Source organism: Meles meles, chromosome 2 (assembly GCF_922984935.1).
Source record: "Meles meles chromosome 2, mMelMel3.1 paternal haplotype, whole genome shotgun sequence".
NCBI lineage: Eukaryota > Metazoa > Chordata > Mammalia > Carnivora > Mustelidae > Meles > Meles meles.
The window spans coordinates 38,811,812-38,937,843 of NC_060067.1; the positions used below are offsets into that span (position 1 = coordinate 38,811,812).

Below are 126,032 nucleotides of genomic sequence, written 5' to 3' on the forward strand. Positions count from 1 at the left end.
ACACTACCCATTCACTTATAAGTGTATCTTAATAGACTACAAAATGAAAGAGAATTTATGGAGTGTTTAGCTTACAGCATAAAGCGGCTGGAGTTGACAAGTTCATTTTTAATATTTGATTTGAAAATCTTGGGCACAGCAGTAGCAAGTTAAGATGCAAATTAAATTTTTCAGGAAACAGGAGAGATGCATGTCTTAATTGAATTTCCAATGAATAAAAGGTTATAAAGTCCCTACTGGAGGGAAAGCATCATTGTTTTACAGCCTGAATTTTATTTTGAATGGTTTGGGAGGAAATCTTAATGTTCCTCTCTTTTTTTCTTATTTTGTTCTCCAGTTTGCATTAAGAACCCCCCTACTGTCTCAGGGTATTTTCAGAAGGACCAGCAGGACATAAGTTTTACTTTAAAAGCAGTCAGTTGGTGACAAGGGAGACAAAGAAAATGAGTTCCCTGTGATAGGATCAGAAGGGAATGGCTCAGTAAAGGTTCTCCCAAGGATACCTGCCCAGGTAACATGGGCTTGGATTTGCAGGTAAAATGCAATCTCCAAGTGTTTTTTTCTGAGAGATCTCAGTGACCCTAAAATGAAATTTAAATCCCTTGTTTCTTGCTCAGCGAAGGGTAACTATCCTTTTCCCTAACATCTATGTGGCTCTCCATTACTTCATTTTCAACTCTTAAGACACATAAAAAAGGTAAAAAAAAAAAAAATGCTGTTACCAGCTGTATTAATGTTGTAATGAATTACCATATTCTCTCCATGAGAGTCTTAGAGGCTCACGAGTGATAGGCTCTCTCCTTTGATTTCTGATGCTGTATCCATAACACAGTAAACACACAGATGTATAAGCTCGCTAAGAAAAAGAGCAGTAGAAGGAAAAAGTGGCAGCAGGGATTAAATTTTGAAAGGGAACAGATTGCCATGCTTCTTTATTGAGGACAGTGATGAGATTTCAGAGTTAATGTCCCAAAGCAATGTCAACAGAGAATCCCACAGGATGGGAGGTGAGAGTGTGTGGCTTCGGTCCAGGGCCAGTCATGTTGCATCTGTGTGCAGTCAGTCCAGGTCTATGCAGAGCTGGTCACTACAGTGGCAACTGGAACAAGGAACAAGTGAGGTTGAGAGACTCTGAAACAGTGCAAAAAGAGACGTCTGATACATAGTGACTGGTGGAAAATTTAGGTCCAAATCTATAGACAACTAGTGCATTTTGTATATTAACTGTACTTGGGTTTTTTTCCCTATTTTTTGTTTGTTTGCTTGTTTTGAGAGAGAGAGAGAGAGAGAGAGGTGGGAGAAGGGCAGAAGAAGGAGGAGACTCAAGCCGACTCCCCACCCAGCATGCAGGGCTGTGTCCCAACTCTGAGATGATGACCTGAGCTGAAATCAAAAGTGGCATGCTTAACTGACTCAGTCACCCAGGAACCCCAACTCCATTTGTTTTTAATTTACTTTTTTGTACCTTCCCACAAACTTCGATTTTTTGTTTGTCCTTGAAGCAAGCAGACATCGACATTTAAAACAAGGTTTATGGGTGCCTGGGTGGTTCAGTCAGTTAAGTGTCTGCCTTCAGCTCAGCTCATGATCCTGGGGTCTTGGAATCAAGTCCTGCATCGGGCTCCTTGCTCAGCCAGGAGTCTGCTTCTCCTTCTCCTTCTGCCCCTTCCTCCCCCTCATGCTCTCTCTCTCTCAAATAAATTTTTTTTTAAATCCTTAAAAAAACAAACTAGATTTATAACACAGAAAAGGAAAGGAAAGAAACACATGATTGATAAATACTATGTTACATACTGTATATAAAGGGCAGGAAAAATTCAGTGTTGTATGTGATGAACAAAGAAAAAATATTACATTCTAATATATTTGAGATATTTGGAATTTTCCTAGTACAAACCTCTGGCATCAGGAGCTTTCTTCCCCTCTTATAATCAAAGACATTTAATATACAGAAACTACCTTTCAGCTTTTACTTTTGTATCTCTATTTTAGAAACTCAATAATCATTCAACTACTAGTGAAGTATTTATTGAAATTTTATTACATGTATGTAAGGGTATGTAGAGTATGTGTACACATGCATATGTAACTTATGAATACAAATAACACATATACAGGGAAAGAGATTATGTATACAAACTTTATCATTTACTACTCTGATGAAAACATGAAGTTGATGTTTATATCATTTATTCTAATTGGTCTGGTGCATATCTTAACATATTACATTAAACAGAAAGCCAGTTGCACTTCAATAATGGAACTGTCCTCGTTAACAATGATCCAGAGAAGAAATTACATTTCATCAATTAGTTCTGCAGCTCTTCCTAGGAAATGTAAGCTATGACTGTGTGGGATTTTTTGCATATTTAAATATTTATGATCGGTTTATAAATATTTATACAGCAATAATTCTGTGGATTAAAAGTAAATGAAAGCCTGCTATAAATTTATACTAAGATTGGACAATTAAGTGAATGGATGGTGGTTGGTAGGTGCCAAGTTTCTCACTGTTTTAGTAAGAGATTACAGATAAGCAAGGGGAAGGGGCAAAGATGATCCATGTAGAAACGGAGACATTAGAAGGAACTCATTTAGCTGAATATAGATTCAAATGGTTACATAATGGAACTATGTATAGATGTGTGTGTGTGTATGTGTGTGTGCATATAGGAGAGTATATACACATGCAGCTCTGTTCTTCCTCAGCTGAAAGGACCTAGAAGCAACTCACTAGCAAGGGCACAACTAGGCCCTATCTCAGTTGCTAAAAGCATTCACAATGAAAGGATCCAGGGCTCCTGGAGTTCCTGGAGAATGGTTGATAATAACTCTGGGGCAGGAAATATACAAAGTGAGTCTGGGGCACTTTGTGGTGTCAGAAAGTAAGGAAATGCTAATTATTCTTAAATAAAAATAAAAAACCCCTGAAAGAAGTATATTAAAGGGACATAGGAGCCAAACAAATGGGATCCAAATGGCCAAACTGTGCAACAAAACATAGTAATATTAAATTATAACCATAAGCACAAAGTAGTTACCAACGAATCCATATTATATAAATAAATAAGATGATAATTCTGCACCCTTAAGTGTGTATTGCACATAACAACTGTTGTGGATTGAATTGTGTCCCCCAAAACTCCGTATGGTAAAGTCCAAGCTCTCAGGACCTTAGAATTTGACTTTGGGAGTAGGGTCTTTGAAGATGTAATTAAGATGAAGCCCTAGTGGAGTAGCATGAGCTTCTAATCCACTGTGAACATGGTGACTAGTGTTCTTAAAAAATTGGGAAATTTGGACACAGATAACAAGCACAGTGAGAACGCCAAGTGACTATGAAGGCAGAGATCTGGGCAATATGTGTACAAGGAACTCCAAAGATGCCAGCAAACCACCGGCGGCTAGGGAAAAGGCATGGAACAAATTCTCCCTCATCATCCTCAAAGAGATCCTCCTGCCGACACCCTAGCTCTTGGACTTTCTTACCTCCAGAACATTGGGACAATAAATTCTGATGTTTACATCAACCAGCTAGTGTCACGTGGTTATAGCAGTCCTAGCAAACAAATAGTGATTCCGTTTGAAAGAGTAGGTATATGAAAAGAGAAAAAAAAAGAGTAAAGTTACAGTGGAGAAATCTGACAAACACCGTCTCAGCCAGGTGAACAGGATTAGTATCAGCAGTGATGAGTCACACTGGTAATATTTATCCTCAATATGACATGATGAAGAGGACACTTAACCTCTGTAGTCTTCCTCACAAAAACCTATCTAGTTCATTTGAGTCCTAGGAAAAATACCAGAAAGGGACACCTGGGTGGCCCAGTCAGGTAATCGCCTGCTTTCAGCTCAGCTCATGATCCCAGCATCCTGGGACTGAGTCCCACATTGGGCTCCTTGCTCAGAAGGAAGCTAGCTTCTCCCTCTGCCTGCTGCTCCCCCTACTTGTGCTCTCTCTCTCTCTCTTTCTGTGACAAATAAATAAAAAAAATCTTAAAAAAAAAAAAAAAGAAGAAAAGAAAAGAAAAATACCAGACCACTCCCAGTCAAGGGACAGTTTATAAAATACCTAGCCAATATTTTCCCAAGTTGTCAAGGTCATCAAAATTAGGGATCGTCTGAGGGATTGCCAAAGCCAAGAGGAGCCCTTATAAGGAGACATCATGACTAAACGTAATGTGGTAATCTGGATGGGAACCAAAAACAGAAAAAGAACATCAAGTTAAAAGGAAGTGTGAATAACTTTTATACTTCAGTTAATAATATGCTAATACTTATTAATTGTAGCAAGTGTATCATATAAGTTGTTAATAATAGCAAAAAACTGGGCCTGGGTTACATAGGAAATTTCTGTAATCTCAACTTTTATGTGAATCCAAAACTGTTCAAAAATGAAAACTGTATTTAAAAAATAAATGAAAAAAAATGGAACAGCTATACTTTATTATTTAAAGTGCATAAAGCAAAATACTGTGAAATACAGGTATATTTTACATGAAATTTAGTTTTCAATAATTCCCAACATGCTCATAAAAGCTAATAGGAGTATTAAATGAAAAATAGTATGATCATAAATTATTGATATAAATTATTCAGTTCAGTGAAGCAGAATGTGCATTTCAAACACAGCCTCCAAGAGTTTTTTAATCTTTTCAAAACTATAACTAATAAATTGTTTTTCCCTATCAATTTACTAGGAATCATAAAATTCTTTGACATATTATTCTCAGACAGTCACATAAACAATTTGAGGTTCATTTAATTTCAGTTGAGCAGTTTTTTTTTTAATGTTTTGTAGTAATGACTTAAAATAAAGGAGCAGAGTCAAAGATTTATCAATAAGCTTTATCTTTTGTATTATATATAAAATCAAACCTGTCAGGGATCCTGTCATTCCTTGTCTTGTCAATTACAGGTGATTGCTTCCTAAAATGAACAGAAGTCAAGGAAACGATTTAGAAAAACATCTGGGGCACTGAAGTACTAAGTCGTGTGTGGCATATTAATTTTCCCAATAGAACAACATTTTGTCATAGTTTTTCTCTTTGTGTGTGGTGACAATATTTAAGATCTCTCTTGGCAACTTTCAAGCATATAATTCAGTCACTAGGCTGTATATTAGATCCCCAAAATGTAAGCATCTTATAAGTGAAAGTTCACATCCTTTGAACCATATCTCTCTATTTACCTCAGCCCCCAGTCCCTGGCAATTACTCTGGATGAGTTCAGCTTTTTTTAGATTCTAAATACAAGCACCCCCTGCTTTCTAAAAATTCATGTTATGTCACTTCACTTTTATGAAAGACCTACATTAATACCCATTTTTGCTAACCGGGAGACATCTGAAGACAATTTTTGCTTTTACCAAAAAAAGAAAAAGAAAGAAAGAAAGAAAAGCAAAAATCAGGTTCAGGGTTTTTATTTGCAGGAGGCCCAATGAGAGGCAAGTGCCTGGCTGAGCAGCAAGAGGGGTCCCTCCAGGCTCCTGTCTGGCAACCACACTCAGCCTTTCAGCCTCAAGCCACTGTAGCTTTGAACTATGTCTGTGAGTGTCTGTGCTATATCTTAGTTTACTTTGTGCATCTGTTTGTAGGACTTGTCCTAAGGTATCAGGAAACCTTAAGAGATGTAATTTTTTGGGTCTGAGAACACTCAAAAATTATTTCATATGAATTAATGATAATCACTTCTTCACCTTATGCTGTTTCATCTTAAGAATGTTTCCATAAGGCTGGGAAAACCTATATAAGTGAGATCATATAATATGTATCTTTCCCTTTGACTAACATAATGTCCTCAAGGTCCATCCTTGTTGTCACAAATAGCAGGATTTCCTTCTTTTTTAGTGCTGAATAATATTCCATTGTACACATACAAATACATACATACAAACATATCCATACGTACTCTATCTTCTTTATTCATTCATCCATTGATAGGCATGGGTTTTTCTCTTGTCTTGGATATTGGGAACAAAGCTGCAGTGAACATGGGGGGGTACAGGTATCTCTTCAACATAGGGACAACACTTCTTAAAAAGCAATTATAAATATTTTTGATGAGAATTCTATATCTGGGAATAAATCATTGACATATTGCTTCCTGTTTTAATCATCATTCAATAGAGAAGTGTCTGTTTGAATGTTTTGGAATAAGAGAGTGATTACAGGAAGTAGACCTTAGACAATCATTGGAAAATACAGGTCCAGAAGAGGGGTTGGATCAGAGATTGACTCACCAACCAGTCTATTAGAGAAACCAAGTACTACCAGCTATAGACTAGAACCATGAAAGGGGGGCTTGTGGAGAAGCCTATGAAAAGCCATTGCTTCTAAGTACCTATTAAATCAATGAGTCCACAGCAAAGTGTGGGGAGAGTCTGAGGTCACTCTTGGTCTTGGCCAGGAGTCTGGAGGCCTAACTGGATAAAGAGCAAGCCCCTAGGTGAATGTCTGTCACCATATATGATTGGGAAAAGGCCTTCAAAGATTAATGGATGCAGCCCTATTTCTGGATTTCAAGTACACACAAGTCCTTTTGACCATGTTAATTGGGAAGAATACAGGGAAATGAAACTCCTAGCCTAATCCAAGTGACCATAGTAAATGTCATATGTATACTCATCCTTGTAAAAATCAGATAAAGCTATTAAGTGTGTCTCTGCTTGAAATATTTATTTATGTGCAGGATAGTATAACACATCTTTGGTCTTTTTAAGTTGAGGGAAACTGGAAGGGGAGATGAACCATGAGAGACTATGGACTCTGAAAAACAACCAGAGGGTTTTGAAGGGGCAGGGGGTGGGAGGTTGAGGAACCAGGTGTTGGGTAATAGGGAGGGCACGTACTGCATGGAGCACTGGGTGTGGTGCAAAAACAATGAACACTGTTACGCTGAAAATAAACAAACAAAAAAAAAAGCTTTTATTTTAATTCCTGTTAGTTAACACACAGTGTTGTATTAGTTTCAGGTGTACAAATAGTAATTCAACAATTCCATATATTGTCCTGTGCTCATCAGGACAAGTGCACTCCTTAATCCCCATCACCTCCTAACCCATCCCCCTACCCCCTTCCATCTGGTAACCATTAGTTTGTTCTCTATAATTAAGAGTTCTTTCTTGATTTTTCTTTCTCTTTCTTATTTTTTCCCTTTACTTGTTTGTTTTGTTTCTGAAATTATAGGTATGAGTGGAATCATATGGTATTTGTCTTTCTCTGATGGAGTTATTTCATTTAGTATTATACTCTCTAGCTCCATTCATATCATTACAAATGGCAAGATTTCATTCTTCTTTATGGCTGAGTAATATTCCACAGTATGTATATATACCACATCTCCTTTATCCATTTTTCTATGGATGGACACTTGGGATATTTCCATATCTTGACTATTATAAATAACGCTGCTATAAAGGGTGCATTTATCCCTTTGAATTAATGTTTTTGTTTTCTTTAGGTAAGTGCCCAGTATTGTGATTTCTGGATCATAAGGTAGCTCTATTTTTAATGTTTCGAGGAACCTCCATATTGTTTCTCAGAGCCACTGCACTAGTTTGCATTCCCACCAACAGAACAAGAGGGTTCCCCTTTCTCCACATCCTCATCAATGTCTCTTTTCTCTGTGTTGTTGATTTTGCCCATTCTGAAAGGTGTGAGGTAATATTTCATTGCAGTTTTGACTTGCATTTCCCTGATTATAAGTGATAATGAGCATCTTTTCATGTGTCTTTTGGCTATCTGGATCTCTTCTTTGGAGAAAAATGACACAAAGAAATGGAAAGACATTTCATGGTCATAAATCAGAAGAACAAATATTGTTAAAATGTCTGTACTCCCCAAAGCAATCAACACATTCAGGGCAATTCCTATCAAAATACCAACAGCATTTTTCACAGAACAAGAACGAACAATCCTGAAATTTGTATGGAACCAAAAAGACTCCAAACATCCAAAGCAATCTTGAAAAAGAGAAGCAAAGCTGGAGGCATCACATTTTAGACTTCAAGTTTTATTATAAAGCTGTGATGATCAAAACAGTATGGGACTGGAACAAAAGTAGACACATAAGTCAATCAATAGAACAGAAAATGAAGAAATAAACCCATAATTTTATGTCGATTTTTACTAATGCTGTAAAGAATACACAAGGGCTATGGACATTGGGGAGGGGAGGCGAACCATAAGAGACTATGGACTCTGAAAAACAACCTGAGGGTTTTGAAGGGTCAGGGGTGGGAGGTTGGGGGAACAGGTGGTGGGTGATGGGGAGGGCACGTTTTGCATGGAGCACTGGGTGTTGTGCAAAAAGAATGAATACTGTTACGCTGAAAAAATTAATAAAAGGGGGGAAAAAAAAAAAATAGAGGGAGGAGGACAGATCAACGCTGCCAGAGCCTGCGATCAGGAGAGATATGGGCTACAACCCAGGGGCAGCACAGAGAAAAAAAAAAAAAAAAAAAAAAAAAAAGAATACACAAGGGCAAAAAGATAGTCTCTTCAACAAAGGGTTTGAAAAACTGTACAGCAGCCTGCAAAAGAATAAAACTGACCACTTTCTTATACCATACACAAAAATAAATTTAAAATTAATAAAAGACCTAAATGTGAGACCAGCATAAAAATATACTGGAAGGGAACTCAGATAGTAACTTCCTTGACATTGGCCATAGCAACTTCTTTCTAGATATGTCTCCTGAGGCGAGGGAAACAAACAAAAATAAACTATTAATAAACTATTAAGCATAAACTCTTAATAGTTTTCTGCACAGTGAAGGAAAAAGTCAACAAAACTAAAAGGCAACCTATGGAATGGGAAAATATATTTGAAAATGACATGTCTAATAAAGGGTTAGTCTTCAAAGTATATATAGAATTTCTAAAACTCAACACGCAAAAAACAATCCAATTTAAAAATGAACAGAAGACATGAACAGGCATCTTCGGCCTTGTAAGTTATCAGAATACATCCTTTATTAGACAACTGAATAGACCTAGATAATGTTATGTTTAGTGAGGCTCCTACAAATTGATATCTCACAATAATGCTGCTTCATGAATTCCCCCATCAGAAAGTTAAGAAAGAAAATAAGAAATACCAGCAGTCCTGTTATGATTATGTGTAACTCAAAGTGAAATTAGTAAATATATTCTACTTGTAGACAAAAATCTATTATGTAGTCGAAATATCAAAGGCTAGAGCTGAGGAACAAAGGCAAATCAGCAGCCTGGAGTTAACAGTAGAGAGCCAAGGAATCCACAGAACACAAATGGGCATGCACTTAAGTGTATAAAAGCATCAGGCCCCTAGACTTCAGGTAAGCTGGCTACCGCAGGTTAGCTTCCTTGCTTCCTGGTTAGTGGACCCTGACAAGTCCTGCTAACCCTCACTTTTTTTATTCTAGAACTGTAAAATACTTGCCAAAAAAGAAACCATCTCAAAAAACTATTCTGTTATGAAGAATAATCATATGTGTTTATAAAAACTCAGCCACAATGTCTAGCACACAGTAAGTACTCTATAAACATAAGCTGCATGCAGGCAGGAATTTTTATCTGCTTTGTTCATTACCAAAGCCTCAGCTCCTGGTACTTAGTAAACTTTTATATAATTAAATAATTAATGGCAATGGCTTGTATTACTATTTCTGTAGTTGTTAATGTAAATTCATGAGGTGTACAGTATTCATAAGGAGAGAAAGCACATTTTTTTTTAATCTTCGACCCATATAGGTGTGTACTGTCCTCAGAATGCTTAGGGGAAATAGATTTACTGTTAAGTTTCCAACATAATAGAGTCTCTACTTTCTGTGTGCAGGCATGAGAGTCAGCCTTTTTTAACATCCTTATTGCTCAAAAGCATCCTCCCCCCCCCCCCCACAAAAAAAAGAACAACACTTCAAATGAATGCTCTTTTAAAGACTTATGATGGTTACTTTAGATTTTTGCTTCTGGCCTCCGGTCCTGTAGCATCTCTTTGCTGAACAAAATGCTGTTACTTCCCAGCTCTCAGAAGCTATTTCGTAACACTTGAAATCATGTGTCATGCTGTCTTCTTTTTTTTCCCTGTTAGCTGCTAGGAGTAGCAAATGCCATCGTTGTTTCTTGTTATCCTTGCAGTGTCTTGCATATAAAGTGGGGACAAAGTGTGCCATTTTAAAGGCCACAGCCATTTCTGAAGTCTGGGGTGAATGTCAACATCCTCCCTTTGCTCTTATAGGGAGTGGAGAACTGAAAGTGCACATATTTCAGATCAAGCTGTTGTTATATATTTAATCATGGAAAAGGCTCTGCTTATTTTGAGTTGAGTTAGTCTTTGCAGAGATTATTCTGTTTTTAAGGTATATTGATTTTCTCTTGCTACAGGCAGGTAGAGGGTGAATAAAGAGCTGAGAAAAAGTGAATTCATCCCAAAGAAAGTCAAGGGTCAAGTTATTCCAAGTACTATGAAAATAAGCCAGCAGCTGAGAAAGATGCGTCTAGTAGAAGAACTTGAATCAAAGAAAACAGCCAGTATATTAGCAGGAAAACATGATCAGATAGTCAGTTTTTAACCTTTCCTTTCCTACATGACGATTTCCTTCTGTTTAAGATAACGGACTCCATGGTCAAACTGCCTGAGACTGAAGCCTGAGTAAATCACGATTAGTTACGTATTTGGGGGATATTCATATACCCTCTCAGGGGTTCAGTGTTTTATCTTGAAAATAGGGACAATAACAGCTATAATATAGGATCAGTGGGATAATTAAGTGACTATACACATGCACTCATATGTACACACGTGCACACACACATACACGTGTCAAGTCTCAGCAAGTGTTGAATATGAGATTGTTATTATTACCAGTATTGTGATTATCCCCAAGAATCAATAAAAAGTTTAACACGAGCATTGCTCTAACTATGTTTAGGCACCTTTGTCCGTCTTTTGGGATGTGGTATGCTAGGAAATGAGAAAGTAGTGAAAGACAGTTGGAGGTAACCTGCAAGGAAGAAAAATAAGTGAGAAGCAAGAAAGGGTGAATATCTAGGACACGTAAGGAGTGAGCTCAAGAGTACTTGGGAAGAGAATTAGACTTCCTGCAATTATCCAATATGGGAGTTCACATTATTGTTGGACATATATTAAAAGTAATAAGCACCCTAGAGGTCTAAAGAACTTTGAGACACTGAGGTTTTAATTATTATTTTAAATAAAGGCTTATTTATGTCACAAACATAATTTATGGATCATCTGTGTGAGCCTGACACTTTACAAGTTGTTGGAAATATAGCTAGAACGTACCGTTTCAATTAGGAGAAAGATAATGATACAAAGATAATTAAGATAATTAGAAATCATGGTAAGGTCAAGAAAACAAGGCATAATGATAGAGAGTAATTTCTGAGCATATATTAACAAGGTTATCAGGAAAGGATTTTCTGAAAAAAAGAAGTGTTTAGCTGAAATCTAAAATATGTGAAAGAGGAAGTCAACAAAAAGCCAAGAAAATAGTTTACCAGGCAGAAGTAATAGCAGGTGCAAAGTTCCTGAAGCACAACATTTCTGAAGTTCAAAAAAGCTTGACATGTGCAGGGTATGGAAAGGAAACCGGTCTGGTTGGAGTTTAGTGTGGCAGGAAGAATGGCAGGAGATGATGCAGCCAAGGAAGGCAGAAACCAACCTTAAATGTAAGGGTAAGGATTGTGGATTATGTTCACAAACGAAGAGAAATCATTGATAAGTTTTCGGCGGGGGAATGAAATAATAGGTTTTGTGACTTAAAAATACTGTAGATGAATTTCCCATATTTCTAAAGCATATCTCTCCCTTTGCCCTAGATCAAGGACATCTGGTTGTCCTCTCTAGTGAATTTTCCCCAACAACACACAAATATGCTGTTTTTTTTTCCTACCACCTTAAACAACAACAACAACAAAAAAAAAATCTCTCAATCCCTCTTCCCACCTTACCATCTTATTTCCCTCATTAGTTTATAGTATAGGGAAGGGAATGACTGAATGCAAGAACATATTTGCAAATAACATATCCAATAAAGTGTTAGTATCTAAAATATATTAAAAACTTAGATAACACAACAGCAACAAAAACAAATAATCCCATTAAAATATGGGCAGAAAACATGAACAGATATTTCTCTAACCAAGATGTAGAGATGGCCAACAGACACGTGAAAAGATACTTAACATCACTCATCAGAAGGGAAATGCAAATCAAAATCACCTCACACCTGTCAGAATGGCTAAAATCAAAAACACAAGAAACAAGTGTTGGTGGGGACATGGAGAAAAAGGAATCCTTGTGAACTGTTGGTGGGAATGCAAACTGGTATAGCCACTCTGGAAAAAGGTGGGGAGGTTCCTCATAACGTTGAAAATATAAATACTATATGATCCAATAAATCCACTATTAGGTATTTACTAAAAGAATATGAAAACAGGGGCGCCTGGGTGGCTCAGTGGGTTAAGCCTCTGCCTCCAGCTCAGGTCATGATCCCAGGATCCTGGGATCGAGCCCTGCATTAGGATGTCTGCTCAGGGGGGAGCCTGCTTCCCCCTCTCTCTCTGCCTGCCTCTCTGCCTACTTGTGATCTCTGTATGTCAAATAAAAAATAAGTAAAATCTTAAAAAAAAGAATATGAAAACACTAATTTAAGAAGATACATGAACCTCTATTTTATAACAGCATTATTTATAATAGCTAAATTACGGATGGCACCCAAGTATCCATCAATAGATGAAAAATAAAAAGGTGTTATATATACGATGGAATATTACTCAGCCATAATAAAGAATGAAATCTTGCCATTTGCAACATCATGAATGGATCTAGAGGATATAATCATAAGTGAAATAAGTCAGACAGAAAAAGACAAATACCATATGATTCCATTCCTATGTGGAATTTAAGAAACAAAACAAATAGGGGCACCTGGGTGGCTCAGTGGGTTAAAGCCTCTGCCTTCAGCTCAGGTCATGATCCCAGGGTCCTGGGATCGAGCCCCGAATCGGGCTCTCTGCTCTGCCGGGAGCCTGCTTCCTCCTCTCTCTCTTTCTGCCTGTCAAATAAATAAATAAAATCTTTTTTTTTTTTTTAACTTTTTTTTTTTTTTTTAAGATTCCATTTATTCATTTGACACAGAGAGATCACAAGTAGGCAGAGAGGCAGGCAGAGAGAGAGAGGAGGAAGCAGGGTTCCCGCGGAGCAGAGAGCCCGATGCGGGGCTCGATCCCAGGACCCTGAGATCATGACCTGAGCCGAAGGCAGCGGCCCAATCCACTGAGCCACCCAGGCGCCCCAACAAAACAAATAAACAAAGAAGAAGCAAACAAAAAACAGACTCTTACCTATAGAAAATAAACATGGTTACCACAGGGAGGGTGGGTGGGAGCGAAAGGGATGATGGGGATTAAGAGTGCCATTATTATGCTGAGCCTGAGTAATGAATAGAATTGTTGAATCACTATATTGCACACCTGAAACTAATATAACACTGCATATTAACTATACTGGAATTAAAATTAGAAAAGAAAGAAAATTACTTGAAAAAATTGTGTTTAGTCTCTGATTGCAGTTTATCTACTTCCATAGTATCTCTTTCTCTTTTTAATTGAATTGAATCCTAGTTCACAGACAATATTATATTAGTTTCAGGTGCACAACACCGTGATCCAACAATCCTCTACATTACTCAGTGCTCGCCATGCTAAGTATAGTCGCCATACAACTTTATTACAATATTATTGACTGTATCCTTTATGCTGTAATGTTCATCCCTGTGATTTATTCATTTTATAACTGGAAATTTATACCTCTTAATCCCCTTCCCTCATTCTCTCTTAATCTAACTCTGAATAGACTTTTAACGGCACCATTCTACAGAAATTGCTCTTTACTGTGGTCATCAATGACATCACCGAAATTTCTTTGTCTGTTCTCAATCTTCATCTCAGTCTACCTACAGGCGCCCTTTGCCACAGTTTATGCCATCTCCTTCAGGAAACATCTTTATTATTGCCTACCAGGATACCACATTCTCCTGGTATCCCTACTACTTTTCAGGATCTTCAGTCATTTTTGATAGTTGCTTTTCATTCTCTAAATGTTAGAATCTCCTGCACCTCTTCTCTGTGCTATCTGTAGCCCTCGATTATTTGATCCATTCTCATGGCTTTTAAATATCATCTATAGGGGCACCTGGGTGGTTCAGTGGGTTAAGGCCTCTGCCTTCAGCTTGGGTCATGATTCCAGGGTCCTGGGATCGAGCCCCACATCAGGCTCTCTGCTCAGCAGGGAGCCTGCTTCCTTCTCTCTCTCTGCCTGCCTCTCTGCCTACTTGTGATCTCTGTCTGTCACATAAATAAATAAAATCTTAAAAAGAAATATGTTGAATATTATCTATATTCTGAGGTCTCTCACATTTATATCTCCATCTTGGAACTCTAACCCTGAACCTCAGACCCAGAGATACAACTGTCTACTTCACACCTCTAATGTCTAATAGACATCTTAAACCTAACCTATTAGAAACATAACTCCCGCTGTTCATCCCACCCCCAAAACACACACCACACACACACACCAAAAAGCAGCAGTTTCATTTCTATCAGTGGTAGCTTAATTAGTTCAGTTGGATGGGCCAAAAATTTGAGGTCATCTTTGATGCTTTTTTTTCTTCATCCAATTTTTTTTTTTTTTTAAGAACAAGTATATGTGCTAGACAGGGGCAATAGGCAGAGGGGGAAAGAGAGAGTGACAGAGAGAGAGAATGAGAGAGGGAGAGATTGGGAAGGTGGGGAAGGGGCAGAGGGAGAAATAGAATCTCAAGCAGCCTCTACATCCAGTATGGAGCCTGTCACAGAATTCGAACTCACAACCCTGAGATCATCTCCTGAGCCAAAATCAAGAATCAGAGGCTTAACTGACAGAGCCACCCAGGTATCCCTCTTCATCTCATTTATTGGCAAATGCACTCACAATCTCATTCGTTATTTTCCCTCCACTACTACTACCCTAAAAATAATGACTATTCTTTCTTGCTTGCATGCTTGTAATTGGCTCCTAGTGGATATATCTGGTTTTGTGTCATCCTGAATGTATTCCAAATACAGCAGTCACCGTGGTACTTCTCATACAAGATTTTATTATATCAGTCCTCTCCTTGGAGAAGAGTAGCTTTAGTGGTTTCTGTGGCTTCCCTCAGCACTCAAAAGCCAAAGTTTTTTGCTTCTTGCTTTTCTATAATTAGAATGCCTTGCATGATCTATCCTTTTTTGAAATCTATAAATGCTTGTTTCTCGTTCACTTTTATCCAACCAAAATGGGTTCCTTGCTATTTTTTTAAATAATTCTAGTCATATTTCTGCCTTGAGGAATTTGTACCTGCTCTTTGCACTGACTGAACAGTTATCCACATAGACATTCATATGGATATTTCACTAATTTACTGCAGATAGTTATGAGTCAGGAAACATTAAGAATGTTAAATTAAATGTCTTGATGAAAGACGTTAAGTCTTTCCACAGAGAAGATGTGACATGGAATTGGTGAAGCAGGTGTTGAAGGATAGGAACAGTCAAAGGCAACAAACAGCTTAACACTAGATATAAAGGCAAGAGATGTCTAATATCCCTACAGCCAGGAAAAACAAATGGAAGAGTTCAGAGTTATCAGGCTAATAACTCAGGGCAGTTGCCACGAAGTCGAGGCTCATACATTTGAAGACGGTACACGGATCATCTGGTTTGGGGACCTTAGGAGCTCAGAAGAGGATTTCTGCAAGATTTGGTCTCCTAGTTCAAAGGAAGGACCATTGCCCATCTGCACTGATGCCATAGAGGTTCTATCCAATGAGGTGCCTGGAGAACTGGGACCTGGATTACTGAGATGGAGGTTCTCAGGGGTCAGAATGAGATTGATTCTGGAAGTGCCAATAAAAAAGGAAGACTGGAATCAACTTTTTCTTTCGGGGTGAAAGGGTCATTTCTAGAGTGATGCCAACAAGAACAGAAAGCAAATAGAATAAAAAGAAATTCCTCCTTTCCTCCTGCCACATTTTGGTCTCCTTCTAGTGAACTCTCTTGGAAGAAGGCAGCTGACAATGGAGAAATATCGTTTGCAAAGTCACAAACATCAATATGCAGAATATAGAATCAGAATCACTTCATTTCTGGATTCAATTTACAGAACGTCTGATTCAGTGGATCACAAGTAAGCACTAAAAATCTGTATTTCTAAGGTATCCGGTTGATTCTGAAGTTCAGCTAGATTTGGAAACCGCTGATGGAGAGCAAACTTTTCATTTTGTAATGAGGAAACTGAGCAAGAGAACTGAAAGTTCTTATGGTTTGTGATGGTTCATTTTATGTGTCAACCTGACGGGGCGGTTGGGTTCCCAGTTATTTCTAGGTGTTTCTGTGGGGATTGTTTGGGATGAGTTTAATATTGAAATTGGTAGACCGAGTACAGCAGATTGTCCTCAATGATATGGATGTGCCACTAAACCAGTTGCTCTGTACAGGTCCAAATATAATACAAAGGCCGAGCTCTCCTCAAAAAAAAAAAAAAAAAGGAAACTCCTCTTCCATGTCTTTGAACTGGGACATTGGCTTTTTCCTACCTTTAAGCTGGAACTGAAACATCAGCTCTTCCTGAGTCTTGAGCCTGAAGGGTTTGGGACTTCAACGACACCATTGGCTCCCCAAGTTGTCAGTTCTCTGTACTTGGACTGGAGCTATACCATCAGTTCTCCTGCATCTCCAGCCTGCCAAATGCCAGTATTGGGACATATAGGCTCCATGAATGTGAATTTCTAATTCTTATAGTGAATCTCTGTATATGCAAACTATTAGTTCTGTTTCTCTGGAGAATTCTAACTAATAAATGGTCTGTAACTCTGAAGTTCTGGCTAGATGTAAGAAAAAAAAACAAAAAATAAGACTTAATAAGGATGATATCCTAAAAATTTGCCATCAACAATCACTGCCTTCTTAGCATAGAGCATTTGTTCTTCCATAATTGGTTTATCCACCCACTGGGTATAAACTCTGTGCTTCACATTAGCTTGAATGAAGACATAATCATGTATATTAGATTATAGTGATGCATCGTAGTTTTTTCCAAATAATTAGGAGATAGCCAATAAGGTAATACAAAACCTAGTACTTAACCCAGTGATGTCTTTCGAGTTACTAATGTTCTGAAGGAGAAAGATAATAGTTTGATAAACTAAAGGAAAGATATAAAGCTTACAAGTGATGCAGCTGATAGCAAAGGGAATAATGGGTTAAATACACCTGCAGGGGTGTTTATTTGTTCAGAATGAACAAAGTAGGATTCACTATGAAAAAGTCCCCATATCAATGTAGTATGAAATGAAAAAAAAAAATTCCCGTAAATACAAGCAGCCTTATACCAGGATGTGACTGTCCTTTTCTATGTGACTGTGGGAAAGCTACTCTTCCTGTGTTTAATAAGCAGATTTGGTGGGGATTAATAGCATTTCTTCAATATAAAGCACTGTGCTAAATCTATAGGATTTAGTTTTTCTTAAAATGCTCCAGGCCATTGAACAAAGGAACAAAATCCACGCCAATGAAAGCACTCTGAATTTGCCCTCTCCGTCATACATTGCACCGTTACTAAACTGCGAGGGCTAGAATACCAATGGAGAATATTTAGAATAGTTGTGTTTTAAGATTAAGATACAAATCTGGGGATATCTGATCACTTCCCTTCCTGATTGCTTCTTTTCTCCCAAATGCACTAAATATCTAGTTCTTTTTCTTTCCCTCAAATATATTAAAATATAAACAATTTTTATTAAACTTGCTTATTCTTCTCAAAGAAAAAAGAGATAGTTTTGGAGTTATAAGCCTTTGAAAATTTTTCCTTGAATTTCATACACTATTGTTATTCTACTGACAACAGTAAGCAGAAAAACACATGCTCAAGACTTTGCATGACATCTGCTGGTTAAAGGTGTACATGATGCAAAAGCTCATTTTTCTTTTTTCCAAATAGATCACTGGATAACTTCCCCAAGGTTACCAATGTAAGGACAATGCCCACAGGACTACGAGGCTCCCTTTCACCCAAACGGTCCCACAGATCCATTCTTTAAACCCTAAGATTTCGTTTTACACAAACATTAATAAACAGAAGAGAAAACACATTCTGATTGGAACATCCTAATCTCACTTCTTATTATCTCGTTATTTTTTTTTTTTTTTGAGTAACACAGGATGTCTGCAATAAGTTTGACAACTCCTTAGAGATCAATAGTGATCTGAGGGTTAAAAGATAGCCTTTATTAACCCAAAGTATTTAACATTACTTTAAATTTTACTGTTAGAAGATCATATCTTCCTTCTATTAGTATTGAAATAATTTATACATATGCAACATTTGCAACATAATTTGAATTATTTCTGTGCTGATAACTCTGCCTCAGATCCAGTCTCTGAACTCTGCAACCCCAGGACTGACCACAGCAGGCTCACTCAGTTTCCCTTGCTGGCTGGCTTCTTAAGGTCTGGCCAGTGGGAGGCACCAGCATGAGAACAGGTGTCAGGAGGAGGTAGATAGCCATGGTATTTTTCCTTACTGCCTCCCTGCTTGGGTGCTGTGCCTCTGGCAGGAGCCATGTCTCTCCATGAGCATAGCTCCTATCCAAAACCAATTCCTTCAGGGTTTAGGAACGTGTCATTGTTAGTTCTGGTTTCCCCACCATCCTTTGGTATTTCATAGCTTTAATCATGCCTTTTTAAATAATGGCTTTAATAAAGGCTCTTTATTTACTCTATCTTTATTTGCCTGGACCTTTAAAGATCTCTTTCTTTTTTTTCTTTTTAAAGATTTTATTTATTTGAGAGAGAGAGCATGAGCATGAGGGGAGAGGGAAAGGGAGAAGCAAGCTCCCTGCTCAGTCTCAGGACGCCGAGATCACAACTTGAGCAAAAGGCAGATGCTTAACCAACTTAGCCACCCAGGCGCCCCTAATGATCTCTTTCTAAAGGATACCCACTTTATATTAAGGGGAAGAAGCAAAAGGAAGGGAGGAGGAGCATAAGAAGGAGGAAGGGCTATAAAGGATTAAGAGTCTACAAGGGTGAACACCATTCTGATTTATTTGGGCCCGGGATTTCCCAAAATGACAACATCTGGTTATGTGAAAAAGTCCCTACCCTTCAAATCAATATTTTGTGCCTGGGGTAATTTTTGTGTATTTCTTCCTTAGAACTTAAGCTGTCTGAGATGGTGGTAGTTTGGGAGTTTTTTGTCGTTGTTGCTTTTTGACTGTTTTGTCCACTAACAACCAAATATCTAGAGCTGAGCATATAGTAACTGGGTTATTGTTTGAATGCAAAGTTTAGTAGATGGATGCATGGATGGATGGATGAGTAATCATTGACTGATTCTCTATTTTCTTTAAATGGCTTACATATCTTTGGATACCATCCTATTTCTTGACCACAGAGCAGTATTCCCTAAAGTTGTATTTAAGAAAAATAGGGACTCTGAAGAAATGTGCTGTAGTAAGGAATGGTTCTACTTAAATACATTTAACCTAAATACATTGTACAGCAATAAATAAATGAATTAAGCTTCCTGGTTTTGCAAAGATTAAAACCATGCTTATGTTTTCATGACAACAAACATTTTTATGAAGACAATTGAATCTCTATTCTGTCTTTTGAATGAGTTGCTTCTCCATGTTTCTTATTCATGTATTTAATAGGATACAGCAGAATATAATGGTTACAAGCAGTGATGTGCTAGTAAGTGTTTAAAACTTTCCCTTCAGAAACAAAACATAAAAGCCAATTCATATCATTTGCTGACTTCTATAGTGTAAATACTCCCACTGAACCCATAGTTTTCTATTGCCTGCCCTAGCGATTTCCTTCCCACACTGCATCCCATTGGCCCTGCTTTTGTTTTTACTTCCCTTTCTCGGACTACAGGTAGGAAAGATTCTTTACTTTTAAGGATTCCTGTGAGTAGCCTGACCCACCTGGATAAACTAGGATAATCTCCCCCAGCATCCTTAACTTTAATGACATTTACAAATTCCTTTTTCCCATGTAATATATTTACAATTTTCAGGAATTAGGATATGAACAACTTCGGGAGACCATTATTCTGTCTACAACACCCACTACATAGCCAATTTCAAGCCATAATATCACATCATTTGGCACACAAAATTCCTGAATATTTAACAATCAGCTTATGAGCCAGGAGAAATTAGGTTTTGCTATCAGAGTGTGAGTTCCAGATGCTTGGATTTGAATCTGCAGTTACCAACTATCTAACTGAGTAAGTTACTTTTACTATTTCAACACTTATCTGTATAATCTGTATAATGACCATGAAAAAAGTATTATTTCACTATTTGTAAGAATTTACAGCAACGGAGATAATACATGTAGTTAGAAAATGGAAGTACTTGTTATATGTTAACTATTATTTCTATATTTGTATCATTTATTCATGTCATCATTGAGATTAGGGCAATAAATATTCCTTATCACCATAAACTACAATATTAAAGCCCCATGTATATAGTGATCAAGGCTCCAAGCACTTGTTTTTTTCCCAAGCCACATGTAATTTATGTTCATAATAATTATTCTAAAATGTATCAAGAGGCTCATGGGCCATCTGAATGTTTAAAGAAAGATGCAATCAACTTAGCAATGTTGAGTTACTCCTATTTTGGACTAGCCAAGTTCTTGGATAGATTGTTATTAGAATTTTCTAGGAACTACAATATCAAGATTTAAGAAGAACAAAGGACCCTAAGGTAGACAGTAAATCTGGAATAAAATGGAGTATAACCTTGGAAGAGAGAGCAAACTAGCTCATCTGGAGTCTACTCCTCTCAGTTTAGACATGGCGAAACAGCAGGGAGGGTCTGAAGGAGCAGGAAAGCAATCTCTTCTAGGTTCTACAAAATTCTGACAAAACATTATCCTGATCAAAGGCTAAGTTGCATTTTGCATATTTGACAAGAGGTCAGGAAAATCACCCTAAGTTTTTCTCAACCCTTCTGACCAAATAAAATTTCCTTAAGGGTTTTTCTCAAATATCTCGAATATTCCCTATCTTTGGAGTCATCACAAGACTGCCAGATGGGACAAAATTCACTCATTCATTTATTTAATTGTTCAACAAATATTTATTATGAAGATGCAGAAATTATTCATCAAAGAAGCCAGAATAGGACAAAGCATATATCAGGCCCAGATGGGATATGCAAGTTTGCGTGCTCCTCCAGCTGATTTCTAAGTCCATTTGACCCAAATGTAGAAAGTGGTATCTGGGTTACCTAAGGTCATGGCATGCTTCAGTCATTGATTCTCTGCTTATTCCATGTGATGGAGATAGAAATATGTGCAAGAGGCATCCCTGATCCCTAAAATGTATGACTGAGGTGGGAAAAATATGAGAAATGTCCTCCTGGAAGATCTAAGTCATGTTAAAGGGAAGTCCAGTTATCATAAAATTTGAAAAGATCTGGTAAGCTTCATCAATGATTCATGAATTGAGAAGCATCTAGTCTAAAAAATTTTAAAAAGCTTCAAAGAATGGTACAAGATGAGAGAATGTTATAGACCAACATGAGCAGGAACCAGGAAGCCATCCTGGGCATTTGCTGATTGGTTAAAGCAAGGTTACTTCCCTCATATGATGCAGAGGGAAGTCGGGTGGGCGGGTGCGGGCGTGGCAGTCAGGTAACTTGTGCTGAGCAGTCAAGCCTGATTGGTTGATGTAGGCCTTCCTTTTTTGGAAGAACAGAACATAGAAACTTAATTAAGTTCTTCTGGTCTGTGTTGGGGCTTAACATAAGTGAGTCTACCTTGGGTCCAGTCTGGACACTTCAATAATAACAAATAAGTGATCTAAAAAAAAAAAAAAAAATCACAAGGAAGCATGTGGTTAAACAGAGAAACTAGTGATAGAGATAAGTATAATGAGTTCAAAGGACACAACTGTGGTTGGAAAAGCCATACAAGAGAGAAGATTTGGGGTATATTTCATTTGGCTGGAAGTCAGAAGGGAAGAGAGTTTATTGCAAGTGGAGATGATTACCATGTCCAACAGGCCAATGCTGTACGTGACATGTTTGTGGAGCAATTGGATGACATCTTTCATTAAGAATTTCCCACTTCTAACCTAGGATAATAGATTTTCCTTTCCATTGTCTCAACCGTACTTTCCAGCTTTTCTTATGAAAAATTCAGAAATAAAAAGAAAAATCAGAAATAGTCATAAAAACCAGCCATAGTTTTTATTTTTCTCGTGTGTGGGCTTTCTTGGTGTGGCCTCTACTTAAAATCTATTATTATTATTATTATTATTACTATTATTATAGATTTCTATCCTCTATTAACAGCATAAGATAAATGAATCCTAAATTCTGACTTCTTGCCCAGGATTTTAGGAACGCCAGATGTCAGAGAACAAGAAAGTCTGCTGATGGGAGGTTTCCACATCAAAAAACCTAGCTGTGTCATTATTATATTTCCTTTTGGGCGCTTTGTACTGTTTCATGTCATTTCAGTGTGAAAAACAAAGTGCCTTAACAATAATATACAGATAAAGGGAATTTAAAATATTTTTATGGTTTTTCTGAGTTTTTTCATCAGTTTTATATCATATTTATACTTCCCAGAATTCATTCTGCATTGAACCTAACATATGTTTCAGCATAACATAGTGGTATGGTAAACATTTATCAGATTAATCAGTTTACCCAACAACATTCATTTCCAAGGCAAGGATTAACTGTGATTCCTCTCCCATGTAGAAAAGAGGCTTCTTCCTTCTCTCCCTGATTCTTTGTTGTTGTTGTTATCATTTGAGTACAGTTGATACACAATGTTACATTAGTTTCAAGTGTACAATATGGTGATTAGACAAGTTTCTACATTGTGCTCTGCTCCCCACAAGTGTAGCTACCATCTGTCACCATACTATCCTATTACAATACCATTGACTCTATTCCTTATACTGTACCTTTTATTCTTATGACATGCATTCCATAACTGGAAGCCTGTGCCTCCCACTCCCTTTCACCCATTTTTTCCATCCTCTCACTCCCTTCTGGCAATGATCAGTTTGTTCTGTGTATTTATGGGTCTGATTCTGCATGTTATTTGTTTGTTTATTTATTTGTGGGTTGTTTTTTTAAGATTTCACATATTAGTGAAATCATATGGTATTTGTCTTTCTCAGTCTAATTTAGTTCACTTAGCATAATACCCCTTAGGTCTATCCATGTTGTTGCAAATGTCAAGATCTCATCCTTTTTTATGGCCACACAATATTCTTCTGTGTGTGTGTGTGCGTGTGTGTGTGTGTGTGCAAAAGAGATAGAGGGTATATAGCATCTTCCTTTTCTGTTTGTCCATCAGGAGACACTTGGGTTGCTTCCATATATCAGCTATTGTAGATAATGCTATAATAAACATAGAGATGTATATATCTTTTCAAATTAGTATTTTTTTTATTTGGGCAAATACCAAAATTAGTGAAATAACTAGATGCATGGCATATATATTGTTAATTTTTTGAGGAAACACTATATTCTTCTATACTGGCTTTACCAATTTACTTTCTAACAGTATATGAGGGTTTCTTTTTTCTCCACATTCTTGCTAACACTTGTTATTTCTTGTCTTTTTTATTTCAGCCATCTGACAGGTGTGAAGTGGTATCTCATTGTGGTTTTGATTTGCATTTCCCCATTGATGAGTGATACAGAGGAACGTCTTTTCATGCATCTGTTGGCCATCTGTATATCTTCTTTGGAGAAATGTCTTTTCAGATTCTCTGCACATTTTTTAATCAGATTGTTTGGTGGTTTTTAGGTGTTGAGTTGCATAAGTTCTTAATTTTTTTTTAATATTGACTCCCATCAGATATAGAATTTGCAAATACCTTCTACCATTCAGTCAGTTGCCTTTTTTTCCTGTTGTTGATGGTTTTCTTTGCTATGCAAAAACTTTTTATTTTGATGTAGTCCCAGTAGTTTATTTCTACTTTTGTTTCCGTTGCCTTAGGAGACACATCTAGCAAAATGTTGCTACAGCCAATAATCAGAGAAATTACTGCCTGTTCTATCTTCTGGGATTTTTTATGGTTTCAGGTCTCACATTTAGGTCCTTAATTCATTTTCAATTTAATTTTTGTGTGCAGTGTAAGAAAGAGGTCCAGTTTCATTCTTTTGCATGTAGCTGTGCAGTTTTCCCAACATTTACTGAAGAGACTGTCTTTCTCTCCCTGATTCTTTAGTTCTAAAAGAGTAAGTTACCTTGCTGGGAGCAACTAGCCTGTTCCCATACCCAGAAGCCACAGGCGGAGAACCTGATAGATTTTATTGGTATTCTCAGTAAAGTATTAAAAGAAAACTCCAAAATAATGAGGCCAGAGGTCTGGTCATATCTGGTTTTGTTTACTGTTCTATCCCTAGGACCTAGCATAGCATATGCCTTAGAGTAGACATTCAAATAATACATGTTGAATGAAAGAATTAATGAATGAAAGCTTCTTGAGAAAAGAACCTTTTTTTTTTTTTAATTGTTGAAGTCACAGCATCTAGGACTATATCTCAATCTGTGTTGCTGGTTTTCAATGATTAATAAAAAATATCATGAATGACTGAATGAATGAATAAAATGGTCTCCATTGAAAAAAATGCAAAGCTGTTCAAAAGGCATGGCTATTACTTCTATTTTCTTCTGATATTTTTGTCTAAGAAAAATGATACCCCAAAATTTTAATAAATCTGTGGACTCTGTCATCCATATATACACACACACACACACACACACACACACACACACACACGCACACACATACATGAATACATTCTCATTTGGCCTGGTGATCAGAGCACTATGGAAGTCCCAGGCTGCAAACTGATGAATGGGGAAGTATTGCCCATTGACACTTGCCACCTGTGTAGGACCAGATTTGCTCTGCCTCCGTCACTGTTGCTCATGATGCCAATGTCATCTTGGCACTTACAGGGGCACTTACTGACTTTTCAACTGCCAAGGAAAGTATGTTGGCAGATTCCAGGGAGAGATGGTTGTGTTTTCAAGCATGTCTCTGGTGTTCAATTGTCAGATTAATGAAAGGAAGAGATATGTCTTCTAAGAAAGAAAAAAAAATGGTAGAGTAGAATATCTTTCTCCAAGCAAGGACCACATCCATCAGTCTCATGCTTCTGCCAGAGCTCAGGGCAAGGCACACTCCTGTTCCCACCTACTTGGCTTCAGTGTTGATCCAGGTGCTTCCTATGGGCTAGAAATCATAATTCAATTGTAGGGTCCTTCGTAGTTAGTCATAAGTTTTCTGTACTTTGACTCCCAATTTTCTAGGAAGATCCTGTCCAGAAATGATGTCTCTTTTAAAATCATTGACATTTAGATTTTATACTACTCAAGTATTTAGATTTTATACTACTCAAGTATTTTTCCCCAATCCCTGGGCAGATACTAATTGCATTCCTTCTCTATCTGAAGAAAACTAAAGTAGAGATATTTTAATTCTCCCACACTAGAATATGATCTTCTTAGAACAAAAACTGATGTATTCATCTCTTTGTGCCTGAAAATAGTAAATTCTTAATAAATGTTTGTTGATCGGTTTGATGGACGGACGGCTGGAAAGAGTGAGATGGACAGCTGAGAGGGACCTGCAAATACCAGAGCCAACTAAACTCCATATGGGGAGTGTAAGGATAAATTTCATTTATTTGCAGTAGGTCTTAGAGAAGTAGAGATAAACAAAACATCTCTCCAATTCTCCAAGAGCTTACAATTTAGCTGATAACATGGAGATTTTGCTCACTCATTAGTCTTCCACAAATACTTCCTATAAATGGAAATTCTAAAAATATTTTGGAGAAGTTGTACCTGGCTGGTGATTACAGCAACATCTTTGTAGCCAAGAATAAGCAGGGTGGCAGGTGAGGTGAGATGGGGGGTAATTGACTGCCTTTGGTCTCAGTTAGGATGAACCATACTTAAATTGGCATATATGGTAAGTCAGAGGTGACTCAGAGCTTTCCCAGAGATTAGGCCTGGGATCATTGCCAAGCTAACCAGAAAATGTTTTTTAAATTTGAAAGATTGACATTTTGTCTCTCTTTTCCAATAAAAAGTATCCTATGGATACTTACGGAAATTTTTACCCTCTATGTTTATTTTTTTTCCATCAGCCATGATAATAATGATAATATGTATTTACTCACAATTTTTTAATCTAGAAATTGAGTTTTTTGTGTGCTTCATAAAAGATTTTGATGACTGTTTCCTTTGCTGTGCAAAAGCTTTTGATCTTGATGAAGTCCCAGTAGTTCATTTTTGCCCTTGCTTCCCTTGCCTTTGGTGATGTCTAGGAAGAGTTGCTGAAGCCGAGGTCAAAGAGGTTGCTGCCTGTGTTCTCCTCAAGGATTTTGATGGATTCCTTTCTCACATTGAGGTCCTTCATCCATTTGGAGTCTATTTTTGTGTGTGGTATAAGGAAATAGTCCAATTTCATTTTTCTGCATGTGGCTGTCCAATTTTCCCAACACCATTTGTTGAGGAGACTGTCTTTTTTGCATTGGACATTCTTTCCTGCTTTGTCAAAGATTAGTTGACCATAGAGTTGAGGGTCTATTTCTGGACTTTCTATTGGGAGAAGATATTTGCAAACAACATATCAGATAAAGGACTTGTGTCCAAAATCTATAAAGAACTTATCAAACTCAACACCCAAAGAACAAATAATCCAATCAAGAAATAGGCAGAGGACATGAACAGACATTCCTGCAAAGACATCCAGACAGCTAACAGACACATAAAAAAGTGCTCCATATCACTTGGCATCAGGGAAATACAAATCAAAACCATAATGAGATACCACCTCACACCAGTCAGAATGGCTAAAATTAACAAGTCAGGAAATGACAGATGCTGGCAAGGATGCAGAGAAAGGGGAATCCTCCTACATTCCCACGTTGGTGGGAATGCAAACTGGTGCAACCACTCTGGAAAACAGCATGGATGTTTCTCAAAAAGTTGAAAATAGAGCTACCCTACGACCCAACAATTGCATTACTGGGTCTTTACCCTAAAGATACAAACGTAGTGATCCAAAGGGGCACGTGCACCCAAATGTTTATAACAGCAATGTCCACAATAGCCAAACTATAGAAAGAACCTAGATGTCCATCAACAAAGGAATGGATAGTGGTGTGTATATATATATATATATATATATATATATATATATATATACACACACACACGCACACACACATACATATATATGTGATGGAATACTATGCAGCCATCAAAAGAAATGAAGTTTTGACTTTTGCAATGATGTAGATGGAACTAGAGGGTATTATGCTTAGTGAAATAAGTCAATCTGAGAAAGACAATTATCATATGATCTCCCTGATATGAGGAATTTGAGAGGCAACATGGGGGTTTGGGGGGGTGGGAAAGGAAAAAATGAAACAAGATGGAATCAGGAGGGAGACAAACCATAAGAGACTCTTAATCTCACAAAACAAACTGAGGGTTGCTGGGGGGAGGGTGTGTGTGAAGAGGGTGGTTGGGTTATGGACATTGGGGAGGGTATGTGCTATGGTGAGTGCTGTGAAGTGTGTAAACCTGGTGATTCACAGACCTATACCCCTGGGGCTAATAATACATTATATGTTAATAAAAATTAAAAAAAAAGATTTTGGTGAACTGTGGTCAAACAATCTTCAAAAAAGCAGGAAAGAATATCTAGTGGAGAAAAAGTCTCTTCAATAAATGATGTTGGGACAAATGGAGAACCACATGTAGAAGAATGAAACTGGACCACTTTCTTATACCATACACAAAAATAAACTCAAATTAGATGAAAGTTCTAAATTACGAGACAGGAATCCATCAAAATCCTAGAGGAGAAAACAGGCAGCAACTACTTTGACCGCAGTCACAACAACATCTTGCTAGACATGTCTCCAAAGGCAAGGGAAATAAAAGCAAAAATGAACTAATGAGACTTCACAGGATTAAAAGCTTTTCACAGCAAAGAAAAAAAAATCAACAAAACTAAAAGTCAACCTATGGAATGGGAAAAGATATTCATAAATTATATATCAGATAATGGGCTAGTATCCAAAATCTATAAAGAAGCTATCAAACTCAAAACCTGCAAAACCAAAAAATCCAGTTAAGAAATGGGAAGACATGAATAAACATTTCTCCAAAGAAGCCACACAAATGGCTAACAGACACATGAAAAGATGCTCAACATCACTCATCATCAGGGAAATACAAGTCAAAACCACAATGAGATACCACTCTTGTCAGAATGGGTAAACTTAAGAACTCAAGAAACAATAGATGTTTGCAAAGATGTGGAGAGAGGGGAACCTTCTTACACTATTGGTGGGAATGTAAACTGTGCAGCCACTCTGGAAAACAGTATGGAGTTTCCTCAAAAAGTTAAAAATAGACCAGCAATTGCACTACTAGATATTTATCAATGGATGCAAAAATAGTGATTCAAAGGGGCACATACACCACAATGTTTATAGCAGCAATGGCCACAATAGCCAAAATATGAAGAGAGCCCAGATATCCATTGACAGATGAATGGATAAAGAAGACGTGGTATATATGTGCAAAGGAATATTACTCAACCATCAGAAAAAAAAAAAAATCTTGCCATTTCCAAGATGGAACTTGATGGAACTAGAGAGTATTATGCTAAATGAAATAATTCAGTCAAAGAAAGACAAATGTCGTATGACTTCACTCATTTATAGAATTTAAGAAACAAAACCAATGAACATAGAGGAAGGGAAGGAAACATAAAATAAGATTAAAAACACACAGAGAGGCAAACCATAAGAGAATTAACCCTAGGAAACAAACTGAGGGTTAATTGAAGGAGATATGGGTGGGGAGCAGGGGTAATAGGGTGCTGGGCATTAAGGAGGACACTTAATATAATGGGCACTGGGTGTTACATGCAATGATGAATTCATCATAAATGATGAATTACATGCAAATTCTACCTCTGAAAGTAGTAATATACTATATGTTAACTAAATTGAATTTAAATAATTTTTTATAAATTGTGATGAAAACCACCAAAAAGAGGGGTGCCTGGATAGCTCAGTTGGTTAAGCGTCTGCCTTCAGCTCAGGTCATGATCCCTGGGTGCTGATATCCAGTCCACATGGGGCTCCCTGTTCAGTGGGAAGCCTGCTTCTCCCTCTTCCTCTGCAGCTACCCCTGTTTGTGCTCTCTCACACTCTCTCTCTCAAATAAAGAATAAATAGAATCTTAAAAAAAAAAGAAAAGAAAAGAAAACCACCAAAAAGGGCAGCCCTACCATCTGCCACCTGCCAAAATGTCTGAATTTGCCCATTGAAATCTACATATTTTAATATTTAAGTTCTTCAGGCTTTCAGAGCCCTCTTGTGAGAATGATAACATTTGTTAGTGTCAAATAGTCTTAAAATTGGGTTTTCCAGGCATATGACACATGAGACATCATGGCATTATCATTCTTTGTCCTTCACCCTTAAGCAGCTGATATGGCCTCAGAATCCTCAGGACAGATTCCTGGATAGCCATCACAATGGGATTGGAATTGGCTTACAAAATGATACTTATTTGCTCTCCCAGCTCTAAGGAGATTTAGTAAGAGCTGGCACAGATCATGATATTCATCTGTTTGATCTCAACATAAAATAATGCAACTAATCACAGAAAAAAAATCCCTATGACGGTTTTGGTATTATTAATGATCCAAATCTTAAAGTCACTCTAAAGAAAAATATAGGTGTAATATGGGCTTCTTAACTCTTGAGAGAAATTAGTAGTATAAAATTAAGGAAAAACACAAATAAGTACTCATCTTCATAGGAATTGATTTTGTGAATAAATGTTTCATATCCATTTTGAACATTGTCATACAAAATCCCAAGGGAATTGAAGAAAGACATATGCTCTGTCCTAATTGAAACTTCCAATCATAGAGAAAGTTCTGCTGTTGAGTTATGGCACACAAAGCACCATTAAGAAACTCCATAAAAATATAGACCCAGGACGGAGAAATTAAGAATTTTTTCTCAAGTAAATTGGCAAATAGCATGGCATAATATAGACACTTAACTGTCTTAATGAAGTGTTTCCCAAACCTCATTTATTCCCATACTGCCTTCATGTTTTTATCATTTATGCATACTACCTACATAATTATGAGGTTTAAAATGATTAAAGTACTTTTTATTTGAATAGTTTAGTTTTATAAGAAAATTGTGAAGATGTACAGTTCCCATATACCTCAAACCCAATGTCCCCTATCACTGACACTTTTTATTAGTATGTAACTGTACCTGTATATATACACATACATATGTATATGTATATAGTATGAAACTATATTACTCATGTATTACTATTAACTGAAGGCTTTAGTTTATTTGCAAATAGTTTTTACTTAATATTCTTCTTATGTTACAGTATCCCATCCATAATGCCACAGTATGTTTAGTTATCATATCCCCCTAGGCTGCTCCTTTTGGCTACTGTAGTTTCTCAGACTTTCTTTGTTCTTGAGAACATTGACATTTGGGGAAGGTCTGAATCAGGCATTTGGTATAGTGTCTCTCAATTGGAATTCATCTGATGTTTTTCTCATGATTAGACTGGGGTTATAGGTTTTTGTGAGGAAAACCACAGAGGTAACTTGTCCATTCTTGTCACATTATATTATCATATATATCGATATGACATCTCTGTTGATATTAACATTTATTTTTCTCTGCAACCTTATCTAACTAGTAGAATTTGGATCACACATTTGGTTGGCTGTTTATGTTTTTCTAATTCATTTTTAACTCTATTTTGTTGTTTCAATTTGGGAAATTTCTGTTGACCTATTTTCAGGTTCACTGATTTTTTTCCCTCATCGGTGTCAGGTCTACTGATGAGCCCTTGGAAGACATTCTTGCCCTACTACTGTAATTTTACTTCTAGCATTGCCATTTGACTTTTCCCTTTACTTTGCATCTCTCTGCTGAAATTGTCCATTCATTCATCCTTATTGACTGACCTCTCCTCTAGACCCTTTAATATATTAATCATGATAATTTAAAATTGCTATTTGATAGGGGATTCCTGGGTTGCTCAGTTAGTTAAGCATCTACTCTTTTTTTTTTTTTTTAAGATTTTATTTACTTATTTGACAGACAGAGATCACAAGTAGGCAGAGAGGCAGGCAGAGAGACACGGGGAAGCAGGCTCCCTACTGAGCAGAGAGCCCGATGTGGGGCTTAATCCCAGGACCCTGGGATCATGACCTGAGCCAAAGGCAGATGCTTAACCCACTGAGCCACTCAGGCACCCCAAGCATCTGACTCTTGACATCAGTCAGGGCATGATCTCAGGGTCTTGAGATCAACCCCCATGCAGGGCATGGAGCCTGTTTAAGATTCTTTCTCTCTCTATATATATAGCTTCCCACCCCCCCCCCCCAAAAAAGGGAAAAAAAAGGAAAAATTGCTGTCTGATAGTTCCAATATCTAGTTTATATATAAATCTGATTTTATTGATTGCTTTGTCAATTAAAACTACATTGCTTGTTGCTTAGATTTTTGTGTGTATTGTAATTTTTGTTGAAAATTTGTCATTGTTAGAGGACAGTAGAGACTGAAGTAAATAGAATTTAATTTTGAAGTGGGCATTCCTGTTCTTCTGTTAGTCTTTTAGTGATTAGAGGCAGGGAAAGGATTTTATTATTGTAGTGGTGCACTTTTAGGACATTGCTGACTTCAGTTTCCTCTCGTGCCACTGCTTATGGTGTGGGCTGGCTTGCTAGAGGGATTTTCACAATGTTCCTCTTCTATCTACAGCTGTAGGCCTTCCCTGTAACTACATTTCAGAGGCTCTCTCTCCATGCTTTTGTCCCTTCCCCAGCAGAAGATCGCTAGTGCTTGTTATTAAGTGCTTGCTAGTCTGATGGGTGAGGGGAGCTGAGTCCGCTCTTCACTTGATTCAGCTTCAGTCTTAGGCAGACTATGTATCACTGCATCTCACTATCACTTCCCTCCCTCACAGGGAAGAGATTTCTTATGATCTAGGCCTAGGAGATTTTCTGCCCCTGCGAAGATGTAGAGTGTTTTTCTTTTCTGTTTTCTAAGCCATGAAGAATCTTGGCCCATGTGATGGGATTTACCACCCTTCCCTCAATAACATAGGGATTTTTTTTTCCCACAGAGGGTAGCATCTAGGTGGGCTCTCTACCTTTCCTGTAATAGTGACTCCTCCCCTTATCCAGAACTAGACCATGAGGAAAGCTTGCTTTCTTTTTGCTTTGCTTTCTCACTTGCCTCTAATCTTCTAACCTTTCTTGTGAGCACCCAATGGAGAGCTATGAAGAAGAAACTCTGAGTGGGTGCAAATTCCCCTTGTATCTTTAGTTTCTAGGGGTGCTATACTCTCACACTTGTCTACAGTCCATCTTTAGCAACTTTTAATGGAAACTTATTTTATTTACAGCTGAATTCTTCCTGCCAACTTGCATGGAAGCCCCATCTTCCACCCATGATATTTTACTTAGGGTCAGGGCTATGGCCTCTACTATGTGAAAGTACCAGTTTTTCCTTTAACTTCAGGTTAGTTGATTGACTTGCAACATCATCTCTCTGAAGGATTCAAGAAAATTTATGATTTTGTAGATTACTATGCTTCTTTTGATTGTTGGGTTATAAGCAATGCCTTTCCCAGATTTTTATATCCCAAGCAGAAATCACAAGTCCCCAATATGTTTGAAAGTGAATGCATAATAATTTTTTAATTTTCATCCATATCCACCTGGGCTCATCTACTTTGCCACCAGCATTATAAGAATAAGACTTTGTGGGGCACCTGGGTGGCTCAGCCAATTAAGAATCTGCCCTTGGCTCTGATCATTATCCCAGGGCCTTGGAATTGAGCTTTGCTTTGGGCTCCCTGCTCAGTGGGTAGTCTGCTTCTCTCTCTCCCTCTGCCACTCCCCTCATTCAGGCTTTCTCTCTCTCTTTCCCTCTTGCTTGCCCTCTCTCCCTCTCTCAAGTAAATAAATAAAATATTTTTTAAAAAAGAATCAGATTGTGAGAGGTGCGTGGGTGGCTCAGTGTGTTAAGCCTCTGCCTTTGGCTCAGGTTATGGTCTCAGGGTCCTGGGATTGAGCCCCACATCTGGCTCTCTGTTCGGTGGGGAGCCTGCTTCATCCTCATTCTCTGCCTACCTCTCTGCCTACTTGTGATCTATCTCTCTCTGTCAAATAAATAAATAAAATATTTTTTAAAAAAAGGAGTCAGACTTTGAAAAATGCTGATATACTGGACAAATGAACTGAATATCAAGAAACCTGTATTCTACCCATCCTTTTTCAATAATTAGGTACACAGGTTATGGAAAGTTATCTAAATACTTTGAACTATGATCTTCTCATATGCAAAATAAAAGTATCATATCAGATTGATCTCTAAGATTCTTCCCAGTTCCAACTTCTGTTATATTTCATATTTTTGGTATGGAAACATATTTCTACTGGCTTATGATTGCATATGTGTTGTTTATTAAATAGGGTTGAGGTCAGAACTCAGAAAGACAAATTTTCCCTATAAGCAATCTCCTGGAAGCAAGTTAGATACTTGATAAATTGCACTGAATGCTAAGTGTTACTTTAGGAAGTGAAGGTATTAAGCAGACCATGAAGGTGCCTGTGCTTTACTGGCTGAGGAGTCCATTAATTTCAACAATTGATTAGATTACTGGCAAAATGTAGACAATAGTAACTCCACATATTGAAAAACTATTAGAAATTCAGTTTTCAGTGAGTATTATCCATAGATTGTACCTCAGATTTATAAGAAGAAGATGAGTTTATAATTCACATGAAATATCAAATTATCCAGAATATTTTAATAAAATATAGGTATTTATGTGTTCTTTTTATTATTTATTTTTTAAACTAAAGGCAATATCCAAATAAATACTGCACTAATTTAAGTGTTAATATTAATCTTCAAGATTTCTATTTGTCTTGATTTAAAGCATAAATAAAAATTACTTGTTGAAGTTTTACTAAAATAGGAAAACAAAAGAATTAATATAGTTTATCATAGCAGAAAATATTTGCTAGCATATTTATTTTTTGGCTTGCCATCTCACTGGTTCTCTCCAGAAGCAATATCTAATTTTAAATCTCATAGACTCTCTTCTTCTTCTCCGACTTTGCCTAATAAATGTTGACATAGAATTTATGTGTGTCAAATATTATATATTAGAAATATTTTCATTTATCCAAATAAAATGAAGGTTTTTATCTGACCATACCGCTTGCCTGTCATCCTAAACATTCCTTAATTATTTGGAGGAGTACTGCTCCTGATTGATCTATTGGTGGTTTCTAGGTGAAATGCGAGACTGGGTCCCTCAGTTTCCCAAAGCCACACTTGAGCCTTCCAGATGTGCTGTGTCTTAAACCCCTACCCTCTCCTTTGCGGTTTTGTGTCAAACGCAGTTAAATTTGTCCGGTGCACACTATTCACAAAATATCAAGTATGTGGATACAGTGAGGCATATACAAATATATGAAACAGTTTTTGCTTTTAATGCGCTAGCCATGTCAGGGAAAGCAGAGATAGACAGGTACCTAGTATTATAAGGATGACTGCCAAACACAATACAAATAAGTTCTGTAGTTTCACATATTTTGCCATACCTTTTTGCAGTGCTTTTTAGCACTGATTCTGAAACCTGATTATCAGAATTACCTGAGGAACCAACTAAATCATAATCACCAGCTTTGGGCTTAGGAAACTGAATTTTTAGAAAACTGAACAATGATTCTGATGATCGGCTGAGTTTCACAGCCAACATTTAACAAAGTGGAAAACACATTGTTTAACCTATTCCTTTATTCTGGTAAGATAACATAACAGCGTGGAGGGAAATTACTTTATTAATGCTAACATATAGAAGAAAGGTGAATCTCACAGCCAAGGCTGGGGCTTGATTACTCTAAAGAAAAAGAAATGATGCTTAACATTAGTATTAGCATGGATGGATATGTTGATTGCTTTGTTCCTTATTTCATGAGTGTCCAGCACTTGGCATCTCGTAGTCATGAGAATATGACCAGGGTTGGGGCACCTGGGTGGCTCAGTGGGTTAAGCCTCTGCCTTCGGCTCAGGTCATGATCCCGGGGTCCTGGGATCGAGCCCCGCATCGGGCTCTCTGCTCCGCAGGGAGCCTGCTTCCTTTTCTCTCTCTGCCTGCCTCTCTACCTAGTTGTGATTTCTCTCTGTCAAATAAATAAAAAATAAAAAATAATAAAAAAAAAGAATATGACCAGGGTGGTCCAAGTTCTATGAGGTGAAGGCTCTTGATCATTGCTTTTGAGTGAGAGTCCTTCCCTTCAGATACCTGTAGAAGAAGCCAGTATGCTACAATCATGGGTAAAGACAGCCTGTGGAAAAGACAACTCATTAATAAAAGTAGGTTTGAGAGAATCACTGAGAATTAGTATAAGAATTCTAAGACCCCTTTTTATAGGAGAGGATGGTCTAAATCTCTCCAGTGTGAGAACTAATCATGTGAGAAGTAATAGGTTCACTCTATTACCTAATCTAGTTTGAATTAAATTTTGTCTTACTTGCAATCTAAACTGACTTAATTGATTTATTCATTAAATACTCATTGAGCACCAATTAGCAATCATGTACTGCTTTTAGCACTTGGGAAATATAAATGAACAAAAGAGAGAATCTCCAGGTGTTCTGGTAACCAACTGCCCACAGCTGAACCACAAGTTACTAACAACCGGAAATAATTATCAAGTTGCTTCTTGAGGCTGGGGTTGCTATAGTGTTCACACATGGCCAGTAAGTCTAGTCATTGGATTAATGTGATCCTCCATTCAATAATGATTTATGGGAGCCTAATGAACCAATCATATTAATTAATCCATATTAATGTACTTTTTAAGTACTGTGCTCCTTTTCCCAGGTACTAGATTATTGTCACACAGTTCAAATACCTCTGCTTCCAGGAGGAACTTCGAATGAGGATAAAGAGAATGAGAATAAAAAGTATTTCAACTCCCTAGAGAAGATGTCCGGTTATATGTAGAGAAGGACAGACATTATTTTCACTCTTGGTCATGATTTTATTTATTTTTTTTTAATATTTTATTTATTTATTTGACAGAGAGAGAAGTCACAAGTAGGCAGAGAGGCAGGCAGAGAGAGAGGGAGAAACAGGCTCCCCACTGAGCAGAGAGCCCCATGCGGGGCTCAATCCCGGGACCCTGAGATCATGACCTGAGCCGTAGGCAGAGGCTTAAACCACTGAGCCACCCAGGCGCCCCTTGGTCATGATTTTAGATTTGTCAGTAGTTACAGAAAACATTATTTTGAAGTAGATGTTCTTTCCCATTGGCTGGCACGTACTTCAGTCTCCCATTTAGGTCACTTTCCACTCAATTCTGTCAAAACTTCCTCTCAGGTAAGGATTGTGAAGACACGTGGGAAGACTGTATCTCCTGTGGGAAGACTGTATCCCTGGTACTTTTGGCTTGAACCTCATTTGAATAAAATCCAATCTATCTCAAACTCCTGTATCACCTAACACCATGGGGGTTTGCATTTCTGTACTTACTCCCTGCCTGGCCCCACCGGTGCATGGCTTTCCGTTGGCAATGATTCATATGTTAGTGAGAATTTTGTCCCATGTATTACCCATCTGGAATATTGGTATTTTGTCTTATTTCATCTCACAGTAATAACAGCAAGCAGGTAAAGAGACTCGCAGGACAGGAAAGCAAGACCCTGCCAGGCTGGCACTTGCCACAGGTGTGGTCACCAGCTCAACCCAAATGTTCCACCCCACTTGCATGGAACTTTGTTATCCACCAAAGATACCGAACCTTTTTTAGGACTTTAAATCATTCATGTTCACTGTTTGATATTTTTTCTTTGTTCTTCATAATAGTTCCTGTCAATGGAGATATTCTTAGGAAATTGCAAAGGCACAGACACCATAGTCACTAATAGGCTTTTTGGTATATTCATAATCATATTTTTTTTAAGTATTTTTTTGAAGATTTTATTTATTTATTTGAGTGAGTGAGTGCTCACACAAGCAGGGGCAGCAACACAGGGAGAGGGAGAAGCAGGCTTCCTGCTGAGCAGAGAGGCCTACTCAGGGCTCAATCAACCCCAGGACCCTGGGATCATGAGCTGAGCCAAAGGCAGATGCTTCACCAACTGAGCCACCTAGGTGCCCCATAATTATACTCTTTGAGCTATAAATTCCCTAAGGAAAAATGTTTTGGTTCAACACCCTTTTTCACTCTTAAAAATGAAAGATTTCAAAGTGCTTCTTTCAATGTTGGTTTTAGCTGGCTATATTTATCATATTCTAAATAAAAACAAAATTTTGATGTGTGTATTGACTAATTCACTTAAAAGAGCAATTATAAATCCATTGTATGTTAACCTAAACAACATTTTCATTAAAAATAACTCCATTTTCCCAACAAAACAGAGAACTTTGGCATTGTTTAAATTATAACAAATCTTTTTAATATTGGGTTTGATTTTAAAAAATACAGCTGGACTCTCATATCTGCCTTTATATTCAATCATCACACATCACGTACCCTCTGGAAGATTCCACTGCATACTAATAAGAGAAAGAGAATGAAAAAAGAAAACAAAATATTAGTTACATTACAGTGAGTGTGTACTTCATCTTCTCAGATCCCCTGGGAGAGTTTCAGGGATCCCACAAACACTACCCATTTTGAGACCATTGCTCTCAGTGATAGTGAAACAAAAAGAAGTATCAATGGCATTTCACTGTACAGCCATCTATAATAGAAAAATGGTATAGGAAAGGTAAAATTTAATGCATAGTGTCATTTGTCCAGTGATGTAGCTTAATATTTTCCTACTCAAGGGCAAAGATGTTTAGAGATAGACTTCCCCCAGCACCTCCAGTCCTATTGCTACCAAATTCTTAGATTATGCTTATATAACCAGAATGGTTCTGATGGGTGGAACATGAGTTGATCTTCTTAAAGTCTTTATTATTCCATCCTTTAGGAAGGGAGTTCATGTCTCCTGCCAAGAACCCTTCAGGCAGGTAGAGGAAGTCTATAAATTCCATTCAAAGTGAAGTTTTCTGTGTTTAAAATAAAATACATAAAATTACAAAGGAGAAAGTATAATCAAATACAGGCATCAATATATTTTATATTGAAATATAATAATCTTTTAATAAGTCAACAGTGAATGAATTTCAAAGCCTGAAGGAGGAACTCAGGATATCTTACCCATTGTCTGATGCTGATGTTCTGATATAGATTATGGCAGTAGCTTCATAGTCTGTACTATGCCATTTTTATATACTCTAATCCAGGCTCTTCTCCAAAGGACAAAATTGTGACTCAGCAAATGTTAGTTTGCAATCTCTGGAGCTTCCCAAGGGAAATCTGAATCCTCCTCCACAGAGAGGGCAGGGAGAGACAGAAAGAGGCGGCCACACCAGAGTGGTAGGTGGCAGGTTGAAAAAGCAAGTGAACTTAATGACACTGGTCTTGGGTGGTGCAGGTGAGTAGATCTCTGCATGTGCCCAATAATTCGGGAAAGTTTTCATAGAGCCCTTAATTGGGCTCAGCCATGTAAACCATCCAGAGGGTCTCAACCACCTATTTCCATATCGCGTGTCCTAGAGCAGCTTCTAATGCAGGGAAGGTAAGCAGAACATAAGTTCTTGAAACAGGGGGAAGGGTGAGGAACTTCCAGTTGTTGGGTCCAGATCACAGGTCTATTGGTGGTCACATCCACTCAAGGACCTCCTCCAGCAGCAAGATTTTATCAAGAACTCTAAAAGGTAAACAACTTCTTTAGAGCTGATTGCAGTATTCTATCCACTAATTGAGGACTGGCAATTTAAATTCTTTATATGCTAGTCTAAAGAGTACAAACCCCAGACAAGACATGAGCAATTCTCTTCTAGAAAGACAACTTGAGACATTGAATTGAAACAATGTTACTGAATCCAAAGATAATTACATTCCCAAATATATAAGAACAAGAAAGAAGGAGATTGTTTTCCTGAACAGAGACATATAATTCAATGGGACAAGTTACAAAGAAAGTGAGCCTGGGTGGAAGGCAGCCTAGCAGTGAATACTAATGAATAATAGGGAGCTGTCTTCAGGGAAGACAGTGGAAGATCCATTACTTAGGAAGCTTAGAATAATTTCTCATGGCAACATTTCATTTCACAAAGCTTCAGGTTGGATGACCTATTTATAGCTTTTGTTCCTTATGAACTTAGTAAACTTTTAAGATCGTATCATTTAAGCCTTTTTGTATGGCATATTGTTCACACCCTTCTAATAATACCAAGTAACATTTAACATAGATCTTGAAATAGGGAAAGAATCCTCTTAAAGGTCATTTATTTTCCATGTATTTTATTTAAATGATATTTTCTTATGGATACATATTATGAATAGGGGAAATTAAAATTATTCATGAAGCTTTTGCTACAGAAGAATACTAAGATTAAATTAAAAAAAGATCTTGGACAAAAATTATGGGGACTTTTCAAAAATATCTCAATGGTCAAAGAATATTTAGCCTACGCTACATAAATAAGAACAGAGGGAAATCATAGTGAGGAGAGGTCAAGGTTAGTATAGGAAATACGTGCTTTGAAATAAAAGACTATAACAGTGAAAGTGCCCTTATATTTGTTCTTATTATTCTCATGAGAAAAGCTTTTGAACAGACTTTTGAGTCTTACATAGAAAAAATGGAGAGGTCTCATCCAACCTCTGGTCTCATACAGTCACTGTTACGACTTAGGCGATAATAACAAATTTTTTAAAAATGGAGAAATCTAAATTAAATGACTCATAACCCTGAAAAATATCTTATTTTCAAAGTCATTATATTTTGGGTGGGCCACCACTGCCACAAACATTCACCTAGAGTCAACAAATAACTCAATTAGCGTATCTGGCAAAGTTAATAAAAACCCATAAAATAACTTCGAAAAGAAAGGTCATGAAATCACAGAAATATAATCATAAGTTATGGATTTGGAAGCGAGTTTAGTAATCCTGTATTTTTTTAAAAAGATTTTATTTATTTATTTGACAGACAGAGATCCCACATAGGCAGAGAGAGAGGAGGAAGCAGGCTCCCCACTGAGCAGAGAGCCCTATGCGGGGCTCGATCCCAGGACCCTGGGACCATGACCTGAACCAAATGCAGAGGCTTTAACCCACTGAGCAACACAAGCATGCCTAGTAATCTTGTATTATAACTATTTCTTATCATTTTCCCATTTCGTCTTTTTTTTCTCTTTTGACCTTACTCTTTAATGACTGAGCGTATTTCTAAACTCTATGATCACACATGCCTACCTTCTCAAGCAGGAATTCTGAACATAAAGTTAAGTTTTAAGGGCACCTGGGTGCTCATCTGCCTTTGGTTCTGGTCATGATCCCAGAACCCTGATCTTGACCGCATGCATCAGGCTCCCTGTTCAGTGGGGAGTCTGTTTCTCCCTCTCCCTCCACCCCTCTCCCTGCCACCCCACTCAAGCGCTGTCTCTGTCTCTCTTTGTCAAATAAAAAAATAAATAAAATCTTTTTTAAAAATCTGCTTTTATTAATGGCTCAAAGTTATCAACCTAAAGAAGAGTGTACTGATTTTCTATTGCTGTGTATCAAATTATCACAAACTTAGCGACTTGAAAAATACTGATTTATATTCTCACAGTTTCCATGGGTCAGCTGTCTGTCACATTGTAGCTAGTCTTTTGCGCGACCTTGGTTTCAGAAGGCTGAATTCAAGGTGTTGGCTGGCTGTATTCTCATCTGAAAGTTCATTAGGGATATTCTTCCAAACTCCAACAGGCTGTTGGCAGAATTCACTTCCTTGTGGTTATAGGACTAATGTCCCTAATGTCTTTCTGGCTGTCATCACAGGCTTCTTTCTTCTCTAGAGAGAACACTTAGATCCTTGCCCCTCTATTTCTGGGATTAAGAAGCTTTGTCATCTCAAATTTCTCTCATGCTTCAGTTCTTTCTAACTTCTCCCTCTAAGAGCAGCTCATGAGATTAGGTCAGGCCCACTTGAATAATCTTATTTTAAAGTCAACTATGTCATGTAGCATAGCCTCTTCCTGGGAGTTAAATCTATCAGATTCATTATGTTCATAGTCAGAGTGTTTATGACAGGAGAGTGGGAAATCTTGGGGGTCATCTTAGAATTTTGCCTATCACAGTTTTATGAAATGGTGAAAACAGAGACTTTGAAGTCAGATTGGAAGGGGTTTAAAAACCTAACTTCATGAACTCTTACAGAATAGGTGCTTAATAAATACTTGTTGATTGAATTATGATTGAGTGAAAAAAATGAACAAATTAACAAGGAAATTTATAAATAAATACCTAACCTTCAAAACCTATTTCATCATCTGGGAAAGAAAAATAATGGCATTTGATTGAAGAATACTTATAAAAATGAAAGGAAATTATACATGAAAAGTTCTTTGTGGGTGCCTGAATGGCTCAGTCACTCAAGCATCTGACACTTGATTTTGGCTCAGGTCATGATCAGACTCCACACTCAGTGGGGAGTCTGCTTGGGGTTCTCTCTCTCTCTTGCTCTCTCGCTCTCTCTCCATCTCCCTCTGCTCCTACTGCTTACATATTTTCTCTCTTTCTCCCTCATAAATAAATAAAATATTAAAAAAAAATTGGGGGCACCTAATTGGCACTCAGTAAATCAGTATCTATTATTAATCTTTCTACAATGGCATAATATCTGGGCTTGTCATTTCTGTAATGACTTCTAATTTCCCCATTTGCTGTGGCCGTCTGCTGTTAATACCACACTTTGAAGTTTTGCTGACCTTCTCATCCCTTTTTCTTCTTTTTGCTTTGTTTATAGAACTTATGGCTCAACTCCTTTTCTTAGTCTCATAGAACTGATAGCGAATCATACTGTTTTTTCCTTATGTTTGGTAAATTAATTAGATAATAGGGAGCCATACCAACAAAAATATATTTTCTATATCTTTTACATGCTATGTGTCGCAAGTAGGCTCTGGATCTCTTTCATATATCAGGATCCAGGCTGATGGAAAAGCTTTCACTAGAACACTGCTGATCTCAAGGCAGAGAGAGAGAAGACACATGATGGAACCATTCAATGACTTCTAATGCATCTGCTCAAACATGGCACTCTTTTCCTTGGGCACTCTAAAACATATCATCAAGGGTTACGTCAATGGGATGGGAATGTAGCATTCTCCCACAAAAAGGAGCAGCAAAAATTTTAGTGTACTCAATCACTTTTCAGTGCTCATTTTTGTATATTTGACTATTTCCAGTTGTGCTGCTCATTTTTGCTTCATATTCAGGGGTTCTGCTGCTTGCTGTCACAACACTGTGGATTTGCACGTTTGTGATGTTTTGTGGAAGAAGGAATATTCAGTTTATTTTAGAATTTATCTCAGGAGATATATTATTTTAATAAAATCATAACTAAAGCTAATATTCTGAAAACTATCACCTGATTATTTTTTATTTTTTTCACCTGATTCTTTTTAAATACAAATCTTAATTTAGAGATTTATTTTTAGTGTATGTTAGCCACTTTTATTTACTGACAAACCATAGGAACACGATAGCATTTATCAGAAAGTTAAGTGAATCAAAAGTACATTTACTCCATGATACTATCAATCATTTATACTTTCAATTTCTATTTTCAGATAATTTCAGCAAAATTACACACATCAGTTCCAATGACCCATTGTTATTGTTATTTCTATTGAATTGTTATTTCTATTGCATTAGCTGAAGAAACAGAAGGTACAATATAACATAAAGACTTGGATAAATACAGAAATTTCTATGTACTTCATTTTTTCATATCAAAAGAGAATTGGGTACTTCTGACTATTAGACCAAAAGTTAGCCCCCAAATTATGTACTATTAACTAAAGATATATTGACCATAGATCAAATTATGCCCTTGAACCTAAGACAACTTTATTTTTTAAAACCATGGAAAACACTTCTTTGACAACATGAAGGGAATTTCTCTGTAGTCTTAAATGAGTCCTTAATTTTATCTGAGACACAGAGGCCCTCTAGTGGCAGGTTCTAGGCATTTGCACTGACTATTTCTAAAGACCGGTTTCAACTTGCAAGACACAGACAGAACCATTCAGGTGGACCAAGCCTTGGGCCTCTTTGAAATTTTGAGGCCCTCAGTGTCTGTAAAAATGACCAAAAACAAGTCTAAAAAAAATGTAATCTAATGCAGTGCCTTTTAAGTTCTTTAGCACACACAAAAAATACAATAGAACAGAGTTTTGCTCTTTAAAATGAGAGAAGAGATTAAAAAATATTAATTCACTGTAAGCTTAGTATGCAGTCTCTTAATGGGACCAGATTTAAAGGGATACAAGAATCCACTTCCAGGAAAGTCTGTCCATCTTTGTGATTGTGGCACAGCTTTTTTCATTAAGAAAGACTTTTTTAAAACTGTATTTCATGTTCCTCTGTTACTATGAGGCCTGGGTCAAGGGCTCCTCCTTCGCAACAATCCCAATTCCCTGTCTCAGCTCCCGACTCCACCCTGCTTCTTGTGAAGAGATAAATTGTCTTAAAATACGCCCATAAACTGAAAGAAAAAGTCTTGTATATTCAGCACAGAACAGAGCCTTCCCTGTTCCCTTCTCTTTCCCTCCTATGCTACTCTATGTTCTGCGCTGACCCTGAAAAATAAAAATAAAACTGACAGTGCTTAAGACAGGAAGTAAATCACCGGCAATGTTCTCACACTTCCATGTGCATAAACAACCTTGAGGGATTCACTCAGAGTACAGATTCCTCAGTTCTGTAACCAGTGGCTGGGATTTAGGGGGCTGACCCGTGGTTCTGTGAAACCGGGTATTAACACCCCTTTGGGGTTTTCCTGAGGCCATTTGGCTAGAAAAATGTTTCTTAGCTCTGGCTGCAGAATCAACTGGACAGCTTTGAAATTCTGATTCCCGGGACCCACCCCAGACTACTTAATCAGAATTTTTCAGGATGGGGCCAGAGATCCCCTACTGATTCTAATGGGCAGCCTCTCTGAAAACTACTGGGCCAGTGCACGGAAGCATTGATGTCAGAGCCTGATCCACCAAAGACTACCAGAGACTCAACTAAAGTTCCACAAAGTCAGGGTTAACTGACTCATTGCAGTGCGGGAGATTGCTTGCCAAAGGAACAGTGGTGTGTCAGTAAACAAAGGCAAAGATAGAGTTATTTTTAAGACATAGACATAGGGCGGAGTTGAGTATTTGCATGGGCTCACAGCAAAGCAGAGTTTGTGTAAAGGGACTAACACTGGGTCCACACTGCAAACAGACCCAGGGTCCTGGTCCCTTGAAAACAGTAACATTGAGATCGACGTGTAATGTCGTATCCAGAAACCCTCTCTCTGAAACTCTGCACCTGGATCGTCAGTGAAGACTGTGATTCTGTGTCTAAGGGCCTTAGGAGCCTCCAGGCAAGAGAGGAATTATTTCTTTCTTACTGATGTGATTTCAGAAGCAAAGTTTGTAACAGACTGTGATTTGGAAAAACCATGTTTTTCAGTGAATAAAAAAGCAACAGTTACTCAAAGAAAGGGACACGTTACAGCTACAGTATGTTCTTGGGAGAAATATTGAATCCTGTTAATTTTGGAGCAGGCTTCATCTCTGTCTGCTAGCCTAGACTGATAAATGGCAGGGCAGATGTTCACAGTCCAAGCTCACTTTTATCTTTTTAGCCATGACATCTGCCCCACAGGGTTGCTTTCAGAAGGAAAACCGAAGAGGGTAGGAGGGTCATAGCCCGTCAGCACATAAATTCACTCATGTATTAATTCAACAAGACTTAATGAGTGCCTACTACGTGCTGGGACCCCAGCAGGGTATGAGAAATTCAACCATAAACAAAACTCAGTCCCTGCCCTCCAGATACTTGCAAACTGTCTGGAGAAAAGCACAGGTAAATAGGCAATTACAACAGAGTATAGAAGAGCTGTAACCAGACTTCGGAATAGCCATGAGCACTGAACCCAGTCTTGGGTTATTTAGGGAACTGGAAAAATGTTACCCGAGGTTATGGAACACAGAGGACTATGGTGGTGGAGTCGGGGGTGGAACCAGGGGCAGAAAGTGATAGTAGAGGAAAAAAGACTTTGAAAACAGATTTATTCGGCCTCTAATCCAGGCTCTACCACTTACTGGGTATCACTGTAACTCTAAGTTGCAGGTTGTCATCTGGAAAGTAAGGATAACAAAACAGAGAAACATGCATGGAGTGCCAGACAGAGTTCAAAGTAATAGGATTACATCAACGAACAACGGACAAGCTCTCTGACCCTTGGAGAGGGTGCACAAAGACGGGAGTTTACCAAAAGTAAATAGTAACCGTAATTGACATGTAAATTATTTAGCATGGTGGGTCATAAATGCGGAGTGAAGGAAATTGGTTACATCAGCAGTGAAGGCCTGGGACAAGGGACAAGTTGAGAATGTCAAAATGTCTGTCAAAATGTCTAGATGTCTCACAGAGGCATTCTCATGACATTGAGTCCCAGAAGCCATGCTTGCTCAGCTAAAGGGGAAACGCACGCCTGCATGTCAACCACGACTTTGAGCTCACTCAGTATTTCCCTTTTCTTCCGAACTATCACTGTTCTGCCTTTCAGGGGCCTGAATTTGAACCTTTGACAAACTTCTCATTCTATAGCACAACTCTGGATTATAACTCAGAGGAAATTTCTCACTGAGAATATTTCTGGGCAAGTCATCAGATAGCCGTTGACCTTTCTCATAAGCACTGATACCAGTTGGGGAATCTGAAGTTGGGTCCTCTTTTGCCTAGAATGTTCTAAATTTCCTTGGGCTTATTCTGCCCCCCTTTCTTTTATGCCCTGCTCCAAGCCAAAAGTGGATTTACAAATATAGTATGTATTTGATTAAGATAACTATGGTTTAACACCCTAAGTTTTGGTAATTAGAATAATAAATGTTAGAAGCTTTTATTTGGAATATTTAGTGCTTAATCATTAGTAAAATGATGGTTATAATGGGTTTTCATTAGTGAAATTGATGTTATTCAGATCTGTAGATTGGTCTGAATGGTAGAAACATTCATACCCCTCTGTGGTATAAAATTATTTTTATTTTAAATTATGATTAATTGCTAAATAATTAGCAGTCACTACTTTGAAGGGTTGTTGATGTGCCTGATTAACCAAATTGTGGCAAAGTAGCTCTAATCATTGGTGACTACTCCTGGCTGCCACAAATAACCCAATATTTATGCATCACCAGTTTTGTGTTTGGTAACTTTGCAATATTTTTCTAAGCTGTCAGTTTCTTAAATAAGTCGAAGAGAACATTTAACTAACTGAATTGGGACAAATATCGATGATATCAACATCACACTTTCCTCTCACCTCCTGCTCTTTTCCCCATTCCTATCCTTAAAATTCAAGACTATTTGTATCACTGATGTGAATTAGAAATGTTGTTTGGCAAAATATGAAGTAGGATTGTGGAGAAACAGATATGCCCATTCCCTTTCTTTCTTCCCCTTAGCGTGGTATCATGCTATGTTGGGAGCCAGGCCAACAGCTGACATTTGAATCCTGGCTCTGTCACTCACTTATGACCTCAGGCAAGGCATTCAATCTAGAAGCTCCAGTTTCCTCTCATAAACTGGGGGCTATGTGCCTACCTCACAGAGTAGTGGGAGTATTAAATAAGTCAGTGCTTGTAAAGGGCTAAGCATGAGGAGTCTGGTTCATTACAGCAGATAAATTAGGTGTTGATCTCATTCGCTGACTCTTTCTTTACACAGAAAACATATCCCCAGGGAACTGTCTCTTACTCATTTCTGTGCTTATAGTGTTGAACAGATTGCTAGAGCCGGAGTTTGTGTTCAATATATATCTATTGAATAAGTGAATTTAGCAATTCTTGCACTGGGATTTGGCTTTATTTTGACACTGTAAGCTCTCTGACAAGCTAGAATCTGTCCACATGTCTGATGTATTATTTCTCCTTCTGATCCTTTTAAAAATGGCAATGCCAATGGAATATATCCTATTGATTAGTAGAGAAATAACTTAAAAAAAATTAAGCCAGGGGCACCTGGGTGGCTCAGTGGGTTAGAGCCTCTGCCTTCGGCTCAGGTCAAGATCTCAGGGTCCTGGGATCGAGCCCCACATAGGGCTCTATGCTCAGCAGGGAGCCTGCTTCCTCCTCTCTCTCTGCCTGCCTCTCTGCCTACTTGTGATCTCTGTCTGTCAAATAAATAAATAAAAATCTTTAAAATAAATAAATAAATAAATAAATAAAGCCATATACATATATATTTTTTCTCAATAGAGCAACTGAAGACAATCCAAGTTTATCTTGCATGTAGAATTTCATGTTATGTGCCTCAAGTTAATTCCTTTTTGTGAATTCTTAAAAATCCTGTTTTCCTAAGAATCTTCATAACCTGATGATTTGAATATAAGATGGCAATTGGCATTGTAGATCAAGAGCCTTTAAAATGCTTTCAGCAAGTAATTCCGTTCGAAAAATGTATCCTGATGAAATAACAATGCACATACTTTTGTAGAAAAATGGCCACTGCAGTATTATTTGTATGAAAAGAAAGAAGTCACCTGAGTCGCCACAAAAGGAGAACATTTAAATTAATTATGGTAAACAATCATTGAACTCTTGGGTTTATACCTGGAAGAAATAAATATGTATGTTCACTAAAAGCCATGCACAGAATGTTTGCAAAATGCTGTTCATGATAGCTCAAAATTGGAATCTACTAAAATGTTCATCTGTTAAATGGAACAGATATGCAGTATAATTCATATAATGGACTAGTGTGCATTAAGGAACTATTAAGGAGAAGGAACAAAGTATTGCCACATGAACAACATGGATGGATTTTAACAGCATAAAACTGAATATAAGAAAACCAGACATAAAAGAATATATACTGCATCATTCTATGTTTTTTAATTTTCAAAAATCGCTAATACTAAAATGGCATGACTATGGAATAGGATATTCAGCAGCTATTAAAACATTTAAATAGATTAGAAAATGTTCATAATTTAATGGACAATAGTATTAAAGCTGTATGCATAATATATAACCTCCATTCTGAAAAAAGTCACACACACACACACATATATATATATGGCTATGAGAAGTATCAAAATCTTAATACAAAACATATGATAAAACTTGGAAAAATTAAAGGAGGCTTTATCTTAAAGGATGGGCGGGGGTGGAGGAGCCACAAGGGATAGGGCAGCAATAAATCTGTTGCTTCCCCTAGTCCTGAAGAGACAAGAGGAGGAGCAGATCCCAAAATCCAGGAGATAGTTGCCCAGAGAGGAGAGGTGGCCTTTGGGTGAAGGATCCAGCCTGGTCCCAGTGAATTTGAAAGGAGCAAGGTGGGAATAATCTAACTCACTCTCCTCTCTTCACCCAACTTCCTGCCAGGGCTTCCATTATCCAAATCTAACAAGAAGCCAGAGGAACCGCTGATGTGGTCCTTACAGGTCAGCTAACAGAAAGCAGGGGTGGGTATGGCCGGCTCACTGACCCCATGAGGTACAGGATCCCTGTCAGACCAATTCCTTTGATAACCTGGGTGAGTCAGTGCCCAAGAGATACCCCATTTTTTTGGTCTATATACCCTTATATTATTTTACTGTTGCAGTAATATATGCCTGTTTTTTAAATTCTGGAAAGATGTGTCAGAGTGTGTGTGTGTGTGTGTGTGTGTGTGTGTGTGTGTGAGAGAGAGAGAGAGAGAGAAGGGCTGAGTGCCTGTGAGGGTATATATGTGATGTATGTGAGTGGATTCATGTGTGAGAAGAATGGGTATTTGCGAAAGTGTACAGATAATATGTGTATTTTATTTATGTGCGTGCATGTCTGTGGAGTATGTATGTGAGTGAGCATATATGGAGGGGTGATTGTAAGCATGTGTGAGAGGTAAGAGTGGGCTGTGTGCTAAGATGTGTGTTTGTGATAATGTACGCATGCACGTGAGGATATACAGATGGACATAAGACTGTGTATGTGTAAGGGATAGTTAGATGTGTTCAGGGGCATTTGTGAGAGGTGTGTGGGAGGGTACGTGTACATATGAGTGGTAGCGCTTGGGTGTGGGGGAGACGAAGACATGGACGGTGTGAGCAGACGTGCTTGAGCAAGGAGGTGCATGAATGTGGCGGTATGTGTAATGTGATTTATAGATAGTATGTTTGTGTGTATGAGCACATAGGTGAGTGTATATTTATACATCTACACACATAGCAATAGAAATACTTCCTTCCAGGAAAAAAAAAAAAACTGGAAGAAAATACTCCAAAATGTTCATAATAGTAATCTTGAGTGTTGGAACAAGGATCCTGGTTACGTCACTCACTTATGACCCTATGCAAGGCAATCTTTGGAATCTCCTTTCCTCTAATGTAATTTGGAACAATGTACTACCTCCCAGAGCAGTCGGGAGGATTCCATCAGTTCATCCTTGTAAAGGGCTAAAAGTAAAGTGTCTGGCTTATTCCAGGCGATAAACAACTCTACTTCTCTGCTACTTTGTATTCAGAAAAACAATGAACATTTCAGTCTGTTTTCTTCATTCCAAGAGCACATGAAAAATATTGTACCTTTCTAGAAACATTTAAAAGTAATACATACATATCTTGATGACAAAATGTGTCTTAATAGGAATATATTTGAAAATTGGAATCCTCTTTTTTCAATATGTAGCCAAATAGATATCTAAACCCTTGGTTAATTTGTAGAAGGAAATCTTGTCTTTGAAATTCAGAGCCACATGAGTGTTTAATTTTTCATGTGATTTCGTTAATTTTCTGGTATTCAGTAATCAAAATTATACCATTGATGCTGACAAGCCAAGACCATGATGGTCTCACCTTAGTGAAATGGTAATATGAATATAATAACCCATTTACATCACATTGTTTTAGCTAAAGCTGAAGTCTCAAAGCTTACGCAGTAGAAGTTAAGAGGGATCATCAATGATGGAGGGGCTTTAGGTAATTATCATTTTTTTCTTTCAGTTTTGTGTTTTTTATAGTATTTTTTAACGATGAACATATAGGGCTTATATAATAAGGTTTCTATGAAAACTGATTTAAGAGTAAGTTGTTTTCCTACATTAAAATGCCCTAAATCCCTTCACTGGTACTTCACGTTCTCTGCACTGCCTCATTTCACTAATAATAAAATATGAGATTTTTTCCCTACCCCAAGATCCTTTTTTTTTTAATAAAGGAAAATGTTGTGGCAGCAAATGGCCAATGTTACTCTATTTTTAATTTATTTCAAGCTTATTTGTTTCCTTCCTGATTTACTATCATCAGCATCAGGTCTCTGCAACTCAATTTATTTTGTATTGTTAACTGCGGGTTCCACAGTATACGCATAACGTGAATTACTTGCTTGGAGTCCTGCATAACTGGTTTGCTTTTATGTAGATAACAATAAAAAAAGGGATTTTGTATATCATCTCTTTCCTTCCCACTTACAAAACAACCTCTGCACTAAAATGGAAACACAGCAACCTCTATTACAAATGCTATTAAACTGGGCTGAAGTCTTGCAGAAGGTACATCTCTGAGTCACGAAGGAGCCCTCAAACCCGAGAATGCTTTTTATGATCTGATTAGTGCTTTTCCACTGTCTCAAATAGCAATCCATCATAGACTCAGTTCAAGCAACTTGACTTGGAAACTCGATAGTAAGATGTTGACAGAAACCTCCTTCAAACCAGCTATGGCCCTTCTCTAGGGCAAAAGAAAGAATGAGCTGGCGTCACTCGGCCGCATCAAACCACTGCTGGGGCTCCGTGAACACCTTCTGTTCCCACTTGAATTTGAGCTCTTCGGCGAGATCCCTTCTGCCGATCTGGCGGAGGTGACGAGTCAGAAGGCGAACTTTATCGGTGGATTTGGGGAGTGACTTTTTCCAGAAGCAGAGAAGCTCGTGGATCTGTCCTGTGAGATCACCAGGGCTCTTGAGTCTGATGAGCTCAACGGTGCTGCGGCGAACGGGGAGCGACGAGGAGAGACGCGTGGCGTTTTCTTCCGAGAGCTCCTCGGCCAGCCAGTGCAGCAGGTTATCCCACAGGGCACCTGCCGGCACACGCAGAACACGCGGCATCAGGACTCTTTCCCGGGGGGCAGTGCTGATCTCACCCTCCACACCTGCTCCCGGGAAATCTGAGGCCTCTCTGCTTTGGCCTCTGAACAGTGGAAAGATCTGAAACCACCTCCGTGGACAAGTGAAAAACTTTGGATCCCTGGCATTTCTGGGGTCTTTGCCCTGAGGGAACGACTGATTAACAAGGACTAGAAATGCTTCTCAGATTTTTTAACTCCCCTGAGATCCAGGAGGGTTCGTGAAAATGAATTTTACACTCCGCCCCAGATAGTCCAATTAAGTAAAACTAGGGTGGGGGTAAAATTGGGCATTTTAAACAAACTGAGATGATGCTAACACTGGGGTCCCCAACCATACTTTGAGTAGCACTATGTTAAAGGAGGCTACTGGGTTCAAAAATTTTTTTTTCTTAATTAGTACTAATCTGGTGCATAAATTGTACCAGCAACTATATAATCCTCTTACCACCAGCCCCAAATATACGCACACACAAACTCACCAAGATTCAACCCAAAGAGCAGTTCTGTGGAAAGTCCATTTCGAACATTTCCCCTGGCCTCTGGACCATTTACAGCCACAAACATCTCCTTTGACTACATCCTGTATTTCAGCATACCTCTTCCCTTATCCTATGACTCATGTCTACCCATCCCTCTGCCTCTGTGCCCCAGTCTGCACCACTCTCCAGCTAACTCTTGCCTAGTCTGATGTGGGGCAAGAATTCTGCCTCTGCCATCTTTGATTCCACGATTCCTTCTACCTACCCACTCACAGAAATTGCACATACATTTGTGAATCGTACCACTTTTCTAGGAATACTACTCAGGAAATAGAGTCCACACATCCTCTCTCTTCATTCTTCAAATCAGCATTCTGCTTCCATTGTGCACTCTAGGCTCATGCTGTATGAGCAGGCCTTCCTCTCCCCATCCACATCATCTATCTCCTGCCATTGGCTGACGGCAGCATCAGTAACCCTGTTGATACCCAGTCTCACATCTGACCACATGGTTCCTTAATCTTGTCGACCTCAGTGACCTGTGCCGTGATTCCACATAAGAAACCGACCTTCATGCCCAATACTCATGTTTCATCTCCCTCCATGGGATCAGTTTCTCAATATTACTGCTGACCACTACTTCCTTAATGTCCACAGCTCCGCCCCTCTCATTTAATACGCTTCTTGCCCCTGTCACTGACACAGCGAGTCCTTGGATGCCCATCGCTCATGTCTACTGAGTCTTTCACACCTCTAACTATCAGAAGCTCATGCTGTTCCCCATGATCAGCTATGTACATCAACGACCGCCGTGCAACCATCTTGGACTCTGTTGTCCATTTTAGTTTTCATTGTTACTAATTTATCAATTGCCAATCCTGCTTTACTCACCCTGCATTCAACTACTGAGATTTCCAGGGTTATGAAACTATGCCAAATGTCATCAACTAACCCTGTGTTCTGTAGACCAGTCAAGCTTATATAGCAGTGTACACACCCATTAAAAATTTTATTTTTCCTAAATGCAATTTAAAATTTTCCCAGCAATGACCAAAAACTTTTCCAGCATCCTTAAGCCCAAATCCCACTCACCTTCTGTTTCACTCAGCCAATGTCTGTTTCTCCTCATTCACCGAAAGTCATCTGACCTGAGTTCTCTTAAAGCTCATTTTCATTTAGAAATCACTGTCTTATAAAATCTCACTCCTCCATGGTTGCCAGATTCCATCCCCTGCAGTGTTCTTCACCAAGTAATTTCCCTTCACACCTGTTCCTTCAGTCTCCTCCTTACCACACAGTTAGTCCCATGCTTCAAGCCTCCCCTTTCCTTGCTTCTGCTATTTCAAGCTACCAGGCTTTCTCCATCTTCCCTTTAACCATAAAATATTTTTATGCCTAATGTAAACTCAGTGACACAAGTTCATCATTTCAGCTCACTCCTCAAGCCCTTGCTTTACGGGTTATATGTTGTCTGTTATAACTCTGTGGAATCCTCTTTCTGATCTTCCTAGTACCCTCCTAATTATGACTCAGAGCTAACGACTCTCAGTCTGTAGCTTCTCTGATTTCCAGAAAGCATTTCACTCCTTCCCCTGGGTTCTACGGCCTGTCCTGGTTCTCCTCCTCCCTCTCTTTCCCCTTTGTTGACGTTCTTCCTCCTGATTCTGATAATTACTACTTCCTCTCTCAGATCTCTTTCTGATCTGTCCTCTCCCCTCAATGGATTTGTTCAGGTCATGATCTCGGGGTCCTGGGATCAAGTCCTGTGTTGGACTCCCTGCTCAGTGGGGACTGGGCTTCTCCCTTTCCTTCTACCCTTCCCCCCAACCCCACTTGTGCTCACCCTCTCTCACATAAATAAAATCTTAAAAAAAAAAAAAAAAGAAAGAAAGAAAAGAAAAGAAATATCCCAGCTCGGCTATACTTTTATCTTTGGCTTTGTCTCCCTAAGTCTTGGAGGTCATTTGCAATATTCATCTCCTAATTTTCTGTACCAGTATATATCACAGCCAATCCAAGCTACAGGTTTCTAAAGTCACAATCAACTTTGCCCTTTTTCTTTTTTTTTCCATTTTATTTATTTTTTTCAGTGTAACAGTATTCATTGTTTTTGCACAACACCCAGTGCTCCATGCAAAACGTGCCCTCCCTATTACCCACCACCTGTTCCCCCAACCTCCCACCCCTGACCCTTCAAAACCCTCAGGTTGTTTTTCAGAGTCCATAGTCTCTTATGGTTCGCCTCCCCTCCCCAATGTCCATAGCCCCCTCCCCCTCTCCCAATCCCACCTCCCCCAGCAACCCCCAGTTTGTTTTGTGAGATTAAGAGTCATTTATGGTTTGTCTCCCTCCCAATCCCATCTTGTTTCATTTATTCTTCTCCTATCCCCCTAACCCCCCATGTTGCTTCTCCATGTCCTTATATCAGGGAGATCATATGATAGTTGTCTTTCTCTGATTGACTTCAACTTTGCCCTTTTTCTAACTAGATACTTCCTTCACCCCGTGCACTTCTTAGTGAATGTGACGACTCTGCTGAGTAAGCTGAAACACGTTACATTATTCAAATTTCTCAATGCTTAATTCTTATCCCCCACACCCATGTCCTGACTCTAAACCTACCTCAGATACTTCCCCTCCTTGCCAGCGTTACTGACAATCTCGGTCATGCCCTGCCTCTCTTTTCTGGAGTATCGCGAACCAGGACTTTAACTCCTATCCCTGCTACCAGTTGTGACCACTTCAGTCCTCCATACAATTAATGGTTTTCAAAGTCTCATCTGATTGTACCCATTCCTTGTTAGTCAGTTTCATAGCGGCTCCTCCTACTGTCTGAATGTCCTCACTTGGCATTTAAAACTTCTCACAGTTTTGTCTTGCTCTGACCTCGCCTACCACCATTCTTCCTGCAGCAGCTTGGTTGTGAGGCACCCCACACTGTCACAACCTAGGACTTCCTCTACACACAGGAAAGATCACTGCACTCTTGCACTCTCCGCTGGTTGTTGGAAAGGGCAAAGAGAGTGCTTTTCTTTAGACATCAAATTCTTCAAGAGGTGAGAATCCTACAAAACTTCCCAGGTTTTCATATACTACTGCTGGGTTTTGTTTTCCTTTTTGGGTTTTGTTGTTGTTGCTGCTGCTGCTCAAGATTTTATTTGTTTATTTGAGAGAAAAACAGAGTGAGCAGAAACAAGGGGAGGGGCGAAGGGAGAGTGAGAAGCAGACGCACACACACACACATCCACGTTCCTGCCCTGCCCCCCTGCACCAAGAAGGGAGCTGATGCCGGCTCCATTCCAGGACCCCGACATCATGACCTGAGCTGAAGTCAAACACTGAATCAACTGAGCCACCCAGGTGTCCCACTACTGCTGTTTTGTTGTTGTTGTTGTTGTCAGATTTGCTTTGCTAGGTTTTCTCGGTTTGGGCTTTGGCAGGTTTAATTTAGTTTTTCTACATCACCTGCTCTTTGTTTGAAAATGGTTTTTATTGTCTCTGAGATGGTATATAACAGTAAGGTTTACGCCCATCCTCGCATTTAATGTAATTGGGTAAAGCCTGCACATACAATCCATACAGGTAACCCCTGAATGAAACGCTATGTCGTCAGTGGTGGCCCAACACTGTAGTCAAAGCAGACTCACTGGTATCTTTTGAAGACCAAGATCAAATAATAAATTATTTGAAGACCAATAAATTATTTAGTGACCATTAACATTATGAAATGATTGTTTCAAAGGCTGAAATAGAATAAAAATGTCAAATTCTGGGGCACCTGGGTGGCTCAGTGGGTTAAAGCCTCTGCCTTTGGCTCATGTCATGATCCCAGGGTCCTGGAATCAAGCCCTGCATCGGGCTCTCTGCTCGACAGGGAGCCTGCTTCCTCCCTCTCTCTCTACCTGCCTCTCTGCCTACTTGTGATCTCTCTCTGTCAAATAAATAAATAAAATCGTTAAAAAAATGTCAAATTCTACCTTGAAGTCCACATCATTGTTATATAATTGAATTATGTATACCCACAATCAACTATTAAACATTTCCTTTTTTGTGATTTCATACCAACATACCTCTATTTAAAATCTATTACCCTCGATTATAGAGTTGAAGTGACCACACTTTGATCCATGAACTAATTGTCAACATTTCAGAACAAACTGTAGTTGTTTATTTACCAAACCAAGCAATTACTGTTATCTTAGCAGGGTTCATATTTTGAGATTTAACAATTTTAATTACACCCATATTTGAGAATGTTTGGTTTATATGTATATGATTTCCAAAGGAAAACTCATTTATTAGGCTGATGAATGTAATTATTTGTTAATTGCAAAGTCACTTTCTCCACACAGTTCACATAGTATAAAATATAAGAGGAAAAATAGTGCCCCTGTAAGGATGACCGAGCAAATATTTCTTACCTACAGGATCAGTAGAAATTGTTTTGGTACTCTGTGGACGGTTGATCAATTTTTTATGCTATGGGAGAAAAAGAAAAAGAAGAAGCAGAAGAATTCATTAATTTGTGAACAAGCTACAAGTAAAAATCCATCTGAACCTCACCCTTATTTGAAAGAAGTACTGAATTGCACACCTTGCAAAAGTAGAGTGTATATTTGTGCATGCATGCTTGGCAATTGCTTTCCTAAGATAAGGCAAAATATATTAACCCAAATCTTCCAGTGAATTTAAATTTAAGACTACACCTTTAAATATTAGCATAGCAGTCACGTTAACTCAGAATAAATATTTATTCCGAGCTAAAATTTGAAACTGTGAAAACCAATGAACATAGAGCAAGCTACCTGTATGCGGCAAAGGCATTATTATGTAAAAGCCCTGGTGGGGAAGGCAACTTGCCCCAGTGCTCAGCACAAGTCCGGAGTTCTCGAACAATAATTTTCAAGAATGAATGAGTGAGTCAATGTGTATACATCATGCCAAAAACAATCATGTTTTTGTGCAGATATTATTTTAAAACCAATACTTTGTCAAGAGTATTCAAATATATAATCATTACTTTATTTATTACAATTTATTTATCTCTGTGGTCTCAGCTCTGAAATGTGATTTATTGAAAGAAAAAAATCTCAAAAACCTGTATACAAATGTTCATAACAGCTTTGTTTGTAACAGCCCCAAACTGGAAACAATTCAAAATTCCTGCACTAGTGAATGGTTAAACAAACTGTGGGACATCCACACTATGGGGTGCTCTTCGGTAATAAAAGGGATGGATCACTGATACAAGCAACAATTTGCATGGGCCTCTCCCCAATGGTTGAGTGAAAAACTCCAGTCTTAAAAGGTCACATATTCTATGATTCCATCTATTATCACATTCTTGGAATTACAGAATTATAGAGATGGAGAATAGATTAGAAATTGCCAGGAGTTATGGATGCTGGGAGATGACCATAAAGGATCACGTAAATAAATCAGTATAAAATGATAAAAATGATAAAATGATAAAAAATCAACTATGTGCTTAAACCTCGCAAAAAGAGAGAGAGAGCAATTTAAGCAAGTAGCATGAGGAAGATCTTTGTGGTGATAAAAGAGTTCTCTATCTTGAATGCAAGGGTTACACAATCTACACATATGATAAAATGGCCTAGAACTATATACACACATTGTATTCATGTCAGCTTTTTGGTTTTGATGTTGTGGTGTAGTCATGTAAAATGTAACCACTAAGGAGAATGTGGTAAAGGGTACCTCAGACCTCTCTGTAGTCTATTTTCCAACTTCCTAGGAATCCGTAATTATTTCAATAAAAACCTTTTTTTTTTTCCATAGAGTAAGTTTAAATGCCTTTTAATTTTTGGAAATTTTTGGAAAATACAGATAATCCTGAAGGAAAAAATACCTTCTACAGATAATTTTCCAAATTTCAGGTAGGTTGTTAAAAGGTTGCCTATGAAACCTGACAGAGATTTACACATATGCAAATGCACTTGTGACAGAAAATGCTACCGTAGTAATTTACAGTGGAAACAACTTTGCATGCATGCACTGTAAAGAATATTTCAGTGACCCTACTTAAGGTACTGGTATGAACAATAAAGTTGTTGAGGAGCTAGTATTTCTCATGAATATTGTCTAGATGGTCAAAATAATACACACATAAAAGCATATGAACTAATATATTAGGATCCATATAGGATTTCAGAAAATGAAGACTGGTAATCAAAGTTAATTTTTTAAAACATTTTATTTATCTATTTGAGAAGAGAGAGAGAGATAAAGCACACCACCAGGAGGCAGGGGGAGAGGGAGAGGGAGACTCTCCACTGAGCAGGGAGCCTGACATGGAACTCAATCCAGAACCCCAAGATCATGACCTGAGCAGAAGGCAGACACTTAACCCATTGAGACACCCTGGTGCTCCTCAAAGTTAATTTTTCTTTTAAGATTTTATTTATTTATTTGACAGAGAGAGAGACAGTGAGAGAGGGAACACAAGCAGGGGGAGAGGCAGGCAGAGGGAGAAGCAGGGAACCGATGTAGGACTCGATACCAGGACCTAGGGATCATGACCTGAGCTAAAGATAGATGCTTAAGGACTGAGCCACCCAGGCGTCCTTCAAAGTTGATTTTTAATGACAATGTATTCATACAATATTTAATGACACCAATTTTTATTGTGAAAAAGTCATTAGTTATAAATGCCTCACTCCTATAAGAATTTCTCAAGGGCAAATGCCTCTACCATTTAAGATAAGAGGTGACATTTTCCTTACATTTGAATATTTTCCTCTCTAAACTATCGAATTGCCAAGTGCCTGATCAAAGGCAGTCCTCACATAAGCTTCAATACTTTTTTTTTTTAAGCTTCAATACTTTTGAAAATAAAAGCTCTTTTTAAAATGCTTGCTTCACTACAATGATACAAGGATAATCTGAGTGTGTTATCCTAACACGTAGCACACTGGTGGTTCATAGAGAGATTTCAGTGTAAGTGGCTAAATCTGAATGTCGTACTCTGTAGGTATTCTGTAGACATGTAGACATCACATCACATAAACATGTTTACAAAATTTCCATTAAGAGGTTTTAGTGAGGGGAAACTAGGAAATAAAATAACAACAAAAGTTCAAGTATATTAATATTGTGAAGTTGCAAAGTAAGTACACATAATTTTTGAAACATCAACTATGTGCTTAAACCTCAAAAAAAAAGAGAGAGAGAGAGAGAGAAATAGCAATTTAAGCAAGTGAAGGCGAGTCCGTCTTTCCCATCAAAGGGCACATGGCCTGGATTGAGCCTGAGACAAAAGACACTGTGTTTTTTTTTTGTATAAGTAATTTCCCCCCTTAGTCCTTCTTTTTTCAGAAACGTCTCATAGAGTATGATTCTAGTGTTTAAGGATATGCACTTTTTCACATACATGAAAATTCAAGCCCAGTTATTCTGACACCCAACCATAGAAGTAGTGGGTTGGAGCAGCATGGAAATCTCTGGCTCTTCTAGACTTGAAGGCACTACGCTAGTCTCCCACTTGGCCTCTTCACCGGGCAGGTTGAGTGCTCCCTTTCCCTCCTTTTTCTTCCTTTTTTTTTTTTTTTTTTTTGCACGTGATTTTTGTCTGCACTATTTTTGCCTTGCACATCACCTTTCAAATCTCACTAGTCCTCAAGGTCAGCTCCAGAAAGAACAGGGAAGCCTCTGCTTGTCCTATGTCCCTCCCACAGATTCCCAGATTCCCAGTGGGATGTTTGGCTTCCTGGATGCCTCCTTGGTGGCCCTGACTCTAATTGTGTCCCACTTTCCTCTCTTCCCTGTTCTAATCCAAAGGTATCATTCTGTTGCCTCTTCTCAGCTTCTACTATTTGGTAAAGGAATATTCTCTATTCTAAGGTTGCCTGCTTTTATATTAATAGTGTGTATTTTATTTTGCTGAATACAATTTCTTAAGTGCCATGTTCAAAATGTCATTACTCAGGGAGATTGTTGGCAAAATCTAAACCTGGCTCCCAACCTCTCTATAAAACACATCTACCCTATAAGAGTGTAGTGGGGTATAAGTAGCAGCTTTCCCTTCACCATTAACCTCGCAAAGGCATCAGTATAAAATGATAAGTAATTCAGATATATACAGCTGTGTCTTATTTATACTGCTACATGCAGTGCAGGTCTCATTAACTTAAAACTGGTTAAAAAAAAAAAAGAAAGAAAGAAACTGGAAGCAAAGAAAGCCATTCACACCTGAAATGGTATTGTGTCTTGAGTTTTATAGGCCACTGTTGTTAAGACTCCTTCAATTATTATTCTTTCCATGTTGCCTAAATACAACCCTGTTACTGAATTCTTAAAACCAAGCAAACCATTTATTAGTTGAGCTCATATATGTGCCATCTAGATCTTTTTTGTGCACCCCCCAAAAAAAAAACCAGGACTTGAGCATATTTATTATTTTACTCAACATTATTTCCAAAGGCACCTTCAAAAGTTTCCCTTCATTATGCTTTTTACCACTCTAAGAACCTGCTATGATCAGTGTTGGCTCTATTTATTAGATAGGAATGTCTTTGAGAGCCAAAAAACATCTTGTTCCTATACTAATTCTTTACAGTGCTAGAAATGGCATTGCATACATAGGGTAGTATAAACTGTTTAGATGATGATATCTTCACTTGATGTGAATGATCTCCTCCTACAAATCCTACCATATTTTTAAGGCAGCTGTCATATTTCACTTCTTTTATCAACTGCTCTAGTCCCTGCTTTCATATTTAGGAATTAGGTACTATCGCTCAATTTATCTTTTAACATAATGCCATTCATAAATGCCTGTTTTCTTTCCCCAGTTTGGCTTTCAGCACTCTAATGTATCCTTTTCCTTTTTCAAGCAAATGAATGGCTTTGTTAATATGGCAACCTTTTTTCCCTTCCTAGTAAGGTTTTGACCCCAAATACTTATCATAGTTTACATAGTTCTGCTATGTAAATGAACTTAAGTTTGGACTACTCACAGAACCTTGAAGACACCCATGCCCTGTTCAGTGTAGGGTCCAAAGTAGGCAGTCCTCACTTTTCTTCCCAACCCTCAACAGCCTTTGTAAATATCTCTTTCATCCTATGTCCAGAATCCCTGAAATGTATCAGGGGAGTCAATCAACCTGTATAGAATATGAAGATCTTGTCTTCTGTTCTAGGTTCCATGTCAAATAAAGCTGAGTTAGGTTGTCCAAGCAAACGGACCAGATGGTTATATCAGTTAATGCGTCACATGAAATACACATTTGGACAAAACATATCTCTCCTCCGTTGGCCTCACCCAGAAATTAAAGTCTCAAAATATAGGCAATCCATTCTCTGCTCCTTCCGATTCATACATCCTAGCCCTATCAGCTCCATTCACATCCCCAGCTCATGTCTGGTCCCTTGTTCAGCTTCGTTAGCACTCGCTGCGTGGGGCCGTCTTCTAGCAGTCATATAGCTCCTTCAGCACCTCCAGAGCTGGAGAAACCCAATTCTGAGTCTTATGAGTCACATCCAGACCCAAAGTTCTGGGGGAGCTATCCAGTCACACACAAAAGGGCAAAGCACCTCGACATTTAGAAATAACTGAAGTCTAAAAACCAGTGCAGCTCCTGCAAGAGTTTACAGTGAAGGCCTTCATTCTCTTGTGCGAGAGCATTTTCAAAAAACACACAACAAAGTTACCTCCCCAAACATTTAACAATACAAATTCATACTAAAGTCATCAACCACAGACCAACCGTTATAGAACCGTAGTATAAGTGAGGATAACACGTACACAGAGAAGAGAAAAAAGGAGAGAAAGAGAAAGAAAACACAAAAGGCTCTCTAGTTCCAGTGTCTCTGTGGTGTCCGTCAGTCTCCATCACTTGACCAGAAACCACTGGCTGGAAACTTCTGATTCTCCAAGATGACTTATTTGCTTTTCTCTATCTTCTAGACTAGGTTAATCAATGCCTCACTGCCATTTTTAGAATCTCTTTGGTCTTCTTCACATTATTTGGTCACTCCTGCACTCTTGTCTTTTGTATTCTAAAAACGATCCAGGGTGCTTTCCTCGAGGCCTTCACGTGGTTTTTATTTGGATGAGCAGACTGTCCATTTTCCACAGCGGCCTCCTATTCTGCATATAAACTCCTGCTTGCACATGAGAGCAAATTGGAATGTCCTCCTGCATCTTGCTGATGATTGGAAGCAGGAATTGCTTGAAATCTTCCTTAGACTCAAGCAGGTCTGATAGTTTGTTCTGGCCTGACGGTTTGATGATAACCAAGGGCTGCCTTTTTCCTGCTACCCCAGAACTATAGTATCGATGTGAGCAGAGAAGCAGCCGCAAAACGGAGACCCAGCTGTCAACCAGAGCTCTGCATGTTGAGGCACCTTTCAAGACATGACTGTGCCTTTATTTTTTATTCTTTATACAAAAATTTTAAATTTGTTTGATAGGGAGATACAGGGAGAGAGAGGGAACACAAACAGGGGGAGCAGCAGACAGAAGGAGATGCAAGTTTCTGGCTGAGCAGGGAACCCAATGCAGGGCTTGATCCCAGGACCCTAGAATCATGATCTGGTCCAAAGGCAGACATTCAACCAACTGAGCCACCCAGGCATCCCTGTGCCTCTTTTTAAATAAATCTTTAGGCCATGATGGAGGTGTTTCTGCCCAGGGTACAAGGTCAGAAAACCAAAACTTAATTAATTTTTGTATCCCTGTAAATGCTCTGCTGAGCAGAAATCCAGTATATTCAGCCAGCCAGTCCCCAAAGGTCAAGCCAACTTTGGGCCTCTCACTTCGAACAAGATCGACTACGTGACCACAGCCAATCAGATGTTTTCCATGTGTCTCTTCCTTGTTCTTTAGCCATCCAATAAACACTTCTTTCCTTCCACCCCATTTTTTTAAGCTTTTATTTATTTGACACAGAGAGTGAGATCACAAGTAGGCAGAGAGACAGGCAGAGAGAGAGGAGGAAGCAGGCACCCCACGAGCAGAGAGACCTATGCAGGGCTCGATCCTAGGACCCTGAGACCATGACCTGAGCAGAAGACAGAGGCTCAAACAAGGAGCCACCCAGGTGCCCCCCCCACCCCATTTTTGTAGTTCTCTGACACTGTCTACTTCATGATGTATTGAATTGTCTTCTTTAATCATTTTTAATACCTCTTTATGGACTCGCTGCTCATAAAAACTATTATATTCTTTTCTGTATCTTCTTTTATATCAGTACTTATATTTAGCAAACAGTTGCCACACCATACCTCAATAAATACGTCATAGTCATGAGGACCCTCTGTGAACAAGCATAAGGATTGTTATCATCATTAATTTGAGGTCTGCAGTTTCAGCGGGGACTGGGCTGCTCTGCAATGTTTTTGTGTAACCCTGAAGATTCTTCTCCCTTTCCCTTCAGTGGATAGTTCGAAATCTTGCTGCTCTTTGTAAGACGTATACCTTGCTCCTAACTGCTGCTCTCTCGGCAAGGGGGTTTTATTTTCTACTCACCGAGAAAGTAAAGCAGTAATTCTCAAACCTTAGGGTTCATGCAAATTAATCTGAAATAAAAGGGAAAAAAAAAAAAAAACTAAGCTCACAGCTTGATTTAAAAAAATAATAATAAAATAAAATTAAATAAATAAATAAACCGGGCGCCTGGGTGGCTCAGTCAGTTAAGCGTCTGCCTTTGGCTCGGGTCATGATCCCAGGGTTCTGGGATCGAGTCCCACATCAGGCTCTGTGCTCAACAGGGAGCCTGTTTCTCTCTCTCTCTCTCTCATAAATAAATAAAATCTTCAAAAAAAAATAAAAAACAAAAAACAAAAAAACAAAAACTCACAGCTTGATTCACTTGGTCTCAGACAAGGCCATATTCACACCAAGCCAACTGGGTAACTCTGATATTGAAGTACGGTGGCTAGAAAAACATCATTTAGGACCTACACCAGTTATCAACTTGTATCCCAAATGGATCCTACCAAGTTCACAGAAAAATGAAAGAACTATCATGTCCAAAACATGACAAAGATTTCTAATACCAGGACCAAAGTAAATTCGGCTTGCTTCTTACATACCTAACACCGCAGAAGACAGTACTCATAATCACGCTAAAATTACCTCCCGGGGATCACACAGATGACTTAGCTCTGGTGACCCCCCCACCCCACTCCTCCAGAAACTCTAGCTTCTGGCACAGTCCTCTCCAAGTGCTCCGAGCAGTCTCACAGCTTTCCTCTGGGCAGCCACACCGTTCCGCTAGGTACCCCTCAGGGTTCAGCCAGGCAACGCAGCACCCGTGCTCCTTCCGTGCGCACAACAATTTCCCGTCCCGGGGCTTCCATGTGCAGTGTCATGTAGTGTGCCGATGATTTCTACCCATCCTGCACTGTCGTTCCAGAGGTGTCATGTAAGCACAGTTGTCCTGCGCCAGTGGTCAGCCGTGGCCCTGCTGTCCTTCTGACACATCGTGGATGGGCTCCACACGGAGCTCACGGTCGCTCCTAGGTTTTTCCAACAGGAAGCCATTCTCCACTAGTGGCCACCCTAAACCCTCCTGGTATTGTAGGGCCTGTGGTAAAATGTGACAGAATGAAGAAAGTGGCTCCCCACCCATCGTGTTACATGATGGTAATGTTGATTGTGCCCTGATGTGTCACAGAGTTTAGTGGAAGAGGTCTTCCATTTTTAAATTAAAAACTTTCTCTTTAGGGGGCACCTGGGTGGCTCAGTGGTTTAAAGCCTCTGCCTTCGGCTCAGGTCATGATCCCGGGGTCCTGGGATCGAGCCCCACATCGGGCTCTCTGCTCCGCAGGGAGCCTGCTTCCTCCTCTCTCTCTGCCTGCCTCTCTGCCTACTTGTGATCTTTGTCTGTCAAATAAATAAAATAAAAAACAAAAAAAAAAACTTTCTCTTTAGGACACAATCATGTATCCAAGGGGCTGAACTGAGAAATACATTTCACCAATAACAATGGCACTCTAGTCTGATAGCTTCTGAGGCTTCAAATACATATTAATATGCTGTGTATTTAACATAGAATATCTAATATATATTTATACATAGTCAATAAAATATTTTTATTTGCTTAATATACAGTTGGCCCTTGAACGATTTAAGTTTGAACTGCATGGATCCACTTATATGCGGATTTTTTTTCGATAAATAACAACACAGCACACTAAATGTATTTTCTTTTCCTAATGAATTTCTTTTTTTTTTTTTTTTTAAGATTTTATTTATTTATTTGACAGAGAGAGATCACAAGTAGGCAGAGAGGCAGGCAGAGAGAGAGGAGGAAGCAGGCTCCCCACGGAGCAGAGAGCCCGATGCGGGGCTCGATCCCAGGACCCCGAGATCATGACCTGAGCCGAAGGCAGCGGCTTAATCCACTGAGCCACCCAGGTGCCCCTCCTAATGAATTTCTTAATAACATTTGCCTGTCTCCAGCTCCCTTCATTGTAAGAATACAATGAACATATAACATATAACATACACAATATGTGTTAATCAACTGTTTATATTAGCAGTAAGGCATCCAATCAATAATAAGTGATTAGCAGTTAAGTTCTGAGGGAGTCAAAAGTTACGTGTGGATTCTCAGCTGTGCAGGACCAACACCCCTAGCCCCCACATTGTTCAAGGAGCAGCTGTATATAAATATGTATGTGTGGTTTTAGGCAAATCCACCCTGACCCTGGCAAATAGAATTCTGTCAGGTCATATCACATTTACTCAGTTATTTCAGACCCAGTAAACACAGGTTAATTTCTTACCCAGAACGTACCTCAACTTTCATATAAATAATCTTCTAGGCTGGTGGACCCTTAGCACCCATTTGTCAGGCAAGTCTGAAACTCTCAGAATTGATCCTGCTTCACAGTTACTTACAAATTCTTTTTCTTCTTGATTATCTCATCTATCTTTGCCAAAAATATGGTGAGGAAAATGAAGGAGCACTTACTGTTTCCCTTTCTGACCAGTGGGGATAGCAAGGTTCAAGAGGGGTTGAGGTCTCATAGCTGGGACCTCAGACAGAGTGAATGGAGGGTTGAACCTCACTGTGATTAACTCTAAAGCTGGTACTTTATTTCCCTAGTACAAGGCTGCCTGAGCATGCAGGCCCTGGGGAAAGTCTGAGCTTAAACCCCACTCTGTCAGTTGTTGGTTCCTGAGAGTCGTTTTGTGCCTCAGTTTGTGCCTTAAATTTGCTATCATTATTATATGTACTTCTCAGGTGTGTAGTGAGCTTTAAGTGAAATTAAATAATGCACTTCCGTTGAAATAAAATGAAATAGCTTAGTTGAATTCCTTGCACACTGTGGGTGCTCAACCAAAGTCACTTGCTTTGGCCAAAGCTGTCTTACAGAACTAGAGTCTCACACCGCATTCAGAAAGGCTTTATAAATCTCCCAAATTCTAATGCATAGATGACTGTCCAAAGATCCATTTGTAACTAAGGCAAATCCTGTAAGTATAGTAAAGCAGGGCGTGATCTGAGTGTTACCTTGACACAAAAATACAGACCTTTCCTTTCCTGGTGACCTCACAGCACAACTGGGCTCAGGCACTGCTGACCATCTAGTCTCTGACAGGGCTTAGAAAGAAACGTATTGTTTCCATCCCGGCCAGGATTCACCCTGGTTATACTGAGCTTTCAGGATGCTTAGGGTGGTGCCAGTGTTAATTAAGTTAACCTCACTCTAGAAACATGTACAGGAAAACAAGAATGAGAAACCAGGCCATGCAGACAACCACCTGGACAGTTGCCTTTAGGGCTGATTTGTTTGATAACGTAAGTCATCATTGTGCCCTTCCACCCTCCTTCCAGCCTGGGACTAATTTGCATCAAACGAGAGTTCAGCAAAGAGGATGGGGAGACATTCCTGCAGAGATCACCACAACAATCCACAAAACTTAATATAAAAGTAAAAAAAGGGGGGGCTCAAACAATTATACATCCTTCCCATTATTTCACACATATTTTGAAGCAGTAAGTGGAAACAGTGACATAATATGATGATATTTTTGAATCCCATAGGAATATCCTATTTGGGGGCACCTGGATGGCTCAGTCCACTGAGTGTCTGATTCTTGGTTTCAGCTCAAGTTATGATCTCAGGGTCTTGAGATCTAGCCCCACCTCAAGCTCCCTGCTCAGCACAGAATTTACTTGTCCCTCTCCCTCTGCTCCTCCCCCTGCTCTCTCTCTCTCTCTCTCTCAAATAAATTAATAAAATCCTAAAAAAAAAAAAAAGGAATATCCTATTTTAAATTGTAACAGATACTAATTCTAAAAGCACCCATAATAATACTATTGCTTATGGGCAGATATAGAAATAATAAGTAGAGGTTTTCTCTTTAATTTCTGCCTGTCTGCTAGTTTTTGGATCTCTACTAGAGAACCAGTTTTTATGTCAAGAAACATGAAAACTTTCTGACCCTTGAAGCACCATTTAACACAGGTGCCACCTAGACTGCAGATCAATGTCAGTGAAATATAACAAACAAAAATGCCATACTGGTGTTATTATTTCCTATTTACCCTATGGCACTTCTGTATAAAGAGACTTTGACTGGTTCATTATTATGATATCTTGTGGTGACAACTCCTCCATCCAGTCCTAACTCCCACATCCTTCCTACCTCCACATACCCGCAGATTTTTCTAGTAAATTGGTCATTTATTTTGTAGCCAGAAAATATCCAAGTGAAAGTGTATGAATAATAATGGACCAAGAAAGTATATATAATTAGAATGTTTATGTGTATCTTTAGCATAGATTTTACCAGAAGCCTTTAAGATACTCTAACTAAATACTGGCTTTCACTGTTTAGTCTTACTCTGTTCTTAATCTTGCAGAGAGGCGTCTGCAACTAAGTAATTACTGCCATTTGCTTAACTTCAGTTCATTTCTTGCATCATAGTAGGAAATTGTATATTCTCTATCTTTCTAATGTACAGAGTGTCTATGGAATTCTTAGTGGCTTTTCATTGTAAATAAGTTAGATAGAATATTGATCAAAGAAGTAATCTGGTACAAATGATTAATGTGAGCATAAAACTTCATGTGGCAGTTATGGGTGTAACATGAACGCCATATCAAACCTGATCTAGTACTGATGTAGAGCGAGGGCATACTGGTGTGAAGAACTGGGTTAGACTTCTGGTTTCCAGTCAAGCATGTAAGAAGCTGGACGTTGCCGCTCTGTCCTAGTAAGTAAAAACACTGAACAAACTGAAAAATCAACAACTCTTTTTAGATCCATCAGATAAGTGAGGTCACAGGGACGACCTCTGTCCCTGAAACTGAAGACTGACAGGTGAATACAGAGAATCACAACTTACCAGAGCAGAAACCCATGAGCAGAAACTGCCTCCAGATCCAGTGCCTGGTAAGGAAAACTGAACTATAACTGACAACTTGCTGGAAACGTAATGTGGACAGATCTAAGAGTTAAAAACTTTGAGGGGACCCAGTCAAAGGGGACTCACACACTTTTGTGAATTTTACTTCCATGAACCCCAAGCAGGTTGTCACAGTGAAAGCTAAGAAAAGAACCCCCTGCTCCCAACAGGGAGAAGGGAAAAATAACCATTTTTAAATATACCAGAGAGTTCTGTTCTTCTTAACAAAGTCTGAGCTTGGTAGAAACTATATAACCAGAACCTAATCTGCTGGGGTTTTATTAGAGCCTAACTGACTGGGGAGGGGAGGGAAAGGTCCAACTCCAGTTCTCTCTGACTTTCTACATGGGGGAAGGGAAATACCCAACTCCAGCCAACTCTAGACCTCCCATTCCCCAACCTGGGGAGGTTATGAGGGATACAGAAGGTACATGTGAAGTTCACAGCCCAGAAGTACAAGATCACTGAATACTGAAACCTCATCATAGGACTATAGAACACCTCCATTTTCCCAAACCTTACACTATGTTACTCAAGGCCTATTTGTAGTAGTTCCTTTTACCCAGTACATTGTGTTCAGTTATGAAAAAAATGACAAGACATACTAAAAAGCAAAAAGACAATTTCAGGAAACAGAGCAAGCATCAGAACCAGACTCAGATATGGCAAGGATGTTAGAACCAGCAGACCAAAAATTTTAAAAAACTGGGCTTAGTATGCTAACGGCATTAATACACTAAGGGCATTAATATGTTAAGGACATTACATAAGAGCAGATGGGCAATGTAAGCAGAGAGGTGGAAATTCTGAGGAAGAACCAAAAAGAGATGTTAGAGATCCAAAACACTGTAACAGAGATGAAGAATACCTTTGATAGCTATATCAGTAAATGGGCATGGCTGAGGAAGGAATTCCTGAGCTTGAGGACCTCTCAATAGAAATCACAAAGTTAAAAATGAAAGAGAAAAAAAGAGACAGAACATCCAACAACTGTGAAGCAACTACAAAAACCATACATGTAATAGAATACCTGAAGAAGAAGAAATAGATAAAGGGACAGAAGAATTACATGAAATAATAGTGAGAATTTCCACAAATGAATGTCAGAGATGAAACCACAGATCCAAGATCCAAGATCCAAGATCTCAGAGAATACCAAGGAGGACAAATGACAGACAGATACAGAACTTTATTATTTCATTCCAAACCCATGACAATAGTTTGAATAACTGTCATCCCCATTTCACAGATGTAACTTTTCCAAAGTAACATGCTCTTGAAACCTAGGTCTCTCTAAAGCCCTCACTGAAACAGTAAATCCTATTGCCTTGGGATAATGATATCAGCTACTATTTCTTGTTATTTACCATAGATAATTACTCTAACCATTTAACCATTATATAACCTCAGTATAGTCTACTCTATCTACAACCTTGTGAGTTAGTTGTTGTTATGTCTACTGTACAAATGAGAAAACTGAGGCCTAGAGAGGTAAACTAGTTTGACCAAAAATATTTAAACTATCACTTGTAAGAATGCAGATCCTTTATTTTTAACCTGTAAGTTAAAACTTGCTTGTAAAGCGAAGGTTGAAAGTATAAGGTAAGATGATCATCCAACATTCTAGTACTTCTTGTGTTATGCTCACCTTTCACATAAATCAACCTTACTGGTCTTGACTGGGAGCCAGGATTAGGTGAAGGAAAAGAGCTTACTTAGCTCAGCTCCTAATCATACTACTTACTAAACTTGGGATCTTAAAGTATTCACTTTGTGCCTCGTTTTCCTCATTTATAAAATGGCCATGATATTAGTACCTGCTTCATAGTGCTATTGAAGTGAATATTGAGTTCTTTTTTATAAAAATTTTTATTTATTTATTTTAAGTAATCTGGATACCCAGCATTGGGCTTGAAATCACAATCGCAAAATCAAGAGGCATATACTCTATCCATTGAGTCATCCAGGTGCCCCAGAAACACTGAGTTCTGTCATGTAACTTAAAGCAAGACATTGTGTGTAATAAATGCTCAAAATAATAGTTGTCATTACTTAACATTTTTCTTTTGAAAATATTTTTAACCTACACAAGTACATTTTTAAAAGAAACTGAAATTTTAGTCATAAGTAGAAAAACAATTGCAGTTATATAATGACACAGAAACCTTAAAATAAATATAAATATATATTATATTTTTATTTATACATAAATATATATTTATATCTATAAAATAAATACAATTAAAACAACATTATTTAATTCTATTGCCAGCCAAAGATTTCTGAGCCAAAGAATTGTTCTCTGCTTGTTAACAGGGGAGCTTTTGTGTTACAGAGATGTAAAAATATGCTAACACTAACCTGAGATCTAATCAGAGGGTCAGGGAAAGGATTAGAGAGTGAATAACTCCCTCACATGTGAATCCATTTTATTTAAAGCTGGTGTGTTACCATCCTTTAAAAAGAAGGGGGGGGGGAGCTCTTGCAATTTGGAAAAAAAAAAAACAGTATTATGGAACATTCCCTTTTATTTGCTTGGAATCATATCTTTTACTATAAACATATATGGAAAGTATTTTTGTTCTTTCAAAACTATAGCAAATACTTTGAGGAAATCTGAATTATAAATCATGAACAAAAAGCAAGGACTGTGAACTTACAACCTAAGGCAGAGAAAGCTGGAGCCTTCCTCATATGAAAGGGAGAGCGATTATCTCTGCTCTGAAATGAGGTGTGATGAACTCTTGTCACCACCTGAGTTAAACAGAGAACCTTATCGAGCTATTCAGAAGTGACTATGCATTTAACATCAAGATGATAGAGAAACTCTGGTTCTGCCTCAGAAGCAGAAAAATCCCAAATAACAAAGGAAATCACCAATGGAGGTTATGGCAGCTCTATTTAAAAGCTCGGTTTCAACACAAAGTCCAACCAGTCTGGCTCTCTGAAAGGTCTAGAATTGCCAAACACCCTGAAGGGGTAAAGAACATGAGAGGTAATATGACATGGTAATAAAAGTGGCAGATGTAAAGTCAGCAAGGATCTGGCTTGCTCAAGGAACACGGGGACAGGGAACAGCATGAAACAGGAATGACTTTGAAGTCTGGGTCCTAGCATAGCCTCTGTCTGGCCCCAGGAGGTGGTACAAGTCCAGGCAAGTCATCTACACTCTCTAACTCTGAGACCGAGTTACCTTCAAAGTATGGTGAGGGTAGATGGAAATAAAAGTCCATAAAGGACATGACCTACCCTGAAAATTCAACCAGCTGTGGCAGAAACACACATAAATACGTGTAGGCATTTTTTAAACCTTGTTTTTGAACATATTAACTACAGAAAACGAAAATTGAGTTAATAGGTAAATATAAAACATGGGCTGGATGGTAGATGATACTAAGTAATAATTGCTAAGGTGGGGTGGCTCAGTGGGTTAAGCCTCTGCCTTCGGCTCAGGTCATGATCTCAGGGTCCTGGGATCCAAACCTGTGTAGGGCTCTCTGCTCCGGTTGGCAGAGAGGGGGAGGCTTGCTTCCCCCCATCTCTCTGCCTGCTTCTCTGCCTACTTGTGATCTCTTTCTCTCTCGGTCAAATAAATAAATAAAATCTTTTTTCTAAAAAAGTAATAATTGCTAATATCATTGGTGTAGCAATGGTACTATGTTTTTTTAAAAATCCTTACCCTCTTAGAAAACACACAGAATTTTTTTACAAGTAAAAGGATACTATAGCTTTAAGTGATTTGCCTAAAGAGAGTCAAACAAACAAACAAAACAAACCCAGTGGTATCAGATGAAACAAGAATAGCAGAGGCATCTGGGTGGCTCAGTTGGTTAAGTATCTGCCTTCAGCTTAGGTCATGACCCCAGGGTGCTGGGATGAAGCCCTGCTTAGTGGGGAGCCTGCTTTTCTCTTTCTCTCTGCCCCTCCCCCTTGTTCATGCACAAGGGCTCTCTCTCTCTCAAATAAATCCATAAAATCTTTTTTTTTTTAAATGGCACAAGGTGATGGGTCCATGTAAATTCATAATGTATTTTCTCTGTTCTTGTGTGCCGCTAAAAATCTCCTCCCCACACCATAAACTTTTAAAATAAATTAAAAGATTCCAACATCAGTCAATACATATCCTTTTGTTGTTTTCATCATGGATATTCTTGTAATTGCACAGTCAGTGTAGAACTTCCTGAAGGCTTAGGCAGAAATGCTTGGCCCACACAATAAAAGGAAGTGCCTCTGCACAGAGAAATCTGAAGACTGGCATAAACCCACAGAGAAGTAAGATTCATGTAAGGGGGTGCGGGGAAGGTTTAGAGAAAGAAGAGCTAACCAAGAGTCTAGCTTGGAGATGAATCTAGAAATTAAGATTTTTTGGGAAATGAAATTAACTTTTTTTTTTGGAAATGAAATCAGACTGCTGTCTATCCCGGAAGAAATCTCAATTCTTATCTTTGTTTAAGCTCAGGTCTTTCTCAGTCTTTTTTTTTTTTTTTTTTTTTGAAAGATTTTATTTATTTTTTGACAGAGAGAGAGAGATCACAAGTAGGCAGAGAGGAGGCGGAAGCAGGCTCCCTGCTGAGCAGAAAGTCTGATGCGGGACTCGATCCCAGGACCCTGAGATCATGGCCTGAGCCAAAGGCAGCGGCTTAACCCACTGAGCCACCCAGGCGCCCGGGTCTTTCTCAGTCTTAAGCTTGGGTTCATTTTCCTGCAGCCAAGCTTATGTTTTTCTTTTTTCAATATAGTCCTTTCAAATGCTTCTTAGAAAATGGCTCTTTTTATTTAGGGCTTTAACTTGATGGTGGTTTTGTTGAGAGGACAGGAATAAACATCTCTCAGACTTAAGAAGTCAGTCCTGAAGGGAAACAGCTTCAGGACCTTGGCAACCAGATAGACTAATTCAAGAAACCCCAGCTGATCTGAGGAGCTGGGACAGATGGAAGGAAGGGGCTTTCGGGGATGGCTGCAGATATAACATGAGCGAGGTTCTGGAGAACTCAGGAACTATAGATAGGATATACACGGAGCCAATAAAGAAAAGTTGTCAAATCAGTCTGGAATGGATAAACATAATTTTGAAATGAATGTCTCTGTGTTCATTTTTTTTTTTTTTTTTAATCTACCAAAGGGTAAAGCAGTACATATACCACAGTTGTAGTGATGCTCAAATGACAAAACACAGAGAACCTCCAACATGCCGGGCACACAGCAAACACGGGCTAAGCGTTAACCATCGCTGATATACTTGACACTTTGCTCCCTCTTCCAAGCAATTCTGGCAAAAGCAGATGCCTTGGATCCATAAATGCAGCTCTGTGGGAGACACTATTGATTTTAAAAGCAGCTCAACATATCAAAGGTACATAGTACCGTTCAAATTTATATAAACTACCTCTTCTTTATTGTTCTTTATTGTTTATATTCTAATCCCAATATGTTTTTGTCCATAGTGAAGACCTGTCCAAGTGCCTGTTTGACTCGGAGCATTGTATTTTTCTAGTGTATTCTAACTTCTAGATTCCAGAATTAGATTCTAATATCTAACTCCAATATTCTTCTGTAGAATTTTTTTCAAATTTCCTGATCTTTTTGCTTTGTTTTTTGTTTGTGTGGTTTTTTTTTGGTTTTTTTTTGTTTTGTGTTTTGTTTTGTTTTGGTTTATACATAGGAGTAGCGTTTCCAACAGAAAGAGTGATATGAATGTTACCGGGAAAGGCCCGGATAGCCACAAACATCTCCCTTCCAGGTATGGCCACAACTGCAAAATCCCCACATTAGTCATTCCTTTGAAGGCATGACAGGCTTCTGCTAAATGTATTAACTATTAGCTGGGAAAACAAACATGTAAAGCTTTTGTGGGCTAGTAAAACTCTTTCTTCAATTGCTTTATCACTTTCCCAGCATGCATTCATTTATTCATTAAACAGTTCAGCACAACATTACTGAATGCATACCCGAGAGATGGGATTATGAAATGGTACGAACTATGCCTCCAGCGCTGGGGAGCTCAGTTATCAGAGCTGACGCTCGGTATTAGGGTGAGGAGTGCCACCATTGGAATCAAACAAACTGGATTCCAACAGTAGCTTTGCCATTCTCCAGCTCTTTCCCCTTGAACAGACTGCTCTGTCCCTTGGTCTCTTCCACTGAAAGGCTTACCCTTTCAGTAAATGAGTTAATATGCATAAATGCGTTATCGAGTTATTCGTAACGAATAACTTGATAAATATGAGTAATTATCATTATTGTTAGGATTATACAAATAAAAATGATAAGAGACCATCCTTTCGTATCTATTCAAAGTGCTACTGTTACAGATCCAGGGAAGTGTCTAATTGTGCCTGGGAAATTTAAAGACTTCTTCTAAAGAGATGATAACAGAGCTAAGTGTGGAGTTGGTTCTGCCCCAAGGGCAGCTGTGGGAAGAGTCTCTGAGGTAGTTAAGACCATAATGTATAAAAGAAATGGGACCATCCGTGGCCCTGGAGCAAAAGACACCAATCATGTAAATGTAATATAAAGGGGTTGAAGCATAAGTGAAAGAGGCCTTAGGCACCAGGGTGAGTGGGTTGGGCCTTGATCAACAGATACGGAGTGCCATTTGATAAGTTTTAGAAGACTGATAAAATCATATATTTGTTTTTAAGAAAACCACCCTGTCAGATGCGTGGTATAGAGTAGTAAAGGGGACTAGTGATGAGCCTTCAAGAAGAAACTCAAACCATCTATTGTTTAGGACCATATTAGGGTGAGTAGAGATGAAATGCCAGTTTGAACACAATTCCGAACTAAGTCAATGAAACACTATGTTGTATCATAGCTCCATGGCTCTAACCAGTGTCCTGGGAGTCACACTCAGAAGCACCCCTCCCCAACAGCCTCTGTGTCCTGCTACCTCCCAACCCTCCCCCCCACCACAAGTTCACTCTATTGCCAAGTCCAGTTGGTCCCAAATCCTAAATCTCTCTCAATTTCGCAGAGACATTTGGTTGATACAGTAAGATATTCAAAGCTCACCATAATTTCCCCCCAATTTATTTCCAATGTGATTTTTCCAAATATTCTACACAAGCCACACAGATCTACACATGGTCCTTTCTTGAAACATATTTTATGCTTTGCCACTTCTAAGTTTCAGCTCATGCCATCTGTCTTGTGTGGAATCCACTGCCTCTTTCCCGGTTCCTTTCCAGAAGGCATACATTCTCTACATGTGAAGTGTCTCAGGTCACCTCAGTCACAGGATTCCCTTCTCTCTCTGAAATGTCCTAGCACTTACCACCTGTCCATTCATTTGCAGTTAATCATCAGTTCCTGTCCTGTGATATTACTAGATTGTTGTATTCAATTATTATTTATCTCTTGCATTGTTTTGTAACTCTTAAAGTATTTATGCTTTATTTCCCAAACTGGATTGTAATTTCCGAAAGCTAGGGCTTTGAGCACTACTAATATTAACTTTTAGGCCCTACATAATATCTTATATATAGTTGGCATTTAATTAGTATATGTTAATTAACATGTTGACTGACATTTCTACAGAAAAAAAAATTACAGTTGGAGTTCATGAACTAGAAATTGCCTGAATTAATGAACATCAATTTTTTACTTACTAAATATTACGAGAATAGGGGCGCCTGGGTGGCTCAGTGGGTTAAAACGTCTGCCTTTGGCTCAGGTCATGATCCTAGGGTCCTGGGATCGAGCCCCTCATCGGGCTCTCTGCTTCCCCCCCTCTCTCTCTCTGTCTGCCTCTCTGCCTGCTTGTGATCCCTGTCTGTCAAATAAATAAAATCTTTAAATAAATAAATAAATAAATATTTGGAGAATACATATAAACATGTCAATTACGTTTTTGTTCAAATTTTATGCGTCTCCTTTGTAGAATTCTTGAAATCCACAGGACAATATGCAGCACAATTTCTGGTTTAGATACTCTGCCCGCTGAGCAGAGAAAATCTTCCCTTGTATAAACAAACAGTGAAGGAAGGGGAGGTGAGGAGAAGGGGTGAGAAGGAACAGAGAAGGAGAAGGGGAAAGAAATGGGGAAGAGTGGGGGAGAAGGGGGAAGAGGAGATAGGAAAAGGAAAAAGAAGGGATAGATAAAGAAGAAGGAGATCAGCCAGAGAAGGGAAAGGTTCTCTTCTGATTAAATTGGTGGGGCAACCGCCTTCTAAAAAAAGGTCCTGTTTCTGACTAAAGCAGTTTGGATCGTTTTCTTCCTTAAACATCTCGTATACAATAAAAAGTAGATTTTTCAGTGACATGGTCAAGGCTGTCTTTGAAGGTCATTCTGATGGCTTAGAGGAAGGTAATATTGCAGTAATGGAAGGCAGGTCAGGGAAGAGCCAAGGAGAGCCAGAACTGCAACACTGGAAAGAGGGAGAAGGCTTTGTAAAATTTTCACAGGTTAAAAAAAAAAAAAAAAATTGACATGATATCTCTACTTACCGAGATTTTTGTGATTTTCTTCTATAATTGATAAGGAGGGAGCACAAAGCAACATGCATGTTATTACAGTTAACTCCATGAGGAAAGGCACGAAACTAAGTTACCGAAAATCCCATAATTACCATGAGGTTCATAATGGCTCCCCTCCACCTACCCCCTTGTCTACCACACACAGACACACAAAAGCCAACAAAACTCTGATTTCTCTTATCCAGTTTTATTTGGAAAGTCTACACCTGGTAAAATCTGCTTCGTCAAAGCTAGCAATGGGATATGAAGTTCCATGTCATTCTTGAACTTCAAAATAACTTTGTAGATTATTACAACTGAAAAACCTAAGTAGAATTGAAGAGCCCGTGAATGTAAAAATCTTCTATAGCTCTGGGTCTTCTCATTTACATGGTTGAGATTGTTCTTTATAATATTTCATATTCTTAGATTAAAAAAATCGTATGAAAAATAGTCCTTCCTGATAGGGCAGGGAGATGGCCCTGGAAGTCCAAAGTGGTGAGAAGGTGGTGATTGTGGAGTAAATTATATAGCAGCCTCTGCCTGTTTCCTCCCTTTGACAAAGCAAGTTATTTAATGTGGTGAAAGTCAGTGTTGAAGCAGTATCATTATTTACTAGAAATCACATGTCATTTAAAAAAAGTTAAAAAAAAAAAAAAGAGGAAGTTCAGGCTAAGCAAAACGTGGGTCACCAGATGGCTTACGTAAATATGTAGGTTAGGTACAGCTGGGAAAGTGGGGCCCCCCGCAGAATCCCACAGAAAGAGCCACCAGACCCAGAACCCTTCTCTCCTTCAGAGCAAAACTTCTAAGCAGACAGGAAGACTAAAAGGCAGTCACAGCTCAACACAGCGCAAATAATCAAATGGCAGTCACCTATGTGACGCGACTTCAGAAGCACACATACGCACACACCACTTCCTTCCACCCAAAAAAAAAAAAAAAAAAAGTCTTTGAGAGTTTTTTGAAACTTGCCTTGTTTCCACCAAAGTACAAATAGAAATGGTGTGAACTGAATTCACTAGAATATTTTGTAAAAGAAGGAAGTTTGACGCACAACTTAGGAAAGACTTAAAGACAAATCATGTTTCTTTTCCATCATGTGTTTTCACCAATATAGATTTGTGACCATTTTCAAAAAATCATATTGAAATGTGAATTATCATGAGGACCCTTTTTATCATTCAAACCGTTTCCCCTCTCTCTGCCCCTCCCAGGACCATCAACCAGGGAGTCCTTGATTAAAATTCATGCCCATGACTCCCTGGGTATGTACTGTTTCCCTCACCACAGGGCTCTCTTGGCCACATGGGTAGAAGAGTTTCCTGTCAGTCACAGTGAAGCCTGTGCTGGCTATCACATCCGTAAGCACACACTGCAAATTCTGTCAGCCCTCCAAAAATAATTTATTTTCCTTCTTGACTCTTCTCACTTCGCTCTTCACACTTGGGGTATTTAAAATACAAGCTCTACTTATGAATTCATTCCTGTAACAAACAGTATTTGAGCACCTAACCCATGGCAGGAGCTCTTCCAGGGCCTTGGAATTCAGCAATGAGCAACACATAAAGGTCCTTGCCTTCAACAAGCTCGTGTTCCCATTGTGAAGTAGTAATGCTCTTCTGATAAACATAGTAAACAAAGAAATAAATATTAGACAATATCAATGCTTTAGAGGGAAAGAAAGGAAAAAGCAGAGTTGTTGAAGGAGGATCAGGAGTGTCAAGTTGTGTGGGAAGGAGTAGACTGAAGTAAGAACTAGAATCCAGAGTAGGCCTCAGAGAGAAGGGGAAATTTCATCAAAGAATTGAAGAAGGTAAGGGTGTTAGCCTTGCTGGTATCTGCTGGATGGAAGAACATTCCAGGCAAGGAGAACCGCTAACATAAGGACTTGAAGCAGGAGCAGGTGTGGCAAATTCGAAGACAGTAAGAGGGTCATTGTGGTGAGAGTTGAACAAGGAAAGAGTATAGGAGAGAAGGTCCTAGAGTCAATGAGGGCCAAGTTCATACACAGTCTTTTACTGTGAGTGAAAGTAGGAGCCATTGCAGGGTTTGGAGCTGAGAGAGGAAATGATCTGACTGACGGTTTAGAGGCTCATTCTGCTCTCTGAGTTGACAATCGTCTGTGGAGAGGTAAGAGGAAAATGAGATGATACATAAGAGAACACCACTGTATGTCTGGTCCATGGGATACAAAAAGTGTTTGTTGAATAGATTTATACATGAACAAATGGAATACGGAAGCTGAGGAAGGAGACACATTATTCCTCACAAACATGAGGTAATGCATGATACGTTTTCACATCTTTGGAAACCAGACAGTACATTAAGGTCCAACATTAGAATTATGTGTATGTGGATGTGCATGTCTCCATCTATAAATGTATGTATAAAAATTTACTGCGTGTCTTCTGTGTGAAAAGCACATCTGACAAATGCCTTCACCTAATTTACACTACATGTACAAATGTGTGCATACCGTAGTGTCCATTAATGCCAACCTCCATATAATAGGGCTACTTTCATTTCCTGAAAAATAGCATCTTCTAATACTGTCAAGCTGAGGTCAATTTTTTTTTTAAATTCTGAACTTTCTAGAAGGAATCTCTTCTTACAAACTAAAGGTCATGGTTTCAATTCCCACTTAAGTATATTAGGTTGAAAAGAGGGAAAATTTTCTATAGCCACAGATTTTTTTCCTCAACCCCAAAAAACTTCTAGTAAACAGGCATGAAAAACAGCCGAGAGACTGAATCTGGAAAGTCCTATACAAACCTATCTAGAAGAAAAAGAAAGGACAGTGGCTATGAACAGTGGATTGATACATGAAGGTCAGCAGACACATAAAATATACTATGTTTAAACATGACAATATAGTTTCAAGATTATCAGTGTCAGGACTGAACAAATCTTAAAGTTTGAAGAAATTGTCTCATTCATCTGATTGTCCATAAATAATTATCAAACATGTACTATATGCCTGGCACTGGAAATGCAAATTGAACAGGGTAATATCTGTGCCTGGGTTATAATCGCATGCATTTCCAACCAGGATAATATCACCCTCCCGGAGAGAAAATTCACTCTAGGGCAAGCTGAAAAGACTTTACACTTTCAATTTATAAAATACAAATATATGCCTACTGTATATCTGTGATATTAAAATTTAATGGGGGGAGTGTTGATTAGAGGGAAAATGTCTAAAAAAGACTCATTAGGAGGGCAAAAACGAACAAAAAGATTGAGAAATATTGGTCTAGTGGGAGATAAGTGATTATGATAAAATCCCGAAACTGCAGTGATAGGGAAAATGTAGGGTGTTGTGGGAACACACACCAAGCACACCAAAAGGGGAAGTCAAAGAAAGCTTCCTGGGAGAAGTCACACCTCAGCAGAGCTCTAAGGGGTGACTGGTAGGATTTGTTCAGGCATGCAGGTGCTGAATGGTTTGCTAGAATCAAGGCAGAGGAAGAGCTTATGCAAATGACCTGGACAGTCACTTACATGGACTTTCACTGAGCAAAATCCACATAAAGCCCTAGGCCATCTAGCTTGGCTACTTTGGCTCACTGATTCATGAAGTCAGACAGGCCACAGAGAAAACACTAAAAACTGAAAGTTGAATTTGTGCCGCATTCTGGACCTCGTCTGTCCTTCCTCCCATTAGAGGCTTCTTTCCATCATTTGCCATCATCACAGTGAGGCGCTCACTCCTTCCTGCAGGAGAATTCCCACAGCCCCCCCCCCCCCCCCGCCTGTCAACCCACCAGTGTCACTAGAGCAGCAGAACAACAGAGTACAGAGTAAGCTGACGAAGTCATGTGCTAAACTGAGCCACCTGGAGAAGGTCCCCAGTGTCGCTTTTCTCTGTTCTCAAAGCTACACATAGATGCGCATCAACCCCCCCGCCCAGCTAAGTGTTCGTAAATGAGACTGTAAACCATTGGTTCAAGAGAATTTGAGTATTCCATGAAGTCCATAGTTCTTAAGTTTTAGAATCTAAGGAACGCTACAGACATCTCCTTCATTCATCCAGTTGCAAATATGTAAAGTACCTACTATGTGCCTGGCACTGTTCTAATCACTGACGGTGCAGCCAGAATAAGGAGACAAGGTCCTTCCCTCATGGAACTTGCTTTCTCAAGGGGCAAAGTCAAATGGAAGATATGTGAACAAATAAATAAATCTAATAGTTTCAATTAATTGTCAAAGTTATGAAGTAAATTTTAAAAGGCCCAAGTGTTAAGAAGTGACTGTAGATAAGGAGATGAGGGGAATAATGGTAGGAGGTGATATGTGAGCTAAAACCCAAAGGAAGAAGAACCAGCTATATCCAAGCCCAAGCATAGTGAGTAGCAAGTGCAAAGGCCCTGACTTGGAGATGAAAATGCTCAGAGGGAAAACTGATAGTGGGTATACACTTACACAGCTATACTGTTTTTATTTATTTATTTATTTATTTATTTTTTAAGATTTTATTTATTTATTTGACAGAGATCACAAGCAGGCAGAGAGGCAGATAGAGAGAGAGAGGGGAAGCAGGCTCCCTGCTGAGCAGAGAGCCTGACATGGAGCTCGATCCCAGGACCCTGGGATCATGACCTAAGCCGAAGGCAGAGGCTTTAACCCACTGAGCCACCCAGGCGCCCCAGCTATACTGTTTTTAAACATAATTTTTAAAGTATAAGTGGTTTAATAACAAATCCTACCAGTCACCCCTTAGAGCTCTGCTGAGGTGTGACTTCTCCCAGGAAGCTTTCTTTGACTTCCCCTTTTGGTGTGCTTGGTGTGTGTTCCCACAACACCCATTAGATATTTTCCCCTCTAATCAACACTCCCCCCATTAAATTTTAATATCACAGATATACAGTAGGCATATATTTGTATTTTATAAATTGAAAGTGTAAAGTCTTTTCAGCTTGCCCTAGAGTGAATTTTCTCTCCGGGAGGGTGATATTATCCTGGTGATATTATATAAGGGTGATATTATCCTACCCTACCTATGCCTTCCAGGAACCCCAGAATCTCCTCCAAACCAGGAAGTAAGGAATTAATGACTCTAGAACCCAGCACCTTGGCTGTCATGGCTGCTTTCAGTTTGACCAGAATCCAGGTCATATCATTCGTTATATAATTTTCCTATCACTTCATGCTAAAGCATAATACTCATGAAATTATTCAACAACTTCAGAGGTGAACATGGAAGTCCTAAAAATCCATCTTATGCCCTCAAGTTTATCCAAATCCTGGTTTTATCTGCTAAAGAGACAAGAGCAGAGAACGGTTGCTCATGTGGGAAGCTGATTTTCTGGGTTTGAGTCCTCATCAGACATTTAGTTAGCTATAGGACCAGGAGCAAGTTGACGAAAATTTCTATGCCTGTTTCCTGTAAAATGAGAACAGTGATGTCTCATGTGCAGATTTAATAATATGGGATATGTAAAGCACTTGAGAGACATTATAGTGGTTACTCTATGAATTATGAATCCCTGTTAAGTTATGTCTACCACCTCCAGTCCAACTAATTCCATTTCACCATAACATATTTTTTTCTTCATTTCCATTGGCCAAATTTCTACCAACTTGCAAACTCAGATAAAATGCTACCCATCATGAAATTTCTACCAGCATCAGCTTCTAGAAAAGCTCTTTCCTCCTCTGAACAACTATGAATACTGTTTATCCCACTAGTCTAATCATTTATTGCCTTACAAGGTGATTTTGTATATAGTTGACCTTTGAAGAACACAGGTTTGAAATGCATGGGTCAACCTATATACTGATTTTTTTAAATAAATACAGCACATTTACTGTAAATGTATTTTCCTTATGATTTTCTTAATGATATTCTTTTCTCATTTATAATAAGAATACAATATATTAAACACGTAGCATACAATGGGTCAATCGACAGTTTATGTCACCAGTAAGACTTCTAGTCAACAGTTAGCTATTAAGGGTTAAGTTTTGGGGGAGTGCAAAGTTATACTCAGATTTTTTACTATGCAGGGCTTGGTACTCCTAACCCCTGAGTTGTTCAAGGATCCACTGTACATGTTTTCCATACTGTTCTAGATTGCAAATCATTTAGACCACACTGCCCCATAGAAATATAGTTTGAGACAAATAAGTAATTTGAAATGTTCTAGTTAGCCACAGAAAAAAAACTTTTTTAAACAGGTGAAATTAATTTTATGGGGCTAAGTGATCATGTATTTTATTATATTATTTATATTATATTTTGATGATATATTTTATTTAACCCCATAGCCAAAATAACATAATTTATTATAAAATCAATATAAGCAAGTGATTAATGACTTACTTTGTGTTTTTTGTACTGTATCTTTGAAATCTAGTGTGTATTTTACACTTACAGCACATCTCAATTTGGACTAGTCATATTTCAACTATCCCACAAACACAGACGGATAGTGGTTATCATTTGGGACAACGCTGTTTTAGGGCATGTGTTATCCTCTCTATCTCCGTATTTTTCACAATGCCCAGCATAGCACATACCCTATTTCAGAAGCTCAAAAAATTACTTGTCAATTTATTAATTACTTTACTAATTAACTTAAAATCAGTATAAAAATCTAACAGTAGGGGAAACGTATTTCTGTTATTCATAACACAAAAAAGGAAAAACATGGAAAAATAATTTTAGCATCTTTAAAGAATAAGTTTGCTCATTGGAGTGATAAAATGAATTTTCAGTTATATTTCTCATTTAGAAAATACTTTAGAAATACTAAGTCCAAAAAAAAAAAAAAAAAAAAGAAATACTAAGTCCAGGATCATTGAAGAAAATAGTATGCACAGCAATAAAATTATTTGTTTGACCTATTTGGAGAAACAACTCAATCCTACCTTCCTGATAAGAATAAGAATTTCAGGTAAGAGTAACTCATCCTTAAGTGTGTGGGATTTGATAAAGCTTGATGAAAATGTTTTGAAGTTGTTTTCCTGCTCACCACATGACTTTTCCTAAATATGTTGTGTTCTGAAATATATTCAGTGTTTTCATAAATGACTTTCCAGTTATTCTAATGCAGTTACAGAAAATGAATGCCATTATTTCCATAATCATCAAGAACATACTAAGACCAGATCAACTTGAATTGTTCCTGTTAGAAAGTTGCTATGAAAGAAAGTGAAAATCCCAATAGGTGTTCCACCACTTTAAAATTGTAGCTCCCCACTCCTTCCTTATCAACTTTAGACCTGTTTTTCTTTTTAACCTTAAGTATCCATATGCATGAAGTATAGATTATGGTAGAGACTTAGGAAGAATTAGCAAAATATGGTAACTAGGGAAGTAAAATATCTTACCTTTGGCAATTTCAATGGTAATTTGCAAACTGGCAACTGGTGATGGTTTTCATCAAGTATAAGAGATTGATCCAAGTTGTGGACTACCTTTTCTTTAGGTATTTTATAAATTACAATGGTGCCCTTATAATGAGGGCAGCTATAGTTTCCAAATTCATCCACCTCTTTGATCTGGAGTTCCAGCCTGGGTTTTCTTTGTAAATGAAATATAAGCTTGTAATCTTTTTCATAATCCTTCCCATTGCCTAAAAAGAAGTAAAATGCTATTCTTATTATTAAAATATTACCATTTTGTCTTATTCACTTTTTAAAGTCCAAATAATTATTTTACTTTTTAATATAATTTAAGTTATTTTGGTATCATCACTTTTGCCAAAATTTAAGCAGCAGTGGTCTGAAACTGCAGATGACTAAAAGGGTTTCTTATCTATAATTGGGTCAGGTGCTCTCTGGCTGTTTCTAGATCTAAAAATCTTTGATTTTCTTTTTCCCTTCCATTTTGCTCTAACAAAAAAACTATTGGAAATATTCAGTTCTTTCTGTATTTAGAAAATTATTTTTACCTTTCAGTAATTGTCTTTTTTCTCTCCCCTAACTATTCATAGCATATGGGACACTATCGTGACCTCACCATAGGCATTCTAGATGTATGGTATTCACCAGCAGCATGTGGCTTTAAAATTAAAGGCGAAAATAATTAAAATTAAATAAAATGGAAAATCAATTCCTTAATCACTCCAGCCCCATTTCAAATATTCAATAACAACCTATGTTTAGTAACTACCTTATTTGACAGTGCAGGTGCAAAACATTTCTACCATCACAGAAATAGAGATATTTTAGCAAAATTTTTAAAATGGAAGATTTACTAGATTTATGTTACTGACATTTGTATTGAAACCTGATTAATTCCACCAAATAAGGGTACATCTTCTCAACTGCTCATTGCAAATACTAGAGCTTAGTTGGAGATAACTTTTCCCTCATGGAGGTTTTACCAGGACAATTTTATGTTGTCACTGCAAAAGCAAGACAGAGACTGCCATTTTCCTTAAGGCATGTCTACATTACCCTTCTCAAAATGTAAATATAAGCTAGATTGTAACAGTAAGATAGTATGTTTCAAACTTAGAGAGCTAAATCTACTTCCAGCCCAACTATTTATCCACACTGTAATACTTATCCAGTCATTTCACATCTCTGAACTTCTTGGAGGCTTAACTTCCTTATCTTTAAAACAAGAGAAATAAAACTTACCTCCTAGGATTGTTCTGGGAATGAAAAGAAATAATATGGATAAAGTGATCAGCACTTATTTTTTTTTTAAAATATCAACATGAAGCCTTTATATAGAAGTTGAAATTTCCTCCTATTCCTAGAAGCCTAAATGTTTACTACTCAGAGCTCTCTCTCATGGAAAACCTTCCCAATAAAAGAAGAGTTCAGTGAGAGATGTAGATGACACCAAAATTTTTCTCCCTGTTGGACTACCAGAGGCCATTTTGGTGAATCTCTAAAGCACAGTCAAATCCAGAATATGAAGAACTCCAGGTTATGAAAGGTGTTGGAGAATGTCTCTTCACAAAATTTTATATTTTAGGGGCAACTTGGCTGAATAGAATGATTCCTAGGACATCCTAGAAAAAGAATGACAAGCCAGGGCTTGCCTTCTTAAAGAGTTTCATTCTGATAAAAAAAAGAAAAAAAAATTGGAGTCACCAAAAATGTCACCTAGTAAATTAAGTAAATTAGAATTTATAGATCACTGGACACTTGACAAAGGTCTACTCCATTTTGCCCCAACAGAATACAACTTAATAAATCTCTCCTTCTCCCCTTTGAAAGATACTCCCTGCTAGGTATTAAATTACTTGTAATGAATAATTTAGTTGCAGGATATAAAAGATTGAGGGTGAAGCATAGCTACATTGGTTCAATTTAGATCTTAAATTTGTCCACCTTTCATTGCCAGTTAATTTTTTAAAATAAGGATCTGTAATGTAAATCTCTGACATGTTTATATATGAAATAAAGATTAAACTCTTAAGGATTTACTGGGAGTAAATAACATGATTTTAATGTCATAAATAGAAAGCATAGATTTTTTTTTTTAAGTTGGAATTTCATTGCTGCCAAGATATGGCACTACATTTTGAATGCCCCTTGGAAAAAAGTGCTTAAAATTAAAAAAAAAAAAAAAAAAAAAGACAAGCAACACAAAGAAATTTCACTATTCTATTTTTTTCTCCCACATTCTCATATTTAGAGAAGTAAAAGCAAAATTCATTTATTGCATTCCAAAATTATGAAATCAGCCATCAGCTGACCTTTTGAAAACCTCTTTCTCCTCAACATATTATGTAATATAGTTCCTAGAAGACATTGGAATAGTAGCTGTTCAATAAATATTTGTCATATGAAGAAATAAGGAATTTACTTATATTTTATGTTACTAGATATATCTTATAGCAATATATTTTCTTCTCAGTGAGGGGAATTGGGATATTTTTCAACAATTACATAGAAAGTACAAGTGTAGAAATACATGCTTTTGCTTAGAGAAGTCAGATGAGTAAGTTTAAGGCTAGCAAAATGAAGAACCAGAAGAATTTGGTAAGAACCACTGGCTCGGGGGTTCCCGTGTTCTAACACATCTCCACCACCTCTACCCGTATGCCACCATCATCCCTTGCTTGGTTTGCTACAATGGCTCATTTACCATCTCCCCAATTCTTCTTTTGCCTCTGAGATTACAACTGTGTTGGGAATCTATTCTATAATCCAACTCAGATTATGTGACTCCTCTGTGTAACAAGATGGCTCCCCATGTCACTTGGAATAAAAGGCAAACTCCTTGTTATGGCCTTCAAGGAATGCTCAGTACTCACCTCCTATCCCGAACTGTCCTCTCACTTCCTCTCATCAGCCCATTTCAGCCTCCTTGCTGTTCCTCAAACAGATCAGGCACACATCTGCCTCTGTTCAGGAGCACTCGGAATCCCTCAGCCTGGGACAAACTCCCCTGAGATAGGATTACAGCTCCTTTCTCGCCTTCTCTAAGTCTCTGCTTAAATGCCACTTTCTCAAAAAGTCCTCCTTCATGAGTAGATTTAAAATTGCAACTCTGGCACTCCCTCTAAGACTGTTGATATCTTTTCCTTACTTTATTTATCTATAAGGCACCTCTCCCCCATACACTGTACATTTCATTTACTTATTTGTTTTTTGTCTTTCTCCAGTAGAATAAAATATACACAAGGGCAGGAAATTTTTGTTGAATGAATGAAAGGGTGCTCATTCTAACATCCTACACATGTTTCTGGGAAGTGTACCTCCCCGGGCCAAAGACATTCAGGGCAACTTTGACACAGAGGGACCGCTTTAGGAATTACTAGACATGATGGGTCATGCTAAAGTGTCATTACATCAAATTTTATCTGCCCATTCCCTGGCACTTTCTGGATTTTGTGAGCATTGGGGGTTTAGATGACATGCAATAAGAGGTCTAAGTGCTGAATTAACATCTGTAACCTGGAGAATGAAAACATATATTTAGAAGGATGACAAAGACCAATATAAAAAAAAAACCCAGGGGAGCACTTATTTTCTCTTAGAAGGAGAAATAAAGTACATGGCCCATGATCTCATTAAAAGGAATCATTTCTATTCTATATAAATAAATACAAAATTTTTGACATTTCTCAAAGGACAGTCACCTAAACATCTAAATTAAAATTAAATAAAAATATTTAATTTTCAAAATATTTAAAAATTAAACATTTAAATACTTTAAATTGCATAATTCTATAATGTTAAATTCTTTCCTAAGTTTTTATCTTCCATTCTTCCAACAAATACTCCTTCTAACTGTCAGGCACTATACTAGGTGCTGGGTATGGAATGGTGCCCACTAACAGGACCGGACCTGCTCTCAAAGGACTGTAGTCGGAGAAAAGGACGTTGATCCAACAACTAAATGAATAAATGAAGATTGTATCTATGGCCAGGTACACAAGAGAGAAGTACAGATAGATCTGAAAAAGTAAGATAAGAACTGGAGCGCCTGGGTGGCTCAGGGGGTTAAGCCTCTGCCTTAGGCTCAGATTAGAATCTCAGGGTCCTGGGATCGAGTTCCGCGTCGGGCTTTCTGCTCCGCGGGGAGCCTGCTTCCTCCTCTCTCTCTCTCTGCCTGCCTCTCTGCCTACTTGTGATCTCTCTCTGTCAAATAAATAAATAAAATCTTTAAAAAAAAAAAGAAAGTAAGATAAGAACTGACATATCAGGAAAGGCGGGAACACTCTTCTAAACACGACCATCAGGATGAGGTATGAAAGTGGAGGTGGAGGTAACTGGAAGTGGGTGGAGTGGGTGGGTGGAGAGGAGAACCCCCTAAGCAAACATTAGCTGATTGTATGTCTTTGAGATTCACAGAAACAATCACAGGCTCTAATGAAAGGAGGAGGTACCAGAGCTTTCCTGGGAATCTTGCTCCTCTTACAGGGAGAGGAACCCAGTGAGGCCACACATCTGAGCAGAGGTCTCTAGGAAAAGCAAAAGAGAAACAATCTGGCATCCTGCCTTAGTCATTTCCCTCAAGTGAAGATGAGTTCTTCTCCATTCCTTACATGGAGGAATTGCTCAGGCACTCTTATTTTAGCTTATGTTCTCCCTCCCCATTACAGGCAATGATACACTCAGTGCCATGGCTTATGAGAATCATAGTAACTCACTCCTGTTTAGGGTACTAGATAAACACAGCTGCTCTTCCAAGTATTACAGGAAAATCACTGGCATCATTACTTTGGGTGGGACACTTCCAGTTTTTGACTATCTCCTCTTAGAGAGATTGTCCCAGGGTAGACACTGTGGTTTCTGTTTCGGAAGTCAAGTAGAAAGTATCTCTTCTACGTTCCTTCCTCCTCCTCCTCACCCTTCCCTTTCCCTTTTTCTGATACCCTGTCACTCACTCACTAGCTCCTGCCAGCTGACTCAGATGGCTGGGACAGTGAACGTGGAAGTGGAAAAGATGGTTCGCGCTGGGACACTATGGGTCTTATTTCTGAGATGCCAGAAAAGGGACAGACTCAGCTTCAAGTTTCATCATTTTTGTGACAACAAAGAGCCAATGGAGCTTGGCTTCATTTCCAGAATTAGAGAGAAAATAAGCATCATTAAAAATCGATGAGATCTCTATCAATTTATAAGTGAACTTATATATGTGAACTTAAATTACTTCGAGTCTATCACAAGATTCCTGGGCCAGAAATCCCCATAAAACCCATGCCTGACTTTTCCCCTACCCCTCACTTTTGCAAACAGACCTATTAGATTCTATTCCACATCAAGGAGAGAAGTTACAGAGGGGAAGTGGTTGAATTAGTAAAAAGAAATTGCTGGGATGGCAACTTCTCCAAAAAACTTTTTATCTCTTCTCTCATATAGCTGTTTTCTCTTTGTGTTCTCCTTTTTCTTCCTTTTCTCATTCTCTTCATCTTCTTTTTTTCCCATTTTATTTTATTTTATTTCTTTTCAGTGTTCCAACATTCATTGTTTATGCACCACACCCAGTGCTCCCCATGCAATCCATGCCCTCCTTAATACTCACCACCGGGCTCACCCATATCCCCACCCCCTGCCTCCAAAACCCTCAGTTTGTTTCTCAGAGTCCACAGTCTCTCATGGTTTGTCTCCCCCTCCGATTTCCCCCATCTCACTTCTCCTCTCCATCTCCCCATGCCCTCCGTGTTATTCGTTATGCTCCACAAGTAAGTGAAACCATATGATACTTGACTCTTTCTGCTTGACTTATTTCACTCAGCATAATCTCTTCCAGTCCCATCTATGTTGATATAAAAGTTGGGTATTTATCCTTTCTGATGGAGACATAATACTCCATTGTCTATATGGACCATATCTTCTTTATCCATTCATCCGCTGAAGGGCATCTTGTTTCTTTCCACAGTTTGGCAACTGTGGCCATTGCTGCTGAACATTGGGGTACAGGTGTCCCTATTTTTCACTACATCTGTATTTTGGGGTAAATACCCAGTAGTGCAATTGCAGGGTCCTAGGGTAGCTCTATTTTTAATTTCTTAAGGAATCTGCACACTGTTTTCCAAAGTGGCTGCACCAACTTGCATTCCCACCAACAGTGTAAGAGGGTTCCCCTTTCTCCACATCCCCTCCAACACTTGTTTTTTTACTGTCTTGTTCATTTGGGCCATTCTAACTGGTGTAAGGTGGTATCTCAACGTGTTTTTGATTTGAATCTCCCTGATGGCTAACGATGAAGAACATTTTTTCATGTGTCTGTTAGCCATTTGTATGTCTTCTTTGGAGAAGTGTATGTTCATGTCTTCTGCCCATTTTTTGATATGATTATCTGTTTTGTGTGTATTGAGCTTGAGGAGTTCTTTATAGATCTTGGATATCAGCCCTTGTTCTGTAGTGTCATTTGCAAATATCTTCTCCCATTCCATGGATTTCCTCTTTGTTTTGTTGTCTGTTTCCTTTGCTGTGCAGAAACTTTTGATCTTGATGAAGTCCCAAAAGTTCATTTTCATTTTTGTTTCCGTTGCCTTTGGAGACATGTCTTGAAAGAAGTTGCTGTGACTGATGTCAAAGAGGTTATTGCCTATGCTTTCCTCTAGGATTTTGATAGATTCCTGCATCACATTGAGGTCTTTTATCCATTTCAAGTTTATCCTTGTGTATGGTGTAAGAGAATGGTTGAGTCTCATTCTTCTACATATAGCTGTCCAATTTTCCCAGCACCATTTATTGAAGAGACTGTCCTTTTTCCAATGTATATTTTTTCCTGCTTTGTTGAAGATTATTTGACCATAGAGTTGAGGGTCCATATCTGGGCTCTCTATTCTGTTCCACTGGTCTGTTTTTACCTCTTTTTCTTATCTATTCCCCCACATCTCTCCCCATTATCCTGAAACTTCTCATATTCATTTGCATTGTTTGTTTTTCTTAGTATTGTCATATATTCCCTCATTCACTGCATACCTATTGAAAGTTCTTGATGTACCGGACTTTCGATGTACCAGGCTCAGGGGTACACGGGAAGACATAGTCATCATCCTCATGAAATTTACATTCCAGTGAAGAGCACAAGTATGTGAATGAAACATAAGCGAATAAATAAAATAATTTCAAGTTGTGGTAAGATTTATAATGGAAGCAAAAAAGCACCAGATAAATATGAGGGTGAGAGGTAAGCAGGGTGTCATCTAGATCAGAGAGGTTCTTAACCACTTTTGTGCCATGGACCCTTTTGGAACTTGGTGAAACCTATTGAGAAACCTATTGATTGCTTCTCAGAGTAGTCTTTTAAATATATAAAATGAAGTAAGTGGAAGTATAAATAAGATAATTATACTGGAATACAGTTCTGTGCACACATCTCTTGGGAATCTACTGATCCCAGATTAGATTCTTCACAGGACATCAGAAAGAGTTTAGTTATTATTTAAAGTAAATTAAGAGATAACTGTAAGGTTTTAATGATGGGGCAATAAAGTATGATTTATAGTTCTAAACGGTCACACTTGTTCCTGTGTGGGATTAGATTTTACACGGCTAACAGTGGAAGCAGAGGAGTATTTAGGAGGTAACTGCCCGTTGTGTGAGAGAGATGATTCTAGCTTGGACTCAGTAATCCTGGAGAAGACTATTCCTAGAAGAGTGTCACTTAGTGTCTGTCTGTAAGGATCATGCATCCCCTCATAAGAGAAAAGACCGGAAAGGAAGAAGCAAATAAGTGTTTTCCTCTTCCCACTTTTTAAAAGTCTCCTCTCAGTTTTCCAGAAGTGTCCTCAGTCCTACAAGTTTAACAAATTCTTTCTGACATTTATAGCTGTTAGCCCATAGAGAGTGCAACAAGGTGTCTTTATACTTACTTGAAGCAAAGATATTTCCAGTAAATCTTAAAAGAAGCTGGTCTCCTTCTTTTACTTGGAAGGGACGCGATGGCTCCGGGGGACCACTGAACGCTTCCAAGCGCAAGCCCCGAAGCACCTGGCTTAAATCTTTAGAGGGCACCACAAGGATAACTACTCTCCCGGGGTTGTCTTTCTGGTGGCACAGTACAGCACAGGCCATGGTGCTGAGCATGGCCTCCTCCAGAGCTTTCACAAACGAAACCAAATGGCTGTTTTCCACGTTGGAAGAAAGATGAAGCACAACAAACCTGCGTGGGAGCAAAGATGCCTGATGTAAGGGCCACCTGCTACGTCAAAGATATACTCATAACACATAACACCCAAGGAAAGAGCCAATCCCATCCAACATTCTTCAAAATCAAGCATGCTGAAAACCCAATAGTTAGATTCGTGAATGACGTTCATGCAACTCTTGGCAGCCCGGAAAATGTTCAAACCAAACCTGGATCTAAACAGATGTTCATAGATGAAGCAATTGTCCAGCATCAGATCAGCTCTAAATATGGCAGCATATTAAATTATATTTTAACTAGCATTACCAAAGAGCATTACTTCAAACTAGGAAGAGAAGGATAATCAAGGTCATCCATTTACTACCAATGGGACAAAGAATACAGGTCATAATTAAGTGGGGATTAAACATTTCATCTCTGTCTCTGTGTGGTAAGGATGGTTATGCATGGACCCTGTTGTGCGTTGAATTTTATCCCCTCTACCCAAATTCATATGTTGGAGGCCTAACCCCCAGTTCCTTAGAATGTGACTTTATTTTGAGGTAGGGTCTTGACAGAGGTAATCAAGTTAACGTGAAGTCAGTAGGTATATCCTAACCCAATATGACTGGTGTCATAAAAAGGGGAAATCTGGACATAGAACTATGCATACACAGGGAAAGCCATGTGAACATGACAATGGCCATCTACAAGCCAAGGAAAGAGACCTGGAACAGATCCTTCCTCACAGTCCTCAGAAGGAAGGAAACTTGCTAACAACTTGATCTTGGACTTCTAGCCTCTAGAATGATGAGCCAATACGTTCCTGTTGTCAAAGCCACCTAGTTTGTGGGACTGTATTAGGGCAGCCTGGCAGACTAATAAATACGCCTTTCTCTGGGCTGGATCATGACCCTTTCACACATTTCTCCCGACTCTTCTCCAGAGAATTACCCTACAGGAGCCCGCTCAGCCAGAACATCCCTGCACCCGCAGACAAGGACTGACTGATGCAGGGGTATAAAGCTATCTTTCTTGATCCTCATGCTCCAGAGCTTCCCTGAGGTATCAGGCTGAGGTAAAACTTCTACTGAAACCAGAGGTTTTCCGATCTTATTCCTTTGCCCTAGTTGTTTCTTTCATTGCCTTACAAGATTCACCTAAGGGTTCTCCTTCAATAAATCAATAAATTCTCATCTTAGACTGTTTCTGACCCAAGACAATTGTAAAGGTAAGATCTTCCATTTTAAAACAAAAGCAATCTTTAGCCATAGGATTGCCTTCTCTTTAAGAGTGTCTGCTTCTCACGAGCTTTAAAACTGTCTAAAACCCTTTTCATAATGAACTGTCTAGAAAACATGGAAATGAGAAAGCAAAATGAGGACACAGAAATAACGAATCAGTTTACATATACACAGTTATGAGATGAGCATAGTAGGAACAACAAATTACTGTCTTTATGGAATTTCATAAATAAAGATGCTATTTTAAAACTATTTGGGAGTTGGGGCGCCTGGGTGGCTCAGGGGGTTAAAGCCTCTGCCTTCGGCTCAGGTCATGATCCCAGGGTCCTGGGATCGAGCCCCACGTCTGGCTCTCTGCTCCGCAGGGAGCCTGCTTCCTCCTCTCTCTCTGCCTGCCTCTCTGCCTAGTTGTGATTTCTCTCTGTCAAATAAATATTTTTAAAAAAAAAAAAACAACTATTTGGGAGTTAAAAGAAACCTTAAACAATACATCTAAGTTATGAGGGCTTTCCAAAAGCACTTATGAAACTCTCATGAATGAAATTATAGACAGCGTATTCATATCAATCCCGGCCAACGTTTGAAGCACACCCTGAAGGACCATTGATACTCTTATTTGAAGAATAAAAAATTGAATCCTATAGTTCCATTTCTATAAATATCAATTGTAAATCATCAGAATATAGTATCATCAACTTTTAGTAATTACCATTGTATTACCTCTCTAAATGTTCACACAATTCAAATGCTACCAAGCCACTCTGCATGTTTCTCACCACCACATCATCCAGACCAAACCAATCACTGTCGCAGCTTCTGAATCCCAGTAGTCTCAAAGATTCACAGGCATTGTTGCCAGGTTTTCTTGGGGAAGCGCTTTTTGTCCTATATAATGGTAGCAGAAGAAAGACTGGTAAAATTTGCGTGGCATAAATCTTATTTAATGCATTCATTCTTTCATTAAGCAAATAATTCAACAACAATACATTGTGGTATTCTATGGGCCAGTAATTATGCTAGGCACCAGGAATACAAAGATAAGAAATATACAGCCCTTGCTTTGCAGAAGCTCACAGGATTACAGCATTATCCAAACACAGGACAAGGTGATCAGTGTGGTAATTAAGGGAATGTGCAGGATGGCTTAGAGCAGAAGGAAAGGCTCAGGGACGCTTGCAAAGTGGAAAGGTTAGTATTGTGGTGAGCTTTGGAGAACAAGAAGCATTTTATTACTGACAAAAGAGTTAAGGGAAAACCCCAAAACATGAATAAACTTGCTGGTAAGTACAGATGCCTTAGAAGAGCCAGATTAGTAGAGGTGCCTGATAGGTAAGACCACAGACTTGGGAGCAAGACTTTCTACTTTCAAATCGTGGGTGAATCTGCATCTTATTAACTATCTAACCATGGGCAAGATATTTGTTCTCTCTGTATCACTGTTTCCTTATTATTTCCTTATTATTTCCTTATAGTATGAGAGTAACATCAGTATCTACATCATGGAATGAAATCGGTATTTGTAAAGCACTTATAATCGTACTAAGCATTAATGTCTTTAATATTCTCATCGTAAAAAAAAAATATTCCCATCCTACTTCCTACAGCAGACATAGAAATTAGCTTTCTTGTACAGTGCTCCTTCCTTTTCAACCTGCTCCACTCAGATCCCCTAAAAGGGGCAGTTGTATGTATCATGTGCTACCTTCCATCAGCCAGAGCTGGACTAACTCACAGTAGACCAATTTTCAGCACTGAAAAAAATTTTATCCTTTTTCTTTGGAATTTGTCTAAGAGGGGCTCAGAGATTATAACTTGTCATGTTGTCTTTTAGCTACGCTGCCCTGGATTATGAAAATAATAATCACAGAGATTAGTAAGAAAGGAAAAATAGAGGAGACGCTAAAAGAGAAAAGGAGAAACATCACAATGAAAGAATTGATGTAGTCCTAGAGATGGAATGGGTAGTCTTAAAATAAACTTTTCTTTTCCTGAATTCACTTAAATGGGTTTATATTACTCACTGAGGAAGAAGTCCTTGATACTGACCATCTTGGAGTGGGGAAAATTGTCTAATGATGCTACTATTCATGAGGGTTTCAGAACCATTTTAGCTAGCTACTAAGAATGAAGACACAAATGTGAATCCCACATCTTTATTTGTGAATAGAATTAGTTACGGTTGGAAGTGTCTGGTGACTCAGCCGGTTGAGCATCTGCCCTCGACTCAGGTCATGATCCCAGAGTCCCAGGATCGAGCCCTGCATTAGGTTCCCTGCTCAGTGGGGAGTCTACTTCTCCCTCTGTCCCTACTCTGCTCTCATGCTCTCTTTCACTCACTCTTTCTCACATAAATAAATAAAACCTTAAAAAAATAATTAGTTATGGCTTTAAATCTACCTTAGTGTTACAAGTTGAGCTGTTTTATGACCCATAAGTTAGTGACTAAATCATATTTAAAATGTCCACTCTGAAAACTTTAGACTCTTCTGATTCCTTCAGGGAATCAACTAGTTTAAAATAAGGAAGATAGTGAAGAAATGGCATTTAGTTTTTGGGTTTTGTTTAAAAACTACAAATACAGTGAATTTTGTAATCCTTCAAAGTTAATAATTTTTTAACACAGGAAGATACACTCAAAGTGAATCCAAAACTTTGACCATTTACTAGAAACTGGCTTAAAGAAATGTATTATTGATTTCTTTTTCTGAAGACGATTCTTACTTTTTTTTTCTACCAATGCCTTAAATTTTTGTGGGGACCTATAGATTCTTCGCTGTAGTGGAAATGGTGCTACTCCCAGGTCAAGGTGGATGTAAAACCCGAGCTAAATAGTGCATTTGGCATTCATTAATACAGTTAGGGAAAAAATCCAGTTTTCCCCCATTCTGATCATATGATAGGACTGCCTTTCCTTTTTTAAAATTATTTTTAAATTTAAGTTTGATTAATTAACATATAATTGTTTATTCATTTCAGGGATGCTAGGCTTTGATTCGTCAGTCTTATATAATACCCAGTGCCCATTACAACACATACTCTCCCCAATGTCCATCTCCCAGTTACCCCATCCCTCCACCCCACAGCCCTCCAGCCACCCTCAGTTTGTTTCCTATGATTAAGAGTCTCTTATGGTTTGTCTCCCTCTCTGGTTTCATCCTGTTTCATTTTTTCCCTCTCTTCCCCTATAATCCTCTGCCTTATTTCTCCAATTCCAGATATCAGTGAGCTCATATGATAATTGATTTTCTCTGATTGACTTATTTCGCTTAGCATAATACACTGTAGTCCCATCCATGTTGTTGCAAATGGCAAGATTTCATTTTTGAGAGCTGCATAATATTCCATTGCATATGTGTCTGTCTGTCTGTCTGTCTGTCTCTCTCTCTCTATATATATATATATATCACATATTCTTTATCCATTCATCTGTAAAAGGACATCTGGGCTCTTTCCATGGTTTGGCTATTGTGGACATTGTTGCTGTAAACACTAGGGTGCAGATGCCCCTTCGGATCACTACATTTGTATCTTTCAGGTAAATATCCAGTAGTGCAATTGCTGGGTCATAGTGTAATTTTATTTTCAACTTTTTGAGGAACCTCCATACCATTTTCCAGAGTGAACTGCACTTCCTGTCCCCTGTGGTTCAGTGGGGCTATATGACTAATTGTGGTTAATAAACGGTGAATGTCACTTGGAGACCAAGCATTTAATTGCTCATGTGAATCTATCCAAAGCTTTTTCTCCTGCTACTTGACAGCAGCCAGAAAGTGGCTGCCTTTCAGCCAGAGTCCTGGAGTAAGGATAACCAAGGAGCAGCCTGCCTTTGATGACAACACAGCATGTGTGAGATATAAAGATTATAACCGGCCCTTGGGAATTCAGGTTTTTGTTAATATGCCATAACGTAACCTAGCCTGCCCTGTATAGTGCATCATCCTTCTGGTCCCAGTGATCTGTTCAGGGATGGGTTTGTAATTGATTTAGAGTAAGAATAATTCTCAGGGCCTTTATGCATATCCATGGGGAAGCTTCCCGTTTTCCACTGGACATGGAGTTATCAAGATGTAGCTATTGCCAGCATGAGGAACAAGAGAATGTCAGAGAATGAAATTGGCACAGAGAAAGGCAGAAAGAGAAGAGAGAGGCTAAGTACTTTCTAGTTTAAGAGGAAATGTAAAGATAAACATATCCCAAGACTTTATTTACATGAACCAAAGAATTTCTTTCTCCTTAAAATTTTGAGTTTCCTTTTCTGACACTTAAAATAAAAATAAAAAATCCTTAATGACATAAAGATCAAAATTAGATTTCATTTTTTCCATCTTTATTGAGATATAACTGACATATCATAGAAGGTGTACAATGTGATGATTTAATACATGTATATGTTGTAAAATGATTGTTGTAGTAAAGCTAGTTAACACATCCATGATTTCAAATTTAGACTTTAATGTGATAATGCATATACCTCATCTTGAAATTAAATGATTTGGCAGCATCCTTGCTTACCCCAGCTATTCCTGACAACTCTGCAAATAAACCCTTCCTTGTATATATGCTATTAGCAGACTTTCATGTCTAGTATTGCCTAATAGTGAATAGCACCTGCTCACACTCCATGAGACATTCTGATGTATTAAGAGATCCTTAAAACATAATCAACCTTTATTAAATCAGTTTGTTTATTCAAGAATAATTGACCTTGCTATTTCTTTTCTTTTTTTTTTTTTTTTACTCTTTTTTTTTTTTTCCCATTTTATTTATTTTTTCAGCGTAACAGTATTCATTCTTTTTGCACAACACCCAGTGCTCCATGCAAAACGTGCCCTCCCCATTACCCACCACCTGTTCCCCCAACCTCCCACTCCTGACCCTTCAAAACCCTCAGGTTGTTTTTCAGAGTCCATAGTCTCTTATGGTTCGCCTCCCCTCCCCAATGTCCATAGCCCGCTCCCCCTCTCCCAATCCCACCTCCCCCCAGCAACCCCCAGTTTGTTTTGTGAGATTAAGAGTCATTTATGGTTTGTCTCCCTCCCAATCCCATCTCGTTTCATTTATTCTTCTCCTATCCCCCTACCCCCCCATGTTGCTTCTCCATGTCCTCATATCAGGGAGATCATATGATAGTTGTCTTTCTCCGATTGACTTATTTCACTAAGCATGATACGCTCTAGTTCCATCCACGTCGTCGCAAATGGCAAGATTTCATTTCTTTTGATGGCTGCATAGTATTCCATTGTGTATATATACCACATCTTCTTGATCCATTCATCTGTTGATGGACATCTAGGTTCTTTCCATAGTCTGGCTATTGTAGACATTGCTGCTATAAACATTCGGGTACACGTGCCCCTTCGGATCACTATGTTTGTATCTTTAGGGTAAATACCCAGTAGTGCAATTGCTGGGTCATAGGGTAGTTCTATTTTCAACATTTTGAGGAACCTCCATGCTGTTTTCCAGAGTGGTTGGACCAGCTTGCATTCCCACCAACAGTGGAGGAGGGTTCCCCTTTCTCCACATCCTCTCCAGCATCTGTCATTTCCTGACTTGTTAATTTTAGCCATTCTGACTGGTGTGAGGTGATATCTCATTGTGGTTTTGATTTGTATTTCCCTGATGCCGAGTGACGTGGAGCACTTTTTCATGTGTCTGTTGGCCATCTGGATGTCTTCTTTGCAGAAATGTCTGTTCATGTCCTCTGCCCATTTCTTGATTGGATTGTTTGTTCTTTGGGTGTTGAGTTTGCTAAGTTCCTTATAGATTTTGGATACTAGCCCTTTATCTGATATGTCGTTTGCAAATATCTTCTCCCATTCTGTCAGTTGTCTTTTGGTTTTGTTAACTGTTTCCTTTGCTGTGCAAAAGCTTTTGATCTTGATGAAATCCCAATAGTTCATTTTTGCCCTTGCTTCCCTTGCCTTTGCCGTTGTTCCCAGGAAGATGTTGCTGCGGCTGAGGTCGAAGAGGTTGCTGCCTGCATTCTCCTCAAGGATTTTGATGGATTCCTTTCTCACATTGAGGTCCTTCATCCATTTGGAGTCTATTTTCGTGTGTGGTGTAAGGAAGTGGTCCAATTTCATTTTTCTGCATGTGGCTGTCCAATTTTCCCAGCACCATTTATTGAAGAGGCTGTCTTTTTTCCATTGGACATTCTTTCCTGCTTTGTCGAAGATGAGTTGGCCATAGAGTTGAGGGTCGATTTCTGGGCTCTCTATTCTGTTCCACTGATCTATGTGTCTGTTTTTGTGCCAGTACCATGCTGTCTTGATGATGACAGCTTTGTAATAGAGCTTGAAGTACGGAATTGTGATGCCACCAACTTTGGCTTTGTTCTTCAATATTCCTTTGGCTATTCGAGGTCTTTTCTGGTTCCATATAAATTTTAGGATCATTTGTTCCATTTCTTTGAAAAAAATGGATGGTATTTTGATAGGGATTGCATTAAATGTGTAGATTGCTTTAGGTAGCATAGACATTTTCACAATATTTATTCTTCCAATCCAGGAGCATGGAACATTTTTCCATTTTTTTGTGTCTTCCTCAATTTCTTTCATGAGTATAATTTTCTGTGTATAGATTCTTAGTCTCTTTGGTTAGGTTTATTCCTAGGTATCTTATAGTTTTGGGTACAATTGTGAATGGGATTGACTCCTTAATTTCTCTTTCTTCAGTCTTGTTGTTGGTGTACAGAAATGCAACTGATTTCTGTGCATTGATTTTATATCCTGACACTTTACTGAATTCCTGTACAAGTTCTAGCAGTTTTGGAGTGGAGTCTTTTGGGTTTTCCACATATAGTATCATATCATCTGCGAAGAGTGATAGTTTGACTTCCTCTTTACGAATTTGGATGCCTTTAATTTCTTTTTGTTGTCTGATTGCTGAGGCTAGGACTTCTAATACTATGTTGAATAGCAGTGGTGATAATGGACATCCCTGCCGTGTTCCTGACCTTAATGGAAAAGCTTTCAGTTTTTCTCCATTGAGAATGATATTTGCGGTGGGTTTTTCATAGATGGCTTTGATAATATTGAGGTATGTGCCCTCTATCCCTACACTTTGAAGAGTTTTGATCAGGAAGGGATGCTGTACTTTGTCAAATGCTTTTTCAGCATCTATTGAGAGTATCATATGGTTCTTGTTCTTTCTTTTATTAATGTGTTCTATCACATTGATTGATTTGCGGATGTTGAACCAACCCTGCAGCCCTGGAATAAATCCCACTTGATCGTGGTGAATAATCCTTTTAATGTACTGTTGAATCCTATTGGCTAGTATTTTGGCGAGAATTTTTGCGTCTGTGTTCATCAAGGATATTGGTCTGTAGTTCTCTTTTTTGGTGGGATCCTTGTCTGGTTTTGGGATCAAGGTGATGCTGGCCTCATAGAATGAGTTTGGAAGTTTTCCTTCCATTTCTATTTTTTGGAACAGTTTCAGGAGAATAGGAATGAGTTCTTCTTTAAATGTTTGGTAGAATTCCCCTGGGAAGCCATCTGGCCCTGGGCTGTTGTTTGTTTGGAGATTTTTGATGACTGTTTCAATCTCCTTACTGGTTAGAAACTGTTTTTTATCCCCTTTCTCCCCCCCACAATTTGGGGTCTCTTCTGATTTGGTTACAGCGCATTTTTCCGGGGTCTTTGCCACCCTATTAGTAGTTTATTTGCTCCTTCATATCCTCTTATCTGGACAAAATGACAAGGCGGAAAAAATCACCACAAACAAAAGAACAAGAGACAGTACCGAAGGCTAGGGACCTAATCAACACAGACATTGGTACTATGTCAGATCAAGAGTTCAGAATGACGATTCTGAACATTCTAGCCGGGCTCGAAAAAGGCATGGAAGATATTAGAGAAACCCTCTCTGGAGATATTAAAGCCCTTTCTGGAGAAATTAAAGAACTAAAATCTAACCAAGTTGAAATCAAAAAAGCTATTAATGAGGTGCAATCAAAAATGGAGGCTCTCACTGCTAGGATCAATGAGGCAGAAGAAAGAATTAGTGATATAGAAGACCAAATGACAGAGAATAAGGAAGCCGAGCAAAAGAGGGACAAACAGCTACTGGACCATGAGGGGAGAATTCGAGAGATAAGTGACACCATAAGACGAAACAACATTAGAATAATTGGGATTCCAGAAGAAGAAGAAACAGAGAGGGGAGCAGAAGGTCTATTGGAGAGAATCATTGGAGAGAATTTCCCTAATATGGCAAAGGGAACAAGCATCAAAATCCAGGAGATGCAGAGAACCCCCCTCAAAGTCAACAAGAATAGGTCCACACCCCATCACCTAATAGTAAAATTGACAAGTCTTAGTGACAAAGAGAAAATCCTGAAAGCAGCCCGAGAAAAGAAGTCTGTAACATACAATGGTAAAAATATTAGATTGGCAGCAGACTTATCCACAGAGACCTGGCAGGCCAGGAAGAGCTGGCATGATATATTCAGAGCACTCAACGAGAAAAACATGCAGCCAAGAATACTCTATCCAGCTAGGCTATCATTGAAAATAGAAGAAGAGATCAAAAGCTTCCAGGACAAACAAAAACTGAAAGAATTTGCAAACACCAAACCAGCTCTCCAGGAAATATTGAAAGCGGTCCTCTAAGCAAAGTGACCTTGCTATTTCTTAAGGACATTTTCTGTATCAAAATTCCAGGCATTAATGGAATTATAATTGGCCTATTTATGTTCGATTGTTCAATTATAATTAACAGGGACATAGAAAAACATGAAAAATCCCATTATGTTCACATAGATGGAAAAAACAATTTCCAGAATTTGTAATACAATTCCCCCAAAAATAACGTGTCTGGGTAGACAAAGCAGCAGATGTGCACTCCAGACTGCCCTTCCCAGGTCTAACAGTACCCCCAATACATTGCTCTGAGATAAATGCCTTAATGCCACAAAATTAAAAGATACTCAGAAGATTTTTCCCAAGATAAAAAAAAAAAAAAAAAAAAAGATCTATTCCAATGTTCCACAAGTAGAAATAGACATTGCTGGGAACTTTTCAAGGAGAGTTTCTTTTTTTCTATAGCAGTTTTAGGCTTACAGCAAAATTGAGAGGAAGGGGGCACCTGGGTGGCTCAGTGGGTTAAAGCCTCTGCCTTTCGCTCAGGTCATGATCCCAGGGTCCTGGGATCGAGCCCCGCATCGGGCTCTCTGCTTGGCAGGGAGCCTGCTTCCTCCTCTCTCTCTGCCTGCCTCTCTCCCTACTTGTGATCTCTATCTGTCAAATAAATAAATAAAATCTTAAAAAAAAAATTGAGAAGAAGGTACAGAGATTCCCTATTTATCTCCTACCCCCGCATATGCATACCTAATATACTATCAATACCCCCCATCAAAGTGGCATCTTTGTTATAATTCATGGACTTACACTTACACAGCGTAATCATCCAAAGTCCACAGTCTACCTCAGAGTTCACTCTTTGTGTTGTATATTCCGTAGGTTCGAACAAATGTAGAATGACATGTACCCATCATCATATTACCATGCAGAGTATTTTCACCTCCCTAAGAATCTTCCGTACTCTGCCTATTTGTCTCTCTTTCACTCCAACCTCTGACAAACGCTAATCTTTTTACTGTCTCCATGGTTTTGCCTTTTCCAAAACGTCATACAGTACGTATCATGTAGACTTTTCAGACCGACTTCTTTCACTTAGTAATATACATTTAAAATTCCTCCATGTCTTTTTTGGCTTCATAGCTCATTTCTTTTTGGTACTGAATAATTTTCTACTGTGGATGTTATCTATCCATTCATCCACTGAAGGACATCTTGGTTACCTCCATGTTTGACAATTATGAATAAATAAATTATGAATAAATTATGCAGGTGTTTGTGTTGACATGTTTTCAACTTTTCTGGATAAATAACAAGAAGTGCTTAGGAGAAGAGTATGTTTAGTTTTGTAAGAAACCAACAGTTTTCCAGCTGTACTATTTTGAATTCCCACCAGCAATGAATAAGAATTCCTGCTGCTCCACAACCTCACCAGTATTTAAGGTTGTCAGTATTCTGGATTTTGGCCATCCATTAAGATGTGTATTGATGTATCATTTTTGCTTTAATTTGTATCTCAGTGATGACATATATAGAGCATCTTTTCGGATTCTTATTTGCCAACTATATATCTTCTTTGATGAGGTATTTCTTAAGGTCTTTGGACCATTTTTTAACTAGGTTTTTTGTTTCTTATTGTTAAGTTTTAAGGTTCTTTATATATTTTGGAAAACAGTCCTTTATCAGACATGTCTTTTGAAAATATTTTCTCCCAATCTGTGACTCATTTTATTTTCTTGATATTCTTTCCCAGAGCAGAAATGTTTAATTTCATGATATCCAGCATATGAATTATTTCTATCAGGAATCATGCCTTTAGTGTTGTATCTAAAAGCCATTGCCATACCCGAGGTCATCTAAGTTTTCACTTACGTTATCTTCTAGGAGTTTTATAGTTTTTGCATTTTACATTTATGTCTATAATTATTATTATGTCTATAATCCATGTTGGGTTAATTTTTGTGAATAGTGTAAGGTCTGTGTCTAGATTCATTGTTTTTTGCATGTGGACATCTACTTGTTCTAGCACTGTTTCTTCAGAAGACTGTCTTCTCCATTGCATTGCCTTTTTCCTTTGTCAAATATGAGTTAACTATACATATATATGTGGATCTATTTCTGGGCTCTCTATTGGGTTCTATTGATCTATTCGCCTATTCTTTCCCTAGTACCACACTGTGTTGATTACTACAGTTATAAGGTAAATCTCAAAATCAGGTATTGCTCCTCTTCCAACTCTGTTCGTCTCCTGTGTTGGCTATTCTGGGGGATCATCTCTTTTTGATTTCTTAAGTTACATGGTAGTTTCACCGACTGGTCTATTTTATTCTTATGTGATATGACATATCTGTTTCACAAATATTCTCGTATATGACTCACATGTTACATTTGAACAAGATCATCTTAAAACCAACAACATTATGCAGAAATAGCATTTTTCATGAACAAAAATGTTTTCCCATTTGACTCTCTAAAATGTTTTTAATATAATATGGAATAAACTTTTATTAAATAAGTTAATGTCACCTTTCATTACTGTCAAGATATCTTTTCTGGTTCATAATTAAATGGCTTTTTCCCAGAAACCATTCAGACATAAAGGAATGTGGTGTGATAAAGACATTTAATTCTTTTTATTTAGATTATGTTTTGGCCTCAACTAGTTTTTATCTTTTTAATTTAATGAGGTATGGAGTGTTTCATTGTATTCCTATTTCCACAGAAAATGTTCACCTATTTTCACCCTTTGATGAAAGAATGTTAAACAAACAGCTGGTATAGGGTTTATTTTATTGTTGTTGTTTTTTAAGATTTTATTTATTTATTTGGCAGAGAGACAGTGAGACAATACAAGCAGGGGGAGTGGGAGAAGGAGAAGCAGGCTTCCCTGCTGAGCAGGGAACCCGATGCAGGGCTCAATCCCAGGATCCTGAGATCATGACCTTAGCTGAAGACAGACACTTAATTACTGAGCCACCCAGCTGACCCCCATTTTATTGTTTTATGCTCCACTGGATAGAGAAAATGCATCTACCATATCTAGAGCTAATAACAACAGAGTCTATTATAAAATACTAATTTAATATTGTTAAAAAAATAGAAGGATTACTAATACTATTTACATTTCCACAAATTTATTCATTAATTTATTTAACTCATGCAACATTTATTGAGCACCTACTATGTTGTACTTGTGCTGAGTGATGCTAAATGGAAAAGAGAATTTAATAATACTATGGTATGATATAGGATGTGCAGAAAGAATGGGACTGACACAAAGAGAGAAAAAATCAGTCCCTCTTCGAGATTTTAGAATGTCTTGACAAATAAGGAAAGAGTTGAACTACCACTTACAGAATAAACCAGAGTTCTTTATGTAAACATGGATGGAAAAAGGATTTTCTAGCAGAAAGTTCATATACTATAGCAAAGAAACAGAGAAAAAAAAGACATCTGCACTTTGGCCAATTGAATTGATGACAAATGGTCATCTTCCTGCTACATGGAAATGCTGGACAAAAACTCTCTTTCTTAAACACACAGACACACAGAGAGCAAGGTAGGGGAACTCAAAAGCCAGAAAGGAAATCCCTTAGGTCTGGAAATTAACAAAATCTCAAAAAACTAGGGGCACCTGGGGGCCTCAGTAGGGTAAGCGGCTGCCTTTGTCTCAAGTCATGATCTTCAAGTCCTTTGATAGAGCCCCAGAGGGCTCCCTGCTCAGCAGTGAGTCTGCTTCTCCATTTCCTTCAGCCACTCCCCACCCCCCCCAACTCATGCTCACTCTCTCTCCCTCAAATAAATAAATAAGATCTTTTTTAAAAAAATCTCAAAAAGTTAGAATTCCCTTCTCTCCCTAGGGAACATGAGCAATTGATTCTACGGATACTTCCGGGGTCATCAGTCTCCTCCACACACACACACAGCCCCGCCCACCATGCATTCACACCAGGCGTGTGGGGCTGGAGGTGAACATATTAGCAGGCACATTCTATGCAGCCCCTAGCTATTGGCTGGAACTAACTCAGTCATAAAACTGGAATCCCAAAAGGGCAGCAGTGGCCATGAAATGAGAAACAAAAACCACCAAACTCTCTTAGAACATGGGCTCAAGAAATTAACAAACACGCAAAGCAGCTCTGGGCAGGAGGGAAGGGGAGAAGAAAAGTTGATCTGACGAAAAATCGTAATCAATACTTGGAAATGAATTTCTAAGGAGAGAACCAGCATTATAGACAGTGTTCTGGATTATACCATGCTAATAGATAATAGTAAACATGTTAATAGGTAGGTGATAGAATAATCTGAATGAAACCATAAAATGAGTGTGTTTACAAAGATTAAGGGGATAAAGAAAGAAACGGAAAGCTTAATGAAAAACAAAGCATCGTGGAAAAATGATTTTTAAAATATAGCAATAGACTTTTAAAAATGAGCATTATAATGAGTGAGATGAACAGTTGAAAGAACTGATTTAAAAAATAGTAAAATATTTTAAAAATGGTAAAATACATGACAAATCTAAGGAAATCACCTCAAATATAGCATAGATGGTGTTAAAAGTATTAGAGATTTGTATAAGATGAACAATAGTATCGATTATATTTAACCCATTTAAAGCTATTTAATGTAACTGCTTATTTTATTTAATCATCTTTTTCCTTTAATACCCTATGCTGTTTTCTTGTTTGTTTGGGTTTTTTGGGTAATCCTTTGCCATATCGACTTTTCCTTTCTGCTTTTTGCTTTTATGAATGAGACTGAGGCAAGACTAATGTTATTCCTTTTTACTTAATCTGTTTCTGCTGAATGGGTTGTTATAGAGTTGTTTCCTTTAAATGTACATTTCCATTTCCTAAGTCATGTCTATGTAAGCATTGTTACTTTTTTTCTTTTTCATAATTGTGTCTAGTAATCAATCAGCACTTTCTAACTCAAGGCTTTAATCAACATCAAGAAATTAAATTCAACTATCCCTTTGATTATTGCTTCTTTTATGGTTGTTTTGGTTGTTCCTTTGATGGTACCCATAATTATTAGGTGACATCACTTCAAATGATTCCTTATCATACCTGGGTCCCTTTTCATCTCTGCTTGTTATCTTTGTATCTCATCCTGTGTCCTCATCTTGCTCTGGTGTATCCTGATGGCTTTCTGCCTCAGAAATTTTGCTTACTGGATACTACTAAGTTTCCAAAATAGATTCCCATAATACTCTCCAGGGAACTGGGATTCTCATTATTCAAGTTACTGTGAAATGTCAGGATGATGTTCTCTTTCCCAATTTCTATAATTTGATTTTTGTGGTTTTGTTCTGCTTTTGGAATCTTTTTGATTGGTATTAAGTTTTTTTTCCTCCCCCTAAAGAAACCATGTAGGGCTTTTTTCCTTAATCTTGAATAAATATTCATCCACACACTTCCAGTTTGGCAACCACTTGAATCTCTTTAAGAGATTTAGATCTGGAGAGCAGATCCATGTGCATAATTTAGAAATCAATTTTCAGTGTCTAATCATTTTTACTGACTCATTTATCTGGATGACCACATGTCATCTTTTCCTACCTGAGATAACTGGATTTTAAGTGTTTTGAATCAATTAAGTGTATGAAAATGTGCCACCATCTGCATGATTTCTACTAGGGCTCTTAATGTCTCTATTCTTATCCCTATACTTATGGGAATTTCAGTTTTGACAATGAAAAATGCTGTCTCTAATTTCTCTCTCCATTCTACTCTGTCATTTCTGAGGGATGTGGAAGTATCCAAAAGAGGAGCAAAGGAACACTGATGTAATCAGTTCCCGAAGATGATTGTCTGTGTACTACAGAGATAAATTTATATTTCTCAAACTATGGGAATAGACAACCAAGGATAGACAAATTATTTTTCTATCATCTTTCTTGCAAATGAAGCAGTTTTGTTTTATGATGGAAAGTGCGTATCAGTCACAAATTATTTTTTAACAATCCTTTGCCATCCATCCTCTATATACAGTAGAAATACCAGATTCTAGCAACAGGTTACTGGTAAAATCCATTTTAAGAATTAAGTTCTTGTCTTTATGAATATACATATATGTATTTCAGGGAATATCTAAAAGAGAATGTCTTACTCTATTAGACTGTACATTTAAATTGAAAGCTCCAGGATATTTCTGGTTTTAAAACTTACTTTACCATGATACACAGGAATGTGGATTAACTAAACTACAACTGTGTATATATATATGTATATATAGAGAGATAATATAATATATAATAATTATATTTATTATGGTATATTTATTATATAATTTATTAAATATAATATTTATTATATTAAATATAATATAATAACTATTATATTATATATTATATATTAAACATATTAAACATATTAAATATATATATTTCCCAAATAGCAAAAGTACATATCACTGGATCACATATATATTTTTATGCCCTCTCTCACTGATCTAACATGGGGGAAAGTTTAATTTCTTCTCCCAGACATAACCTGATGTTTTATTATTGCCAGTACCCTAAATTGTAAATATGATGGGAAAGGACAAATAATCCTCTTCTTAATTTCCAGCCTTGCAGCCTCAAACTAAATAAATGATAGCTACTCAGAGTCATGAGTAGATCTAGAGATATGTGCGTACATCCAAGATTACACCACTTGGTAGATACAGATACTTGTACAAGTTCTTACTCATACTGAGTTTCAATCTTCTCACTAATAAAATGAAAATAAGATGGTGGGTAGATTGGATAAGAAGATATACACAGGAATCCTGGCACACAGAAGCTTCTCAATGAATAGTACTTAGCATTTCAATTAAGTGTCTGAAGTTGTTTCTCCCTCTTCCAGTTTTTCAGAGGAAAACAAAACCCTTTTTCTTCAGAACTGAAGAGTAGGAAATTCCCCTCTATGTTTTTCATTAGGAAAAGAAAATATGTATTAAATGAAAGGATAGGAATTAAGATCAGGATTATTCTGTGTCTACCCTATTTGTTGTTAACCTGTCCTTTTGAATTTCATTTCTAGCTAGTAACTCAATATGCATATTTTTCTTATTAGTGGGGATTTTAATTATAAAAATTAGGAAAGAATCTACCTATATGGGAAAAACAGACTCAAATTGAATTTGTTTTGGAAAAGTTCAGGTTAATTCTTTTCTGACATTTACAGAAACTCTTTTTTTTTTTTTTTAAGATTTTATTTATTTATTTGACAGAGATCACCAGTAGGCAGAGAGGCAGGCAGAGAGAGAGGTGGGGGAAGCAGGTTTCCTGCCAAGCAGAGAGCCAGATGTGGGGCTCGATCCCAGGACCCTGAGATCATGACCTGAGCCGAAGGCAGAGACTTAACCCTCTGAGCCACCCAGGCGCCCCGTGCACTCTTAAATATAGAAATTAAAATCACTATACCATATCTTTATAATCAACCATATCATAATTTCTTTGAAAGCAAGATTTAATTTTACTTCCTCTGTATCAGCCTTATCACATAACTCACATTTGGGTATGTTACAGCTAAAATTATTACCTTTTATAAATCCACAGTATTTTATTCTATATTAAAATGTTTCATAATATTATTTTCAAGATTTTTATGTATTTGTTTATTTGACCAGGAGAGATCACAAGTAGGCATAGAGGCAGGTGGGGGGTGGGAGGGAAGCAGGTTCCCTGCTGACCAGAGAGCCAGATGCAGGACTGGATCCCAGGACTCTGAGATCACCACCCAAGCCTGAGGCAGAGGCTTACTCCCACTGAGCCACCAGGCACCTCAAAATGTTTCATAATATTTTAATACTGATATTTAAGTATGTGACATAAAATTACATTTTTCAATTATTTACATTTCTTTGTTTATCATCAAGTCAGAGATAGTAAGATTTAACTCACCGGTTGAGGTATAAAGGTATGATCCTATTGGTCGTGGCACTAGCTGTTCTTTTATGATCCATCTCAGACCCAAGCGTCTTTTTATCAGGGTGTGGAGCACAAGGTAGGAATACAGTGATGGGCTTCTGGAAAGGATGTATTGATGGGTGCTTAACATGGATCAGAGGGCTTGTGGACACTACCGGGTAAGAAGTATCTTGCTGTGTTTTTAGATATGCCACCAAGGATGGGTCAACTGGCTGAACCTATATAAGGAAATAATACATATATTCATATATTCTAATAGCAAAAGATGCAAAGTATCAACACACTTCTAAGTCAATTTTCTGAAAATTTGATAGAACCTAGTTTTATATACTTCTTTGTGCATTGTTGATAGAATCAACACTGCATTTATTTATAAAAAACACAGCATTTGGACCCCTTTTCACAAAGTCTTTCTGAAATCTAGGTTCCCTGTCCTATGTTATAAATAACTGAGAAACACTCTTAATTGTAGGCAACAAAATGACCTAGAAAACAAAATAGACATTTTTTTTTTCTCATTTTATTTATTTTTTCAGCGTAACAGTATTCATTCTTTTTGCACAACACCCAGTGCTCCATGCAAAACGTGCCCTCTCCATTACCCACCACCTGTTCCCCCAACCTCCCACCCCTGACCCTTCAAAACCCTCAGGTTGCCCCAACCTCCCACATTTTACATAATTTCTAATTAGAACTGTTGTTAGATCAAGTGATCTTCAGAAACTAGAAAAACAAGACTATATTTATTTGTTTCCTTTCACATAAGAATGGCTAATAAAAATAGCTAGCATGATTCTAAAATTTCAAGTTTATGGAAAATATGGATAAATTGCTCATAATATGTTTTTTTCCCTACTTTTTCTTTCTTGCTAACTACTTACGATAACTGGGTGAAACAGGCAAGCGAGGGGGAAGTCAGGCTGTAAAGACAAGAAATGTGGAGAAAGTGTATCTTCTAAAATATGCAACCATGCTCCATTACATCTTGTGTGTACCTTGCAAATAGTGTTTGTATATTTTAAATCCTCATTCTAAAAAAGGGCTGTTTTATAATTAAGCATAATAAATATTCATAATTATAAATATTTTAATTGATTAGCCTCCTGTTTGTCATCCTCTCAGATGCAAATCTTGACTCATAAATGTCCCAATGTCTGGCATCAGTTTTATCATAGATACTCAACATATGTTTTTGTCAATAAATAACATTAACGAGACACACAAACACTCACAAAAGTAGCTAAGAAAGTTTTCAAATACAGCGGGGATTTGTTTTAGAATGAGATTTGCTATGCTCTAAACTATCACTTTATCACTAATAACACTGTATGCTAGGTCATTAAAAGTGTAAGAGAAGAATTCATTTACTGGCATATTAAAAAGCTGTATCTTCTTTAGCCTTTTTGGATCATGTTTACTGGCCCACAAAATCTATGAAAAGAAACCGACCAGTTTTGGGGTTTTTTTTTAAGATTTTATTTATTTATTTGGTAGACAGAAATCACAAGCAGGCAGAGAGGCAGGTAGAGAGTGAGGGGGAAGCAGGCTCCCTGCTGAGCAGAGAGACCGATTTCGGGGCTCGATTCCAGGACCCTGAGATCATTACCTGAGCCGAAGGCAGAGGCTTAACCCACTGAGCCACCCAGGCGCCCCGAAACTCCAGTTTTTAATATTTACCTTTAATTGTACCAGCACTGGTGAGCTGAAAACTCCTGGAGGATAATTTAAGGACACTCGGGAATCCATGCTTGGCTTAAGAGTAAGGCCTTTCTTTGTGACTGTGAAGGACTCTTTCTTTAAACAAGACACAACAGAAAAGATACCCAACTTGTACACTTTCACTTCAGCACAGGTTCCCTGTATGGATCGAGGACATGAAAGTACATTAACACAGCACAGTTCTGGGAGTATCTGCTGTACGTACTCTATCTGCTATCCCTGCAATCTCCCACAGTTGGGAAAGATTCCATTAACTCCGAAGGGTGGTGATCTCATGAGATGAAGTAGAGGTAGATATTAGTTTCTCAAATTTGAACTACATGACAGAAAATAGAGAATTAAATATATTTTTAAAATTTAAATTAAATCCCCCCCGAAATGTATAGTGAATGATCACAAGTAGTGTTTTCACAAATACTAACTATTTTTGGAATCCTCTCTTCCTTTACCAGAATAAACTTTAAATATTGGCCTTTATCCAGAAACTTCAACCCTGCTTTAGGGAATCCCAAACGTCATCATTTGGGTAGTTTATGCAAAAGCTAGAGCACCTGTTCTGTCAGCAAATTCTTCCTTCTGACAATTCAGTCTCTTAGTAAATTCATTTTCTCTGTTTCTCTCCATGCAGTACAACAAATTACTGAAAATAGATATTTGTGTGTCATTTTTATATAGTGACATTTAAATTTGTAATGCATATATGCAGGCACGTATTCAAGCTTTTTTATCACACAGGAAAGGAACTGAGTACATAAAGGAAAACAAAATTATCTCCTCATATAATCACCAAAGCTTAAAATGAAGACGAAGATTTGAAAGTCATTTGGTCTATTCATGTCTCCCCAAACACCAGCCCGGCTTCGCCCCAGCCTTGCTCCGCCCCAGCCTGAGTGGATAATCATGCAGACACACACACACACACACACACACACACACACACACGCGCATTTCAGGGACAGTCACAATGGAGCAATGGAGAATAATCTGTCATTTGAAAACTAAGGAAGACATTTCACAATATCACTTCATGAATCCGTCATTGGGAAAATTCAGGGCATGATGAATGTAGCTAATTGGCTGAAGGGAAAATGGTGAAAGGTAAGAAAAAAAGTCTTCTTCCCGGAACTGATAGTGGGTTGTGCATTCAGAGCCTACTTGGCAGATGCTGGGAACCGGAAGTGTTTTTAAGCAGGGGAGTGTCAGGAACAGAACTCTGATGATGGTTTGTTTATCTGACTCCAGAATTAGAATTCTTAAATGTCCTATGAACCACACAAATTTTGGAAGGAATCCAGAGTTTAAAAATTTTTGAGCTAAAAATAGGGATAACTACCATTAGAAAACTATAAAAAGTATATGCTTTTATATTTTCCAGTAGACAATGGTCCTCTTATTTTGTTTTCCTTTTTGCTCTTATGATCCATTTATAAAATATTTTGCTGTCCATTTTGTGAAAGTCCCATGCACTGTCAACCATTTTTGCTTTTATAATGACAGTCACACACGCTGCTTAAGATTAAAAAGCCACAGTCAAGGGCAATGCAGATCAGACTATTAGACATAGAGTCTTCCTGGACTAAATATAAAATATGCCAGTGACATGAATTGGAATAAATAATTAGAACAGGGTTAGCTTTCATAATCTACTGTATAACCTTGTTTGTAACTCAGAAAAGACACAAATCAGAAAAAGAAGAGATATATTATAAAGAATTTCTTATTTAGTGGAATTTTAAATATTTATTCCTTGCCCTTGTCTTCAAATAATGACAACTTTCATAAAGCTAAAAAGTCAGATATTCTGTTTAAAAATAAATTCAGTGGCCCACAGAAGAATCTTTAACCTTAGTTCCCATCAACTCTATGCTGAGTGTAATAACTGTTACAGCCTGTTTTCAAAACATATGAATTTGTGACCATAGAGAAACTCAGAGTTACTATAATAAGTTGACCATGAAAAATGGTAACTTATTAACTACTAACACATGTTTATAGGCTTCCTTTTATCTCTGTAAGTGCATTTATTCATTTAATCCCTATGACCCTATCAGGTGGACACTATTATTGTATTCATTTTTCAGATAAAGAAATTGAGTCATGGAAAGGTTACATAATTTATCCACACTAACATAGCACGGAAGTACAGGAACCAGATTTCAAACCCAGCTTATCTTCCTCCACAACCCACATCCTAACTACCGCATATACTGTCTTCTGTGTATGAACAAAACACAATTTACAGACTTAAAAACTATCTCAAGGCATGCACACACACACACAATTGTTCATCTTTTTTTTTTTTTAATGCGTTTTCCCAACTCATGAATGATAAAAGATAAAGCTAGTATTATCTGGGGATTCCAACATTCTTAAATTTAGACAGAGAGTCCATCACATTTAAATGTTAGTCTATTGGTAGTCTAAGGCATGAAGCTAATTAAGCCATGATTTTGATTTTGTTTGCCAGGTGAAAATACAACAGTTGCTGGGTCCTAGACCCAAGTTCTTCATTCTTAAGTTTGGCCAATAATTTCTGCTCTTTGACCATAAAGATGAAAAGATAGCAAAAATTTTGTGGACTCACTGGTGTTAATCTAATTAACGCTTCCATTTTTTACCAATGGAATAATTATAGATACACACAATCTGGTAGTTTGGGTAATATTTAGTAAAGGAGTCAAACAGCAAATGTAGATGTAGCCAAGGATTTACCAACCTTATAACTTCTTCTCTTTCCTTCCAGGGAATTTGGGGTTAGGTAACTTGATTGAAGGTTTATGTCAGACATTTTCACCATGATGTCTCTGTAATTTCCCCTGTAACGTGCAGTAAATGGAATTGCAATGCATATTGGAAATGGAATTTTTTTTTCCATATCTGAACATTCAACAGTGATGACATTACTGACCAACTCTTCACTATTGCTCACTATTAAAGAACTCATGCTGTTAACTATCCGGCATTCTAGATGTTGTAGAATATACGATGGTGCCGTAATGTAACAAGACACTTGGGGGCTGGTATCACTCAGCATATCAAAATACCTGCAGGAAAAAAATAAACAATTTTCCAATTACTTATGTACTATATGGCTAAATGCAAAAAAAGAGGGAAACAAACCATAAGAGACTCTTAACTGTAGAGAACAAACAGGTTAATGGAGAGAGGTGAGCAGGGGATGGGCTTAAATGGGGGATGGGTGTTAAGAAGGGCACTTGTGATGAGCACTGAGTGTTTTAAGTAAGTGATGAGTCACGAAATTCTAGTCCTAAAACCAATATTACCCTATATGTTAACTAACTATAATTTAAATAAAAAATTTGAAAAAAAATGAAATAAAATATAAAACAAATATATAAATAAGTTCAAGCTCTAGAACTACATTGTCTTCCTGTGAATCCTAACTTTTCCACTTACTGACTGTGCAACTTTTAGCAAGATACTCAGCCTCTCTGTGCCTTATTTGACTGCAAAATTATAATAAAATAATACTTGTCTCATAAGAAGGCTATGAGAAATAAACTAGTATATGTTAAGTAATTAAAAAGCTATGCTTGAAACATAGTAGATATTATATATATGAGCTATTATTACTATTGTTACTATTGACATTACTATTATTATTTAGGTGGTTGATTTCTCCATTTTGTTCATTTTACAATATGAATCTGAAGATTGTTAATGTTTCTTGAAAAACCAAGTACTAATACCTGAATCATTAACTAAATTTTGAGGAAAGGTGATAAATACATATCTGGTATTGGAATTATCCAAATGCATTATATTGAATGATGTTTATTATGTTTTTTAGAAAACCTGAGAAAGGTACAAAAGTACTGTGAACATATGATTAATCATTATAATTAGAAGCAAAATATTTACAATCCTCAAAGAATTGATCCAAAAGTTTTTTTGACCATTTTTTGTACTCTTGCTTTTTATAACCATCACCTTTGCCAAAGGTTTTAGGGTCTTAAACATTTGATTAAAATTTGAGATCAGTCATTATTTGTTTGACTTTATCCATCAATAATTATTATGAAAATAGCCAGTATTTTAGCTCTCTCTATGGACCAGATTTTAGGTTATGCATTGTTTCTTTTTTTTTTTTTTAATTTTGTTCTTTTTCAGTAATCTCTCTATCTGACATGGTGCTCAAACTTGCAACCCCCAGATCACAGTTCACATGTTCTATTGAATGAGGCAGCCAGGTGCCCCCACATTGTTTCATTTAACCCTCACTAGGGAGTCAGACAGGTACTACTGTTTTACAGATAGGGAAACTGAGGCTTAGAAAATTTCACTTGTTGAAAATTACACTGATGGTAGGTCTATAGAGTCAGTAATTGAATCTATCTATATTTAGCACAAAAGCCCAAACTTTGACAAAATATCCTCAAATCATTCCAAACCACTGGCTTCTTTATTAATTACAAACTGAAACTAATACCTAATTCACAATAGTCTGAAGAAGGAATGAGATAAAATATTTAAACTTCTTATAATAGGGGGTTAGCATAAATTTCATGCTCAATAAATTACATCTCTACATTAAAATTACCAGCTTGAGTTTCTCCTCTTCTTTCTACTTTTCATTTCTTGTCAGTGAAATGGCTAAAATATTGGCAATGTCAATGAGGATCAATACAAAATAGAGCGCTAATACCCACTTGTAGGATAATCAGGTTTTAACTATTTTTCAATTCTTAGTGAACTCAATTTTATAATGCCCTCTAACATAGATATCTTTTTTAAAATGTTGAAATTGCAGAGAAGTTTATTTCTTTATATTTATAATTCTGAACCTGTAAAGTTAGAAGAAAAATTACCCAGTACATTGGTTTGTTTGTATATTCTCTAATGATGGTACTTCAAAAAAAATGAGAAATAATTTCTGAATTGTTTAATAGAGAATACAGTGACCCAGCCTTGTATAACTTTAAAAATAATTTTCTTCCGTGCCTTGGAAACTATGTGCACTAAAAGACTGACAGATGAAGTGAGGAAAGAAAACCGTAAATACTTCCGTTTCCTCTAGCCTTAGCCAAAGAGATCTATTCCCGCAGCTAAAGTAATCAGATTAGTTTATGTTACTCTTGTTTTCCTTTAAGTCTATACACACTAGGACAAGGACACTAGACGAGATAGGTTTCTTACAGAAAGCTATCCAGGGAGGAATCACAACAGATTCCCAGCGAGGTTTTGTTAATGATACACATATTTTAAGTGGCCTGATGGCTTCCTAGCCTGAAGGATTGAAAGCACTAGTCATCTTTATAAATACGCAAGCCAAGCACAATCGGTTTTGGTGCTACAAAGAGGAAATCACCAAGGAGGGAACACCTAAGGGAGGTGTTAGAGGGAGTGGTTCAGCAGTGACTCATTAGCTGATGCTTTGAGTCATTTCTGAATGTGAGAATATGAACTGTTAATTTTTTCTCAAGTGAAATGGGCAACTACATATTAACTAATTTAAGTGTCTGTTTTGCAGGGGCAGTAATTCTTTAAAGCTATGGGGTCTGTCAAGCTCTGAATCTACTTCCATGACATCTATAAAATTCATTAGATTCTCAGCCCTGTAGGAACCTCACAGCTGACCTAACTCAACCTCTTTATTTTACTGATGAGATAACTAAGGTCAAAATAGCAAAATGAGTTGCTTGAGATTGAAGACTCAGTTGTGGTGTTGTCCTGGAAATTGTACTGTACACCTGAAAACAGCATCATATGTCATGGCGGAGAGGGGTTAAGTGAAGGTTGGAAGCACATGGGAGATAGAGAAAGTGAGGGTTGTTGAGAGTGAAATCAATTACACACTCACAATTAACTCAGTGTGAACATCTGCAAAGGAGTGTGGTGCTAGGCTCTTTATGTGACTTTCTCATTTGACCTTACCAAATATACCCAGGAAGTATATGTTATTTCTGAAAAGAAGAAAATAGGACTGAGAAATGAAGCAAGTTGAGCAGGGTCATAAAACTAGCAAGTAAAAAAAACAGGAGATAAAATTTAAGTCCATCTGATTCCCAAAGCAATGATTCTTTTCATTACTCCCCATTGTCTTCTAAGAGTGTGATCTTTGCAGGAAAACTATGCCTGTGAATATTTTATTTTATTTGGACATATAGGGATGATTATCCTCTTGCTTAAGGGAGATAATTCATAAAGTATATCTGTCAATTTCAACTTTTTTTTTTTTTTTTTTTGAAGTCAGGGTCTCTTTGAGAATCTGGTCAAGGCTCTGGATCATTTCTAAGGAGATTAAAAAAAATATGAAACCATACACTTGGCTTTAAAAACTGCCTAAAGCTTACTCATGCCCCCTAGAATCTACAGACACAGGTTAAGAATTTATGATAATTTATAAATAAAATAAATGTTGAGAATTTATTTGAGGATACAGCTAAAATAAATGTGAGGCTAGAAAATGTTTTCCTAGTATTTGAACTCTCCACAGCTTCCTAGTTTGTTCTTATTATAATTGAAAGAGTAGTGATTTAGAAGAGCCTTCATGTTCTGGACAATTGTTCATTTAAATTACTTTCTTCTATAATGTATTCCTCTTCCTTTAAAGAAACATTTAATGTTTGTTTCCTAAAATTTTAAATCATAGTGGTAATAGCAGTCACGTATTTTACTGGGGATAATTTAAGCAGAATTATTGATTTACAATATATTTTGGAGATCTGAAATGGAAACATAAAATCATCATATATAAATACTATGTATAATAACTATAGAAACATGCTTATCACCAGGGATATACAAGTACCTTTCACTTTACATTTACTTACTCCTTCTCCATTATGTTATTCTTTTGCTTTAGACTCTCTGAATCACTGGAAAGACTATTATTCAGATACTTGCTGGAGATATCACGTGTTATTGAGGATGTGGTAATCTCTTCTCTTTGGCTCTCTGAGGTCTCTTGAATTTCTCTTTCTGTTGTCTGGATTATGTCATGCATCTCTTCCCTGTTGCCATTTATGTTCTCAACAGTCATGTGTACTGTTTGTTCATCGTCTTCATTTTCATCATTATCAGGGAACATTTTGTTCTGTGACTCCCCTTGCTCTGTTACATCTCCATTCAATGAGGTATTGTTTTTTTCCCCCACGAATTCTGAACTCATATGTGCTTTATTTTTTTTTAACTGGACCTGGTTTGTATAAGGACTTTGCTCTCCATTTGTGGGAGAAACAGTAGCTGTTTCTATGACATTTTGTTCCCCTCTTGCAGCAATGTCTGCTGCTTTGATATCGTGAATGGTGGACATTGTCTGCAGTGGGGTACATTCATCATGCATGCCGCATAAATTACACATCTCCTTTTCTTCTTTCTTTAGAAGTGTAGCCGTGCTCCCCAAATATTCGTTTATTTTCATGAGGCAGTCTATGAAAGTAGAGATTTCTGCACACACACAGATACATAAAGAGAACAAAATACAAAACTGAATCAAATTATGTTTCACCACTGACATCTAATGAGGTATAGCAAGATAACCTTAGAAACCTACCAAGACCCTTACAGGCATTTAAGCCTACCTTCCTCTTGAAAGACAAGTCATGTGTACAACTGTCACTCTTTTAACATACTTAGGAATTGGGGACAAACTGCTTCTTATTGTAGTGGCAAAGAATAAGTCTAAAATCTCCTGCTCATAAAAATGCTTTGAATGTTTAAGGCAGACAACATGACCCCATCACATTCATAAAACTCTTCGATTGAAATCAACATCTTTCTCAATAATTCCTTGATGATTTAGTATGATTTTGAGAATTGTTCTTCTCCTTTGAATGCACTATATCATTTATCAATGGCCCACTTATAATTATTTGCGTAAAATTTAGCAAAACACTTTGGATGAGACTTGGGTAGCCGGCATCTCACAGCTACACTATTTCTATTGGCATAGATGTTACATATTATAAGGTGCTTTGTTGGCTGCTATAAGAATTAAGTTCTGTTTACACTATTCCTCCTGCTGAGCTTGTGATCATTTACGATTTTCAAATTGGCCTTCCAAAAAATAGCTCCAGTTGTACAGGTTCTGATTCTCTGGTTAGAACATGCCCTGGCTACTCAAAGGCTGCTAATCCAAGTCAAACCTCTTCATGCTGATGTAGACCCTCCCTGTGAGGTGATCTGATAGAGTCTCTCACTCCATCCCCATGTCCTGCCATTCTCTTCTTTGTCCATCCTTCCTCTGAGGTTACAGCTCACAGCTGAAGTCATCGGATCACTTCTTGCAGGCTTAGCAGCTCTCCAATCTTTAGAATTCAAATCTGAACTAAGGAATACGTAATTTATAGCCCCATAGGTCAGTATTTTAAGAATCATCATTAAATCATCTTTTTACGAGTCTGGGTTTATCTTTGGGCTCCAATCTGACAACTTGTGCTTTTTTTTTTTTTTTTTTTTTTTGGTCTTGTACCTAAGACTGTCTTTATTTGAATTTCCTCTTCTGGAAGCAATGTCCTTATCATTTTCCATGAATAAGTATTTGTCTCAATATGTTGCCTGGGACCTTGTTCAATTCTCTCCAGAGTCTAGAGTCCTGGCTACAAGCTCCAGATGCTGTTGTCTGGGTCACGCTGCCTTTGGGCAAATTTCCCTGATGCCTACAAACTTCCCCCTAGATAATTTCTTAACATTATCCCCTGGATTCCTGATTGATGAGACCTACCCACTTGCCTTGACACTGTATTATTTAGAATTGGATTTCATGATATCACCTATCTTTTTACCTAGAGTAACTGTTGCTGTTTGAGATCATATTTATCAGACACAATGTTCTTCCTGCCATACTTCTCAGCATTCACAGCACCCAATGGGGACTATTCCCAAAAATCTGCTCCCCTCTTTGTATGTGTGGGAGGGAGATCCAATTCTATAGCTCAGCTCAGCCCAGTCTTTCTAGTGTTTTTGCAATAATGGTTTCAAACTCAAGTAATTCTACACATAGATCATCATATTCCAATCTAGAAAAACTGCTTGTTCTACCTCAAACTAGGGATATTTTCCTACTTTTAATCTTGGATCCTGTTAATAATAACCATGCCTGGAAAGCTCTTTCAAGATTCCTAATTTCCAGCTGCATAAATCCAATTCATTCCTTAAGCTTCAGTTTAAATATAGCATCTGGTCAAGCAAGGTTCCCTATTTCCTACTCTGAAAGTGGAATCTTGCCTGCTTTGTGAAGTCTTAATGGGCTTCCTTTGTATGTCTTTAATGGGACTGGCCTTAATGTCCCTTGCATTATTGTGCATTTGTCTTACCTTATTTCCCCTAATATATTGTTGGTCCTTTGTGGACAAGGCCCTATCTTAGCCTTCTTTGCATGCTCCTTTGTACTTCTCAAAGTGACTACCCTACCAACATTTCTTAGAGAAAGAATAAATCAAAGAAATACTTGCCTTGTCTCCGGACACATTGATTCTCCTTGTCGAGCAGTACATACAGCTGCTGGCAGGTAGAGAGCAGAGTGCCTGCAGTGTGCTCCAAGAGTTGGTGAAGGGCCCCACTGAGCTCTTGACCCAGAAAGACCACTGTGGCTATCCAAGTGGCCCCGCCAGACCCTTCACCAGGGTTCTCCCCCAGGAGGGCCTGCTGCAGCATCAGGTTTTGTCTCCAAATCTGCTTCAGTATTTTTCCTAGTTTGCCTGAGCCCATGTCCTCTGAATCCATGTATGCTGTAGGAGTGGAATGCTTCTTTTCTGCCAGCAAAGCCTAAAGGTTTAGCAAATTCAAACTTGGCGATAGTGCTTCAAATCTAGGAGATGATCCAAGTGAGCCAGCCAAGCACTTTCTTGCAATATAATAGTTTATTCAACTTCTTGTTGACCAGTGAAAAGTTACTAGGTGACCAAGGAGGGGTGTTCCCGCACCCTGGGTGCCACTGTGTACAGAATAGATTAATCACAGGGATAGAACTAGCTCACACCATTCCACTTGCCATGTAAGTGTTACACATTCAATATATATATGGGAAGCCCTGTAAGCCTTTCAAGTTTGGAGGCAACAAAATAAAGATTCTGTGGCAAGATGAGAACTTTATGAATCAAAGGTAAACTGTTTAACAATATTGCCAACAAGATTCCTATGTGATATTTCAAAATACTTATGAATGAAGTAATACAATGTTTGAATTGCTGCCAAACAATCTGGGAGAGTGGGAGTGGTGTGCTGATGAATTAAGATGGGTTGTTACTTACTTGTTGAAGCTGGACATGGTTATAAGCAAGGTCTTTACAAGTCTCTCTAAGTAGCATATATTTATAATTTTTTTATAATAAAGAGTTAAAAAAAGATTTCTCTGCTGGGGCAAGTCTATTGGCATTTGTTGGGGAAGATCTAATTAGTACCTTCCTATAGGGCAAATCTGCAGTATGATTGAGATAACTGCTTGGACTCTTAACTGTGTGATACTTTCTCTCTAATTAGATAAAATGCCCCTTTACTAAAATAAAGCAAACCCGAAGAGTGACTCTCTCTGAACTAGCAAGGACTCTGCACCCTGTATAATTAAAAATCAAATGCAACAAGTTCTCATTACCACTGGCCTTTCGGTTGGCAAGTACGCATGAGGCCATTGCAACACAGGACCTGATACAGGAGAACCTTGGGAGGGGCTATGGGGAGAACCCAGGACAGCCTGCTTCCTCCCATCCAATCCCACTCCCCTCTCTTGATAAGAGAGAACACAACACCCAAGGGACAGGGCAGTACCTTCCATACAGACTCATGTTCTCTCAGAAGTACTAGGTGAAGTGAAAGCTTTCCAGAGCAGAGCCAGACTGCTGCCTTCCACAGCCATTGCATCATCTCATCTAACGGGGAGTTCTTAGAGCCGCACTCCTGATGCCTGGAAGACAAGACAGGGAGACAAAACCCAGTGAATAAATAAGGAATGATATCACAGGTCTAAATACTGCCCCAGCTGCCTGTGGTTTGAAGAGCCTGTGAAGAAAGGAAAGGAGAAGTATGCAGCGAGGTACCAAGCTAGTGCAGAAGTAGGGGTGCAGTGAACCCCTGTTCACCAAAAAGGTGATTTTTTTTGGAGATATGAGTTCATACCATATCATGGGTCACATTGTTTTGATATTTTACACCTTCTTCTCAATACTAAACATTTTCTTGTTCAATTTTCTTTACTTTTGTTTTCTTTTCTTTTCCTTTAACTCCTGAAATAAGTATTTAGTTCTTAGTACTAGCATATATAATGGCTTTAATTCAGTGTCATTTCTGAAAACTTTCTATAGCATTTACTGTTCTCTCCTGATAAGAGAGCATTTACTGCATTTACTGCCCACAAGTTGTGGGCTGGGAATGGGGTCTTTTAGGACTTGGGAGAGAGGCAGACACATAATATATAATGAAAATGCAGCTCAGCCTGTGCTGCGAGGTAGCGCAAGAGCAGAAATAAAAAGATCATGGAAGCTTTGAGGAGTATAAAAATAATTCCAATTAGAGGCCTGGGAAGTGGCTGGATTAGGAGCTAAAAGACGATCTGGATTTGAGTAAGCTGGACAATAGAGAAAAGGCACATTCCAGCATAGGAAATTATCACACGATCAAAGGTGTGAAGGCATGAAATGACCCAGTGTGATCAAAAATGGGACGGCACGGCTTTAGGGGAGGATTCAATAAGGAGTCAGAGGAAGCGACAAGACTCTGATAATTGAGAATCAGGAAGAGAAGGTTGGGATTTTGTCTGGTAGGCAAAGGGAGACATTAAATATTTTTAAACCAAGCTGAAATATGACCAAAGCTGCACTACAGATGGTTAAGATCGTAGAGACCCAAGAGGGAGGAGGCTTGAGGACCCATGTTGGAGTAGCAACAGTGCAGCCAAGGGAAGGGGATGCCTCAAGAGGGGGTTTGCTGTCATGTGACTGGAACTTACTAAATCATTAGTCAGAGAGACAAGAAGCAAATGCATTGAAAATCCATTCATTCATTTATTTGAGAAATATTTATTGGCCATTGGTGCAAGAACTGTGCTTGGTGGTAGAATGTGAGTAAAACTTTCAGTTTGGATGACTGGCTGATGGTAAAAAAAAAATTCATTGAATTAAGGAATTTAGGGAAAAAATTAGACTGGATGGGTAGAAAATTGGATAAATTTGGTATTTGTGGCATTTCAGATAGCTTAGGACAGTTCTTTGAAATGTACTAGAAATTAAGAATAAAAGTCAGAAAAATCTTGGCATATTTGAATGTCATCAGCAAACAGCCAGCCGATGGGTGAATCCATGGAAGTAGAAGAGATCAGGGGAGATTTACACCATTCATGTTTTGAGTGTTGGATAGAACTAATAGTCAAATGATGAACACTGGACCAATACTCATTTTTACCCCCTTCTTGATATGTGGGAAAATTCTTTCTCAGGGTAGAGCAATTTAAAAAAACACCAAAACATTCCTTCTTAGCCTCGTTGACATTCGCTATCCTCAAGTCCACACTTGCTCTCTCTCTGGCTTCCCAAGAATATATAATATTTGCAAAGTCAGACCTACCACAGGCCGTGCTACCTTTACTTGTTAAAACAAGCATCTGCATGTTCCTGCCTCTTGTTTTCAATGAACTGATGTCACTGACCATGGAAAGAACTGACATTTGCCCTTTAGATTTGTGACACCCACAGACGTTAACTGTGAAAAATCATCTTGATGGATTTGACATTTGATTAACATCTTCATTGTGGCTACTAGTTATTATCACTACTAAGACTTTCTTCTACTTTCTTTACTGAGAACTCTTTGCTTTCACTGACATGAAAAAAACTCGTACACAGTCGTGAACGCATACAAAACATTTTGTGGTTGAAAGCAACTGTTCTAACGTTAAAAGCATCACAGTGAGTAGAGATGAAATTAAGTTGAGTAGGTTCATCACTGATTTACCACCCGAGAAAGAAAACTCTGCAAGAGATAAGGTATCTGTTGATGCCAGCCAAACAATATGATAAAGTATGCCACTTTCCACGGAACTTACCGTGAGTAATGCTTCATAAGTCAGATGGAAGCAAAAGAGTTACATATGCTTGAGGTACCATGAGTTAATATTACAACTCCTGTTATCTGATTTTGTTACTTTCTTTCAGTGCCTGCAGTTGCTTATATCAGAAATTTTGGTGCAGTAAGCACAGACTAAATTTGCCCCATTTGAAAACTCTTGTTGAATTTCTGTTTATTTTTTTTATCTGCTTCAGACAAGCTCATACAGTTGCATGATGTGTGGAAAGAGTAGGAAAAGTAGATGTTTTGTCTTTGTTACCCCCAGGAATTTGTTACAGAATTCTCAGTGTGCTTATCAATTTTTAAAAAGTTTTTAAAGAATAAGTGGTAAAAATCGAAGCTAAGACTTCTGGTTAAACAATATAGGTTAGATATATATCCTGTCTCTGCTTTCTCCCAAAATGCCACTGGAGAGGATAAATAATATATGAACCTTCAAGGACAAAGAAAACCGGTGCTACAATGATAGACAAAAGATGTCAACAAATCTGTATTTGTTGATCTTTTGAAAGATCAAAATCAAGACAGACAAGCTAAGTGACTTAGCCGAGCAAAGAGAGAACCTCTAGGGGTAGAAAATAGGCCAGTTCTCGCCATGGGATCTCAGAAGGTCCCAGGAATTGGAGACATTCAGCACCACTAACCATGAGAGTGAAGGGGGGATTATAAACAAGCAAGGTATAATTGAAACTCAGTTTTGGGAGGAGGTAGATTCGCAAATCCCTTCCTCAGCCCCGAGCAGCCAGACAACGCTCTCTCCTATATATAAGAAGCTAGAGATTTTCTTTATGAAGAAGCTGCAGCAGGGAGGTAGGAGGCCTGGACTGAGACAAGAAATGGAAGGAGGTGATGACGACAAAGGTTAAGTAAAATGTGGGTGTTAATAGCGAGGTCCCAATCTATTGTTCTGCTCAGTTCTACGGAGGACGGCAAGCATGACCTCTCAGGCAGACTAGAGGTTTCCTCTCTGGAATAACTGAACACCCAAAGAGCAAAATCTATCAATAGTGGAGCTGTTAGTGCCCCTCCTCCTACTCCCTACCCCCAAAAGTTTGCCCTGCCCCCAGGTCATCAACAATGAAGCATCCAGGTGGTCTATCATAAGGCCCATCTTGTGTATCTAAAGTTTTCTAAAGATGCTTCTAATGCCTCACTTTTAAGAATGTAATAACATGGGGCACCCGGGTGGCTCGGTGGATTAAAGCCTCTGCCTTTGGCTCAGGTCATGATTTCAGGGCCCTGGGATCAAGCCCCACATCTGGCTCTCTGCTCAGCAGGGAGCATGCTTCCTCCTCTCTGCCTGCCTCTCTGCCTACTTGTGATTTCTGTCTGTCAAATAAATAAACA

At 38.1% G+C, this 126,032-nt stretch overlaps 1 protein-coding gene across 1 annotated transcript; it reads right to left on the minus strand.

Annotated features, from left to right (window-relative positions):
* Nucleotides 1-51,017: 51,017 nt before the first annotated feature.
* Nucleotides 51,018-121,352, minus strand: DTHD1 (death domain containing 1). The gene is made up of 10 exons (XM_045998227.1): nt 121,082-121,352; nt 118,460-119,075; nt 114,382-114,709; nt 111,624-111,803; nt 109,920-110,164; nt 94,164-94,328; nt 91,946-92,235; nt 84,039-84,283; nt 56,286-56,343; nt 51,018-51,337 (listed from the first exon to the last, which is right to left on the minus strand). The coding sequence occupies exons 1-10, from the start codon at nt 121,350-121,352 to the stop codon at nt 51,018-51,020; spliced, it is 2,718 nt and encodes a 905-aa protein (XP_045854183.1).
* Nucleotides 121,353-126,032: the final 4,680 nt, after the last annotated feature.

Excerpts from the sequence above, each read along its gene's own strand:
- DTHD1 (XM_045998227.1), bottom strand. The coding sequence starts at position 121,352 with ATGGATTCAGAGGACATGGGCTCAGGCAAACTAGGAAAAATACTGAAG. Across the intron at positions 110,165-111,623 it reads CAGTGCTGGTACAATTAAAG|GTTCAGCCAGTTGACCCATC; the intron begins GTAAATATTAAA and ends TTCCTTATATAG. Across the intron at positions 94,329-109,919 it reads ATACCTTTATACCTCAACCG|GACAAAAAGCGCTTCCCCAA; the intron begins GTGAGTTAAATC and ends ACCATTATATAG.